Source organism: Sus scrofa, chromosome 17 (genome assembly GCF_000003025.6).
Source record: "Sus scrofa isolate TJ Tabasco breed Duroc chromosome 17, Sscrofa11.1, whole genome shotgun sequence".
NCBI classification, from domain to species: domain Eukaryota; kingdom Metazoa; phylum Chordata; class Mammalia; order Artiodactyla; family Suidae; genus Sus; species Sus scrofa.
In genome coordinates, this window is record NC_010459.5 from 33,818,214 (window position 1) to 33,943,084 (window position 124,871).

General features: G+C 46.1%; 4 protein-coding genes and 1 long non-coding RNA gene across 12 annotated transcripts; 4 read left to right on the top strand and 1 right to left on the bottom strand.

Moving 5' to 3' along the window:
• LOC100739707 (signal-regulatory protein beta-1-like) lies at positions 538–15,912 on the top strand. 3 transcript variants are annotated; one of them, XM_013985186.2, is made up of 6 exons: positions 538–701; positions 2,571–2,936; positions 10,985–11,299; positions 14,118–14,429; positions 14,984–15,095; positions 15,464–15,912. In XM_013985186.2, exons 1-6 carry the CDS (start codon positions 629–631, stop codon positions 15,492–15,494), a joined length of 1,209 nt encoding a protein of 402 aa, XP_013840640.1. In that variant the 5' UTR covers positions 538–628; the 3' UTR covers positions 15,495–15,912. The 3 variants fall into 3 exon arrangements, with proteins under 3 accessions (XP_013840640.1, XP_003483969.1, XP_013840641.1); XM_003483921.4 differs by having other exon boundaries at positions 15,528–15,912; XM_013985187.2 differs by lacking the exon at positions 14,118–14,429 and having other exon boundaries at positions 543–701; positions 15,528–15,912.
• Positions 32,448–44,812, top strand: SIRPB2 (signal regulatory protein beta 2). Of its 2 annotated transcripts, XM_021077412.1 has the most exons (6): positions 32,486–32,682; positions 40,003–40,096; positions 40,181–40,546; positions 41,639–41,980; positions 42,521–42,586; positions 43,643–44,812. In XM_021077412.1, exons 3-6 carry the CDS (start codon positions 40,237–40,239, stop codon positions 43,738–43,740), a joined length of 816 nt encoding a protein of 271 aa, XP_020933071.1. In that variant the 5' UTR covers positions 32,486–32,682; positions 40,003–40,096; positions 40,181–40,236; the 3' UTR covers positions 43,741–44,812. The 2 variants fall into 2 exon arrangements, with proteins under 2 accessions (XP_020933070.1, XP_020933071.1); XM_021077411.1 differs by lacking the exon at positions 40,003–40,096 and having other exon boundaries at positions 32,448–32,682.
• Positions 51,274–72,660, top strand: NSFL1C (NSFL1 cofactor). 3 transcript variants are annotated; one of them, XM_005672807.3, is made up of 10 exons: positions 51,274–51,490; positions 54,095–54,192; positions 60,764–60,838; positions 62,729–62,734; positions 63,308–63,473; positions 64,087–64,179; positions 65,852–65,961; positions 66,336–66,473; positions 70,922–71,086; positions 72,251–72,660. In XM_005672807.3, the coding sequence occupies exons 1-10, from the start codon at positions 51,386–51,388 to the stop codon at positions 72,411–72,413; spliced, it is 1,119 nt and encodes a 372-aa protein (XP_005672864.1). In that variant the 5' UTR covers positions 51,274–51,385; the 3' UTR covers positions 72,414–72,660. The 3 variants fall into 3 exon arrangements, with proteins under 3 accessions (XP_005672864.1, NP_001231372.1, XP_005672865.1); NM_001244443.1 differs by lacking the exon at positions 62,729–62,734 and having other exon boundaries at positions 51,342–51,490; positions 72,251–72,646; XM_005672808.3 differs by lacking the exons at positions 60,764–60,838; positions 62,729–62,734 and having other exon boundaries at positions 51,342–51,490.
• On the bottom strand, positions 79,047–89,112 carry LOC102164024. Its single transcript, XR_001302075.2, has 3 exons — positions 88,819–89,112; positions 84,731–85,052; positions 79,047–80,140 (listed from the first exon to the last, which is right to left on the bottom strand). It is a non-coding gene; the product is annotated as an uncharacterized LOC102164024 (long non-coding RNA).
• FKBP1A (FK506 binding protein 1A) lies at positions 91,834–116,999 on the top strand. Of its 3 annotated transcripts, NM_001038000.2 has the most exon segments (5): positions 91,834–92,023; positions 92,107–92,154; positions 110,304–110,416; positions 114,588–114,752; positions 115,913–116,999. In NM_001038000.2, coding segments are annotated over 4 exon segments (327 nt in total). In that variant the 5' UTR covers positions 91,834–91,986; the 3' UTR covers positions 114,717–114,752; positions 115,913–116,999.

Genomic DNA, 124,871 nt, shown 5'->3' on the forward strand with positions numbered 1-124,871 from the left:
GATGTAAGAATTTTCCTTGATCAACCCCTCCTTCTGACCAGAGCTGGCCCCAGACCAAGACAAACAAAAGAGGTTCCCCTTCCCCTCCGGCCGTGATCTGGTTGTAATGTTTTCCCTGCAGATGAACCTGCTGAGGCCTCTCCCCATCCCTCACAGCCCTCCTCCATCCTCTAAAACAACAACAGCCGCGCTTCCTCTCCAGAGATCTAAAGCCACAACCTCACCCAAAGCCGCAGCCCCTGCAGTGCACTCTCAAAGCCAAGGGTTCCCATTAGATGTGGCTCAATTTTATCAGTGACATCTCTGAAGTGGGAAGAATAGGGCCCCCCTCCCTTGAGGCCTCATTTCCAGGGGCTCTCCTTCTGAGCAGCTGTGCAGTTCACCGAGCACAGCTGTTGAACTCTCCCACAAGACTGTGAAACCCTTAGAGCCGTAATCTCTTACTTTGTGTCTGATTCCTCTTTCATGATCTAGAAGCAGGAACTGCCAAAATCCCACAGCCCTTGCCACCCATCATAGTCACTTCCTCTTATATTAGGGAGACGGAAGCTTCACTTCTCACCGCGGAGCACAGAGTTTCCAGGCTCTCTAGGACAACATTCAGAAAGAGCAGGTTCCAGGAGCCAAGATGCCTGTCCCTGCCTCCCCGTCCAACCTGCCTCTGCCGTCCGTGATGCTGCCTCTGCTGCTGGGACTCACAGGTGAGCACCATGCCTTGAATACCACCCTCAGATACCCCTGTGCAAGGATGCTTACCTGAGTTTGGCAATGGTACCATCCCCCCACCTGCAGCGAGGCCAATGGATCTCTGTTCCAAGGCCTCTTTCTTTTCTGTCTCTTTCTCTTCAAAATATTTTTCTAAATGTTCTCCTTTACAACAAGGATATCCTAAACAATTTCCCCCAGAATTCTTTTTTTTTTTTTTAAGGGCCTCACCTGTCACCTATGGAGGTACACCACAGCCACAGCAACACCAGATCCAAGCCATGTCTGCGACTTATACCACAGCTCATGGCAAAGCCAGATCCTTAACCCAATGAGCGAGGCCAGGGATTGAACCTCCACCCTCATGGATGCCAGTCAGATCCATTTCCACTGAGCCACGACAGGAACTCCCTCCCCCAGCATTCTTATTATTTACAGAGATCTACTTCTCTCCAGTGCAGGTCCAGACAGGATTTAGTCCACCCAGGCATTTCTCAGTGACAGGGGTTCCTAGTCACTCCTCAGCTCCCATATCCCTGACACCCTGTGAAAGATCCATGATCCTCAATGGCTTTACCTGAAGGAATGGGTACCATCCTAGGGAGGAGGTGGAGATGTGACAAGTGAGCCTTCTGTCCTGCTAACGACCATAGAACCTGGGAATCAGGGCTGCTTAAACTGAGATGAAGATAAATGGATGGATAGATAGATAGACCACAACTACAAATGCAACGTAGAACTATTAGAAAAAACTGGCACGTGGTACTTTTTAGACTGTTAAGTCTCCGAGAATCTCAGATTCTTAGGATTATATTCTTAATATGGGGATTATACCTGCCTGTTCACTTTCATTTCCCTAGATATGACCCCAGACCCAGGTAGGCTGGTGAGACACCCCTCCCTTCCCAGCAGTGTTATCATCTTAGTTGAGAGGTCAACCTACAAGTGGTTAAAAGCATAGATATATTTTGAAACCAATACGCCAGTGTTTGAATTCAAGTTCCATCACTTATAACATGTTTGACATTGTGCAGAAACACAGAGAAGCTTAGTAAGAAGTTTAGGAGTTCCCGTCATGGCACAGTGGTAACAAATCTGACTAGGAACCATGAGGTTGCAGGTTTGATCCCTGGTCTTTCTCAGTGGGTTAGGGATCTGGTGTTGCCGTGAGCTGTGGTGTAGTTTGCAGAAGCGGCTCGGATATGGCATTGCTGTGGCTCTGGAGTAGGCCGGCAGCTATAGCTCTGATTTGACCCCTAGCCTGGGAACCTCCCTATGCCATGGTGCAGCCCTAAAAAGCAAAAAAAAAAAAAGGAAGAAGAAGAAGTTTAGTAACTTCTCTTTGCCCCTGTTGTCTTGTTGAAAAATTCTTTACTAACAGGATTATGGTGAAAATTAAGGAAACTAATTATATTAAATTAGTTAATATATTCAAGTGTTTCAAGTGATGCGTGGCACACACCAGCTTCTATAGAAGCTCTGACTCATTCCCTCCGGGATTTAGTTAATGCAAATATGAACGCATAAAAATGATCTCACTGTTTCTGGCATTACAACATTCACTCTGGGTCCTTGACAAGCCAGTGTCTTCATTTAAAACTCACAGCAGACATGAAAAACGGGAATGATCCATCATGCTTCATAGAAAAGGAAACCAAATAAAAGGGAAGGGGCTTCTCAGAATCTTCAGGCTTGTTAGTGCTGGAGTCAGGCTATGTGCCCACATCGGCCTGCTTCCCCAGGCCAGAGGCGTCCCCTTGGCTCCAGTTCTGGGTGTCTTTTTAAAGTTCTCAGTTTCAACAAAGCTCAAGAGAAGTCCCCTGGGCCAGGCAGGAGACTTGGAACTGCTGTGTGTTTCCCTCCAGGAGCAGCAGGTGAGGAGGGGCTGCAGGTGCTTCAGCCTGAGAGGTCCGTGTCTGTCGCAGCTGGAGAGACGGCCACTCTGCCCTGCACTGCGACCTCCCTGATCCCCATTGGGCCCTTCAAGTGGTTCAAGGGGACAGGACCAGCCCGGGAGCTAATCTACGATTTCAAAGGAGATCCTCGGGGCCACTCCCCCCGAGTAACAAATGCTTCAGATGCCACAAGGAGAGACAACAAGGACTTTTCCATCCGCATCCGGAACATCACCCCAGCAGACGCCGGGACCCACTACTGTGTGAAGTTCCGGAGAGAGAGCCCTGCGGACGTGGAGTTTAGGTCTGGGCCAGGCACCCGGCTGTTTGTGCGTAGTAAGTCCAGATCTCTGAAATCGCAGACCTCTGTTTTAAAACAATCACAACCTCCAGTCTTTTAGCCCAAGGTTCCTGCATTGTTAGCCCTTGGGTCAAGTTTGAGGATAAAAGATGGGGACAGTGAGAAGTCACAGGAAAAAGAAGAGTAAACATAATCTCAGGGACACATCAGTACAATCCTAACCCTTTATAATGTTGCAGGTTTTGAAGGCCACGAAAAAGACTTATAAACAAAGCAGATAAAAGTATAGACTCTAGGTCCAAATAGCCTGGGTTCAACTTCTAGTTCTGCCATTAACAAGCTGTGTGACTTCATTAACTTGCTAAAATACTCTGTCCCTCAATATCCTCTTCTAAAAGATAGGGAAAGGAGTTTGGTCATGGCTCAGTGGGTTAAGAACCCAGTGTAGTTCCGTGAGGATGTGGGTTCAATCCCTGGCCTTACTCAGTGGATTAACGATCTCACATTGCCACAAGCTGTGGCTGTGACATAGGCCTCACCGGCACCTCTGATTCAACCCCTAGCCCAGGCACTTCCATATGCCACAGGTGCGGCTGTAAAAAATTTTTTAATAAAAAAAATAAATAAATAAATAAATGAAAGAGAGGGGAAAAAAACTGTACTTACTTTGTGGATTTGTTGTGAGGACTATAAATTTAAATGTGTTTATAAATGTTAGGTACTTAGAAGAGTACCTGTAACATAAGAAATGTTATATTACTGTATATTGTCAGTTTTCAGGATTTTAAAACTAATCAGACTTAAAAATATATTCTTAACAGCACGGAATCATATATTACACAGAAACAAAGACTAATAGAATTATTGAGGCAGAAAATTATAATCACTTTTTTTGGCCACGCCCATGGCACAATGGAAGTTCCTAGGCCAGGGGTTGAACTCAAGCTACAGCAGTGCTAACTCCAGATCTTTAACTGCTGGGCCACCAGGGAAATCCTAAATATCATGTTTTTATGTAGAATATGTAATTTTTATATTTCTTAAGTTTTGTTCTGGATTTCTATAAGTCCTGCATATTCTTGGATTTGGTCCTGACTAATAGAATCATGGCTGAAGACCAACCCTGCAAAACTCTGAATATTATCCATCCATTAAAGGAAACCCTGGGAAGCAGAGCGATTGGTTCAAGCCTGTTGGTTGACAAAGAAATGAGTATAATGTTTTTGATATTGAAAAATTAGTTTGAAAATTTACTCTAATAGGAACATAGCAACATACATCAATAGACTTTTTGACTCTTTAAAAGTTTAGCATCTTAGGATCATGGAGAAACAAAGATAACGGCAGGTAGTATTTGGGGACAAGGAGAGGATCACACGGTTTTCAAGAAAGCAAATTATATGTGAGCAATTTGAATGAGATCAGCAAGAAATTTCCAAGGACAAAATTGAACACTAGAATGTAAGGAGCACTGCCTTCAAAATTCTTAGGGAATCTGATTTCCAACCTAAAATTCTACATGCAGCCAATTTGTCAAGTTTGTAAGTTCCTAGAACTACATTTCATTCACCTTTTTTGTTTTACCAGGAGGAGTTAAACAATGACAAGGTAAGGAGTTCCTGTTGTGGCTCAGCAGGTTAAGAACCCCATGTGGTCTCCATGAGAATGTGGGTTCAACCTGTGACCTTGTTCAGTAGGTTAAAGATACAGCATTGCTGCAAGCTGCAGCACAGGTCACAGACGAGGCTCGGATCCACTGTTGCTGCGGCTATTGCATAGGCTGCAGCTACAGCTCCAATTCGGCCCCTAGCCGGGGAAATTCCATATGCCATATGTGTGGCTGTAAAAAGAAAAAAAAAAAAGGCAAGAATGGGAAGCAGGAACAGGAGATTGGAGATCCCAAGATAGGAGCTGTGCAGGAGGCATAGGAATGGCCATAGGGTCATTCCAGACCAAGAGGACTGGGGGCTTTAAGAAGGACATCTCAAAAAGATAAAATTGCTAGAATAGTAAATCATTTACAAACTCTTACTCACCATTTCCAATATTATTTAACATTGCATTAAAGCATAAGCCAATGCTTTTAAAAAGAAGAAAGCAATAAAAAGCAAATGAATTATAAAGAAAATGGAAAAACTCTATGGCACCTGGAAAACTTAAAGAGATCAACATTAAATTTTACAATCTATAAGATAATTTAGTAATTTAGCAAGTTATAAAATCAACAAACAAAAATCAAAAACTTTCATATATACAAACAAAGATAGTAAGAAGATATAGGAGAAAGGACAAGCACATATACGGTAGCAAATTTTAATTAAATTAAATTATTAGGTCAACTTCCACCAAAACTGTAATAGGGACTGGATTTACTTACCCACTAAAAATCTAGGCAAACTATATGAAATAATGGTTGACAAGATGTTGGTTACCAGGTAACAAACAAGGGTGATCTCTGGGAAATAAGGAACAAATGAAGTGAGACCCAAAACTGCCTCCAGCTTACACGCTGAGAAAGCTTGCAGACCACCGTGCAGGAAGAGAGAACTCAGATGGAGCCTGGAGAGCTCCCGAGTTGATAAGAAGGAGCTAGAAATCCAAGGAGGGAAAGGTGGTGGAATTTTCAGTGGAGCTCCAAAGGGGAGAGAGATACACAAAGAGCAAAATCCAAAGTACTTGAGCATGACCTTGAGGGAAAGAACTCTGGAGCCCACCTAAGACCAAGAACAGTGCTGTTCTCATCAACCTGAGGGGAAAATCTCATAATTTGGGTGTATCTGGGAGAATACAAAGGGTTCTGCTGCAGTAGAGGTAAAAGAATAAACTCTAGGAGTTTCGTTGTGGCTTAGTGGGTTAAGATCCCAACACAGTGTCCGTGAGGATGCAGATTCAATGGGTTAAGGATTCGGCATTGTCGCAAGCTGTGGCATAATCTCAGATGTGGCTCAGATCTGGCATTGTTGTGACTGTGGCATAAGCTGGCAGACACAGCTCTGGTTCGACCCCCTAGCCTGGGGACTTCCATATGCTGCAGGTGCAGCCTTAAAATAAATAAATAAATATAAAAGGAAAAAAAGAATTAACTGTACGCTAAAAAATGCTGTGATTCAGCACCACAAACCATAAATACAACGTATGAAAATGTCAAACTGTTTCCAGGTAATTTAACCATTCCCAAAACAATTTTGAGCACGTTTAATACAATACAAAATATCCAATATCCAACAAAGTGGAACTCACAACATCTGGTATGCAATAAAACATGACCAGGCAAGAAAAAGGCAGGAAAATATGAGAGAAAAATTTATGATGAGAAAAATGAATCATTTGAAAACCAACCAGAAAAGACAGATGATTAGGATAGAAAATAGATGAGTTGGGATTAATTGGAGGTAAGACATTGAGAAAAAAATTAATGAACTAAAAGACACAGCAATTGAAACTATCAGGAGTTCCTGTTGTGGCGCAATGGTTAACGAATCCGAATAGGAACCATGAAGTTGCAGGTTCGATCCCTGGCCTCGCTCAGTGGGTTAAGGATCCGGCGTTGCCGTGAACTGTGATGTAAGTTGCAGATGGGGCTCAGATCCCGCGTTGCTGTGGCCCTGGTGTAGGCTGGCAGCTACAGCTCCGATTAGACCCCTAGCCTGGGAACCTCCATATGCCATAGGAGTGGCCCTAGGGGAAAAAAAAAGAAAGAAAGAGGGAGTTCCCGTCGTGGCGCAGTGGTTAACGAATCCGACTAGGAACCACGAGGTTGCGGGTTCGGTCCCTGCCCTTGCTCAGTGGGTTAACGATCCGGTGTTGCCGTGAGCTGTGGTGTAGGTTGCAGACGCGGCTCCGGCTCGGATCCCGAGTTGCTGTGGCTCTGGCGTAGGCCGGTGGCTACAGCTCCAATTAGACCTCTAGCCTGGGAACCTCCATATGCCGCAGGAGAGGCCCAAGAAATAGCAGAAAAAGACAAAAAAAAAAAAAGAAAGAAAGAAAGAAACAATCAGTAGGCCAGACCACACACTGACTGCACTGAGGAATCCTACTAAACATTTAAGGAAGAAATACTAACAATTCTATATATATTATTCCAGACAATTCAAGAGGAAGTAATGCTTCCCAATAAATTTTTAGGGCCAACATTATTCTGGTACTAAAACTAGATAATATCCCTCATGAACATAGAATTATTATGAAGCTACCATAATCATACAGTAAACTACTGGCATCAAGATAGACTAGAAGATCAATGGAACAGCACAAAGATTCCAGAAATAAACCCATACATATTTTCAATCAATTTCTTTAGAACAAAAAGTAGGGATCACTCCTGGGCATATATTCAGAGAAAACTATTATTAGAAAAGATGCATGTATCCCAATGTTCATTGCAGCACTATTTATAATAGCCAAGATTTGGGAGCAACTTAAATATCCATTGACAGATGAATGGATAAAGAAGATGTGGCATGTATATAATATATACAACATATCTACAATGGAATATTACTTAGCCATAAAAAAGAATGAAATATTGCCATTTGCAGTAACATGAATGGACCTAGAGATTATCATACTAAGTGAAGTAAACCAGACAAAGACATATACCATGATATCATTTACATGTGGAATCTTAAAAAGATGCAAATGTACTTATTTACAAAACAAAAATGGACCACAGACATAGAAAACAAATTTACGGTTACCACGAGGGAAAGAGAGAAAGGCTGAGATAAATTAGGAGTTTGAGATTAACATATACATACAAAATAGATAACCAAAAAGGACCTACTCTATAGCACAAGGAACTATACTCAATATTTTGTAATAACCTCTAAGGGAAAAAATTTAAAAAAGAAATTGTGTGTGTGTGTGTACATATATATAATATATACTTCAACTTTTAATCTATAAATACTTTTTTTTTTGTCTTTTCTAGGGCCACACCCGCAGCATATGGAGATTCCCAGGCTAGGGGTCTAATCGGAGCTGTAGCTGCCAGCCTACACCAGAGCCACAGCAACTTGGGATCTGAGCCGCATCTGCGACCTACACCACAGCTCATGGCAACGCCAGACCTTTAAGCCACTGAGCGAGACCAGGGATTGAACCCGCAACCTCATGGTTCCTAGTCGGATTCATTAACCACTGGGCCACAACGGGAACTCCAAATAATTACATTTTAAAAGGTTAGGGGAGTAAATAAGTAATAACTGTGTTGATGTCCTTAGAAACTGGGATTTTCAGTATGAGAACCAGATACAGAGTTTAAAAACTGCATTATTAAAATTTAATTAGAACTATGAGCATTAATCCATTCAATTGTCTTTCTCAAAAACAAACAAACAAACAAACTTAACCCCCCTGCCCATCAAATGACCCAGTAGCAACCCAGTTAATGAACACCACTGGTACATAGATTAGAATCTCTAAATAGCAATAACACTAAAAAGAACCAAGGCTCCATAGGGAAATGACTGATTCCAGATCTTGAACAGGAAATGTCCAAGCAAAATGAGCTTGGAGTATTTTTTTATACAGAAGCAAGGAAGCAATGTCAATTGAAGTTATGTAAAATGAATCAGGAATTTTTTTTTTTTTTGTCTTTTTAGGGCTGCACCTTCAGCATATGGAAGTTCCCAGGCTAGGGGTCAAAACAGAGCTACAGCTGCTGGCTGACGCCTCAGCCACAGCAACACGGGATCTGAGCTGCATCTACAACCTACACCACAGCTCACAGCAATGCCAAATCCTTCACCTACTGAGCAAGGCCAGGGATCAAACCCACGTCGACATGGATACTAGTTGGGTTTGTTAACCCCTGAGCCATTACTGGGAACTCCACAGGAACTAATTTAAAGGAGGCTTCCAAAGATGGGACAATGTGAGTATGAAAAAAAAAGAAAAAATTGGGCTAGTGGAGAACTCTATATAGATGGATTGAGTTGGTGGCACCCAAAGCCACTAGTCAATCTGAACACCATGAAAAGAGAGACAGCCTTATATCACATGCCTCTTAACATAATGCAGACAGAAGTTGTTAGAACCACATATGAAGGATTCTTGACAAAATTATGAACCTGCTTCTAATCAACTAGATCCTCTAGCTCCATCTACTGGCAATACAGGGAGAAAGGATCTTGTTAAATGACACCACAGGAACATAAGCCAGAATGTGGGAAATTCTGCAGGTTTTGTCCTGCAGATTGGGTGTTTTCAGCAAATAATTCTTAAAAATAAGAGGGTGGGGGAACTCCTTTAGCTCAAAAAAATATTAAAAGACATAATAACAAAATGTAACATATGGATCTTATTTGCATCCTGATTCAAAGAAGCTGTTTGTAAAATGGTATTTGGGAGACAAACAGGAAAGTTTAAATGCTGACAAATATTAGATGACATTAGGGAATTACTGTGAAGTTTTAAGTTTGATAATGGCATTTTATTACCTTCTTTAAAAGAATTCTGGAGTTCCCATCGTGGCGCAGTGGTTAACGTATCCGACTAGGAACCATGAGGTTGTGGGTTCGGTCCCTGCCCTTGCTCAGTGGGTTAACGATCCGGCGTTGCCGTGAGCTGTGGTGTAGGTTGCAGACGCGGCTCGGATCCCGCGTTGCTGTGGCTCTGGCGTAGGCCGGTGGCTATAGCTCCGATTCGACCCCTAGCCTGGGAACCTCCATATGCCGCGGGAGCGGCCCAAGAAATAGCAAAAAGACCAAAAAAAAAAAGAATTCTTAACTCTTAGATATACATGTTGAGGTAATTGTGAGTGAAATGATTAGCAGTGTCTTTAAGATAATCCAACAGACGGTAGGGCAGTAAAGATGAAACAAGATTGGCTAACTGTTAAAGTCTCAATGATGAGTACTTCCTATTTTTATGTTTTTACAAATTATGGTGATAAACAACGAGTTTTTTTAATACAAGCCTATACAGCCCCTGCAAAGTTTTTTATGCATTTCCAGGTATACATGTACCCCAAACTGAAGTCCACTGTAATAGTGTTTTCAAAAATACTGGGAAGAATTATACCCATCTGGCAGGATTTGAGGAATGAAGTTTTCGTAGGTTTCTAGAAAATTAAACCAATGAAAAGAATGAGAAACTTAATTTCCAGGAAAACGAAAAGCTGTAAAAGAAAGGAAATATAATCATGACTTCTTATATGACCCAGTTGTGAACAATGCTTCTTTGGCCATAATGATATAAGTGCTGAGTCCTAATAAAATCAGAGTTGGATGCATCCATGCTAGAAGGATGTGAATGGAAGAGTGAATGGCAGATGGAGGCAGATGTAAGAGAGCTAACTCACTATCTCCCATAGTAGGTCTATTCATGATACATAACACTGAGAGATAAATAATAATATAAGCAGGTTACCTAGCAACACAGAGAGAAATGTCCAAATAATCAACTAAAGTAGTTTAAAAGTAGTTGACCTCTAATTTTTGCAAGAAAAGCAAGTTACGACTCTGGTACTTTCCACTACACACCTTAGATGACTTTTTACACAATGTACTTTGGGGAAGAAAAGAAAGGGGAGGGAAAAGGAATGACATGGTTGAATCTTCATGCTCGCATGATCACCACAGCCTGGTACTTCACTGTAGATGCAAAGGTTGAGAAGCAAGTTAGTGAGACCAGCAGACAAACTGTTATGATAAGAAGAGTCATAATAGGAGTTCCCGTCGTGACTCAGTGGTTAAGGAATCCGACTGGGAACCACGAGGTTGTGGGTTGGATTGCTGGCCTCGCTCAGTAGGTTAAGGATCCGGTGTTGCCATGAGCTGTGGTGTAGGTTGCAGATGCGGCTCGGATCCCGTGTTGCTGTGGCTCTGGCATAGGCCAGCAGCTACAGCTCCGATTCGACCCCTAGCCTGGGAACCTCCATGTGCCGCGGGAGCGGCCCTAGAAAAGGCGAAAAGACACACACAAAAAAAAGAGTCATAATAAAAAATGAATATGAGAACTGAACCTGAGATGCAGTGGGGAGAGTTCTTGTTGGATGAACCATAAGGGCTGGTTTTGCCGTAGAAAATAACTTGTCATCTTCCATTCTCTCCCTTCTCTCTCCATCTTGCCTTGATCAAAGCTAAGCCATCTCTTCCAAAGATTTCTGCCTCCTCCAACCCAGCCCGCCCTGGCCAGACAGTGAATCTCACCTGTGTAGCAGCTGGCTTCTTTCCCCAAAATATATCTCTCAAATGGTTTGAAAATGGCATGGAGCTTCCAGCCCATCAGAGCCGCATCCTCCCACCTGGAGAAGCTTTCTCCTACACCATCATCAGCAACATCCTGGTGACCCTTGCCTTGACCTCACTCTACTCCCGGGTCACCTGCCAAGTGGTTCACAGTGAATTGCAGCACCCCCTCAGTGGCCATCTGAATATCTCCACATTCCTTCAAGGTAAGGACCCCACCTACACACCCACATGGCCAAACCTAAGTGACCTCTACCTATTCCCCGTTTGGAACACCTCACCTGAATCTTCCTATTCATTCTTCGCCAAAACCCACATGAGGTGGGTACAAGTTCACCCATCTTATGTGACCATCCTATTTCCTTTAATGCCATGATCAAGACCTTTTCTTTCGGAGCTTTCTTCCCTCCATTGTATTTGGGAGGTAGGAGTTCATTCATTCATTCATTAACAAGTATTAATTGATTATGTGCTGTGTGGTGGCGTTATTCTAGGAACTGGGGCTTCCATGATAAACAGAACAGACCTGATTTTTCCTCACTGAGTTCACAGTCCTGTGAGTCCCATCAAACAAGAAGTAATGACTTGTGACATTTTCTAGGATAGAAAAGAACAGGGTACTGAAATAGATGAAAACAGCAGACATCTAGTTGACAAGAAAATGCCTTTTTGAAGAAGTGATGATGAAGCCAAGTCATGAAAGATGAAAAAGAGTCAGCCAAGCAGAGCAGAGCCTTCCAGGTAGAGGAAACGGAATGTGCAAGACACTGTGGTGCAGTGGGGTGAAGCATAAGACACACTTGAGGAGCAGAGGGGATCCCACAAGTGGTGGATCTTAGTGAGAAAAGAAGTGCATGATAAAGGACATGACCGGGAAGGCAGGACGGGGACCAGACCACACAGGGCTCCTAGGCCACAGCAAGGAAGTTTCTCCCACTTGGACCCTCCGCATGGACTCCTAAACCCTTGTCCAGACCGCCATGTCTCCACTGCTTTGCTGCCAGTACACCACCTTTGAAACCCACCCTGGCTCCAAGGGAGAGAACAGTGCAGGAAATGCTATGCCCCCACCTTTCTTGCTGTGACCTCATAAAGACAAACCTATTACTGTAACGTCAGACTTTGCATCTCAACTTGCTCTACATGTGCTTAAATAGTCACTTGGGACATAACTCCTGGGGTATCACAAATGTTACATCACTCTGGAAATATTCCATGGAAAAATAACATCATAGTGATTTGATTTCCACCATCACCCACTTCGACAAACAAGACAAAGTCATCCTTCATAACCAGAATTTTTATCAATCCTTTTTCTTCCTAAATTCGCATTTCCATTCTAATTCCTATGGAGAACTTTATCTTAGGATAGCATATTTTATATGTGAAATTCTTTTATGGACCAGAACATTAACATATCATAGAGAACTATGTGAACACAGAGAACCACCCAAAAAAGTCTATAAATTAAATTTATTTGATTTTTCCTTAGGAACTAAGGGTCTAACTGTTTAAAAAATATTTTGGATTAAAGTGCATAATTGATCAAAACAATCTAGATATATGGTAAATTATTGTAACATAATTATTAGAATAACAAAGTTATATCAGAAAGGCGGTTCAGTGGGAGATGGAAGAGCTTGTGATGCTTTGAGTACAGCAGGCTTTCTGGACAGAGAATTTTGAACTGTCCTTTTATTTTTGTGTCCCAACGTCTTTATATCACGTGCAATGCACCGTAGGTAGTTTCAGGATACATGGGAGAAAAGCTTTTTTTTTTTTTTTTTTTTTTTTGGTAAAGATGGAAAGGGAGAATTGAGAAACAGGAGGCAGGAGAGGGGTCTGGCTTTACTGTGCAATTTTAGGAAAGAGTCATATGAGGGTTCAGGATATGGCAGTTGATTGTATGAAACAATCTCTGTATTTACTCTTTAGGGTGTCATTATGGGCCCCCAGGGTACCTGCAGCAGCAGTAAGTATAGACAGTCTTCAAAGTGGCTATGAATTAGGCTTCATTTCATCTACATTGCCCCTACTCACCAGGGTCACCTTTCTGTCCTTGGAATGTGCTAGGCTTCACCTCAAGGCCACTGCCGATGCCCTTCCCTTTGCTTGAGATGCACTTTCCCACACACAGCCAACCTCAGTGCCCGCCCACCTTCCTCTTGCCCTCCTCCAGCCTCTTTGCCTAATGGTCCAGTTACCAGGGCTGCATACTTTATCCCAAAGTTATTCCTATATTCTAAACTTATTCCAAATCTTCAAAATTGCTGACATATGCTGTGGTTTAGGAAATTCAGACAGGGCCTGTAGTGATGGCTTTCTGCTCCATTACATCTAAGACTTCAGCTGGATGATTCAGAGGCTGGGATCACATGAAGGCTCCATCACTCCTCACACATCTGACCACTTGTGCTGCTGTGAGCTTGGGGCTTTGGTTTTTGACATGAACCTCTCCTTATCGTCTTTCCACATGGGCTGGCTCGGGCTTCTTGTACCTTGCTGGCTGTGTTCCAAAGGTGAATGTCTCAGGATTCCCAGGTAGAAGCCACATCAACTTTTATAACCCATCCTGAGATATCATACAATGTCACCTCCACTGAACTCTGTTCCTTGTCACAAAATTCTGCCCAGGTTCCAGGGGAGCAGAAGTATTCCCCTGCCAATCAGGAGTGGTGAGGTTCTGGATGACCTGGTGGGCTGTTGTAGTCATTTGTGGAAAATGCAATCAGCCATACAGAGTTCATGCATATTCATCGTTCATATATCTGCACTTTTCCAAAAATCCTTCCCTACCCGCCCACCTCCACACCAGGTCAGGTGTCCCTACAGGATTTCATAACCCATATGGGGGTCAGGTAACTGCTCTTCCCTTCCTGCCCCCCACCAAGAGAGGGAGCTCCTAACTGTCTTTGTTCACTGCTGTATCCCAAGAACTGACAGCAATGCCTAGAAAGGTATGGGTGCTCCTTGAGCATCTTTTGCATGAAGGAATAAGTAATGGAGGAAAGGCTGTTGTTTCAGTTGTTCCCACAGTAAATATATCAGCACACCATGTCCCAAGCCTCCAGATGGCCATCCTCACCTGCCACGTGCAGAGGTTTTATCCCAAAAGCATGCAAATCACCTGGCAGGAAAGGAAAGGATGCTTCAGGACCTGTGAAGACTTGACCCCCACCAAGAACCCAGATGGCACATTCAGCCAAGACAGTCATAATCTGGTCAGCATCTCAGAGGACAAAAGTCTGTTCACCTGTCAAGTGTCGTACAAGGCCCAGACACTGGTCCAGACCAGCTTCCAGCTGAGCGAGTTTACAGAACAGCAAACAAGTTTGGGTGAGTAGGGGAATAACAAAGCAGCTAAAGATTTGAACCTGGAGACAGACAGGCCAGGTTCAAATGCTGGCTCTACCATGTTAGTCATGTGTGATCTTGGGAAGGTCACTTCACTTTCTGAAACTCAGTTTCTACATATTTAAAATGAAACAGTAAATATAGCCACCTTTACATGCTGTGGATTCCAAACAGCAGTAATCACTGCTGTACCCTGATGACACATCCCTTTTACCAGATATCCTTGTGAAACACCAACGTAACACATATCTTTCACCAAATCCCACCCAACCTCCCCAAATCCATTCAGATAATACAATTACTGAGCACATATTAGGTACTTTGCTGGGTGCTCTTATTTGATACAAAAATGATCTAAAGAGCACGCTATGATTCCCATTTTAAAGGTTATGAAACTGAGGCTCAGAGAGTGAGGTGAGTCCCTCCAAGACCAAGGTGTAATCTTGGTACCTGAGTCCAGAGTGGACTGAACCTGCCTGGTGGTTGAGTGATGGGAATAGGAAGAAGGGTTCATCCTGATATCTTCCCATCACCAGGTGCCATAGCATCCAGCTCTCTCTTTGGGACCGTCCTCCTGCTTGTCTGGAAGTTGCTTCCCTTGACTATATTTTCCATCATCTATGTCCTCGGGAGGAGCCTCCCTTCCAGGTAAATGGGGGACCCAAGATAAGGGTTGGGCTCCCTGGGTGGGACTCCAGGATGACAGGGGGTACTATAAGGAGAAGCCATAAGATGTTCCCTCCCAAAGTAGAGTCTCCTCTACTTCGAAGGTACATTGAATCCAGAGGGTCCTTGAGAGCTGCACCCCAATTCCTACAATCTTACCTTCCTCCTCTCCCAGCTTAGTCTAAGGATGCACAAAGATGCAGGCTGCTCTGACCTGGGCAGTGGCTAGAGGATATTTATGAGGGAGATAGAGTGGGAGGTGGTATGGAGAGAACACTGATGATGTGGTCTCTGGGGAGGGGTCTGAGAAGAACAAAGGCTTCAGCCCCAGATCCCTGCTTCCTCTACAGGTCTCGAGCACAGCAAGACCCTCTTCAGTGACATAGAACCCTTGTCCTTTCCTGTCTTATTCAGGAGGGCTGATCCAGGAGGACCACTTGCCGAAATGCCAGTAGCCACTACCCCAGCTTCTGCCTCATCCGCCTTCTGACATATGTCCAGCTCTGGCTGCCCCTCCTTGTCTCCTGTATCCCCAGAGGAAGTGAGAGTCTCGACTGGGAAATTCAGTAGTGAGAGGTAGGCTCTCATACCCTACCCAGGAATGAAGCTTCTGCAAACACCTGATCCTGAGCAAGAAACCCAGCAGAGGCAGAACGGGCTCCCAGGGAGAACCATACCTGCAACCCTGAAGGCACCTTCCAAGCTCCTCAAGGAAAACTCGCTATGGGCACCCAACTTCCATGAGACATTTACAGTCTCTTCATTAATGGAAATAAAGGAAACACTAATTGCCAATAAATATAAAGAGATATGCAATCTCATTAGTGATCAGAAAAAGCAAAAGCAAGACCACACTCAAATGACATTTTGTGCCTACTGAAACCACAAAAATATAGAAGCAACTGGGTCTTTATTACATTGATCATGTGCATTTAAATTGGCACAGCTACTTTGGAAAACAGTCTGGAAAGTTTAAGTTGAACATTTATATACCCTATAACCAGGTATTTCCTATTAGCCTAAACAAATTCTGGTACATGTACACCAAAAGATGTACACAAATATATACATGGTAGTATGGTTCAAGGTTAGCAAAACCTGAGAACAATCCTAATGCTCACCTACAGAATTATGGGCAAATAAGCCCAATCACAGGATGAAATGATTTGCCACAGTAAATAAATAAATAAATACCACTACACACATTAATATGGATAAATCATCACAAAAATATCAGATATGCATAAGCCCCCCAATATTTTATAAAGTATGATATATGATAAAATCATATTTTTTCAAAAAGGATGAATGAACCAAAGATATGAAATAGTAGTTGCTTTGAAGTGGGGAAAGGCCAAGGAATGAGGATGGTGGGCACGCACAGGTAGGTGTAGGTCATATCAGAATTCGAGATTCTGGTCTGAGTGGTGGCTTCATCAATGTTTACATCATTTTACACCAAAAAATAAATGGAGAGAATAATAAAAGATCGATGAATTTGTATCTAAATAGATATATATATTGCAGGCCGAAGATTGGAAAGAAGGAAGGGAGGATGGGAGCAATGGAAAAAGGAAGGATAGGTGGACGGATGGAGGGATGGATGGGTGGATGGATGGATAGGTAAATATATTAATAAAAGTGTACATGGATCAATGATAAGGATATCATGAAACAATAGTTGTGACTAAATACAATTTTATATATTTAAGATCCAAAGGAAAAAATAAACAAAGAGCATTATTTAGAGAGCCCCAAATTTCCTACTATGATAATTCTACATAAAGAGGAAAACATAATTTTGGTGCCACTATGGATGTGGCACTTCACATGCAGTATCTTATTTCATCTTCATACCAATCCCACAGGTGGGTGCCATTCCCCACTTTACAGATGAGGAATTTGAAGGAACTTAGTGTCACTAAGGTGTCAAACGGCAGAACCAAGAAACTCAGATTTAACCCAGCTATGAACTCACCTCTATCTTGATTTTCTGTAATCCTATCACCACCCAGGAAATATTACTGTTGCTATATTTAAAGAACCCTGTGTCACAGATATTTGCCTTCTGCAGAGTTCAGCAGTTCAGTGGTCTCCAGCAAACCTTGCCACAGCAGCGACCCAAGCCACTGCAGTGACCACACTGGATCCTTAACCCACTGCACCACAAGGGAACTCGCTCAGTGTTTCAAGGAGGCACACTGCGTACAGTTCTAGAGACAGACAGGGAGATATTGACCCCACCCTCATTCTACTTCTTCTTGGCCTCTCATACCTGCTGTTCACACTAAAGCCCACTCCATGCCTCTGAGTGGAACAGAAGGGAGGAACGCATGTGCTTTGCCAGGTTTGAAAGATGGTTCAGAAGCAGAACTAGGGTTAGACATGAGCCCCAAAATGACCCTGGTGAAGACATGGAGGAGGTAATACACTCCAAGTTCTGGAGAAAGGCCCCTGTAAGAGAATAAATATGTCCAAAGGAAATAGGCATCTGTGGTATTTGTTTCACTGTGGCCTTGAACCTTTGGAGTCACAGAGATGGAGGAGCTGAGCCCAGCCTCCAGTACCTCTCATATGTTGTTCTCCTCTTCTCTTCTACTCACAATAGCGCAGCTTCAGCTTCAACATCCTCATCCCAGTCTCCTTCTGCCTCACTTCTCTCCAGGACTAGCCGAAGAAGAGCAAAGCAAAGTGCCCACAGAGCAACATTTAAAGATATGCTTCTTCTCAGGGCTGTAGAAAGACAGTGTTTGCACATGTCCAACTTGGCCAACTCACATTTTGGGTCCTACCCACCCTAGGCCTCCAAGTCCTATAGGATTCTCTTCCCTCCTTTTCATCTTCACATTTGCTCAGACCCCTCATCAGCACTCACCTAGATCACTCCAATAACCTCCTCATGTGTCTCACTGTGAAATCTCCATCCATACACCACAGACATCAGAATGGTCATTCCAGAACATTTGCTCAAAAATTTCAGACAGTCCTCAATCCCTAAATCATACTTCAGGAAATTGATGGTGAATGTCGCAGGTGTCCCAGACCTTAAAATCAGAGATAAAATGAAGCAGCCAGAGGAGCTTCCCAGCTTGGGCATGAAGATCCCTTCTCCCTTTACGGAAATAGATCATGTCCCAAGCAAGCCCAGGCCAGAGCTGCCACACAAACAATTCCTCTTCTTGAAGGAGGTTATGCCTCCATTTATTCTGCAAACATTACTGAGCTCACGCTATGTAACAGGCACTGTGTTCAACACAGAGAAAACATTGGTACAGACGGCCCCCACATTTGAGGAGTTTATTGTATTAGGAGAACGGACAGAAAACAAATGAGGGAGGGAAGAAGAGAGGGAAAAGGTAGAAAAAAATAAAGGAAGAAAGATGGAAAGACAGAGAAATAAAGAATGAATGGAAGGAAGGAAGAATGAAGGAAGGACAGAAGGGAGGGAGGGAGGAGGGAGAGCAGGAAGGGAAGAAGGGGAATGTGATGACTGATCTGAAGAAAATAAAAGGGTGCACAGAATGATGGGGATTGCAATGCTGGAGATCTCCATAGGAATTGGAAATTAAGAGGCTGCTACCTAGAGCCACTATGGAGAACAGTTTGGAGATACCTTAGAAATCTATACATAGAACTTCCATATGACCCTGCAATCCCACTCTTGGCATCTATCCGACAAGCTCTACTTAAAGAGACACATGCACCCGCATGTTCATTGCAGCACTATTCACAATAGCCAGGACATGGAAACAATCCAAATGTCCATCGACAGAGGATTGGATTCGGAAGATGTGGTATATATACACGATGGAATACTACTCAGCCATAAAAAAGGATGACATCATGCCATTTGCAGCAACATGGATGGAACTAGAGAATCTCATACTGAGTGAAATGAGCCAGAAAGACAAAGACAAATACCATATGACATCACTTATAACTGGAATCTAATATCCAGCACAAATGAACATCTCCTCAGAAAAGAAAATCAATCATGGACTTGGAGAAGAGACTTGTGGTTGCCTGATGGGAGGGGAGGGAGTGGGAGGGATCGGGAGCTTGGGCTTATCAGTCACAACGTAGAATAGATTTACAAGGAGATCCCGCTGAATAGCATTGAGAACTATGTCTAGATACTCATGTTGCAACAGAAGAAATGGTGGGGGAAAAACTGTAATTGTAATGTATACATGTAAGGATAACCTGACCCCCTTGCTGTACAGTGGGAAAATAAAATTTAAAAAAGAGGCTCTAGAAATGGAGAAGCCCTTCTGAGAAGGAATTATTTCCCAGAAAGGCATATCTGAAATTTGCAATAGCCTAGAGAAAATACTCTCTTGTTACAGATAGCCCACTGTACCAAGCCCTAAGGTCTGAAGGAAATTAGAATGTTCAAGGAAGAGGAAGAGGGTGGAGGAACATGAATTTGAGGGTAACAGGACATGGAAAAATGATGAAAAAATGGGTAGGAGCCAAATCACACAGGACTATCTGCCATGGTAGGGATTATGGATCTTATTCAAAGAATGGAAAGATATCAGAGAGTTCTAATTTATACGGTATTACATCTAATTTACAATTTTGGAAATCACCATGACACCTGTGCCGTAAGTAGATTGGCAGGCAACAAGTAGTTAGAAAGTTCAGATATGAGGTTACTGCAACAAAGCAGGAGGCAGTGAGGGTGGCTTGAGCTATGGCGGTGCCAGCAGAGATGGAGAGAAATTGATGATGTGAGGTGTGTTTAAGAGAGAAATGATGAGACATGTTTGAGGACTGAATGTGAACGTTCATGGAGAGGGAGGAATTGGAATGGCTTCCAGGCTAGGTTGAGCAGAGGAATGAGATGGGGAAGTCAGGTGGAAAAATAAGCTGGTGATGGAAACTATGGTTTCAGCGTTGAACACATTAAACATAATGTTTGTTCATCATCCTAGAGCAGATGTTGAGTAGGCAGACAGACATATATGTCTCCAGCGCAGGAGAGGGATTGGAGCTGGAGAGATATTTTTAGAGTCATTAGGTCTTGAAAGTTGGTTGCCAGGGCAGCCAAGCAGCAGAGCTGAAATATCCATTTACCTTTTCTTTCTTCTTGCTTCTCCAAAGCCCTAGGATACAATGTAATCTCCAGACTGTGGTTCAAAAGGAGTACTTACTTATGTATACATAGATTGGAAGGGGAATCAGAAAGACAAAAATGTTTCCATTTATCAGGATGACAGGATGGTACCTATGTTTTTCTTTTGCATTTTTATATAATCTCTGCAGGAATTGGGAGGTCCCCCTTTCCCCTGTCACATGGGGCTATCCTGGTTATGCTCCCTGGACACTGTGGGAAGGACTGCAAAGAGAGTAACATATAAGGAAGACATTCACAAGTGGGTAGTGAAAGGAGTTCCCGTTGTGGTTCAGTGGTTAATGAACCAAATTAGCAACCATGAGGATACAGGTTCGATTCCTGGCCTTGCTCAGTGGGCTAAGGATCCAGCGTTACCATGAGCTTTGGTGTAGGTTACAGATGTGGCTCAGATCCCATGTTGCTTCGGCTATGGCTAAGGCCAGCGGCTACAGCTCTGATTCAACACCTAGCCCGGGAAACTCCATATACCATGTGTGTGGCCCTAAAAGACAAAAAAAAAAAGTGGGTGGTAAATAGTTGAGAAAATCAGAGACATCAGCTGGAAGATCTCTTGATACCATTTAATTCAACTTCTCTCCAAACCAAATTGGGGAGTTGGTGTCTTGGAGATATTAAGTGACATGATCAAGTTCAAACAATGCAATTCTTAATACCAAACAATACCACTACAATGTGTGCAAAATTGCTACATTTTAAATTTTTTCCATGATTTAACATGATTTCTATTCTAAGATCCCTTTCCACGGATTTAATCTTAGTTGGATCATAACCTCTTCCATCAAGTCAGGATCCCCCTCATCCTCTCCATCCTCTGTGGTGTTAAGGTGCCTTTGTGATATTAGCCCATGCAGGCATTTGTTCAGATCCACCTCGTGCTGCCCTTGACTACAGATCCACAAGGTGCCTCTAACACTAGTGTCTTCCTGGTCTCACAGCTTCCCAATAACCACTCGATTTCAGCTCTGCTCACACTCCTTTAAAGCACCACCCACAATCCTCTTAAGCACACTGGAAAATTTGGCTACTCTGGGATCCCGGAATCTCTGCGAAATGCTCTCTGGTCCATTCGCCTGGGAAGAGCACACACTCAGTTCCACATTTCTGTTGCCAAGCCAAGCTGGAAACAGGAATTCTGAAAACCATGTTATCAGGAAGGAAGGCGTATGTTCTCCTGACTCTACCACCCTTCTCTAAGCCAAACTGGACCTGGGGTTTGAAAAGCAGGTCTCGGTTCTCCGCCAGTATTGGTTCTCTCCAGCTCCCCTCATCCTTCCCACAAGTTGGGCAATGTCATCTAGTTTGAGAAGGTAACTGGAATGTGGGGGGAGATGAGCTGCCTCTACTAGAGCCTGAGTTTTTCCAAACTTTTGCATCTTTCATCTAGATATCAGCTTTTGAAACTCAGAGGTGAATGTATCCTCTATTTCTGCAATGATAATATCCTTTGCATTACTCTGATCTACCATCTAATTTTGTCAAAATAAAACAATCCACATTAAGGTGAAGGCATCAGTCAAAATTTTGCATCAGTAAGATCTCAGCAGTGACACCAACAGGCACATTTTATAACTACAGCTGCAAGTCTATGGCGTAAAATTCAATGCATCCCAACTCTATGAATACACTCAAAACCATTGAATTGTACACTTTATAAGGTATGAGGATTTTATGTTAGGTTAATTATATCCAGTAAATTTATAAGAGAAAAAATGACAAAGTTACAACCAGCCTTATTACAAATTTCCAACATTCTTTCATTATTAAAATGGTGGAAGAGGGAAAATAATGAATTTCAAAAAACCTTTTGGAGCCTTCATTATTTTCCACTTCCCAGATAGAACTAATGTTGACATTTGTGGGAAGAGGCAAACAAGTCATGTAGAGGGCTATTTCATATCATGTGATATTGTATCCAGTTCTCAGAACTTAAAGCTCTGAAACTTCTGACAATAGTTCCTATGATGCTTTAACGATGGAAAGTATTAGACTCACATTTATAGGAAGTTTCTTACCAAATCCACTGTCTGTACACAGATGTAATCAGCTAGTGGAAATTTTTTCCTAGAAGCCTCCATCCAACTTCTTTTTACATCTGATTGGCCGGAATCTCAACACATAACCCGACTTAACCATTATACAACCAATCACTGAGGAGAGATCTGGGGCTGCAATAACTGGCATGGTCTAGCAAAGATCCATCTCCTGAGGCTGGGAAAGGGCTTATACCACTGAAATTCATTACTGCACATGAGTGGGAGAGAAGGGGATCTGCTACCCAGGTGAGAGGGGGTGTGGCAGGGCAGGGGCCCAAAAGCATCATCCATGTGGGTGGGTGGTGAATCCAGTGATTTGTAGAAAATTGCACCCTGCTAGGTTGCAATATCACTCTGGTGTCAGGACATAGAGACAGGGTGCAGAGGTGCATGCCAAAGATTTGGCACCAAGAACCACGATCCTTATATATCCCAAGGTTGGGGAGGGGGTTACTTGGGGATCCATGAAAAATTGCTAGTGTTCACCCTGCCCAGACTTAGTGGGGGCAAGTGCTCATATTAGATTTAATCAAAGTAAGAAAAAAAATGTTTCAAGTGACATGATTATTAATTGCAAAGAGAAAAATAATTTTATAATGGAATCTCTTGACAGATATCATCTCAACCAAGCAATCAAAATGAATCACCTGTAATGAGATGAATTTAAATCTGTGCTTCCTGATTGGTCACAATGAGAAAAACACAGCATCGCTTCTGGATATATCTGCTAAAGATGCAAAACCTGACTCTACTCAAAAGGAAGTGTCAAAAATCAAAAGGAGAGATATTCTACCGAAAAAAAAAAAAACTGGCTGGTGCATTTCAAAAATGTCAGGATCATAAAGGAAAGAGAAATTGTTCTATATTAAAGAAAACTAAAGTGATGTGACAATGAAATGAAACTGGATCATTTTCTACAAAAGACATTTGGGGACAATTGGCAAACTGGTAGGAGATCTGAAGATAATATGATAGTAACATTTCAATGTTCCTGATTTGGAAAGTATTGTGACAAAGTAAGAGAAAGTCCTTATTTTTAGGAAATACACACAAATATTTGGGGATGATAAGGCAACGTCAGCAATTTATTCACAGATGTTTCTGAAAAAATTAGTTCATCGTACCATACTTAGAGATTATCTTTAAAACTGAAACTATTAGCGTTCCCGTTGTTAAGAATCCAACTAGTAACCATGAGGATGCAGTTCAATCCCTGGCCTTGCTCAGTGGTTAAGGATCTGGCTTTGCCATGAGCTGTGGTATAGGTCACAGACGTAGCTCAGATCTGGCATTGCTGTGGCTGTGGTGTAGGCCACCAGCTTCAGCTCCAATTCTACCCTAGCCTGGGACCTTCCATATGCTGCATGTGCAGCCATAAAAAGAAAAAAAAAGTAAAAAAGAAAATCAACTTAGACAGTCTAGTTCAAGCTTCCTTGCTCTTAACAACCACATACTCTCCTTTGATGCTCTCGTCTAGGCCAGTGACCTTAAAGACCATTGATAACCCAAGAACTCCTAAATTAATTTACACCTATCTCTTAAACATTATAACTAACTACCTACTCACTTGGAGAGCAAAGTTAACATTTCAAAAACTGACCTTCTTCTCAGCCCCCTAAAACCTCCTGCACCTGTACACTTCCCCGTTCCAGTTAACGGGAACTCCATTTGTCCAGGAGTTTGACAAAAAAGTCGAGGAGGCATCCTTGTCTCTTCTCCTCTCCCATCCTACATCCTTCCTACCAGGAAATTTTGTTGATTATACCTTAACACATACCCAGAATCCAGCCATGTCTCTCCATCTCCACTGCCTAGATTCACCCACAATCCTCTTTCCTGGATTCCTGCGATTAGCGCCTCGGCAATGTCCCTGCTTCTGCTCTCACCTCATCCACTCTCAGTAGAGCCAGCAAAGGATATGTTTAAACCGAAGCCAGACCCTGCCCCACCTCTGCTTAAAACCTACTAATAGCTGCTTGCATTACTGGGAGGAAAAGCCCCCATGGGCTCACCTCATCTCCCTTTCCTTGCTCACGGCTTTTTTTCATAGGATTGAAGACTTTCTAACATACTCCAATCTTTACTTATCTGCTTCATTATTTATTCTGTGTGGCTTTTCTTTCTTCTACTCCCTAGAATGTAACTCCAAGAAGGCAACAAGTGTTGTTTGTTTTGTTCACTGATGTTTCCTAAGCACCAAGAACTGGGCATACGGTGGGTGCTGAATACTCGTTGAGTAAACGAATGAGTGAATGACTACACTATACAGTCTCTCATGTTGAATAGGTGAGAGAAGAAATGCAGAGACAGATAATTAGAAGGCAAGAAGCAGAAGGGGAGAAAAAGAAGAGAGGATTCTAGATCTGGGGCTGCAGAGAAAATCCCCTGGTCCAGCGAGCTGCTCTAGCTAGAAGTTTCTAGAAGACCACAATATTTAGGGAAATCATTCTTTTGGGAAGGTAGCAGTGAGTACTGCACAATATGAGGGTTTGTGAGACTGTTGCAAGCTCACACACGGGGCTCACCAATGTCTGTCACTTCTCTTGCCACGGAAAGGCAGCTTCTCTGATGTGGGATATTGTCATGTGCCTTTGTTAGGTTCCAGGGAGGGAAGATTGGGAAGAAGCAGCCCTTTACTTCACCTCCTGTGAAGCCATAGGAAAGAATGAAACCTTGCCCTATGTGACAGTCTGGGTGGACCTTGAAGGCATTATGCTGAGTGAGATAAGTTGGACAGAGAAGGACAAATGCTGTATAATCTCACTTACAATGTGTAGTCTAAAAAAACAAACAAACATTTGTGATGGAACATGATGGATGATAATGCGAGAAAAAGAATGTATATGTATACAGATGTATATAGATGTATAACTGGGTCACTTTGCTGTACAGCAGAAATTGACAGAACATTGTAACTCAACTATAATTTTTTTTTTGTCTGTTTGTATTTTCTAGGGCCTCACCTGCCGCATATGGAGGTTCGCAGGCTAGGGGTCTAATCGGAGCTGTACCTGCTGGCCTACACCACAGCCACAGCAATGCCAGATCTGAGCCACATCTGTGACCTACCCCACAGCTCACGACAACTCCGGATCCTTAACCCACTGAGTGAGGCCAGGGATCGAACCCACAACCTCATGGTTCCTGGTCTGATTTGTTAACCACTGAGCCACGACGGAAACTCCTCAACTATAATTTTAAAATTGAAAAAAAAAAACTCATAGAGAACAAATTGATAGCTGCCAGAAGCTGGGAAGCAGGGGATAAAATGGCTGTAGGAGATCAAACTGCCCAAATTTCTAGTTATCAAATAAATGTCATGGTGACTATAGTTAATAATACTGTACTGCATATTTGAAAGTTGCTAAGAGAGTACATTTTAAAAGTTCTCCTCACAAGAAAATTATGTTTATAACTAAATATGGTGATGGACGTTAACTAGATTTACCATGGATTTTGCAATATATACAAATATCAAATCATTATGTTGTGTACTTGCAACTAAAATAATGTTAGATGTCAACTATATTTCAATTAAAAATGTAATTAAATTTTAAAACTGAAATGAGATATCATCTTACATCCATTAGGAGGGCCACTATTAAAAGAACAAAAAATAACAAGTGCTAACAAGGATGTAGAGAAATGGAAACCCCTGTGCCGTGGAGGTGAAAATGGAAAATAGTATAGAGGTTTCTCAAAAAATTAAAATGAGAACAATTATATGATCCAGCAATCTCCGATATACATCCAAAAGCATTCAAATCAAGATTTTTTTTTTTTTTGGTCTTTTTGCCTTTCCAGGGCTACTCCCTTGGCATATGGAGGTTCCCAGGCTAGGAGTCTAATCGGTGCTGTAGCCACCAGCCTACACCAGAGCCACAGCAACTCGGGATCCAAGCTGCATCTGTGACCTACACCACAGCTCACAGTAACACCGGATCCTTAACCCACTGAGCAAGGCCAGGGATCGAACGCAAAACCTCATGGTTCCTAGTTGGATTTGTTAACCACTGAGCCACAATGGGAACTCCCTCAAATCAAGATTTAGAGGAGATAGTTACACATTCATGTTCATCACAGCAAGAGATAGAAGCAACCACATGTCCATCAACAGATAAATAGATAAAGAAAATGTGGTATGTCTATACAATGGAATTTTTCAGCCATAAAAAAGAAGGAAATTCTGGGAGTTCCTGTAGCGGCTCAGTGGGTTAAGGAACCAGTGCTCTCTCCAAGAGGATGCAAGTTCCTCCCATCCCTGGCCTCGCTCAGTGGATGAATGATCTGGCAGAGCCACAAGCTGTGGCATAGTTTGCAGATGCGTCTCAGATCTGGTGTTGCTGTGGCTGTGATGTAATCCTCAGCTGCAGCTCCAATTCAACCACTAGCCAGGGAACATCCATATCCCCAGGCTCCTCCCTAAAAAGAAAAGTTGGATAAACCTAGAGGACATTGGCTAAGCAAAATAAGCCAGCCACAAAAGGACAAATACTGCATGATTCCACTGATATTACATATCCAACGCAGTCAAAATCATAGAAATAATAAGTAGAAAGGCAGTTGCCAATGACAAAGAGGGATAGTTAAAGGCGAATTAGTGTTTAGCCAGCATAGTTTCTGTTTTTTGCAAGATGAAAAGGTTCTGTTAGTTATTGCACAATAATGCAAATATACTTAGCACTACCAAATTGTAAACATTTTGAAAGGGTCAAGATGGTAAATATAATGTCAGGAGTTTGTTTAACCACACACACACAAAAAAAAGAGCCCCCACACACTAAAAAAAAAAAAAAAAAAAAACTTAAGATGAGTGAAAAAAGCCAGACACCAGTCACTATATGACTCTATTTATATGAAATTCAAGAACAAGCAAGATGAGTCTATGGTGACAGACAGCAGATTGGAGGTTGCCCAAATGGCCAGAGATTGAATAGAAAGGAGCGAAACAACAACAACAACAAAAAAAAACAACTTCACTGTCTTGGGGTGGTGATTATATGGGTGTATATAGACATAACAAGTCTAACAATTCGGTGAGCTATGAGTTTGTGCACTTACATACATTACTCTGTAAGTCATACCTCAATAGAAATTAAAACAACACTGTACTACTATACACAAAATGGATAAGTAACGAAGACCTACGTGTAGCACAGGAAAATCTGTTCAGTGCTCTGTGATATCCTGTATGGGGAAAGAATCTGAAAAAGAAGGATATATATATTCCAAAGTAAATCAGCTAGACAAGGAGAAAGATCTGTATAACTGATTCACTTTGCTGTATCCTGGAAACCAACAGAACATCGTTAAGTCAACCATACTTCAATAAAATGTATTCTAAAAAAAAAAACCCACCAACAAACATGTCATGGGATTTGAGATAAAATAGGATATATAAACAAGAAAGGGGGATGGACTGGGAGTCTGGGGTTAATAGATGCAAACTATTGCACTTGGAGTAGATAAGCAATGAGATCCTGCTGTATAGCACAGGGAACTCTATCTAGTCACTTATGATGGAACATGATGGGCGATAATGTGAGAAAAAGAATGTATTTATACGTGTGTGTGAGAAAGAGAGAGAGACTGGGTCACTTTGCTGTACAGTAGAAATTGACCAAACACTGTAAACCAACTATAAGGAGAAAAATAAAAATCAATAAAAAACAAAAAAGAGGGAGTTCCCATCTTGGCACAGTGGTTAACAAATCCGACTAGGAACCATGAGGTTGTGGGTTCGATCCCTGGCCTTGCTCAGTGGGTTAAGGATCCCATGTTGCCGTGAGCTGCGGTGTGGGTTGCAGATGAGGCTTGGATCCCTCTTTGCTGTGGCTCTGTCGTAGGCCAGTGGCTATAGCTCGGATTAGACCCCTAGCCTGGGAACCTCCACATGCCAAGGGAAGCAGCCCTAGAAAAGGCACAAAGACCAAAAAAAAAAAAAAGGCACCAACCGAGGACAGGACAAATTCCAAACAGCAAATAGTCAGGCTCAAGGATCTAGTTGCTTCAGAATTAATTAGACACGAAGTGCTTCTTCTAAATAAAAAGAATGTCTGACATGACACTAGATGAATTCAAGGTCAGATTTTTTTTAAACTATGTAATTCTGTTTGATTCTCATGGAAACTGGGGGATCCGTTGCATACAAACCACTGGGCAGCCTCACTGTTATAGCTCCCTCATCCACCCCTAGATTTTGGAGAATCAAGAGTCTATGAGAGTAGCAGGAATTCCCCACTAGCGGTCACAGCTGCCTGGAATTTACAAGTGACTTATGGAAGATTTATGGTGGAGGCCACTGCAAAACCTCATATTTGCAGCATTCCCCATCGTGGCCCAGTGGTTAACGAATCCGACTAGTATTCATGAGGATGTGGGTTGGATCCCTGGCCTTGCTCAGTGGGTTAAGGATCAGGCATTGCCGTGAGCTGTGGTGTAGGTTGAAGACACAGCTCGGATCCTGTGTTGCTGTGGCTGTGATGTAGGCCGGCAGCTAGAGCTCCGATCAGACCCCTAGTCTGAGAACCTCCACGTGCTGTGGGTGTAGCTCTAAAAAGACAAAAAACAAAAAATAAAAAAACCAAAAAGAACCCTCACATTTGCCATCTTCTGATGCCCACACATCGTCCCTTTCCATTTCTAGAAGGACATTCCATGCCTCTCCTTCTCTTTCACCTTCCAAATCTTCTCCCAGCACCTCTTAGTAGAAACTAATCCAGAGCAAGCCTTGCAAGAAGTTCTGGAATATGTAGTCCCCAGGGTTCATCCTCTCTGATAAAAAAGAGAAAAAAAGGAACAGTGGTCAATGCAGTTGCAAAAACACCAGGGTCGGTGTTTTTCAGTTGTTTTTTTGCTGATGAACTTGAGTGTCTTCCTTAGACTCTTTTACCCAGTTTTCCATTTTGTGGTAAACAATGCAGAAGCTGTTGTTTTACAAAGTTCCATTTCTGCAGGGGGGAAAAAAGCCGAGGTAAGTGTAGACTAGTGTTGTTTTTATACCTCAAGTGCTCCTGTTGAAAACAATTTAGACTAACGCCTCAAGCTAGTCTAACGCCATTCCCGTAACAACCAAGTGCCAAGTCCACTAACCAGGGGAAAGTCACTGCTCCTGGTTCTGAGCGATTACTGGGAGCCAGTGCCCCGCACGCTAAGCACATGGCATCCATTTTGCAGTGAAGGGTCAGGTTTACCATTTTTTATGTACTTCTTTATGCATTTTTCATCCTCATAGTAGCGCCTTCCTGTGCGGATTTGTCCCTGTCAAAGCTGGAGCCTCAGACTCATTGCCTTAAGGAAGAGACTGGCGCGATTCCTGCTAGAACCAAGAAGACCATCTGCCTGGAAAAGAGCTGAGGTTAGGAAATTCCCTGCAGAAAGAAAGGGACGCCTTCCCTATAATTTGATGAGGGTGGCCAGTCAGGGGGAGGAAGGGCAAGAGCTGAGATGCTGAGGTCCTGGCACCCCACAGCTGGAGTCAAAACTTTGGGGTGGGGTGGGAACGGTGCATATAAATCCCAAGTATGTTTAGAGAGCCTAGAGCAGAAGAGATTTGGCCTGGCTTCTTAGGGAGGTCAGGAACCTTCCTTGGGTGCCACAGGCCACACGGGGCCATGTTCAACCTGACATCCGAGCAATAGGTCAGAAATAGCAGAGGAACTGAATAGCTCCAGAAACTGGTGACTGTGGTCAACCTTAGGGAAGGTAATATTGAGAAGAAGCCCTATGAAGGGAGACTATGAACCCTGTGAATTTTTAACCCTGTGGATGCTTTTGGTAAATTAAAACATCCACAATTGGAGTTCTCATCATGGCTCAGTGGTTAACGACCCAACTAGCATCCGTGAGAACACAGGTTCGATCCCTGGCCTCGCTCAGTGGGTTAAGGACCTGGGCATTGTCATGAGCTATAGTGTAGGTTGCAGACTTGGCTCAGATTCTGCGTTGCTGTGGCTGTGGCGTAGGCCAGCAGCTACACCTCAGATTCGACCTCTGGCCTGGGAACCTCCGGGTACAGCCCTAAAAGACAAAACATATATATATATTCATAATTCTTTACCCCCTCCCTATATCCATGCCCTTTGTAATCAGATTTTGAAGCTCCTCCTCTCGAGAGGTGAGGTCTATTTTCCACTCCTCGAATCTGATCTGGTCTTGTGACTTGGTTTGGCCAAAAGAATGTAGCAGAAATGACATAGTGCCTTACAATTTCTGCTTTCTCTCAAAACTGCCTCTCTCAGCTGAACAAGCCTAGACTAGCCTCCCGGAAAATGAGAACTGAGGTAGCCTAGGCAATAGTCAACCAACCACAGTAGCAAAGCAATCTAGCCAATCTGCCACTGATCTCAAGTACATGGCAATTCCAGTCAAAAAACAGCTGACATGTGAAGAACCATGGAGTTGACCCCAGACAAAATTTTCAACCCCACAGATTCACAAATTAAGTCATGGTTATGGTTAAGTCAAGGTTACAATGTCTTGCCTATTAAAATAAATAAAAGCAATTTTTTATTTTTCATTTTTTTATTTTTATTTTTAATTACTCTGAATTTTATCACATTTATAGTTGTACAATGATCATCACAACCAAATTTTATAGCATTTAACAAAATTAATTTTAAATAAAACTTGAGAATAGAAATAGAAATAGAATTCACATAGATGAACGGCTGATTCAAAATTTCCCCTGAGGGAGTTCCTATTGTGACTCAGCAGGTTATGAACCCAGCATAGTCTCTGTGAGGATGCTGGTTCTATCCTTGACCTCACTCAGTGGGTTAAGGATCCAGCATAGTTGCAAGCTGCAGGTCTGATGTTGTACTGGCTGTGATATAGGCCTGCAGCTACAGCTCCAATTTGACCCCTAGCCTGGGGAACTTCCATATGCTGCAGATGTGGCTATAAAAAGAAGAAGAATTTCCCCTATAAGGATGACTTGGAGGTCCTGATGTTCTGGTAGAAATTTTTAGGCCTGTGGTCTGTACAAAGAGGCTCCAATGTGGGTCTCCTCAATAAGAGAACAAGCAGAAGAAGCATTGGGATTTGCAGTGGTGCCAATGCAAGGTCCCAAAGGCCACACAGGACCAGCCACACCTTGACAGACCCAGTGCAAAGTACTCAGGGACAAGGCCAGACCAATCTCTGAGACAAGACCCAGACCCAGGGCCCACCATCCTGCCCCAGAAAGAAACTTCAGCTTCCTCTGCATCCAAGACCGTCTGGAGTGGGTAAGAAGAAGGAAAACACTGAAATCTTGAGCTTCTGGTTTTTGTTGGGTTTTTGGGGGGTTTTCTGTTTTGTTTTGTTTAAAGATTGAGTTAACCTAAAGATGATGATGTGATGGTGGCATATACGGGGCTTACTCCATCTCACACATCCAGCCACATTTTTATTTGTATTTTGCAGATTAAAGGTGCTCAATGGTTGTCTGAGTCACTCAGCCAGATCCGGACAAAGCCAAGATTTGAATCCAGACAATGCAGATAAAGAGGCTGTCAGAAATGGGGAGAGCCTGGGATTGCTTTAATTAGCAAACTTAAGCTTTTCCTTCCTGATAACCAGCATGATGGGAGGTCCCAAGGAAGTTTAGATCTGTTACAGAAAATCAAGATGCCATAAACACGAAGTTTTGCATAATCTGAGTGTATCATGTTTGGAGCCCAGGAAATGGAGGTTTAGAGAGTTGCATGATTATACACTTAGGAAGAGGGGTCTGTGCCCCCTCTGCACTGCCAAAGGGGGCCTCCACAGGACAGGCTTTATAATAAACCCTTCTTCTTAAGCAAATGTCACCTCTTCTGGTTCCTACATATTATGAGCAATGATGGCTGATATGTGTGGCCTTTACATTGCACTAAGCCCTACAACATCTTTCTTAGAAAGAGATTGCTACTATCCGAATTTTGCAGATGAGGCAACAACAAAGGCTCAAAGATAACAAATGACTGAAAGGCCACACAACCAAGAAGAGGCAGACTCAGTTCTTGATCCAAAGTCAGGCTAACTTGGAGGCACACTGTGACAGCCATGCTCATCTCCCTCCCAGGGGTCCAGGACAGGGCCTTGGAGAGGTCATCAATGTTTTGACAGAGTGATTATAGGAACTACTGCCTAGACACAAAAGCGGAAACCCCTTCACCCAGCTGCTTCCTCTTGCACCAGCAGCCTTGTCTTGCTATAGTGAAAACACTTCTCCAAGTAGCCTTGGCCAGAAGAAGCAGAAAACAACTTTCCCATGTATCCCATGTCAGACTCGAATACCCACTGGAGAGAAGAATGGTGGCCAGTCTAGGGGACCACAGAAGACTCCCCATACAGCTTGTGATGCTCACCCCTACCTGCCTGGCTCACTCACCTCCCTGCTGCTGGCTGCTGGCACTGCTCCTTGTCCTATCAGGTGAGTAGGATCTGAGACAGAACAGGTCCCAGAGAGGGATGCCAGGAAGGGCTTGACCCCACCAAGATAGAGTAGGAGGGGGGAGCCGAGAACTTTCCTGATCCTAGCAGAGCACAAAGATCAAGTGTCTGGAAGAGCAGAACTTCTTGGGCAGCACAGGGACAATGAGCTCCTAGTCTCCGGGCTCACACCACTGTGTTCTGGACACTTGTATGCCCATGTCAGAAGCTCTTCTACAAGGAGCCTCTCACGGGACCTTTCTCTAGGGAAGCTGTAAATATTAAATATTTAAACAGTGAGGCTCAGCCCAGGATCAGCTACATAATTTGCCCAGCCCAGTGCAAAATGAAAACACTTTGAACCTTTGTTCAAAAAATACTAAGAATTTTAAGACAGCAACAGTAGAACATTAAGACAAACAAGAGGCCCCTCTAAGCATGGAACCCTGTGCAGCCATACAAAGCAAACATCTATGAGCCAGTCGGGCTCCGTAAAATGGGGCTAATCCAAGAGCTACCTCATGACTTTGTTGGGAGGATTCCACAAGATAATACCTGTAAATATCTGGCACAATGTAAATAATAACTGTTTGCTATTATTATCATACTCATGCCTCTTCTAAATCAGAATCAGTCTGATTTAGCTCCTGAGCTTTGAGGCTTCTGCATACAGCTCCTCCTCTGAGCCTAGAGTTCTCTGATCTGCTAGGCAAGATACATGGCTCACAGTGGGTTCATCCATTCCCTGCCATCTGGGTCTCTGCCCCAGGCCCTACTGAGATGCAGATTCTTCATCACATCTTGGGTCTTCCAGGATGGTCCCCTCCAAGAGAGGTCCCAGTGGGACCCAGGTGTGGAGACAGACCTGGATGTTCCCTCACTCACTGGCTGTGACTTAGGGTACTTCTCTCCTTCAGGCTAATTTCCTTATTGCAAAATGTGAGCTGTAATTCCTAGTCACAATAATTTTAAGTGTCCACTGCTTGTTAAGCACTAGGCTAGGAAATCATACACCTAATCTAATTAGGACCAAAAAGATTCAAAAAAAGTTTTTTTAGACAGCCACTCCCACGGCGTATGGAAATGCCCAGGCTGGGGCTCAAATCAGAGCTGAAGCTGGGGCCTACCCGACAGCCACGGCAACACGAGGTCTGAGCCACATCTGTCACCTATGCCACAGCTTGCAGCAACCCTGGATCCCTAACCCACTGAGCAAGGCCAGGGATCAAACCTGCATCCTCACAGAGTCTATGTCAGGTTCTTAACCCAGTGAGTCACAGTGGGAACTCCAAAATGTTTTTGAAAAATAATGATTTCTACCAAGCTTCCCAAAGGGAACCCCTTGACCGTGATCGTGAACGCCAAGGCATGCAGATGGGAAGTGGGTGGGAAGGAATCCTAGAGCTGTGGCCCATCCAGCTTCAGAGACAAGGTAGGGGCAAAGCTTTAGGACATTCCCCAAAGTCCATGTGGCCACATGAAGGAGAATCAAGAAGAGGAAAGTGAGAAAGGGTGTGGGGCCCAGGGCAAGATCTCAGGTTCCTGTTTCTTCACTGTAGTTTCACTTACCCTGACGGACTCAACTGGGATAAGAATCATGAGGTTTTCTGAGCCCTCACCGCCTCCCATTGCCTCTCCTCCCATTCGTGCTCCCTTTCTCATCTCACACAGAAGCTTCTTCTTCGTGACGTTTTTAACAGCTTTACTGAGGTACAACTGACATACAATAAACTGTACACGTTCAAGGTGTTCAAGTTGATACGTTGTGTGAGCCTTGATCGTGTTTCACACTTGTGAACTTATCACCAAGATAATCAAGATGATGAATAGATCTGACACCCACAAAATCTCCTTGTGATTCATCCTTTCCACTCCTTCTCCCCCGCCCCCCACCCACAATTGCTTATCTGCTCCCCACCACTGTAGAATAATTTACATTTTCTAGAACTATTTTTTTTGTCTTTTTTTTTTGTTTGTTTGTTTTTTTAGGGCCATACCTGTGGCACATGGAGGTTCCCAAGCTAGGGCTTGAATCAGAGCTATAGACACCAACCTACACCACAGCCACAGCAAGGCCAGATCCAAGCCGCGTCTGTGATCTAAACCACAGCTCATGGCAACACCGGATCCTTAACCCACTGAGCAAGGCCAGGGATCAGACCTGCGTCCTCATGGATACTAGTCAGACTTGTTGCCACTGAGCCATGATGGGAATTCCAAACATCATAAGGTATATACCGCTTTTTGCCTGGCTTCTATTTTTTTAGGGCCGCACCTGTGGCATATGGAAGTTTCCAGGCTAGGGGTTGAATCAGAGCTGCAGCTGCCAGCCTATGCCACAGCCACAGCAAAGGGCAGGATCCAAGCCCCATCCTGGGTAGATGCCACAGCTTGCAGCAAAACCGGATTCTTAACCCACTGAGAATTTGTGGGAGAATTTTGATCCCTGGCATCAAACATGCATCCTCATGGATGCTAGTTAGGTTCGTAAACCACTAAGCCACAAGGGGAACTTCTTGTGTTCAAACATGCATCCTCATGGATGCTAGTTAGGTTCGTAAACCACTAAGCCACAAGGGGAACTTCTTGTGTGGCTTCTTTTACTCACCATAATTATTCTGAGATCCATTCATGTTGTTGTACATATCACTAGTCATTTCTTTTCATTACTGTCTACTGTATGGATAAGCCAGTTTGTTTTTCCCATTCACCTATTGAAAGGTGTTTGGGTTTTTTGCAGTTTGGGGCTATTACAAATAAAACATCCATGAACATTCATGTAAGGTTCTTTGCACAGACATATGCTTGCATTTCTCTTGGGAAAATACCTAAGAATAAAATGATTGGATCATGTGGTAGGTGAATGTTTAATCTTTGTGACACTGCCAAAATGTTTTCCAAAACGGTTGTGCCATTAGACATTTTCATCATCAATATATAAGGATAGTTCCCCCACACCCTTGCCGACACTTAGTATGGTCAATCTGTTCGATTTGAGTCATTCTAAAATGTGTGTAATAATATCTCATTGTGGTTTTAATTTGCATTTCCCTAATGTGTAATGATGGTTCACTTGCATTCTTTTTTGATAAGATTCTGTTCAACTCCTTTTTTTAAATTGTGGTTTTTTTATTGAGTTTGGAGAATTTTTGGTATATTCTGGTTACAAAACTATTATCAGATGTATGCTTTGCGAAGATTTGCTCCTACTCTGTGGTTTGTCTCTTCTTCCTTCACAAGTGTCCTTTCAACTCCTTTATCAATTTGTTTTTTTGTTTTTTTGTCTTTTTGCTATTTCTTTGGGCTGCTCCCGCGGCATATGGCGGTTCCCAGGCTAGGGGTCGAATCGGAGCTGTAGCCTCTGGCCTACACCAGAGCCACAGCAACGCGGGATCCGAGCCGCATCTACAACCTACACCACAGCTCACGGCAATGCTGGATCCTGAACCCACTGAGCAAGGGCAGGGACCGAACCCGCAACCTCATGGTCCCTAGTCAGATTCGTTAACCACTGCGCCATGACGGGAACTCCTCAATTTGTTTTTTATGGATCATCATTTTGGCGTTGTATCTAAATACATGGTAGAATTCCCTAGTGAAGCTATCAAGGTTTGGACTCTTCTTTGCAGGAAGGTGTTTTTGGTTGGGGGGGGGCGTTGTTTGTTTAGTCTTTTTAGGGCCATACCTGTGGCATATGGAAGTTCCCAGACTAGGGGTCAAACTGGAGCTGTAGTTGCCAGTCTACACCACAGCCACAGCAATGCAGGATCTGAAATGCATCTGAGACCTATAGCACAGCTCACGGCAATGCCATATCCTCAACCCACTGAGCAAGGCCAGGGACTGAACTGGAGTCTTCATGGATATTAGTTGGGTTCGTTACCACTGAGCCACCATGGGAACTCCAAAATGGGAGACTTTTTAATACAAATTAAATGTTGTCAATAATATAATAGAACTGTCCCCTTATCTCTTCTTGAAGTAGCTTTGGTTGTGATTTTCAAGAAATTTGTTTGCATTGTCAAATATATATATTCACAAAACATGTTCACAATAATGCCTTATTATCCCTTTAATATCTGTAAAATCTGTACTGATGTCACCTCTCTCATTCTTGACATCTATGGCTCTCTCTCTCTCTCTCTCTCTCTCTCTCTCTCTCTCTCTCCTCTCCCTTTTCAGTATGGCTAAAGGTGTATCAGTTTTAATACCCATTGATTTTCTCTATTGCTTTTGGTTTTCTACTTTTTTGATTTTCACTCAGATCTTTGTGGTTTCCTTTCTTTCATTTACTTTTAAGTTGCTTTTTTTTCCAGTTTCTTAGGGTGAAACTATGATCATTCATTTAAATCCTTTCTTCTTTCCTAATATAAGCATTTAATGCTATAAATAGCCACCTGCTTAAGCAGCATGCCACAAATTTTAATGTTGTGTTTTCATTTCCATTTATATTACCTTCTAATTTCCCCTTTAGTTTGTCTTGGCTTGTGTGTTATTTAGAAATATGTTATTTTGTTTTCAAATATCTGGAGTTTTCCAGGCACCTGTTTTTGATTCTACTAATTTAATTCTATTGTGGTTGAAGTTTATGCTTTTGGTGACTTGAATCCTTTTAAACTTATTGAGGCTTTTATGACTCAGCATATGCTCTATCCTGCTAAATGTTCCTTGTGCACTTGAAAATAACTGTATATCCTGCAATTTTGGGATATAATTTTCTATAAATGTCAATTAGGCTAAGTTGTTAATAGTGGGGTTTGTGTTTGTTTTCATTTTGTTTTTGTTTTTAAGTGGCCACACCTGCGGCACATGGAATTTCCCTGAGCCAGGGATCAAGCCACCGCCACTTGTAGAAGCAACAACGTGTAGTTAATGTTGTGAGCCACAAGGGAAATCCAATAGTGTTTTTTAATTTTCTGTATTCCTTCTGATTTTCTGTCTACTTGTTTTATCAACTATTGAAGTAAGGATATTAAAATTACAGACTCTGACTGTAGACTTGTTTTTTCTCTCTGAAGTTCTGTTGGTTTTTGCTTAATATACTTTGAAATTCTGTTATTAGACACATAAATGTTTGAGTTTTTTATGTCTTCTTATTTTCTGCCTTTATCATCATCAAATGACATTCTTTATTCCTGGAGATAGTCTTTGCTCCAAAATCTACTTTATCTGATTTTAATAGCTATTCCAGCTTTCTTTTGATTAGTATTAGCGTGACATATCTTTTTCCATAATTCTCCTTTTAACATATTTGTTCCTTTAGATTAAAAGTGTATTTATTGTAAGCAGCATATAGTTATATTTTACTTTTTTATCCAGTTGGACAATCTCTAACTTTTGCTGAAAAATTTTAGACCACTTACATTTAAAGTGTTTTTGATTTAATTAGGTTTAAATTTATTAATTTCCTATTTTGTCCTACTTGTTCTTTGTTCCCTTTTTCCTCTTTTTCTGTCTTCTGTTGGTAATTTAATATTTTCATAATGCTATTTTATCTCCTTTATTGGCTTATTAGCTACAACTCTTTATTTTGTAATTTAGTGGTTGCTTTAGGGTTTATAATATACCTCTTAATTTATCTACCTTAAGTGATATCATATCATTCATATATAATATAACAACTTCATTATGGTGCAATATTCCCAACCCCCATCCCTTATTCTATTGTTGCCATAACTTTACTATACATGTGTTTTAAGCCTCACAATAGAATATTATTATATTTTATTATTTGGGGGCCTTGCTTTTCAGATTTGCTAAGTGGGACCAGAGCACTTCTCTCCAGGTAGAGTACTTTCTTCTGTGTAGTCTACCCATTGCCCTGTTGATCATGAGATTTTTCCAGTGACAGGTGGGAATAGGCACTATTCTTAGCCCTATGCCGAGTGCTGGGCACAGTTCAGTGCATATATATGAGGCCAGGGAAAGAACCGTGAGAAATAATTAGAGAGAACAAGGTTTGATTGATTCCAATAATGCTGCTTGGGGGTGGGTGTTGCTGAATTTCTTGGAACTAAGGACACCAAGGGCAAATGGAATGCCTGGAATTGAACATGAGTTGTCACATGGTCACAACCGTGAGGCAGTTCCTAGTGGCTAATGGCACATGTCCAGCTGAAGATGGGCAGGGAAAGAACTTAGAATGCCACAACTTTCCCCAGGTCCTCTTAGAAGGGAATGTTTTGCTTCACATTTCTACTCCACCACCTCACTTGCAATGGAGAAATATCATGATATACTGCAGACTTAAGTCTTGGAAAGAGATCAGGTTATTCTCAAGCCCTGAAGGAAACACAGATGAAGGGAAACTCAGGGCGCAAAGATATTGACCTTGTGGTAAGCAGAACCTCGAATCAATGAATCCAAATCCTGGCCATGACACCTCCTGAATGCATAGTTCCCCTCAGGTGTCTGCACTTCCCTAAGCATTAGTTTTTCTCTCAAAAATAGAGAACCTCACAGAGTTCTTGGGGGGAGTATCTGTGACGATGTTGATAACCCAGATATAGAAGAACTTCCATGGGATGCCTGGGCCCTCGTTCTCTGTGCCCACTTTGAAGGTAAACTCAACAGTTTAACCTCTCCCCCAAATAGATCCACTTCATAATGCATTAGCAAGTGTGCAGTTTGTTGAAGGAGTCACAGGAGGTGGAAAGGGCACTGAACATAAACTTTATGTGATGCATTTGGGGGTAAGATCAGGGACTCCAAAAACAGGCTGCAAGTGTTTAAATTCTGGCTCTGCCATGTTTTTTGGCGGGTGATGTATTTGTTTGCTAGGACTGCCATAACAAAGTACCACAAGTTGCTTGTTTAAACAACAGAAATTTATTTTTCACAATTCTGGAGTCTAGAAGTCCAAGATGAAGATGTTGGCAAGGTTGATTTCTTCTGAGGCTCTGTCCTCAGCTCACAAATAGCTCTCTTCTCCTCATGTCTTCACAGTTTCCCTCTGTGGATGTCTGTGTCCTAATCTCCTCTCCTTATAAAGACATCCATTATAGTGTGTTAGGAACCAAATATTTTAATTTAATTATTAGATAGAAGACCCTGTCTCCAAATAGAGTCTCATTCTGAGATACTGAGGGTTAGGATTTCAATATATGAACTTGGGGCAAAGGCACAATTCAGCCCAATAAACACCAATCCTGAGAAATCCACCTAAGCTTCCTGGGCTCTGGGTATCTTCTGTTGTGACAAGAAGATGATGTTCCCCACCTCGAAGGAACATCAGAGGAGTAAATGAGATAATATGTGCAGTACCAGGCCTATGGCGATCTCTCAAGTGCCATCTGTTACTCATAAGTTCTCTATCCAACAGCCTTGTTCTCTCTCTCCAACTGGCTGCCCCTCCTGTTTTACGTCCTTCTCCAACAGCACCCTGTCCAGTGTTCTGAGCAATTGTTCCTGACCAGGTAATGCTTGGTTTGTGTTACACTTGCCTCTCAGGGCTGCAAGTGCCTCCTACCCAGCATGAGGCCTTTCTTCCTGTATTATAGGAGCTTCTGAGCAGAGCAACAGGTGTGAGGGGCAGGTTCTACAGCCTGAGGGTCCCATGTTGGTGGCAGAAGGTGGGACACTCCTGCTGAGGTGTACAGTCACCGGCTCTTGCACTGATAACATGATAAAATGGGTCAAGGTGAGCAACAAGGACCAGAAGGAAATTTACAACTTCAGACATGGCTTCTTCCCCGGGGTGATGCCCATGATCCTGAAGACAATGGAGCCACTTAACTGTGACTATTCCATCTATATCCACAACGTCACCAGGGAGCATGCTGGAACCTACCACTGTGTGAAGTTTGATGGCTTGAGTGGGCACGCAGAAAAGAAGCTGGACGAGGGCACCTCTGTGCTTGTGAAGAGTGAGTATCATGTCCTGCAGGTCAAGCACTCTGCTCTGCTCTATCTCCCTGCATCAGTTACCCTTATCCATACTCATGCTACACACCCAAAAATCTCAGTGGCATACAACAATTAGTATGTCTCACTCACATATATATAGGCAGCTGGAGTGGTGCTATTCTATGTCTCATTCCCAGGCCCAGACTGGCCAGAGTGTATATTTCTCATGGAGATGGCAGAAGCATGAGAAGGCAAGTCCCAATGCCCTTAGCACAGTCTCAAGGTTCTATTCATATACTGTCTGCTAACAGCCCATGGGCTACAGTGGCTAAGGTCAAAGTTAAGAGACAAGAAAGTACACCCTGCCACCATGGGGCCATGGCAAGAGTTTGGAGGTACCACACCATCAGAAGGGATCAAGAACAGGGGCTGATCATTAATCTACCAAGCTCCCCAAGTAACCAGTCATGCCATCTGTAAGGGCACCAGTGGTGACCTGGACACCCAAGTCCTGGCTCTGCTATTCAAAAGAAGTATGTTCTTAAATCGGGCACTACAGCACTATATCCTTCAAGTACTTAACTCGTAACACAGGCAATATAATTCCTACTACAAGGATCCTCCAAGTGATGAAACAGAAGAATGGATGTTTGTGAAACCACCCTGTACATGGTTGAGATGGAGGGTAACTGTATGCATGTATTGGGATAAGTGTGAAGGGGGGGGGCTCATTGTAACTTCAGGTAAGCATTTCAGGAAGTCTTCTCTGACTCCTTCCAAGCTGTGACAGATGCCTTCTCTTGGTCCTGCAGTCCTCTGGGTTTCCAGCCTCAGAGGGGTTTCTGGACTGTCTCCATCACCAGACTGAGAACTTATCCAGGGCAGGACATTTGTGTGTCTTGCTGAGCTTCCCTTTCCCTAGTCCTAGTAGCAGCACATAGTAGGTACTAGCCACTTCTTTACTGAGTGAATCAGCCGATGAATAATGATGGAATGTGGGAGGGAGTGTCTGAGTGAAAAAAATCAGGGAAGGGAAAGGGGGAAGATGCGAAGGAGGAAATGAGCAGACTGTGGAGGATAAGAAGGAACAACAGTCCTCTCTTTGCCTTTAGGACCTACGGACACAGAGCCAGACCTCTGGATCATCCAACCCCAGGAGCTGGTATTGGCAACCACAGGAGACACTGTCTTCCTGAACTGCACGGTGCTTGGAAATGGTCCCTCAGGACCCATCAGGTGGTTTCGGGGGACTGGTCTGAGCCGAGAGGCCATTTACAACTTTAGAGGCATCTCCCACCCCAATGTGACAGCAGTCCAGGCCTCCAACAGCGATTTCAGCATTCTTTTTCATGGCATCTCCACTGAGGATTCAGGCACTTACTACTGTGTAAAGTTTCAGAGGAAACACAACAGGCAGTACCTATCTGGACAGGGCACCAGGCTGAGAGTGAAAGGTGAGACAGGTGTTAGGGCACAGGGGGAGGTGGTCCGCAATGAACTCTTTACCGTGTCCCAAATAAGCCTGGTCCTCTTTGCCTCAATGCCTTTACATAAGCTGTTTTCTCTGCCTAGAATGCTTTCGCATTCTCTATGGAGAACTACTACTTATCCTTCAAGACCCAACACAAATAGCCGCTCCTCTGTGAAACTTTCTCCTTCTCCCAAGCTGAGTTAATCTCTTCCCATTCTTGGCTCCAGGGAATTTTGTATAGACTGTTAATGACTCAAAAAATATCTATTATTGCATGCTTCTTGACTGTTCTATGCTGTACTAAGTGCTGCAGATACTGCAATGAAGCTGACATGGTCCCCACACCAGAGACACTCAAGCAGCTCTAACTATTCATTTATAGTTACAAAGTTTGACTTCTGGCCCCCACCCCAGGTAGATACCTGCAGATTCATCTCAGTGACTCCAGTTCCTAAGGCAGGGGCTCAGGAAGTGGAGGGATAGAAAGAAAGGGGAAATGTGAGACCGCCTCTCTCTCTTGCAGCAAAGCCCACTCCTCCCCAAGAGCCAGAATTCACCAATGAACATGCAGCCAAGTTATTTCCATCAGGTAAGTGTGCCTACCTCCAGGGGCATTAACCAGGTCCCCACAAGTAAATGGGGCCAGAAGTGGGAAGGGAGCAGTTCCAGATTTTTAGGGCCCTTCTGTCACTAAGGAAGGGCCCAGGATTCCATCTCAGCTGCAGAAGCAGACCCCAAAGAACCATGTGAAAGCTCAGTCAAAAAAAGGACTTTCTAACAGTCTGTGCTAACTCTTCAGTGGGCAGTCTTGCTTGCAAGGTAGTGAGCTCCCTGTGAGTTAGAGCAAGGATACACTGTGAAGTTGTGCGTTACAGTGCTGAAGACCTTGGCTTTGTAGCCAGGCTCCCTGGATTGAGCCTCTTTCTGGCTGTCAGACTGGGGACAGGCTGCCTCACTCCTTGAATCTCTGGTGCCCTGCTCTGTAAACTAGCGGGGGAAGGGAGATAAGAATCAGAGAGCCTACATCATGGGTTTTATACCGAGCCAATGGGATCACAGGTAACAAGTACCCAGAACTGTGCCTGTCACATCACCTGAAGGTGCATTCAAGGGCATCCTATAACTCAGGGGAGTTTGGACTAGAGCTTAGCCTCCCTGATATTCAGTCCCATTCTTAACCATTCTTGGGAGACAGACCATCTGGTCCCATCACTAACTTGACCCAAATGGTGGCCCTGAGCAAACCACTTCTCCACTCTGGATCTGTCTTCTCATTTGTACAAGTGGGATTGCTATCCTACTTTGTAAGATTAGTTTGAGGATGATATAAAACAATTAGAAAGTGCTTAGTTCAGGACCTGGGACAGAGGAACTTGAGTAGCCAATACAAAAAGCAGTTTTCCGTTGTTATCAGAGGTTGTCATTATGATGCCAAAATGATTAAAGGTATGGGTGGGATTTGGGACAAAGGCACTTCCTGCCTGAGACAGGGGTCAGAGAGGTCTTTGATCTCTGCCAGTGTAGCAAGGATGTGATCCCAGAGGTTATACAGAAGCTGGCCCCAACTTCGCCATGGGGGCACTGAGGCGTGGGCGGTGGGGGCGCTCACCTGGGGCCTTACCTGAGATTCCTCTGTGTCCTCCAGGCCTCCTGTCTGTGTTCATACCTGCAGTCCTGGGCCTGAAAGCAGTGACCTTGGCCGCACTTCTGCTGGCCCTGATTGCCCGCTGGAAGAGCCTTTAACAAGGAGACGTCAAAACTGCAGGCCCAGCAGAGCTGTGCTCTCCTTAGCATGGGGCACAGGGTAGGGATGAACGAGGAGTCAGCCCTGGAGTGGGTCCTCTGAGTCAAAGAGGGCCTGGGACTCCCCAGCCGTTGCTCTGCTTCCAGTTCCAGCCTCCAGATGCCCTCAGGCCTCATGGTGAACTCTGGGATCCCTACATCTGGTTTCAGTAGATAACCAGTGATCTCCACTTCCATGGCATAGAGGCAGCTTCTTACTTGCTCTGTGGGCTCGCTGAGCTCAATTCTGAGCTGAAATGACACGTCTTTGTACCACCACCTCCCCTAGGGCAGCATAATGGTGGGCAGTAACTCTCAAGAAGAGGATACGTTGCCCCCCAGGGGATAGGTGGCAATGTGTAGAGATGTTTTTAACTGTCGCAAATGAAGGTCCTATTGCCACCTAGCAGGTAGAGGTGAGGGATGCTGCTAAATATCCTATAATGCACATAGCAGACCCCACAAAGCAGAGTTATCTGGCCCAAAGTGTCAGTAGTACTGAGGTTAAGAAGCCCTGGTATAGAGGAAAGCATGAATTCACCTGATTTCTAACCCTGAAGCTCCCATCCCCTCCCTGTGTGCCATTAGTAACTAATGAGTCACTGCACCTCTTGGAACATCGAAGAAAACAATGTGGATTCTGCAGTGTACAAGAAACAATTCGAGGAGTTCCCATCGTGGCTCAGTGGTTAACGAATCTGACTCGGAACCATGAGGTTGCAGGTTCGGTCCCTGCCCTTGCTCAGTGGGTTCAGGATCCAGCATTGCCGTGAGCTGTGGTGCAGGTTGCAGATGCAGCTCGGATCCCACGTTGCTGTGGCTCTGGCGTAGGCTGGGAAGAAACAACTCGATTCAACACAGCCTCAGGGCTTACTATGTGCTCTGTGTACACTCAGTACACACGAACTCTCTTCTCTTTCCATGAGAACATTTACTAGTACCTATTACGTGGGGGAGTGGATTAGCCTGGATGTTTTTCATTACAACAAACAGAAAAACAGCTCGAACTAAACTAAGCCTAAGGGGCCATTAATCTATTCTGAGTGTTTTGTGCCAGTTTCAGTGAACTGATAACCAGTGTTGTGGTCGGAACCACCCCTTTCGTTCTTACTATAATTGCAAGACGCCCTTCAGTGATAATCATCAGGGAAATTGGAAGAAATAGAAGTTACAAAACCTGGGAGTTACACAGCACTCCTGGGGCCACACAATGAGGTCACAGGTAGATTAGGGGAGAGAGAGAGAGAGAGAGAGAGAGAGAGTGTGTGTGTGTGTGTGTGTGTGTGTATCTGAGGTTCTGTTTTGGGGGGATCAATAGTTTCATGGGCTCACTCTTTATTGATGATTTTAAAACTTAAGCGTGGGAATGTAAAGCACAGGCAGAGAAAAAAACCAAAAACTATACCCAACGACATTCTCTCTGCATAGTAACCAACACCAATGCGTGCAACTTGAATTTTTAGATGGATTATTTTTAATCCTTTAAAGTGAAGTTTATTTAAGGGTTCAAGAAAATAAGATGAAGGATCTTTCTCATAAATGAGTCACATTAAAAAGATGATATATGATCAGTTATTGAAATCAACCAAGGAGTTTCCATTGTGGTTCAGCAGGTTAAGGACCTGACGTTGGTCTCTGTGAGAATGCAGGTCCAATCCCTGGCCTCACTCACTCAGTGGGTTAAGGATCCATTGTTGCTGCCAGTTGTGATGCACGTCACAGATGCAGCTCAGATCCAGCATTGCTGTGGCTGCAGGCCTGCAGCTGCAGCTGATTAGACCCTTAGCCCATGAACTTCCATATGCTGCAGGAAAAAAAGAAAGAATGAAATAAAGGAAGGGTAGGGAGGGGGAGGGGAGGGGAGGAGAGGGGGAGGGGAGGAGAAGGGAGGGAAAGAAAGGAATCCACCGAGATCTCTAAACAAAAAAGCCTCACTGCAGGCTTGGCTCTTTTCTAGCCAAGGGGCTGGATTCGTTTTTATTCGAGATGGACACGTTGAAGCAGATGCCTCTTTGAAATGGATTCCTCAGCAATCAAAGCTTAAATCAGACAATCGCATTACAAAAAAAGGGAAAAAAACAATTGTCAGGGTTTCCAAGGCACTGAGAATTGAATAAATCAATGAATTACCAGACATCTGAAGAAAGGGTAGGTACAATAAATCGAGTAAGGTCTTTCCACAAAAGACCTCCAAGCCCTAATCCCTGGAACCTGTGACTGCTACCTTATCGGCCAAAAGGACTCCGCGGACATGCTTAAAGATCTTTAAATGGGGAGGAGGTCTGGAATTATCCAGGTGGGCCCTACCTAAATCACAATCCCAAGTGTCCTGATGAGGGAGAGACAGAAAGAGAAGGAGAAAGCAATGTGACCCCAAAGGCAGAGCTGGGAGTCATCTGTCCACAAGCCGAAGCACGCCTGCGGCTGTGAGAAACTCAAAGAAGCAAGGAACAGATTCTCCCCAGAGCCTCTGGAGGGAGCTCGGCCCCCTGACACCTTGATTTCAGCCCAGGGATACTGAAGTCAGACTTCTGGCATCCAGACTATGCGAGAATAAATTTCCGTTGTTTGATCCACCAGATTTGCAGTGATGTGTTACAGCAGCCACTGTGACATTAACAGAATGGAATGGGGCCTCTGCGCTAACTGGAGATAGTTCCCTGACCTGCCCCTGGAAACCTCCTCACCTGTCAGGGTCCTGCAGGATTTAGTCCCCGCCATGCACCCCTCCCTCTTCTCATGCCCCACCCCTTAAAGTGACCCTGCTCTGTACACACCTGGGCCACACACATCCAGCCAAGCCTACTTAACCATTTCCTTCAAGATGCCTCCCCAGACCACCCCGTCCAGCATGACATCTTCCTCCTTCTTATTTCCCGTTTGCAGCTCATTTCCCTCACAGCACTTACTGCTACAAGCAAATGTGAGTGTGTGTGTGTTTCCTTGATGTTGATTCCTTGTCCCCACAAGACCTTGAGCTCATCAAGGGCAGGAACCTAACTTGTCACTATTGCAGCCTCTTTCATTTGGCCCTAAAGAGCAGCTGGAGGCTGATGATGTGCCAGGCAGGTGGTGGGAGGTGGTACTAGAGAGTGGGACTGGGGTGAGCCTAGGATGGGAACTGGGGTGAGGATGAAACTGAGCAGGGGGTGGCGGGGGCGGGGGGAGTTCCTGCTGTGGCTCAGTGGGTTAAGGAACAACATAGTGCCCATTAGGGTGCAGGTTAGATCCCTGGCCTCACTCTGTGGGTTAAGGATCTGATGTTGCTGCAAGCCGCAGCATAGGTCGCAGATGCAACGCAGATCGGGCGTTGCTGTGGCTGTTCATAGGTCGGCAGCTGCAGCTCTGATTCCACCCCTCGCCTGGGAACTTCCATATGCTCCAGGTGCAGCCCTGAAAAGAAAAAGAAAGAAACTGGAGCAGGGCTGGGGATGAAACTTGGGGAGGGAGTGGGCTTTGGAGGATAGGGGGTGCATGGGGTGCTGGCAGCAGGGTTGGGGTGAAAGGGGTGGGGCTGGGTAGGTCAGGAGCTGGTGGTGGTGGATCTTCAAGGCATAGGTGAGCCTGGCAGTGGCAGCGGTGGTGGGTCTTGGGGGTGGGGCAGGGCTGGAGGTAGAAAGGAAAGCGAGGCCTTCAGCACCACCCCCACCCACTTTTGTGAAGGACATTTAAATAGGTGTTATGAAGATATAGTTTCAACTTCATACCCTCAAGTCCCCTTCCAATCAAATTGTGGCTGTAAATACCTGCAGTCAGATCACCAGAAGTGGAAGCACACGGCCCTGTGGGCCAAAACGGGCCAGGATGGGAGTTCCGGTTGAATCCGGCTAGGAACCATGAGGTTGTGGGTTCAATCCCTGGCCCTGCTCAGTGGGTTAAGGATCCGGTGTTGCCGTGAGCTGTGGTGTAGGTTGCAGACGCGGCTCGGATCCCGCGTTGCTGTGGCTCTGGCGTAGGCCAGTGGCTACAGCTCTGATTCGCTCCCTAGCCTGGGAACCTCCATATGCTGCAGGTGTGGCCCAAAGAAATAGCAAAAAGACAAAAAAAAAAAAAAAAAAAAAAAAAAGAGTGTCTGGGGGGTGTAGTAAGTGTTCAATAAACACCAGCTGTCAGGTAGTTATAGGGGGAGGATGCCTGGGGTGTGGAGGGGTGCGGGGGGGATATGGAGGAAGGGCCAGGGATGCTCTGGCATTAAAAAAGGCTTCTCCAGTGGCAAAGAAGTGAAGAGGGGTGACATCTAGGTTCAGGGATTCAAACACCAGCCAGATCATGGGGAGCTGATCCCCTACAAACCTTTAAGCTGGAGCAAGTCATCAATCAGTTTCCAGGGTGGACAGACCTGGCTTGGCGGCAGAGCAGAGCATGAGTGTGGTCGGAGTAAGTCTCCAAGATCCTGGACTTTCTAGGAAGTCGGGGGGCATTTGGGGTTGACACAGCGATGAAGAGAGCAGGAACTGGGAATCAGGGCTGGTGCTGGATGCTGTGGCAGCAGGAAAGGGGATTCTTGCACCACAAAAAATGTTCCCTCCTCCCACATGTCCTGTCAGGACCTGGTATAGCTGAAAAGTTGATTTTAATAACGTGAACCTAGATCCTCATTCATTTAACATATAAACTTGAGGTATTTTTGGCACGGTTTTGATATACACCATGTTTTCCAAAAAGCAACTACGTGCCAATAGAAGGCAGGTGGAACTTTGTGTTGTTTATAATCTTAAAGAGGCTTTTTTTAAAACCACTTTGAAAAATTACATCAGCCAATAGCAACACACTTACAATATTTTTTGTCTTTTTAGGGCCGTACCCATGGCATAAGGAAGTTTCCAGGCTAGGGGTCAAATCGGAGCTGCAGCTGCCAGCCTACACCACAGCCAAAGCAACACAGGATCTGAGCCGTGTCTGCAACCTACACCACAGCTCATGGCAATGGCTGGATCCTTAACCCACTGAGTGAGGCCAGGGATCAAACCTGTGTCCTCGCGGATACTAGTCGGGTTTGTTACCGCCAAGCCTGAATGGGAACTCCCATGGACAATATTTTAATCACCCATCATACAGCCCTGTAGGTAAAGATAAGCATCTAATGGCTTCATTTTGCTTTTTCCTGTTCTTATACTTGATAATTTTATCCCAATTATCATCCTTTTTTTCCCCTCCAGTTAGGGCATGATATTGGTTTTCCACATGCACGGAGGTCAGTTTTGCTATCTCTGAATTCCATTTACGGCAGTAAAGGGATGTGAGGAAAATGGGTCTGAGAAAGCTGTGAACACTGGGCTGGCCCACCCCACCTCCTACCATCTTCAAATAGAAGCCCAGAGTGGGCAAGAGGCCCGTTCTTCTCACCCAGCTTGTCCAGGGTCACCATTTCTCCTAGCCACAAAGGCATCCATTCTATGGAAAAGGAACATTTTATTTATTGCAATTAGCCCACAGTCAGCTCAACACTCTTCAGGGGTCCAGGTACCGGCCCTGCATCCTTGTCCTCCAATGTCAACCCCTGCATTTCTCACCTGGTTTCATTTATCCACTCCTTCTTTAATTCAGCAGAGTCATTAAGTGACGATAAGTGACAAGTTTAATGCCAGTGGCTGCAGGTCATGGGAGAGAAAATGACAGCTAACATCTCCTGGGGCCTTACCAAGCATCGAACCTTGCTCTCAGCAGTTCACACTGAATCCTCACACATCCCTCAGGGGTAGGAACTGGGAGGAGCTCCACTTTACCCATCAGGACACGGAAGCTTAGAGACATCATCTGCCCAGTCACACAGGCAGTAATAGCTGGGCTTCAACTCCAGGCTATCCAAGTCCAGAGCTTGTGTTTTTTGTTTGTTTGTTTTTGTCTTTTTAGGTCCGCGCCTGCAGCATATGTAGGTTCCCAAGCTAGGGGTCTGATCGGAGCTGTAGCTGCCGGCCTACAGCACAGCCACAGCTATGTGGGATCAGAGCCTCATCTGCGACCTACACCACAGCTCGAGGCAATGCCAGATCCTTTGCCCACTGAGCAAGGCCAGGGATCGAACATGCATCCTCATGGATACTGGTCGGGTTTGTTAACCTCTGAGCCACGATGGTAACTCCTAGAGCTTGTGCTCTCAAGCCACGTTGCACTGGACACAGCCTCAGCCATACTGCCACCGGGATCATGGCCCTTGGGGAAGGCTTGACATGGTGTCAGAGGGCATGCAAGGGGGACTGTCTGATGGAGCCTGGGGATGAGAAAGGCCATGGGAGGAGGGAACACCTAAACTGAGACGGGAAGGATGAGCAGGAGCTGATGGGGGAAGAGGGAGAAAAGAGCACCCCGGGAGGGGGTAAAAGGCAACAGGGCAAAGAAGCTGAGGACTCTAAGGCAAGATTGTGTCTGAGGATGTGCCCTTGGAGCAGAGACTCAGGAAAGTGAGCACCTTGCCCACCCATGAGGGAAGGGTGTTCCAGGCAAAAAGCAACAAGGCTCCGAGGCCAATATGTGTCTGGTGCACCAGAGGAACAGCAACAAGGACCACGTACCTGGAGCCAAGGAAGCTGTTGAGACGTGTGAACTGGAGTTTGACACTTGCCATCTGCCTCTACGTGGACTGAATCAACACCCCCCGAAAGGAGCTCAGGGTAGAGATCAGGAGTGAGGCACTCTGTGCTCTGGGGAAACCGGCAGGACAGGTCTTCGGATACGTAGACATTTTCAGGAGATTTTATGAGCTCAATTCTTGCATCTCCTCATGCCTAGAAAAGCACTAAAATCCTCCGTGGTGATGTCTGCACCTCGTGACTAACAGTCATCTTCATGAGACTAGCAGCAAACATTTGTAAAATATGGCTTGCTTCCATGTACCTTCCCCTTCACCAAAATCACATGTATGCTGACATTTCTCACTGCCCCTTTGGAGCGGTATTTCGGAGCTATCTGAAATGGTGCCTCCCAGTCTGTATCTTCATTTTGCCACACATAAAACTCAACTCTCAACTTTTAGGTTCGCATTTAAAAAAAAAAAAAAAGCTTAGGAGAAGATAAGAGGGAGGGCTGGCACATCTCCCTGGGGTCTTGAAGGCCGTGAGACTTTGTCTTTTATGCACATTTAGATGGGGAGCCAAAGAAGGGTCAGGAGACAAGAGTGACTCCTTCAAGGCTGTCAAACATGGGCAACAAGAAGGGCAGGTATTTTATTTTGCAAGCCATTGATCCTCAGCCCTGGAAGAGCAGGAGCCCCTTGACAACACTCAGTAAATATTTGAACAAGTAAATGAATGAACGAATGAGTAAATTAATGACATGATAAACCAACTCAGTGTGTAATTGTGAAACCGACTCCTTCCGGGAGCCTTCATGCCACAGGCACTGGTGGAAGACTCGCCCTGCTTCTCATACTCCCCTCATCTCCCACCACCCCACGCCATTAGACTTCGGGTTAGCGCTGTGGCCGCCAGAGGGCGCGGAGCGTTGACGGTTCCCGGACGGAAGACTTTGCGTGAGGCACCGCGTGGGGCGGGGCCTGTGGGCGGGGTGCTGTTCGGCTGGGCTGGGTCTGCTGGCGGGCGGAACGCGGTGGCGGGGCTGAGGCTGTGCGGCGCCGCCCGGAGCGCTTTGGGCGGCGCACGGGGCGAAGATGGCGGCGGAGCGACAGGACGCGCTGAGGGAGTTCGTGGCGGTGACGGGCGCGGAGGAGGACCGAGCCCGCTTCTTCCTCGAGTCGGCCGGCTGGGACCTGCAGGTAGAGCCGCGAGGCGGGCCGTGTCCGGCAGGCTAGGGGCTATGGGGCGTGGGCGCTTGGAGCCTCAAGCCCGAGGTGGCCGAAGCGCACAGTCATCCCGCCGGGCCCAGGCCTCAGGGTCCTGGGGCCGCTGCCACGCGTCGCAAGCTCCGCCTGGGTGTGGTAAAATGCGGGCCAGCCCCGGGCCCGACCTTCTCTGTTGGGCCTCAGTTTCCCCTTCTTCCTGGCTGTCGGGTTAGCGAGAGTTGGGGCACTGCCGCATCCCGCGTGGAGAGGGGAGCCTGGGGGCGTGGCTGCCGCGCCGTGTGTCGGCTGCAGGCCGGGCGGCCTGGACCGACCAGCTCCCGGGTGGCGCTGGGGACGAGGTGCTCCTTCGTTTCCATCTCTGCGGCCCCAGCCGCAGGAGGAGGGAGAAGCTGTGCCTGGGACTTGACCCACCCCTCCTCCTACCTAAATGCTGGGAGAAACTGGGTGGTGGCGCAAGATTGGAGCCTATTCTAAGTTACTCATCTGTAAAGTGGGAGTCTCAGTGGAGCTTATCGTCTAATTCATTGGCACGTATCAAGTGTCCATTAAATGTTTGGTAATTAGTTAAGAAGACAGGAAGATGAGCCAAGCGAGGCAGGGAATTTTGTAAACTGTTGAATCCCTTGTGCCTAGAACAACATCTGACTCAGTAATTAATGGTAGAAGAAATTGCATACATATCCTTGGCCAGTGTACATCTTAGGTAGATGATGATGATTAATGTTTATTGACTGCTCACCAGAAGCCAAGTGCTGTTCTAACTGCTTTTTGTGTCTTAAGTCGTTTAACCTTTGCATTTTGAAGCTGAGGTTTAGGGAGGTCAAGTAACTTGCTCAATGCCTCACTAGCTCCTAAGTGGAAAAGATGGCATTAGAACTCAGTTTTGTCTAATAACAGAGCCCAAGCTGTCAATCACCATGTGTCAGACACTTTATGTATGATTCATTTAATCCTAGCAACACTGTGTGAATTAAAGAAGTCTACCTCAGTTGTACAGATGAGGAATCGGAAGCTCAGAGGGCAGGTGATCAGCCCAAGGTCACACAGCCAGGAGTTAGGATTTGATCTGGGTCTGCTGACCTCACCATTTATATGCTTCCCCACAGTGAGAGTCAGGTAAAGCATTACGCTTCACACATGTGAAACCCCTGCGCTGGGCAGAAATACAAAACCTAGCTTTTGCCTGAAAGACCTAAAAGCTCACAGGGTTACAGTTGGCAACTCGTCAGCCCCATCTCCTGATGCTATAGGTGGTGAAGCCGGCTCATGCATGTGGCATGACTGTCCTGGCCCTGCCCTCAATGCCGAGTCAGTGGGCGTTCCACCACAGCTCACTGCCTCCTCACAGGCCTGCTGTGTCCTGCCAAGGCATACTGCTTCCAGCAGGCTGGTTGTGTCCCATGAAGGAACGCTGCTCCTGGCAAGCTGGTTATGTCCCACAGCAGCTCACTGGCTTCTATGAGTTGGTGACCTCAAGTACTGGAGCCATTTCTTTTTCATTCTTGTAAACCTCATTGCTGTCTTTTTTTTTTTTTTTTTTTTTTTTTTTTTGGTGTGCCAAGTAAGTGATTAGTAAATATCTATGCGTTGAGTCCGTGAGAGAAACATCCAATCACAAATGGCCAAAAGAAACCCATATTCCTTCTGTATGTATAGAGCTGAGACATGAGTGTGAATAAATGTTTTGCAGGGTTGGTGGAACGAGTGTCCGCATTGCACAGATTACGAACAGCTTCAGAGAGAAAGTAAAAGTAGCAGTCTGGACTGACCTCACAGTTCCCAACTCCTGGCTGTCACCTAAGAGCTGAGAGTAAGAGCCTGAGCAGACTGCCTGAGATCAAGCCTGGCTCTACTCCTTACTAGCTGTGTAGGCTTGCGCAATTTTCTTAACTTTGCAGGGCTTCTCTATCAGCTATAAAATGAGACAATAGCACTAACTACATAGCGTTCTTTCGGAAATGAGTTAACACAGGTACAGTTGTACTCAGAACAGCATGGCATGTAAGTAAGTGCTCAGTAAATATACACTGCTTTTCCAAGATCACATTTCCTAATAAAATGAGAATGAGGAGTGTCTCCATCCCAACTTTCCTTCTTGTCTTTTTTTCCTCTTGGTAGGTGGTATTTGTTTTATGTGATATGAAAATTAGCAATTGGGCCTTTGGAGTTCCCATCGTGGCTCAGCGGTTAACGAACCCCTCTAGCATCCATGAGGACGCGGGTTTGATCCCTGGCCTCACTCAGTAGGTTAAAATCTGGCTTTGCCATCAGCTGTGGTGTAGGTTGAAAACACAGCTTGGATCCTGCGTTGCTGTGGCTCTGGTGTAGGCTGGCAGCTACAACTCCGATTGGTAGCTTGGGAACCTCCATATGCTGTGGGTGCAGCCCTGAAAAGACAAAAAAAGACAAAAAAACAATTTGGCCTTTACTTTTTGGTCTGATTTTCTGTGGCCCCCAGATACACACTGCCTTGTAAACATAGGCCGCATTTTTGCATCTTTGCTTCTTTGTGATCAGAGAAGATGTGTTAGGTGAAGGTTTATTTAAGGATCCCAAGTTATCACCTCTCTGTTTCAGATCGCCCTAGCGAGCTTTTATGAGGATGGAGGGGATGAAGACATTGTGACCATTTCTCAGGCAACTCCCAGTTCAGTGTCCAGAGGCACAGCCCCCAGGTAAGGGCCAATTTCAGTTATTGCTACATTGGTGTGTTTCCAGCAGTGATGATCTGTCTCCTGCCTTCACCTAGGGGCCAGGCCCAGGGATGTGGACCAGTGGGTTTGAGTGAGAAAGACTGGCTGGTGAGTAGTAGTTCCTTGCAACGCTCGTTGCTTTGCTGAAGAGATAAGAGATTCTTAACTGAGTGTGGTTTATGATCCAATCCTAGAGGAAACCACAGAACCTACTTTTAAGATATTTGGGGCTCTCTTATGTATGAAGTGTGAGGACTGGCCTCTCCATCTCTAGAAGTTTTTAAGGAGAAACCAAAGTATTTCCTTTCTAGGCTGCTGCAGATGTAAAAGGTTAGACCAGATGACTTTAGAAAGGCTCTTTGAATATTTTATGATGCCATTACCCTAGTAAGAAGGCTTAGAGGAAATAAACCTGTTTAACCCACCTTTTCCAAATTGATTAGGGAGACCTTTCTTATCTTGTGCAACGATGTTAACCTTTGTGATCCCATTTGCGCCCCCTGTCCTGGCCATCCCGGCTCCCAGGTTCCCACATTACCATGATCTGCAGAATAGGACAATGCAGGTCTTCCAGGAGACAGGCAGGGCCTCTTCCTATAAAGGTGTCTGAACTACAGCTCTCCTCTCTGCTGTAGCCTGATTTGTTTCTACTCTCTGGTGTATGTTTTCACCAGAACAGTTTGTCTGGGTTTGAATTCAACCTTGGAATCCAGTTATAGTGTTTCTTTGATGAAGAAATGGTAAATGGCATTCCTCTCTAAAGGCATCTGAGCTTGAAATTACATTTCCTCCCTTTCAAGAAGGAACACTGACCTCAGCTCTCATTGCTTTCTTAACTTCTTCCCCACCCCTGTTTCCAGAGGAAGGAGGTAATAGGACATCTTCTAGTTATTCATAGATGCTAATGTGTGAGGTGTCAGTGTTGGCACATCAGGATGTGACTGCCTGGACCTGGTTGACAGGGTAAGCGCTCTTCTTGCAGCTGCTGATAGACTGCTGGTTTCGTAGAGTGTGTCTTTCGCAGACATCCAGATTACTGTTGGGTGTTGGCACAGAAATACAGAGGGGGGAGTTGAAACAGCCAGTGATGACAGTCTACCTGTCTTGTCTGGTAGACTTTAAGGCCTATTAAGACAGTGACTTATTAGAGCATGGCCTAGGAGCCTAACTGCCTACGTTCAAATCCCAGCTCAGCCACTTTAGAGCTTCGTTACCTTGGGCAGGTTACTGAACATCACCGTCCCTCAGTTTTCATCACCTGTCAAATGGGAATGATAGTGCCTACCACATGAGAGATTAAATGAGTTAATACTTACATAGCCCTTAGAATACAGAACATGTTAGCTGCTGTTATTGTCATTTTATTATTAGCATCCATTCTCATCTTCCCCATTCTCCTCTTATTTCTACCCCTTCTCATTCCACAATAAGTTCATATGTAAAAAAGTAGATTTAAGGGAGTTCCCGTCATGGCTCAGAAGAAATAAATCTGACTGGTATCCATGAGGACGCAAGTTCGATCCCTGGCCTCACTCAGTGGGTTAGGGATCCGTCATTGCCATGAGCTGTGATGTAGGTCGCAGATGAGGCTCTGATCCCACATTGCTGTGGCTGTGGCATAGGCCAGCAGCTGAGCTCCTATTCGACCCCTAGCCTGGGAACCTCCATATGCTGTGGGTGCGGCCCTAAAAAGACCAAAAAAAAAAAAAAAAAAGTAGACTTAAAAGTAAAATAATGAAGGAAATAGAGTTTAACATTAAGACTGAAGGGAATAAAAGAGTGAGCACACATGCAGGCCTAAGTGTCTTGCTTTTTCACTTTGGTTAAGCCTCAGACTTGGTGTAGCCAAGGGAAAGGGAGAGGGAGGCATAGTCTATTACATCACTGTCCTGGTCCAGAAGGACAATGCTGGCTGCATCCTCAGGAGAAGGCAGGCTTGTGCTCGCACCTCAGAGGAATTCTGTGTGGGGGCTGCCTTTCCCCTGAGTGACCTGACTGTTGCAGGATTTAACCTGCTGCTGAGCTTTCCCTGACCCCACTGTCATCCTCTCACATACCCTCCACATCTTCACTGCCTCTGTGACACAACACTCAATTCCTGAGTTCCTCCTCTGAAGAACAGGGGTTCTTCATGTGGAGGCCCTGAACCCCAAAAAAAGGAATCTGTGGAATAGATGTCAGAAGGTCCATAAATTACCTGAAATCATAGGTAAAAACTACATGTGTTACCTTTTCTGAAGAGAACATCCATTATTTTTATCAGATTTTCGAAAGGCTGTGGTTAACCATCACTACGAGAGAAAGTCATAACTCCTCCATGATAAAAGCTGTCATTTATCAGGGCACATACCAGCTGCCAGGCACCAGGAGGCTTTTATATGTACATCTCTTTAATCCTCACCACTACCCTGTGAGGGTGGGTACTGTTATTCTTCTCATTGTACAGATGAAGACACTGAAACTGGGCATCTTCTCAAGATCATACACTTAGTCAAACAGGGGTTTAAGTGCAGATCTCTTTCTGCTTCCAGCATTTAGCTCTCAGCCAGAATGATGCATTGCCTCTCCCTGTGGACAGTCAGCATCCTTCAGAGTTTGCCATGAACCTGCCATCCTCATTTTACCCCCTTTTCCTCCTTTCTTAAATCTTCATTCCAACCAAACGGATTTCTTTGGTGTCTCAATTCTGCCTTATTTTTGGTTCTTCTCCTTTTGTTTGGGCCTCTCACCCAATGACTGGACATTTCGCAGTCTCTTGCTTCCTTTCCACCTGTGCAAATCCTTTGTCTTCCTCCAGGTTTAGTTCCCTCCCCACCTTTTTCTTTTTCTCTTGAGCATGTTATCCCCCAACCTGTAGGCAGCATGCCCAGTCCTATGCCTCAGAGCTCCAGGTCATGACCAGTATCCCCATACTGCTCTGTGACATCTCTCCCACGTTGTCTTCAACCCTTCTGCTGATAGTTGCCGTAATATTTTTCTCCCTGAGTAAACTCTTAAGTTCCTAGAGGTGGGAGGACTAGTATTCAGGGGCATCCACTATTTAGCTCTGCCCCCCCCCTTTTTTTTTTTTTTTTTTTTTGGTCTTTTTTAGAGCTATACCCATGGTACATGGAGGTTCCAAGGCTAGGGGTCAAATCAGAGCCACAGCCACTGGCCTGCGCCATAACCACAGCTATGCCAGAACCCAGCTGCATCTTCGACCTGTGCCACAGCTTGCAGCACGCCACATCCTTAACCCACTGAGTGAGGACAGGGATCAAATTCAAATCCTCATGGATACTAGCCGGGTTCTTAACCTGCTAAGCCACAACAGGAACCCCTCTGCCAGATATTCTTTTTTTTTTTTTTTTTTTTTTTGGCTTTTTGCCTTTTCTTGGGCAGTTCTTGCAGCATATGGAGGCTCCCAGGCTAGGGGTCTAATCAGAGCTGTAACCGCAGGCCTACGCCAGGGCCACAGCAACTTGAGATCTGAGCTGCATCTGCAACCTACACCACAGCTCAGGGCAACACCAGATCCCTAACCCACTGAGCAAGGCCAAGGTTCGAACCCAAAACTTCATGGTTCCTAGTCAGATTCGATAACCACTGCGCCACGACGAGAACTCCCAGATATTCTAACATATATTCTCCTCTTGTATCTCGATAACTGTGAAAGTAGGTAGGATGCTCACCATTTCACAGATCAGGATGCTGAGTCTTAGAAAGGCTAACACATTTGCTGTTATTGCAGATTCAAATCAAAATCTGTCTAAATCCAAAGCTTTTTCTACCGCCGCATGCTAGCTGCCTCCTCATCCAGTACTTCCCTGCCCCCCCCCCCGCCCCCATACCTAGCAAGAGGTAGGCTTTTAGTTTCTTCCTTTTTTTCTTCTTTCATCCAACAAAACTACTTTCTTAGAATTCTAGGGATCACCATTGTATGAGTCTCTAAAACTATACTATCCAGGATAGTAGCCACTAGCTTTGAATGGCAGTTTAATTAAATAAAATAAACATTCGGTTATTCTTTCACATTTACCAAATTTTACATGCTCAATAACCACGTGACTAGTGGCTTCCATATTGCCTGGTACAGACACAGCATTTCTGTCACTGCATAAAACAAGATCTGACAAAGCAATTTTGTGCCACTTCAGGGTGCCTAGGAGATAGACTTTTGATGCCAAAAAAAATTGAAATTTCTGAATCATTTTGCCAATTTGTAGAGGATATAAGACAGTATTCTGAAATTAGTAATGACCCCAGGACATCTGTACCATTGAGTAACTGCCAGAGCATTGCAGTACTTCTCAGACTTGAGCATGCATCAAAATTACTTGGAGAGCTCCTTGAAACAGGATTGCTAGACACTCCTCTAAGAGTTTCTGATTGAGGAAGTCTAAGGTGTGGCCTGAGGGTTTTCATTTCTCACAGGTTATGCTGATGCTTCTGGTCTAAGGACCAACACTTAGAGAACTGCTGCTCAAGAATAGTGCTTGAGATGTGCTACTCCGTGCACCAGCACCCCCAGTGTCCACAGCAGGCCCAGGAGGTTGGTGCTGCTTGTCTCCATTTTCACGTGAGAAGACAGAGGCTTAGAGAACCTCATTAGCAGGCTCAGGATCCCAGGGTGGAAGGCTAAATTGGAATTGGAACCACATATATGGACACCAGAGTCTGTGTTAGAAACTCTCAAAGTCTAGGTGTGAGAACATTTAGGGAAAAGAGACCCATAGCCTGAGCAAGTGGTTTCCTCAAGCAGTGGTTAGTACATGTATTTGAAGGTGTTTAACAACAAGGAGATAGAGGACTTTTTTTTTGTCCCATAGATGCTAAGCTGAGCATCTGTGGAAGACCCTACCACCCCACCCCCCAGGAAAATTAATGAGCGGATTAGCCTTTCTGGGCAGTAGTACGTATCTTATGGCTTGCATCCTTTTTAACCATGTTGTGTAGAGCATGAGGGGATGCCTGGGAGGTTGCTCTCAGCTAACTCAAGCAGGAATGTACTTGCTACGTCAGTTGCTCTTTGTCCTCTCATTTCTAGTTGGTGGAGCCTTAAGGCCTATTCTGTCCTTTGTCTCCCTGAAATTAATCTTTCCTCAAGACTGAACTGGAGAAAGAGTTCACGTTGTGGCTGAGCTGGTTAAGGACCTGACATTGTCTCTGTGAGGATGTAGGTTCAATCCCTGGCCTCATTCAGTGGGTTAAGCTGCAGCATAGACTGCAGGTGCAGCTCAGATCCGGTGTTGCTGTGGCTATGGCCTAGGCCTGCAACTGCAGCTCCATTTCGACCCTCAGCCCAGGAACTTCCATGTGCTGCAGGTGCAACTGTAAAAAGGAAGAAGGAAAAAAAAAGGACTGAACTGGAGTAAACAAATTCTCCTTCACTGGCGTCAGTAAATCTCTGTTACCCTCTTCCCCCCATATTAAAGAGAAATGACTTTTTCCCCCTAAGAGATACCAAACATGTTTTATAAATTGTGTGTCTCATGATCCTTCAAAGACTAGGATTGTTCCTTGAGGACAAGACTAAACTAGAAAAAAGTGACCATGTCAGAGGAGGGAGTTAACCCTTCTCATACCATGTTTAGTGTGCTCTCTCCACTGCACCCCACACAACTCTGCTCTTTCTCCTAAACACTAATAAATCTTTCTTTCTGTCTCTTTTTGGCTGTGCCCACAGCATACAAAAATTCCCAGGCCAGGGGTCAGACCTGCACCACATCAGTGACAAACACCAGATCCTTAACCAGTAGGCTACCAGGGAGCTCCAATAAATAGTTCTTCTTGACCTACCCACAGCAGAAGCAGACAGAGGCCTCTTCACCCACATGCTCATTTCATCTCTAACATGTTACCCTCTGTATATGTGCATACGTGGCTTTCCTGCAATGCCCTGCTGGTCCCCTTTCCCCACCAGGCATACCGTCCTTTATTCGACTGGCTGATGGTCCACTAGTTCTTCAGCACTTGGTCCAAATGCTACGTTTTTCTGAAAAGTCTTTCTTGATATTCCCCCACCCCTACCTAGAGCAAGAGACTCTGCTGTCACATCCCAGTGTTTCCCTGTGTCACAGCCACTATGGCACAGTATTTAATGGATGTTTCCTGGCCAGAGTGCCCCTAGCCTATAAGCAACACAAGGGTAAGAACTGCACGTGATCTTTTATAGACCTAGCATCCGGTTCAGTTCCTGGCAGGCAGGCATTCCCTCAGTATTTAAAAACTAATGATGAAAACCGCTATCCAGGAGTAAGTTTAAAGTAGTACAAACCCTATCCCATGCCCTCCTCCACCCCAGGAGAGCTTAAATTGGATTCCATTTTAGTTCATGGTACACTATCTAATTTTTCTCTTAGCACCATGTGACCTTTGAATAAATAAATGTCACATTATTTTGCATATAAACTCAAGAGAGGTTAATCCTCTTCCACATAGATCCTCTTCCTGCCCCACAAAAAAAAAAAAAAAAAATCTAACCTCAGTATCTTCAACTCTTAGCAGCTGATGATGGGGAGTCACCTTTCCGTAACTCCCCTTGAGATCATTTTGCTCCTTTCTGTGTCTCCAGTGATAATAGGGTGACATCCTTCAGAGACCTCATTCATGACCAAGACGAGGACGAGGAGGAAGAGGAGGGTCAGAGGTGAGTTTATTGGGGGCACAGTCCGTAGGAAGGTCCGTGTTAATGTATAAATTACCCAGAAGGACCTAGAAGGATAAATGTGCTTGGTTATCATTGGCCATTACTGCTGTGGGCTAGTCACACACATACTAGAAACAGTTCCCCACTCCTATTGCTTAGAAGTGACCCCTGTCATCTTAACTGTTTTTTTTTTTTTTCTTATGGAGTGTTGTGGATTTTGTTTTGTTTTTAGTTATTAAAATAATATGTATTAAAGAATATTGGGGGAAGGGAAATAAATTAAGAAGGAAAAAAGCCATTCATAATACTACAACTCAGAAGTAGCTAGATAACAGTATTTTTGGTGTATTTCCTTCCAGCATTTTCTTAACTGAAAAAGCAATGTATCACATAATAAACAGACTAAAGAGCTTACAAGTGTATATTCCCCCAAAATACAGACACGATACTGTTATTTCGTTTAACTTTTAGGAATGTTATTATAAAAATCATTGTCCATTGTGGAAGATACAGAGTAGTATGTTGAAAAAAATAATATAGCACTTGTCTACCCTTCAGTAACTATGGTTAATATTTTGGCACATTTCCACTCAGTCTTGGTTCTGTGTATAAATGTTTATATTGTATTTTACATGGTGAAGTTCAGATAATTTTTTGTTTCTTGCTTTTTTAGGATTAATGCTACATCTTAAATAATTCTCCATGTTATTGAGATTCTTCATAAATGTTTTCAGTAACTGTAATAATAATCCATCATATGCAATGTCCAACATGTAGATCATTTTGAAATTTTTACCACTGTAAATATCAGTGCTGTAAATATCTCTGTGTATTAATCTTTGACTTCATTTCAAATTATTTTCTTAGAATAGTTTCTAGAAATGAAAATAACTAGTCAAGAGAATGCATATTTTTAAAGCATTCAATCACAGATTCCTTGTTCATAAACCAGGGCTTTGAGATCCCTTAATAAAGACCTTCACTCCATTGAACAAAATATCTACCTGGAATGAACAAGGATGAACTGACTACAACCTCATTTTACAGGTTTTGGTTTTCCACGGACTCTGCCTCGGTCTGTCCAGCATTCCTAAGAACATTGTATAATAACCATATGGAAATGCAGTTACCTCAGCATGGTCACTCTTTCGGAAGTGGGCCAAAAATTACATGTGTTCTGTTTTTCATTCTCACTTACGTAGTGACCTTTACACTGTCTCAGAGCCTTCAATTCAGTTACATTCAAAGTTCAGAAATAAATGTGATGTTCAGTGTTTTAACACCCATGAGTGAAAGGTAGTGTCAGCAATTGAGTGAATGTCCAACTCCTAAATGACCTCTTCCTACTTCTCCTGTTCTGTGACATCGTCCAGGCAGTGGCCTTCTTTTACTTCACATCCTGGTTACCTCCTTGGTCCCTCAGCATTTCTGATCTGATGACACTGCTGCTGTTGTCCATGCCAAGACCTAGGGCTTTTTCCCTTGCATTTCCTGGGGAATGTCAGGTATAGAAGGCTGAGGCTCAGTCTTCTAGGTTCTCAGTTCTCCCCACTTGGAAATGTGCTGCTGACTTAGCTGTGAATAAGAGTGATAGCTATGGGATTACAGTTTTCAGATTCAGGTGAAAAAGCACTGACCTAATCTCAGGCCATGCTTGGCCCATTGTAAAGCCTGGTGTGGATATCTCGGGGCTTGTGTATGAGCTTCCCTGACCCTCTCCAGTACCCTCTTTCGTTCCCTTGGTGTACGTACGTCACAAGACTTGCAAGGTGCGGTGAGGCTTGGGTGAGCTCTCAGTGCTGTATCACACCACCTTACATGTGTGCATTACTCTGTGCTTATTCTTTTGCATACGCGCGCTGCTTTGAACCTCACGGCCCTGACTTAAAGGAGCAGGTAGGTAGGGCATGTGGTCCTTCCCTCCCATTTCAAAGAAGGAAAGTGATGTATACTCAAAGCACCGGCCCACCCAGGTCACTCAGTGGCAGAGCCAACACTGGAGCCTAGCTGCTTGCACTAACCACGCCGCTGCCGCCATTAATCTAGGGCTGCTAGCAGTAGCTGCTTCTGACTGTGGCCAGAGTTATCATCTCCTGGAAAGGTGCTGGCCACCTGATGGATAATTCCCAGACCTGATACACTGTCATGCATGCCTGGAATGCTTTTCCCTGGTTTCTTTACGTGATAAACTCATCCTCAAGGTTTAGCCTAGAAGGCACCCTTCGTGGAACCCCTGACTGTCCTTCCTAGCTCTGTGTTCCCAGAGCACCCCTTACTGACCTCTGGTGGCTTACACTGCAGTATGCCTGCCTGCCTCTTTACATCTGTCCCCAACTAGACAGTAAGTTCCTTAAAGATAGGCATTTGTAGCCTTCGCCTCAGTGTGCCCAACTCCTGGCCCGGAGCCTGGCACATGCTCTATTCCTGTTTTCTAAGTGTATTTGGTGTTAAGTGTGTGTTTTCTCACAGGTTTTATGCTGGGGGCTCAGAGAGAAGTGGACAGCAGATTGTTGGCCCTCCCAGGAAGAAAAGTCCCAACGAGCTGGTGGACGATCTTTTTAAAGGTGCCAAGGAGCATGGAGCTGTAGCTGTGGAGCGAGTGACCAAGAGCCCTGGAGAGACCAGTAAACCAAGAGTGAGCACAGGGGATCATCGTCTGTGTCTGAGGTTCCAGAGCCAGGGAAGGAGGCCTTCCCCACCCCAGTAGTGACTGTAGTGAATTGGTTTTTGTTTTGTTTTTCATTTGCTCACTTCCTCTCTTACGCAGAAAAGCAGCACAGTTGCTCTTATCCTTTAACATGAAATCAAGATTTGGGGCATAGTTTTCAAATCTGTGGCCTGTGGTCTGGATCAGGTCCTGCAAACATGTTTTGTTTGGCCTAACCAACTTGACTTACTTGGTGTCTTGCTTTATTTTTATTTTAATTGAATCATTGGCCACCTGTTTTACATAAAAATCTGAATTTCTGTTTTCTTTGTGAAAAATCACAGTCTTTGGTATTATCCCACACGTAGATTCCGAGCCAGTCACAGCTAACAAGAGCTTAGTAGCAACCATTCCCTTTTTGCAGCAACCCCCCCAGCCCCCGCTTTCCAGTTTTCACCCCAGTCCTGGTCCTGTAGATCTGAGTTTGCTCCCAGAGAAAGTACACCTAATAGTTAACACGCTTGAGAAAACATCATTGTATCTGAGTAAACTGATCACCATGGACCCACTCCTTGGGTGTTTATGAACCTGTCTTTTATAGCCATTCGCAGGGGGTGGCTACCGCCTTGGAGCTGCACCAGAGGAAGAGTCTGCTTATGTGGCAGGCGAACGGAGACGGCATTCTGGCCAAGATGTGAGTGTGCATCCACCTTCTTTAAGGAAGCTTGTGAACTGTTTTATCATTTTTCAGGAGAAATCGATCCCTTGTTACTTGTGAATCAGTAGCCTCTGAAAGGAAAGAGGCAGCACCTTTGTTGTCATCTATGAATGGAAAGGCTTACCTGAGACTCAAAGACAGCTCTCATCTGGCTGGAGGGGGCACAGGGGGCTTCATCTGTCCATGGGCAAAGCAGATGGACAGATGAAGGTTTCTGAGCATTCCATGGACGTCAGGCAGAGGAAAAGTGATTCCAGGGTTTTCTGCTCCTGTGGACATGGCTAAGGAACTTGGTCTCCAGACCACCCAAGGAGGCCTGAAACACAACTTTTTAATTTTTTTTTCCTTATTGCCATCCAGTCCTTTTTTCCCCATGCATAGGGATCTTCCCCCCCCCCCACCGCCACAACCAATAAGTGTAACCATACTGTAGAGACACTTTGGAGTTTTTAATATGCCTTAAGCATTTTCATATGACCTTGTGACCATTAGTTTCCATAATGTATTTGTTTTTAGTCGTTTGGGGTTTTATTCCAAAATAAAGTCAAGGAGTTCCCGTCGTGGCGCGGTGGTTAACAAATCCGACTAGGAACCATGAGGTTGCGGGTTCAGTCCCTGCCCTTGCTCAGTGGGTTAAGGATCCGGCGTTGTCGTGAGCTGTGGTGTGGGTCGCAGATGTGGCTCGGATCCTGCGTTGCTGTGGCTCTGGTGTAGGCCAGTGGCTACAACTCCGATTGGACCACTAGCCTGGGAACCTCCATATGCCGCAGGAGCGGCCCAAGAAATAGCAAAAAGACAAAAAAAAAAAAAAGAAAAAAAAAAAAAAAGAAAAGCCAAAATAAAGTCAGTCAAGAAGGAAATAAACTGAGGCATGTGCTACCTGAGGCAGCCACTGCTAATATGTTGGTCTTTAGCCCTAGAGGCTCCTTTTTAGAGGCATAGAGGGAGTTATTAACAGAAACTGAAGGTGTCATTGTTAATGTTGCAAAAATAGTCCATGTAAGATTTCCATGCTGGAGTTCCCATTGTGGCTCAGCAGGTTAAGAACCCAACATAGTGTTCTGAGGATGCGAGTTCAATCCCTGGCCTTGCTCAGTAGGTTAAGGATCCAGCATTGCCGCAAGCTGTGGTGTGGTCACAGATGTAGCTCAGATCCAGTGTTGCCGTGGCTGTGGTGTAGGCTCCAGCTGCAGCTCCAGTTTGACCTCTAGCGTGGAAACTTCTGTAGGCCACAGGTGCAACCATAAAAAGAAAAAAATTTAAACTAAAAGAATAGCCATGCTAGTTTAGTTGAGCATGAGCCTTGTGCCAAACACACTGACAGCCCAACCACTAAGGAAGCCGTGGGTTCATTTGAATCGCCTGCTCTGCCGCTTTGCTGGTGAGTGGCAAAATCACGACACAGACACAGGTCTGCTTAAATCAAAGCCCATGCTTTTAACCTGTGCCACATGACCTTCCTATTTTAGGTTAATACTTATTTCATCAGTTGTTGATGGAGCTCCTTGTGCATGCATACACGTTTGTCTGTCTGTGTGTTTTAATAATGACACGGTCAAATAGTAAAATTCACTAATTTGCAGGTTCACACTGGTGTGCTTGCCAGGTTCCTGACAATGTATGGACTGCTTACCTCCTGTTGTCACAGGTTCATGTAGTGTTGAAGCTCTGGAAAAGTGGATTCAGCCTGGACAATGGTGAACTCAGAAGCTACCAAGACCCATCCAATGCCCAGTTTCTGGAGTCTATCCGCAGAGGGTGAGCAGAAAAGCCCTCCTTCAGGTTCCATTCTGTGAGATGGCAGATTGGAAAGAAGCAGCTGATTCAAATGTTTGTTATTTAAGAATTTTAAAATTTTAAGCAGATTTAGCACAGTTGAGATACAGATTCACAGATGTGCTCCAAGAGCCTTTCCCCTCTGGAATTAGGATAGAGCCAAGTCACCAAGTAAGATACAAGCACAAGAGAAGGGACAGCAGACAGGTAGACAGGCTGACAGGTAGTCACAAAAGCAGCACGGAGACCCTGTGCTTTTTGCAGTTGGGACTGAGAAGTTTCTTCTCCCTTTGCATCCATCACTGTTATTCCCTTCCTGCTCTGTGTGGGCCCCAGCATTGGTTTTTCTCCCACAGAGAGGTGCCAGCAGAGCTACGAAGGTTAGCTCATGGTGGGCAGGTGAACTTGGACATGGAGGATCATCGGGACGAGGACTTCGTGAAGCCCAAGGGAGCCTTCAAAGCCTTCACTGGCGAGGGTCAGAAACTGGGCAGGTAAGAGCAGTACAAGTGGGAGTGGGACTGTGTGGGTCACTCCTGCCAAGCCCAGCAGACCCTGTATAGCTCTTTACTGTTCGTCATAAAGTACTCCACATGTTATTGTTATGGGAGAAAGAGTATGGGCAATGTGGGCTCTGGCATTAACAGGCCTGAATTTAAATGTCTTCTTCTAGCCCTATGACCTTGGGCTTGGCTCATTTATAAAGTGGAACTAGAGTCCTTACCTCCTCGATTACGGTTGGGGGAGCACATAGAGCACTGCCTCATGGTGAGCATCAGTGTAAGCAGCAAGGGTGACACATTGCTGCTCTGACCCTAGGGTTATCTAGAGTGTTGTGGGCAGGGATGACCTCCTTGATGGCTTTAAGGCTGAAACAGACACATGTACTCGGGTCACATGAAGTGGGGATTCAGAGAGTGTGGAATCCTGGACTCCTCCTCCCAGCCAGCCTTGCAGCAGCATTGTCCAGGATCCAGGGGAGCTTAAGGACGTCATTGCCCCTGTGCAGGCTGCTGCTCCACCATTATGGCAGCTCTTATCTCTACTTCTTTGGTCCTGCCTGAACTCACTGTCGCTTCCTGTTGCCACTATCTCCATCTTTCATTCCAACTCCTGATAGGTCCTGAGGGGCTGAGAGCCCCTGTGGCAGACGGGGTTCCCCCACCAGAACCTTGACCAGCCCCATAGGCAGGCAGCCTTTCCTCAGGGGCCCCCTTGGCTTTGGCTGTGTGTGGAGTCCCTTGGTCAGTATTCTTCCGAGGGATCTGTGTACAACGAGGGGCCCTCAGAACATAGTGACCCTCCCCACCAGGACGATCCTTATTTTACAGAGGGAAAGCTGAGGCTTTTGGACTTGAAGGGTTAGCCGTGGGTACATGATTTGTATGTGATGGAGCCAGGACTGGAACCAGGCCTTTTGATTGGCATTCATTCCTTCCCACACTCCTGCACAGCATGACACCCTCTCCAACGCAGCTCTGGCAGCTCTTGAGCTAGGCATTGCCCTTATTCACCCCACCATCATCTGAGTGTGGTCTACCAGCAGCTTCGCTCTTTGAGCTTCTGACTGGCTCCTAGAATCCCCTACCTCCCTGCTGGCCATTTTTGCCTCATCTGGAGCAAGGGTGATAGCTCAGGACATCGGAGACCAATGGATTGTGATTTACCAGGACCACAGTAGTTAAGTCCACCCTGATCTCATCATTTCATCAGCTACATTGGGGCCTGTGAGTTAGTCTGGAACAGTTGTTCTCAGAGTGTTCCATCTGTGGCTTCCCTGAGCTTTTTAGAGCACCAGATAATTTTTTTCCTTATATTATTAAAATAAAATGTGTTTATCTTACCAAAAAAAAAAGGAGTTCCCATCGTGGCTCAGCAGTTAACGAATCCAACTAGTATCCATGAGGACGAGGGTTTAATCCCTGGCCTCGCTCAGTGGGTTAAGGATCCAGCATTGCCATGAGCTGTGGTATAGATCGCAGACACGGCTTGGATCCTGTGTTGCTGTGGCTGTGGTGTAGGCCAGCAGCTAAAGCTCTAATGGGACCCCTAGGCTGGGACTTTCCATGTGCCAAGGGTGAGACCCTAAAAAGACAGAAAGAAAGAAAGAAAATAGTCTTACATATATGCATATGGGAGTGTATATGTGTGTGTGTGTTATGAACAACATTATTCATCTCTAATTAAATCTTTATATACCCCTTGATGTTGGACTAGATGTAAATAAAATTGCTAACTCAAAAGATCTTTGTATTTTTAAGATGTTGTGAAATTGCCTTCCAAAAAGGTTGTATCCATTTTTCACCCACCAGCATAAGGAAAGGCTCAGAACTCAGAACACCATGCAGTCTGGGTTTGTCAGATTTCATGATACTAACAGAAGATGCTTCTACTATTGGAAAGTCTAACTATTATGTGGGCAAGACTCCACATCTCAAAAAAATACCTTTTAGGAGTTTGTTTTAGCAGGATGGGAATAGATACTTTATTAGTGTGGTTGATGAATCAACAAGTCAAGACAGAGCTCGGTAATCAGATAGAATGTTTGTCAGCTAAATAAATATTCATTGCCAGTTCCACTTTGATTTTATTTCAGTTTTTGTGAAAAATGAGCTAAAAAAAAAAAGTTTTATACAGCTAGGAGAGATGGGACTTTAGCTTTTCAGTCTAAACCATATGGACATCTTTTTTAGTTTTTCCAATAAATTTTACAGTGTCATCTTGTTAACTAAAATGATCACAAGCCCAAAAGTTTAAAAAATTCTTCTCAGGTTTGCCTCAAAACATCAGTCAATCCTTGTTTTTTCTTCCAATTATCTAGAAAAATAAAGTGAATGGATAGATTTTTCTCAGTTCAAAAATTTGAAAAATTTCTTTCAGTTGCATGAAACTTTGTTTTAGGTCTTGCATCTGTTTGGATGGGAACTAATCTGAAGATTTGGAAGGACTTTGTTTATTTGATTTTGCGTAAAAGCACCAGGAGTCCACTTGGGCTTGGGGGGTGGTCACTGCTGCCAGGGATGAGCCTCGGCCGCTTACCATGCTTTCTGTAGTGGTCATGTGTGTAAAGGAGGTGGCAGGGCCTCAGGACTTAACCTCTGTGGCAGCAAAGCACCTCGGTGCCCAGTTTATTCCCACTACAAAGGAAATGAACAGTGAGGGGATTCAGCTTCTTCCTTGTTCAGGCCTTTGTGGCAGGCAATAGCTTCGGTGAGTACCTATCACGTACTTGGAATTGTTGGAAATAGTTGAGGGACAGGCTGCCTAGAGTCTAATTAGAGAGTTGACCTAATGCCCTTAAATCGATAACCAGAACAGAATAGATCTTAGGCATTTTACAGGCATGACGTTTAACTTCCCACTTTTCCAAGCACCTCCTCAGGCCTGCGGTGATGTAATTTATCTTTGTGTCTCAGCCCACTTTTGAGTCCCACACCCCGTGAGGCTGATGCATAGAGCAGCTCCTCGCACAGCCAATAAGTATTGCTAGGGTTCTCTTCTGAGCTCCACTTGAAATTCTCTAAGCCCATATTTTTCTCTTTCACAGAAAAGAGTAAGTTCACTTTTCAGTTCTTTGTTGCTAATAATACGCTCTGGGGCAGCATTTCACAAACTGTGTTCCGTGAAACGATCTGCAGGAGGTTAACAAGTATGACATGAAAAAAGGATGTGGCAGTCAAAAAAGTTTGGCTTAACTGCCCAATCCCTCAAGACCTTTAATGTGTTAGTGGCCTGTGACACTGTTGGTATGCTATGTGGCATCACTAAAACCTTCCTGGAGATAATTCAAGGGCCTGGAGTCCCAGGGAACACACCTAGGAAAGCACTTTGGTTGGATTTGCTAAGAACACCCTCTTTAGGTTGTAAAGATGAACGGGAAGGGTGAGGTGCAGGAACTGACCTAAGTAGAGGCTTTGGGAGGAAGCAGGGGAGCTCTCATCTAGTGGCCTCTATTCTTTGCTTTAGGTTTAGGCCAGGGCATCTGCTAAGAGAAAGGCTGACAGCGAGATGCATACCTGGTTTCAGGAGAGAGATGAAGTCTCCAAATGATTGCAGAGAATTGGGAGCTCATGTACACTTTATGTTTGTCAGCCACCCTAAGTGCTTTATGTTGCACCCCTTTAAGCCTTACAAAAGCCGAATAAGGCAGGTAGCCTTTACCTTTGTTAAAAAATTGTCCTTAGTCCCCTCATTGAAACTCAGGGAGCTTAAATAATAGTCCAACACCACCAGAGCTAGTGGGTGAATTCAAACCCTGGTCCATCCCACTCCTAGATAGGAGCTCTCAACACTGCAGCAGGCACCATGTCCTGTTGTATTGTGCGATTAATCCCTGTGGTGCCAGGCATTTATTTGGCCTTCTGGAAATCTCAGCCACCTCCTGATAGCTGACACATGAGTATGAGATACTCGCATGAGTGAGGTTTCACTAGGACAGGCAGGCCTGAAAATTCCAGCAGAGGAAGAGTCTGGACTTGTCCCCTGTATCCCAACAGTCAGCTGCCAGGCTGTGTCAAGCCTGCCTCAGCTGCAGACTTGGAGTGCCCCCTCCCCGTTTGGCCCTCAGCCTTTGTCATTGAGACTAAAACCCACCCTGGTCTGTTGGGTCCTCCAGCCTCAGGTCCCGTCTCCCAGCCCAGGCGGTCCCCCATACTGCTTCCCTCCTTTCAAGCCCTTGTTCCATTGCGGACATCAAGGAAGAACGGAGCTGGTAACTTACCCAGCCCCAGGAGTGAGGAGCTAGCAATAACTCGGGTTTGAGGGGAATTCCACTGGACCCGTAAGTTCTGCCAGAGCAGGGATTCTGTCTTGGTCACTCCTTGTATCAGTAGCAACAAACAGCACCAGATGTCGCACATGCTCAGTAAAAATCCAAGACAGCCTTCGCCTCCTGCTTGGGGCCTTATTTCTCTTTGTATCCTAATGCTACTCTTTCTCCTAGCACTGCCCCCCAGGTGTTGAATACCAGCTCTCCAGCCCAACAAGCAGAAAACGAAGCCAAAGCCAGCTCTTCCATCTCAATCGACGAGTCACAGCCTACCACGAACATCCAAATACGGCTTGCCGACGGCGGGAGGCTGGTGCAGAAATTTAACCACAGCCACAGGTACCTTGCATTTTGTGGCCCAGCTTATTCTAAACAGGTCCCAGAAATTCCTACACATAGATGAGAAGCAGGGAGCAGTTCTTCCTAAAACCAGCAGGCACTCCCTGGCTTCCCCAAAGGAGGCAGTAGGGTAGGAAGGTATGGAAATCTGAAGTCTTTGGTTCAGTCCCCACGCTTCATAAAGTGTGGCCAGTGACTGCACACTCCCCTCCTTGGGTCTCATTCCTCATCTCTAAAATTAGAGGATCAGGATCAGATTCAGGGGTGCAGAGGGGAGGCATTTAGCCACCAAACTATTTGTTCATAGGAAGTTTCATGCTAAAGCCCAGGCATAGAACAGAGAAAATTTAAACTGCAGTGGTTGATGGAGAAGAGATGAGACACAGTGCCAGCATCCCACCACCGGGCCTCCTCTGCCTCCCTCCCCCATGTGGCCTCTGAAAACCACTAGGCTATTTAGGGCTCTTCTAGATGGGGACTTTGAGAATTCTGGAATACCTGTTCTACTATCTCAGATCATCTAGGCTGGATCGAAGCTCACTGTGCCTCCCCGTTTAAAGATAGAGAAACTGAGGGATTGGCCCAGGGCGCGGGGAGGACTGTTGTCAATTAAGGTATTTGGCAGCTCCTTTTTCTAGAACAGCAGTATCTACATTTCATCACCCATAGGCCATATAAACCGGAACCCACATGTGAGGCCCAGGGAATGGCTTGCCAATCCTTGTGTGTTTACAGGCTTCACATGAGGTTAGTTATGCAAATAACTAGTTGTGATTAGCATTATAGAAAAGGGATCAGGCAGAGGAGGCTCTCAGAAGTGGGACCCAAATGTGAGCAGGGAGCACGGCCTGGTGAGGAACTGAAGTTGGGCAGCGGGAGAACAAGGGGGAGGAGGGAGGTGTAAAATTAGACCTCAGGACCACAGTCTGGAGATTGGTGTTGAAACCAAGGAAAACGGGAGCAACTGTGAAGGGTTTTAGGCAAAAGAGTGACAGGAGACCATGTGCTTCCAAATGAGAGCTTCAAGAACTTTGGCCACCCTGTGGAGAAGGATGGGGCGAGGAAGGACACTCAGGGTGTGATGCAGCCTCCCACGGGGCGGGGGTGGTGTGGGCAGCAGCGGACACTGCTCACCCACCTCCCCACTCACCTCCACTCCACCAGGATCAGCGACATCCGACTCTTCATCGTGGACGCCCGGCCAGCCATGGCTGCCACCAGCTTTGTCCTCATGACTACCTTCCCGAACAAAGAGCTGGCCGATGAGAGCCAGACCCTGAAGGAAGCCAACCTGCTCAACGCCGTCATCGTGCAGCGGTTAACATAACCGCCCGGCCCGGCCAGCGGCCTCATCTCCCTCCTGTGTCTCCCACGGCCAGCTCCCCGTGGAGGCCGCCCCTCCACCCCTTCCCAGGCACCCAGCAGTCCAGTGCCACGTCTCCTCCGTAGCTCTGGGTTCTTAGTTCTCAGTTGGACATTTGTTTTCTCCTTAGTTGCATTTCCTGGGTTTTTGTGACGATCAATGGACTTTAAAGAAAAAAATAAAAACAACCAAAAAAACTGAAGGAATATCACCAGCATGTTGTACGGAACCTCTCCCCTCAAGGCAGGCTTTGATTGCCGTCCATCATGCTTACGTCTAGGGTCTTTCCATCCTGTCCGCGTAAAAATTGCATGTGGCACACAACACCCGCCACCCCCAGGGTGACTAGTGGAGGTTTCCCCTTTGTAGGGACAGGAGTGGGAGGACCTAGGGAAAGGCTTGACATTCCCTTGCTTCCACAAGAACAAAGCTCTTGCCCGATTAAAACTGGGCAGCAGCAAGAGGCCCCAGAAGCGTGAGGTCAGATCCAGAGGTCAAAGTGAATCACTTCCCTGTGCTCCTTTCCCACAAACCCTGGGAGGTTTACACCCCCCAGGCCTTGGCCAGTTGAGCTTCTAACTACATCTGCCCTCCCCAGCCCTTTCCTCCCTCGTCATCCGGGCTGTCCTGTCATTGCTTTATCTCCTCCACGTGCAGAAATCTGTACCTGGGAGGAAGGAGAGCCTCACCGTGCCAACCCAGATGAATTCAGAGTCAGGTGTCGTGGCCTGACAGGGAAACACAGTCGAAATGTCACTGAGCAGATGATGTGTGGCAGGTCACACGTTGAAGAAGGAGTGGGTTCCCTGTGCTGCAGGCTCCTTGCACTATGTTAGCATTTGAAGGCAGCTTCTGCTGACGAGGTGGGGTGAGTAACGGCGATGGCTTTGGTGTGCGGGCTTCCCTCCGCTGTTCTCTGCCCGCTGAGTTCTGACTTGCACCAGCTTAGGGAGTGGGCCCAACCTGGCAAGGACCAATCCCTCCTAAGTGTGCAGGTTTGGGAGAGGAGAGTCGCTGGGGTCTAGTAGCCTTTCCAGCCCCTACGAAATGAACTGCAGACTTGAAATCAATGCTGACTCAGAACCTCCTGGTCTTGAATCCTAATGTGCCTCTGTCCCCTTTCCAAGCAGTGGATCACTCTCTCTCCTGCTTCACCCCTCCTTGATGGGCCGAGAGCCCACACTATGACTACCCAGAGTGGGGAAGGGCTTTGGCTTGCAGCCCAGACCTATCCTGAGAAAGGGACTTGGGGATCCCACCCCCAAAGAGGTGGGGGTTGCAAGGGCTGCAGCATCCAGACACAGCATGTCCTCCTGCAGGTGGAGGTAAATATGAAACTAAATGAGGGTCTGGAGAAACTGTAAATTACTGTCACCTTGACCATTAAAAACGAGAATGAGGGCAATGGAGTTTTGTACTTTGTCATGAGCTGCTTTGAAGAAGTTGTATAATGACGGCAACCATCATGAGTACTTGAGTGCCTCAGCAGTCCCCAAAGCCCAGGTCACACAGCTGCTAAGCTCGTAACCACCATGCCCCACCTACATTCTCGCCCCAACCCCAACCCTGTGTACATACGCTCACCCCTCCGCCACGTCCTCCTCTTCAGAGTTTCTCCTCGTGCTAATTAGTACACACCAGAGAGATCATAAAAACACACAGTCTGCCTCATCTAGGAGTTTCCGAAGGCTCTGAATTCCCACCCAGCCCTGAGAAGTGAATGAGGCAGCTGATCTAACTGTCACAGCCAGCAGCGTGCAGACCAGCCAGGTGTCTGGCCCTAGGTCAGAGGGACTGCCAGCCCCAGAGCCAGGGATCACACTAGTCCGGTTCAAAGCTGGGTAGGGGGGTTTTCAGGCCTACTCTTTTGTTCTGGGTGGCCCAATTGGGAAGGATCTTCCCCCCAGATAGGCTTTCATTGGTTTTAAAAAAAAAAAAAAAAATGGAGATACTCAACAGCCACTGTTTCTGGGGCTTCCGAATTCGGGGCATTTGTTCTCAATTGCATTTTGGATCATCCCCAAAATCAGTTGACATGTGAGGGATTCTCCAGACACTGAATAGGAAAGGCTGAGGGTATGCTGCAACACAGGGGACATGTCCTAATGAAAAGATATCTAAGATCCGTCTTTGAGTGAAAAATCCAGGTTAGCTGTCGTGATGATGCCCTAACAAGCACGTTTTAAACTAGTCTCCACTGCGTTGCTGTGGCTCTGGTGTAGGCTGGTGGCTACAGCTCTGGACCCCTAGCCTGGGAACCTCCATATGCTGCGGGTGCGGCCCTAGAAAAGACAAAAAAAAATTTTTTTCAATTAAAAATAAACTAGCCTCCACTGGGGAATACGTGCATTATTCCTGTTTGGTCTTGTAAACCACACCAGGCTAAACAACTGCAAGTTTGGGGCCTGTGTGGTTGCTACCTCAGGAGATGGCTTTGGGAGGCACTGCAAAACTGCAGTACAGAACGTTCCCGGCCCCGCCAATAACCCCTCTCATCTGACTTTGGTGCAGAAATGTGGGTTCCCTGCTGCTCCCTCTATTCTGACTCCATTTTAGGAGGGACTGCTGTCAGGACTTCTCCCTCCCGGGGCCAGGTGAAAGGAGGTCTTCCTTCTTTAATGTGGGCTGTGCTCCCTTGTCTTGGGCTGGGACTGGCCTCCCACCCCCCACTCCCTTCTATGTCCACTCTCTTCTCTGGCCAGGCCAGGAAAGCAGAGCAGTAAACATTGTTGCCTTCTAGTGTCAGGGCTGGATCTGGTCTGAGCATCTCTCTCCCTCTCCCTCTCTTTCCTCTCAGCAGCCTCACCCCACATTCAGTCCCTCAGCCAGTCCTCCAGGTTCTACTGCAAATGCATCCCAAATCCAGCCACTTGTCATCCCTCCCCTGCGATCTCAGGTCCGTCCTCTGTTTCTCACACCGACAACTGCAGCTTCTTCCTTGTTGGTGCCCCTGCTCTTGCCCTGGCCCCTGCCCCTGACAGTTGGTTTATGCACAGTCACCACATTCATTACTCTCTTCCTTTTGAGCCCTCAGGAGCTCCCAATTATCCCTAGAAACTTCTTACTGAAGCCTGAAGAGCCCCACAGGACTGGCCCCTGCCAATCACTTTATCCTTCTGTCCTGGCTTATTTATTCTCCATCTTATCCTATCCTGTCTCCACCTGATATATTATATACTCTGTTTCCTTTGTCCCTTCACTAGGTTATAAGCTCCATGAAGCAGCGGGTTTGTGTTCTTCACTCTTGTACCCTGAGCACCTGGTACAGTGCCTGAAGCATAACTTGTTAGATGAACCTGTGACCCAGAGATAAGACCTCCCCATCTCCCTTCCTCCCAAAGCAGTTTCCCGTGCAGCCACAAGGGGGCATCATTCTAAAGGGCACTGTAGCTTCAGGGCCTTCCAGCAAAGGCACTAAGAAGGCAGAACAAAAAATGTGTATGTGGGGAGGAAGAGCAGGCTGTAAAGGGAATGCTTCCACACTTTCCCCACCCTACCTGGGCTGACCTAGGAGGTTTATTAAGGGCCAGTTACCTCCACAGTGAGCATCCTTAGTGCCAAGACCAGTTCTTCAGCTTCTACTAAGATAATAGCAGCTGCCATGAGCTGAGCACCCATGGTTAGCCCATTTTTTTGAGGCCCAGCTGGGTGAAGGGATTTGCACGAAGTCGCACACCAAGTAAAAGGTAGAACCAAGATTTGACTCTCCAGTTACCTGACCCCAAAGCCATGGCCTTTGACCACCAGGCTCTACTGCAGTGAAAAAGGTAGGCTCAAGAACAGAGGTGGGAGGGGTGACTGGGACAGGTGGGGAGAGGAAGGGGAACATCAGGGAGGGCTTCTCAGAGGAGGGCACCCTTGAGCTGGGCTGTGAAGGATAACCAGGAGTTGGCTCATTAACAAGAAGGTAAAGGATTTTCCTTCATCCTTTTCCAAAGGATGTGTGAAGGCATGGGGCAAGCAGACCCGGCCCTGAACTTAGGTTCCATCTTTTACCAGGTATGATATTGGAAAAGTCACTTAACCTCTGGGCTCCGAGAGGAAGCCAGTGCCAGGGACAGCATCTTGTCTCCTACTGAGGGACAACACTAAGTTACCCCTCGGACTTGGGGGATGAAACAAGACTGAGGAAACCAAAAATGGATTCCAGAGGCCTGTGGTATATGTTGCAGACACGGCTCAGATCCCATGTGGCTGTGGCGTAGGCTGGCAGCTGCAGCTCCAATTCAAACCCTAGCCTGGGAACTTCCTTATGCCGCAAGTGCAGCCCTAAAAAATATAAATGATGTTGGGGGTTAGGGGGAAGTTGGGGGGGGAAGTTGGCACAAAGGCCAGACAATGTTCTAACCAAGTGTCTCAAGCCCCAAGGACACAGGTAGAAATGACCAAGAGACAACGTGCCAGCGCCCTGAGCTGGACCTGGATTTGAGTCTTGCCACACCCCTTACTGGCTATGTCCTCTCTCTGAGCCTGCATGTCCTCATTTTTTTTCCCCCTAGGGCAGCACCCACAATATATGGAAGTTCTCAAGCTAGGGATCAAAACAGAGCTGTAGCTGCCAGTCTATACCACAGCCATAGCAACGCCAGATCCTTAACCCATTGAGTGAGGCCAGGGTTCGAACTTTCATCCTCATGGATACTAATTGAGTATGTTACCACTGAGCCACACAGGAGCTCCTTGATGTCCTCATATTTAAAAGAAGATAATAATTATATATGCCTCAGATGGTTACTGTGAGAATTAAATAACATAATTAGGCACACACTCAGTGTTAGTTGTTACGTGGATCAGGGCAGAAAGCAGATAAGTCATGACCTCAGACCTCCACTTGCTAATAGCCCTCAGGTTCACCAGGATAGCTGAAATCTTGAGCACAATGAAATACATTTTCTAAAAGCCAGGTCTCTTACAAATTTAAGAAATTAAAACAATTGAGAGAAATAGAGCCCATGGTATCCATCAGTCAACAAGGGTTGGTAAGCACCTGCTTAGTGCCAGGTCCAAGGGTCTGAGGTGAGCCACCAGCTCCTTGAGAGTCACACCCCATGTACAGTCTACAGGGGAGAGGGGCAGTAGCTAAAGAACACCAAGGAAGGTCCGGGGCAAGACGGGCCCCAGGAGCTTGTCACAGGCAGACATGGCCTGTCAGGGAGCCAGAGAGCTTTTCCTGAGGACTTTGGAACTGAGAGCTGGACATTGTGCAATATCAGCCACGTGGTCAGAGAGCGGGTGAAGAATGTTCCAGGAGGAAGGAGCAGAAAATGCAAAGGCCGGGAAGATCCAGAGAGTGTGGTGCATTCTGGCTGCTGAATGAGGCATGCACCCATGAATGAATGAACAGTTTTGAATCAGTCTTTGTAACGTAAGATTCTAAATGAATTTAACCAGATGGTGAAGTAAATCATGGCATGTTCACGCAGTGAATACAATGCAGCCATTTATAACAAATTAGTGCTTATGCATGAAAATGGATGTTCTCCGAGATACCGATAAAGTCATTTCCAAGAATAGGGCTTACCATGTGCCAGGCACTCTTCTAAGCACTTCACAAGTTTTAACCCATGATCCTCATACCAACCCCATCAGGGAGAGAAGAGAAACATAGAGTGTAGGTTACTTTCCAAGATCACGTAGCCAGTAGGTGGAGGAGGCAAGATTTGAATGTGAGGACCTGGTCTGAGAATCTGTGCTGGACCATTTTCTCCTCCTTCCCTGGAAACATTTAGTTTGCTTCTATAGAAAAAGCACAACTTTACCTCTACCCATCTTAGGTTTTCAACTGGGACTCTAGCAAAAATATAGATTAACAAGAGAAAAACAGTTTATCAATGTGTCCAATGCATATCACACAGGAGAAACTGAACAAAAAGTAGTTCGAAACAGCAGCTTAACATTTCAGCTTATGTAGATAGAACCTTCCCCAAATATCAATAAATTTGCAGAGAAATGACAGTACAGAGGAAAGCAGTTTTCACCTTCCAAAGATGGCAGATTGTGGGAAGGTAAGTATATGAGAGGGAACAAGTGGAATAAGGTTTGTTTGCAGATTCCTCTGTTGTTATCTCTAGGCTGAAAAGTCCATCTCCAGTAAAAGGAGAATTTGTATCTGCAAAAATTTTCTGGGTTTGCTGCTTCTTAATCATCCTCGGTTTTAAATAATTTTTATGTCAAAGAGGCATAATTTTAGGATGACATATTCTGGTTTCCTTCGCATCCATACATATTAAAATCAATATATGTGTTTGCTTGTATCTATATAGACCCCACACACACTCTGGACAGACAAACCAAATGATAATTGTGGCTTTGGCAAGAGGAGGCAACTGGGTGACTGAGGAACAGAGTGAGAGGACTTATGCTACATTTTTTTTTTAACTTTAGAATTTTGAACTATACACTTTTAATGCCTATTAAAGATCATGCTGGCTGGGGGAAGGAAATAGATTGGTAACATATACACTGTGGGTGGGAGTGTAAATTGTTAGAATCACCTTGGGAAAAAATTCTCCTGGGTGTAAGAGAAGTGAGCACCTATACCTACAAAAAGCATTTCAACAGCTCCAAAATGGAAATGATGACAAATAGAAAGCCAGATTCTTCTCCAGCAAAGAAAGGTTTATTCAGGATCAGCAGAGAATTGCAATTCAGGGTCTGTAACCATGGTGAGCCATGTACAAGTCCACCTACAGGAAGGAAATAAGAATGCTTTTATAGAGGAGAAAAGGAAGTGAGGAGGGCTATAGTAAACAAAGGATCCGTGGTTTTCATTGGCTGAGTCCTTGCCGGGAGAGAAGAGATGTCTCTCTTCCTGTTGTGCTCTATCATCACTGGTGTGAGAGCTCCCCCTACTGGTACCCATCTCTATTTAATTGAGGTTTCTGTACATTATTTTTTTTTTACAGAAAGAGACTAAGCTCCCATTAGTAAATAAATGTGGTATGTTTGTACAGTGGAATACTCTGAGCATTGTAAATAAACCAGTGACCACTACACACAAACATACTGCTGAATTTCACAAACATAAAGTTAACAAAATAATCCAGACACAAAAGAGCAAATACCACGTTTCCATTTATATAAAATTAATTGGTTGTGTCGGAAATCGGCACAGAGAGTACCCTTGGGAAAAAGAAAAGGAGCCACTGGAGGGGCCCAAGAGAACTTCTTAGGGGCCAATCATATGCTCTTTCTTGACTGGGTGATGATTTCTCAAGTGTGTTTGTAAAAATTCATCAAGATGCACACTTTGATTTTGCCATTATCTACATATACGTTATACATGAATAAGAGGCTTAAGAATGAAAGAGAAGCCTGGAGGCATTTGCAGTTGTCAGGGTAGAAGATGAAGAGCGATGCCTGGGATGCTGGTGGTGGGGTGGAAATGGGTGATTTGGGGGGTGAGGAGGAGGGGCAGGATTTTCTCGATTGGTGAGGCAGGGGCATGAGAAGCCAGAAGGGTGCCCAGCTTCTGTCCTGCCACATGCGGTGGTGCCATCCAGAGAGATGCAGAGGAAGGTGGGAGACACAGGCCTGTGGGAGTAGGAGGGGCTCAGCTTTCGCTGTGTCTGTGGGACTTGCAGGAGGACACCATTCAGAGAAGTGGTGGCTTCAGAGGAAAGACCAGGATCTTTCATTTCTCAAAGTCCAGTCTGGTGCTCCATCCAGGAGGAATCCTACTCCCTGGGAACCTGTGAAGTCAAGAAAAACACAGCCTTGTCCCTCTGAGCACTGTCCTGGAGCCCTGATGGCTTTATGGAACCTGGCTGGTCTAGCCGGTTGGGGGTAGAATGGGGGAGAGCCTGCCTTTCTCAGTGGTCCTAGAGCTGGGCGCCCGGAAGAACAATGAATGAGAGAAGGGGGAGTAGATGTCAGGGCCAGAGCCCTTGACTTGAGGAGAAGTTAGGTCAAGGGCTGAGTTATAGTAACCCAGCTGGCCAATGCCAGGTGGGCAGTGTGGGCCACTGGGACCCATTGGTATCACTGTCAAAGGGGTGGACACAGGAAACTGATGTTTCACAAAGAAGCTCATATAGTCTCACTACAGAAATTCAAATGTGCCCCCTCCCTAAAGAAGTCAGAGGATCCCACCACGACCTATCTATTTCCCCATGGTCACAAAATGAAAGGCTCTGAACCACATGCACAGGTGCCTGCACTGCGTCCTCCTCTGGCAGCCCACGTCCACCATCGCCTTTACCGCCATGCCCACGATTACCTGTGCCTCTCCCTCTTCCACCTCCACCACCTCCACCATCATCTTTAACTGTCACCGCCCCCACCATCATCCCTCCACCATCACCAGCACCGGCTCCAGCCCCACGGCCTCCTCCTCCCCTCCTTCCTCCACCTCCCCCTCCTCCCCCTCCACCTCCACGACCGTCACCTCTATTTCGTCCAAACTCAAGATAGTTGATAATGCCCACAGTTCACAGGGATTTTTTTTTTTTTTTTTACAGCCACACCTGCAACATATGGAAGTTCCCAGGCCAGGGTCAAATCAGAGCTGCAGCTGCCAGCCTGCACCACAGCCACAGCCACAGCCACAGCAACACCAGATCTGAGACGTGTCTGCCACCTACACCACAGCTCACAGCAACACTGGATCCTTAACCCAAGGAGCGAGGCCAGGGATTGAACCTGCGTCCTCACAGAGACCACGTCTGATCCTTTGCCCACTGAGCCACAGCAGGAACTTGCACAAGGAAATTTTTTAAAGGAAATGCATTAATAGCTATTTTTCTTATTACACCTAATCATTTGAAACATAAAACAACACAAATTTACTGTCCTCCATAACCCACCATCACCAGATAATTCATCGTTTAAGGTAGATCCTCCCTGACTTTTTTCTATGATGTTAGCTAGTATTCCCTGAGGGCTTGCTTCCTGCCAAAAGCTCTTCTGCGTGCTGAAGTGGAAATTATAAGTTTAATTTTCACGACACCCTTATGAAGGACATGCCATTGTTTCCTGTTTTACACGTGAAAAAATTGGGGCACGAGGTGTGGACTGAGTGTCGTGCCCCCCGCCCCAGCCAGCCGCTCCCCATACTGGGCCTCCCTGCTGTTTCTCAGTGGAACCCAACACGCTTCCCCCCCCCGCCACTTGTGCCCTTGCACAGGTTTTTCTCTTTGCCTGGAACACAATCCTCCCAGATCTTTACTTGACCTGTTTACACACATGTGCACACACACACAGACATTCTGTATTCGGGTCTCTGACCAAACGCCACCTCCTGGAAGAGGCCTCCTCTGACCCCCACCCCCTTGGACCAGTTTTGTTTTGCTTCATAACAATTCTCCCAGGAGTTCCCTTTGTGACGCGGCGGAAACAAATCCGCCTAGGAACCATGAGGTTTCGGGTTCAATCCCTGGCCTCACTCAGTGGGTTAAGGATCCAGCATTGCTGTGAGCTGTGGTGTACGTCACAGACTGAGGCTCAGATCTAACATTGCTGTGGCTGTGGCGTAGGTGGGCGGCAGCAGCTACAGCTTGGATTCAACCCCTAGCCTGGGAACATCCATATGCAGTAGGTGCAGCCCCAAAAAGCAAAAAAACAAACAAACAAAAAAACAACAAAACAAAAAACCAGTTTTCCCCAGCTGCCATTTTCAATCACCCATTCAGCACAAGTTTACTGAGGCCCTGCTATGTGCCAGGCACTGTTCTGAGCCCTGGGGCTGCAGCAGGGCAGAGACAGACACAGGCTCCTCCCACACAGAGTGCCTGCAGACTTTACATCAGGTGAGTAGTATGCAGAGCACGAAGGAGCCTTGCAGCGCTGCTGTGGGGAAGTGGGGAGAGAGGGGGAGAGCTGCAATTTTAAATGGTGAGTTCAAGGGGAAGCCTCACTGATAAGGTGCCATTTGAGCAAAGGTCTGAAAGAGGCAAGGCAGTGAGTCACAGAGGTACCTGGGGGAAGAATGTTCCAGGTCTGGGGAACAGCAGTGGGAAGGCTGAGGCAGGGACACCTTCTGAGCACTAGGAGAGCAGGGACTCTGCTTTGCTCACCACCAAATCCGCAGCACCCAGCACGGAGCCCAGCACATGGTAGGTGCTCAATAGATGCTTTCTGAATGGCTAAGCACTTTCTACACCCCAGACACGATTCTAAGTGCATCGTACACATTTTTTTCATTGACTCTTAACAGCTGGCCTATTTCTTGGCTCCATGTATGAGCTCTACGGCTTGGGCAGCTGCTTAATTTTTCTGCATCTCAGTCGTCTCATCTGTAAAAGGGGGCTAATCATAGTGCCCACCTTTGAGGGCTGTTACAGGGACGACATGAGTTAATGTAATAGCAACTGTTCAAGAATTATTAGCAAGTATTGGAGTTCCCATTGTGACTCAGCGGGCTGAGAACCTGACATAGTGTCCATGAAGATGTGGGTTTGATCCACAGCGTCACTCAGTGGGTTCAGGATCTGATATCGTCACGAGTTGCCGAGTAGGTCATAGATGCGGCTCTGATTCGACCCCTAGCCCAAGAACTTCCATATACCACAAGCGTGGTCTTAAAAAGGAAAAATAAAATAATTTTTAAAATTGTTATCAAGTATTATTGTAGTTGCTGTTACTGTTATTAGGCTCTGTAGGGAGCCGGAAGCAGTAGTCACTGTTTTCTTCCTCCAGGAGGTGGTAGATGAGTTAGGAAGTCAGGAAGGTGACCCTGTGGCACAGATGTTTCCAGAGCAGACAGAGAGATCAACGGGGCAGAGAAGGCATTAGAAGGAAAGCAGGCCCGGAGCCAGGGCTCAGAGAGACGGTGGGATTTAAAGAGGGGGGAGATGGGGAGAGAAGCCCCTCCGGGCGAGAGTCATGTCCAACAGAGGTGCTGAGGTGGGGCTGAGAACCTGGGCTCAAGCGTGCTTCTGTTCTTGTTGCCCAGAGGAGGGTGTGTGTACGCGATGGCTGGGTGCCCCCAATTCCCTCTCGGCCAGCTGGTGAGTCTGCCCTGGGGACAAGGAGCATGAGGTGACATCCAGACAGAGATGAAGTGTCACCAGAGTATTAAGTGAGGCTTAATCCACCCTTGAACTTGGTTGGGCCCCCAGCAGGGTGGCAGAGCGGAGCCAGCTTGGCTAGAGCCGCTTTGCCCTGGAACAGATGGAGCAGCAGCTCAGGTGTGATAAGAGCTTTCTCCCACCTCTCTGCTCTGGCAAATTCATTGACACCTCGACTGCCAAGTCCAGTGGCTGTCACACTGGGCCTTGCCCTCCCGGGAGCCTCCACATAAGGGCCCACTGGCCCCTTGGGGCTTCACACACCTGCTCTTTCCCAGCCTCCTTTGTTCAGATACTCGGAGGTGGTATCTTTCTAGCACTACAAGATGTTCCGGGCATTTCCTACCCTTGTTTGAGAATCGGTTATTTATCCAAAGAGCCCTGATTTCTTCCATTGGAGAATGGTGTTAGCCACCAAGATCCAGGTACCAGGTGTGCTCTTTGCTCTTTGGGTACTTTTCTTTCAGGCCATCTCAGCTAACAGAGCAAAGAAATACATGCATGCCTACTAACCAGTAATATACATAACACCTATATATATATACTTTTTTTTTTTTTTTAGGGCCGCACCCATGACTTATGGACGTTCCCAGGCTAGGGGTCTGATCAGAACTGTAGCTGCCTGCCTATGCCACAGCCACAGCAACACGGGATCTGAGCTGCTTCTGCGACCTACATCACAGCTCATGGCAACGCCAGATCCTTAACCCACTGAGTGAGGCCAGGGATCAAACCCACAACCTCATGGTTCCTAGTCAGATTCTTTAACCACTGAGTCACGACAGGAACTCCCTGGAGTCAGTTCTTATGTTCAGTTCAGAAACTCTGGGTCCTAGCTAAAGCCTTTATTTTAGCAGGCACTCACCCTCTTTAGGCTTAACAGAGAGGTGCTGGACTACTTTTGTGAGCCGGGGTTCCACTGGCAGTTTCATTTTCAGAGTCTTTGGTGGTATTCTTTTATTCTGCTTGGTTTTTCTGGGGTTCCTGGGTCTCCCACTGGCCTCTGCTCAGGTGGCCAAGAGGGTGCAAGGAGTCTCCCTGGGCCTGGATGCCATGAGTCTCTGGATGGGGAGGGAAGTGTCAGACCTGCTGTGGTTGCGTGTTGTGGCAGGATCCCTCTGGCATATTCCACCTGCTCACCCTGTGTGCCCCTTGTGGGGAAAGAGGGTGCTTCCCCTGTGTGTTTATTGTCAGTGGGGCTCCCCATCAATCCCCCTGGCCAGCGGTGTTGGGCTCACCTGATGTTGGCAGAGGGGCTCCCGTACCCTTGCTTACCTGGGCTGCCTTCTGTTGTCAGGTTGCGGGGCAGGAAACAGTAGGTCCAGGTTGTCTCCTTTGGTTGGGTGGGGGGATCATGAGATGCCTTGCCGCTGGGTTGTTCTCCAGTCTTGGGCTTCCAAACCAGTTGATCTTTGTCTTATCTGTCAGAGCACCCCTTCGGTTGCCCCTTACTTTATAGTCATGCTCTCCAGGGAGAAGCGGGGGGAAGTGGATCTATGTCAACTTGGCTGACCGGAAGTCTGGGAAGCACATTTTTAGGGCTACTGACTTGCATTGTCAAACTGTTTTCTTGCAAGGCTAGCTAGCTGTTGCTTTGCTAGAGGAGAAAAAAAAATTCCGTTATGGGAGAAGGGTGGGGGTCACTAAGAGGAGGAGGCAGGTGGGTAGAAATCTGTGTCCTGGTGTCACCACAAATCTTGAGGAAGGTGGGGTTAGTTAGGATAAAGGGGAAATCAGCAGCACTGGAGAAGAATCACACCAGGAAGTAAAACCCCACAGCTTAAGTGAGGCGTATAGTGTTTCCTGACGTTCCCCACACACCGGTCAGGTTGGAGACCTGCTGCTGTGTAGTAACTGTCTTGTATGTATTTCAGTATTTTAATAATCATCGAGATTTATATAGCAGATTGTACATCCAAAATGGCCATAACGAGATCACCATCCAACATGTTCTTCTTAATGAGGTGACTTTGACACTCCTCCCATTGAGAAGTGGGGTCTGAGTTCCCTTTCCTTTAATCTGGGGAAGGGGGTTAACTCTGGAGTAAGTCAGGGGATGTGACTTCCAAGATTAGGTCATAAAATGTGACAGAGCTTCTACCCAGTTCTCTTGGGACATTCCCTTTAGGAACCCAGCCACCATCCTGTCAGGAAGCCAAGGAGCCATAGAGAAAGTCTACACATAGCTATTCTGGCTGTTATGGATTGAATATTTGTGACCTCATAAGTTGAAGCCCTAACCCCTGAGCTGATGGTATCTGGAGGCGGGGTGTGGGGGTGGGGTGGGGGGGTGGGGGGAGTCCTTGGGGAGGTAATTAGATTTAGATGAAGTCATGAGAGTGGAGTCCCCATGAAAGGATTAATGCCCTGATTAAAAAAGGAAGAGATGCCAGAGCTTCCTCTCTCCACCACATGACAATACAGCGGGAAGGCCGCTGTCTGCAAGTCAGAAAGAGGGCCCTTACCAAGGACAGAATCTGCTGGCACCTTGGTTATAGACTTCCCAGCCTTCAGAACTACAAGAAACAAGTGTCTGCCTCTAAAGCCACCCAGTCTGTGGCATTTTGCTCTTGAAGCTCAAGCTAAGACACTGACCAATAGATCCAGCTGAGATCCCAACCAAGAGTTCACATCGACTACCAGACGTGAGGGAGTGCCCTTCAGATGAGTTCAGCCCCCAGCCTTCAAGCTACCCTGGATGACACAGACTAGCTTTCCCCATCAAGCCCTGCCCAGATTGAAAATTTAAGAGCAAAAGAATCATTGGGGAGTTCCCGTCGTGGCGCAGTGGTTAACGAATCCGACTAGGAACCATGAGGTTGCGGGTTCGGTCCCTGCCCTTGCTCAGTGGGTTAACAATCCGGCATTGCCGTGAGCTGTGGTGTAGGTTGCAGACGTGGCTCGGATCCCGCGTTGCTGTGGCTCTAGCGTAGGCCGGTGGCTACAGCTCCGATTCAACCCCTAGCCTGGGAACCTCCATATGCCGAGGGAGCGGCCCAAGAAATAGCAACAATAATAACAACAACAACAACAAAAAGACAAAAGACAAAAAAAAAAAAATAATAATCATTGGGTTTTTTTTTTTTTTTAAGGTGCTACATTTGGGGCAATAGACAACCAGAAACATCTTTAGTCAAAGATGCCCAGAGGAATATCACACTGGCCACCTCTTCATGGATCCTACATGTGAACACCCATAGCAGCATCTCCTGCCCTAATTCCAAGGGGATCTTAAGCCTTTATCTTGCCAGTCATCATCTTGGGAAGCTGGATAGGGAGGCAGAAATAAATAGCTTTGAGAAGGTGTCGATAGATAGCTAGATAGATAGATGTAGATATCGATTTATGGCCACACTCACAATATATGGAAGTTCCAAGGCCAGGGACTGAATCCGAGACACAGCTGCAACCTACACCAGAACTGCAGCAATGCTGGATCCTTTAACCCACTGTGCCGGGCCAAGGATCAAACCTGCACCTCCACGGCAACCTGAGCTGCTGCAGCCAGATTCTTAAACCACAGTGCCACAGCAGGAAGTCCTGAGTTGTCTCAATATTTACCCCCACAGAGAAACTGTTTTACATAAAACAGTTTTGTTGCCGTTTTTAATTGTCTTTTTTATGAAGACTTTCCATACCAGCCACATTTGTTCAGAGTTGAACGACTGCTTTGAGAAGAATTTCAAACTTGGTGAAGGCTTCCCCTTTATAGCCCTTGTTCAAATTCCCCAATTGTTAACCCTCTACACTTGCTTTATCATTCCCCCCCTCCGTCTCTGGAAAGAGATCTTTTAAAAATCAAATGGGATTGATTGATCCCATGAAACCTGGCTCAGGTAAGATGGAGTAAACACACGGCACTTTGTTTCTCCCACTGAATGCAACTATAAAACCTAAACAAAACACAGCAAATAGCTATTGAAGAACTGTGAAAAATAAGTAATAGCAGATAGACTGAGAAGCAGGACCAGAATTTGGAGTACTGCCAAGCCAGCCGTGAACAAATTTTTTTTCGTCTTTTTAGGGCTGTACCCATGTATATGGAAGTTCCCAGGCTAGGGGACAAACTGGAGCTGCAGCTGCCTGTCTACACCACAGCCACAGCAACACAGGATCCAAGCCACATCTGTGACCTACACCACAGCTCATGGCAACACTGGATCCTTAATCCACTGAGTGAGGCCAGGGATCAAACCTGCGTCCTCATGGATACTAGTCCAGTTTGTTACTGCTGAGCCACAAGACAGGAACTCTGAAAATCATTTTTTTCCTCCAGTACTTCCCAGCCTGGACTCAGTGCAGCTTAAAGACTGGAAGTATATATCAGGGCAGACAGAGAAAGGTCTAGAAGAAGCCCTCTAGTTCTGTTTGAGGAGCAGGAAAAGGTCTCCTAATGCTCCTAATTAGGGGCAATCTCCCAGCTTTTCCTTTCTTTTTTTCTGTTCATTTGCACCTCCAAGAAATGCTAGGATTTCTTGGTAGCAAAAGCCTGTACCTGCAGGAGCCCCAAACTCTGAAAGATGGGCACCTTCTCCAGTCAGAGGAGCGATGAGGGTAGGGCAAACTCCCATTGCCTTTTCTTTCTCTCTGTTTATTCACTGCTTGGTCCAGAATACAGGTGCTGTCATGGGAAATGATTGCCAGAACAGGGTAAGCAAGGTCCCAGATTTCTGGTTAGAGGACCAAAAAGGGAAGCCCCAGTGAACCAAACATTTATTGAGGCAATTACCGAGAGGGAAGAGCTCAGGAAGCAACCTAATAGAGTTGTTACGAACTTCTGGGCTCCTCCCGCTGGATGCATGAGTGAGTTAAGCACTAAACAGTTCACACAGACTTCGAGAATTTATTACAGGATAGACCACTGCCCAGGTTCCAGACAGACCACTGACTGGTGCACCACCCAGGACAGATCCAAAGGACATGGGAAAGTCTTTGAAAATAGACATAACATTAAAGCCACAGAAGGTTCATTGAAACTCACAGCCTAAGCCCAATCTGGTCAGCTGTCTGCTAAAACAAAAGTGTCAACATTCTTCGTAGGATCTTAAAAAGACTCTTCAGTATTATAACATGGTATTCAAAATGTCCAGGATCTATTCCAAATTACTTGACATATGAAGAAACATGGAATTCTCAGCTCATATGGAAAAAGACAATCAACAGATGCCAATGCTGAGACAACACAGCTGTTGGAATTATCTGACAAATCTTTAAAGCGGCTACTCTAAAAATGCTCCAGCAAGTACAGGCAAACAATCTAGAAACAAGTGGAAAGATAGAAAGTTTAAACAAATAAATAGAACCTACAAAGAACACAGTGGAAATCTTAGAACCGACGAGTAAAAATAACTGAAGATTATTACCATTCAGGGTGGTATGGCCGTAGACAAAATAACCAAAGATTTTAAAACTCCTTGCATGGACACGTAGCAGAATGGAGATGGCAGATAAACAAGTCAGTGATCTTGAAGATAGAAAAATAAAAATTATCCAAGCTGTACATCAGAGAGAAAAAAGACTGGTAACGGGAACAGAGTTTTAGGGCCCTGAGGGGACAAGTCCAAAAGAGCTAATGATTGTGTCATTAGAATCTGAGAGGAAGGAGTTCCTGAAGTGGCGCAATGAGATTCGTGGTGTCTCTGCAGTGCCAAGTCACAGGTTCGATCTCTGGCCCAGCACAGTGAGTTAAAGGATCCAGCGTTGTTCCAGCTGTGGTGTACGTGGCCAGGGATCTGATCCCTGGCTGGGGAACTCCATATGCCATGCGGTGGCCAAAAAAAAGAAAAAAAAAATCTGAGAAGAACAGAAGAAATAGAGTGATACAGAAAAAAATATTTAAAGAAATAAAACACAAACAGGATAAACCCAAAGAAATCTAAGCCCTATTTTTTCAGAGTTTGGAGCTACAAGGAAGGAATCACTTCCCCTGCCATCAGGGATGCTTACACCCTGAGACTCAAATTACTCCCTGTCTCCTTTATAAACTGTAAAAAATAATAAACACACAGAGTAGAAACAAAGTCAATCTGTTCAGAATGATATTAAATGAAAAGCGACATTTGGAGTGGATAAGCAATGAGATGCTGCCATATAGCACAGGGAACTATATCTAGTCACTTGTGATGGAACATGATGGAAGATAATGGGAGAAAAAGAATGCATATGGGTGTGTGTGTGTGTATGACTGGGTCACTTTGCTGTACAGCAGAAATTGACAGAACATTGTAAATCAACTATAATAGAAAAAATAAATCTTTTTAAAAGTCCTGTGAAAATTCATAATGGAAAAAGTATGAAAAAGAATAAATATATATGTATAACTACATCACTTTGCTGTACAGCAGAAATTAACACAACATTGTAAATCAGCTACACTTCAATAAAATAAATTTTTAAAAAAGTGAAATCTCCTGCCCTTTCTCCCAGTCCCACGTCTTAGGATCACTCACTATTTCTCTTTTGAGTTCTTCTGGTTGCTAAAGGGTGATTTTAAAAGATTTGAACACTGAGCATTTTTATTAATTAATAACTAGGCTTAAAAGGAGTTAATTCTCATGAGAAAATAAATCATATTTTGTGGAAAAATTAATAACTATGCTATATATGAACATAGAATCAAAATCAACTTGGAAAGGAACTCTCCCAGCTGTTTAAAAAAATCTTAGAAATGTTTAGAGTTCTCTTGTGGCGCAGTGGGTTAAAAATTTGGCGTTGTTGGAATTCCCGTCCTGGCTCAGTGGTAAAGAACCCAACTAGCATCCATGAAGACTCGGGTTCGATCCTTGGTCTTGCTCAGTGGGTTAAGGATCCGGTGTTGCCGTGAGCTGTGGTGTAGGTCACAGATGTGGCTTGGATCTGGCATTGCTGTGGCTCTGGAGTAGGCCGGCAGCTGTAGCTCCAATTAGACCCCTAGCCTGGGAACCTCCATATGCTGAAGGTCAGCCCTAAAAAAGACAAAAGACAAAAAAAAAAAAAATTCTTCTCTTCTTCTATGGGCACAGAATGCCTGATTTTCAGTTGGGCACATGGCCACCCAGAATTAAGACTGTATTCCCAGCTTGCCATGCAGCTAAATATCGCCATGCAATAGGTTGCAGCCAATGCAGTGTAAGGGGAAGATATACATGCAACTTCTAGGTCATTCATTTAAAGAGAGGGGGATGTGCCTTCACGGTCCACCTTCCTCCCTTTCCCCTGGTTGGAATGCAAATATGTTGGACAACAGTCTTGGACCATGCATAGGAGAGGAGGATCCTAAAGATGGAGCACAAGTAGCAAGAGCTTGGGTCTCTGGACCAGACAGCCTGTGAAACTAAGCTGTCCTACCTGCCTCGAGACTGTTACAAGAGAGAGACACACCAACTTCTGTCTCAATTCAGCCACGGTTAATTTGGTTTCTGTTACAGCCCCTATCCTGAATAACATGAAAAATGCCAAATCAGTCACAAGCTCCCTGAGATTCTAGGGAAAAGGGACTAGATGATGGGCAGAGTGTTGAAGAATGTTGGGGTCATAGCAACACCTCAGGAGCACACGAAAGGAGATCCAGAGGATGAGTCCATATCTGCCTCCCTCAGGTCCTGGACTGTAGCACAATGCTCCCTCTGGCCGAAATGCCTCTGCATGTTCCTTCTGCTTCACCTACCCCAACACACATATAGCTGGCTAAACCTGGCTACTTCAAGGAAGCACGTCACCACAGTCCAGGTTCAGTTCGGCATCTCTATTGTATGCCCCACACAGCATAATGCCACGTACTGCTCTCACAGTACCTACAGCTTTGAAAATTTACATTTATCTGTGTGGCTATGATTGTCTCTCCCTCATAAGAGTGTAAGTTCTGCGAGATCAGGAACAGAGGCTATCTCCTTTACTATGTTTCCCCAGCACCCAACACAACGCACAGCACAGAGTAGGTGCTCAATAAGAATATATGTGTGAAAGCGATGAATGAATGAATGAATGAATCCGGACAAGAGAGAACAGGCTTCCCGAGGGGCAGTATAAATGCTGATGTTTCCTCCAAAGCAGAAAACCCACTGATCTGGACCCCACTGATCGAATGCTAACATGAACGAACATCTCGCTGACCTCTCACAACCATCCTTTTCACAAATGAGTAAGTGTGGACTTAGAAGTGTGAACTTGCGCAGTTCCCGGTCAGTAACTGGAGGATCCTCAATTCTTACTCCCATTTCTCAGATGCGGAAACTGGGTTAGAGACGCCGGCCCAGCTCGGGGCACAGAGAAAGGAAGGGTGGGGAAAGTCGCCGGGCCCCTCCACCCGGCCGCATCCGGAGGCCTCGGGGCTTCCGGGCTTCCGGTCCCCTTGCCCGGCGGCCTGGGCTCCGGGGACGTGCGCGCCGTGTGGGGCGCGCACGCAGGGCGGGGCGTGCGGGGGCGCGCGCGTGCGCAGGCGTCGCGCGGAGGGACTAGGCAGAGCCGCGGAATCGCCGCCAGGTCGGTTTTCTCTCCACGCTGCCCGTCGCGCCGCCAGCCCGCCCGCCGCCGCCGCCGCCGCCGCAGCAGCCATGGGAGTGCAGGTGGAGACCATCTCCCCCGGAGACGGTGAGTAGGCACGCCCAGCGGCCCTGGGGTGCCCTCGCCGCCGCGCGCATCCGCTCACCGCGCCCGTCTGTCTGTCTCCTTAGGGCGCACCTTCCCGAAGCGCGGCCAGACCTGCGTGGTGCACTACACGGGTGAGTCCACGGGCCCGCGGGGCGGGATGGGGGGCGGCCCGTGGGCGGCCGGCGCGGCCTTGGGGCAAAGGCCCGGGGCGTGGCGGCGGCGGGCCCGCGTGGCCAGAGGCTGAGGCCTGGGCGGCGGCATCGCCCCCGAGGGGGCAGCCTTGGGCCTGCGGAACCCTGGACGGTCTCAGCCGGCGCGTGCGAACGCTGACCGCGAGCCGGACGTGATCCTGCCTTTGGAAAGCAGTTCTGTGCCTCAGGTGCTGCGGTTCTGCCCACAGTACAGATGGGGAAATTGAGGTTTGGGGAGTCGAAGTCGCCTGTCCAAGGTCACACGCTTGGGACTGGACAGAGCTCTGGCCAAGGACCATCAGAGAGGATTTATATCATTTCTGTGTCCCAGTTGACACCCTATTCCCGCTTCCGCCCCACCCTTCGCTGGAGATAAGAAGGGCGAGGTAATTCCCGGTCCGTGGGAATTCAGCCTCTTAGCCGGGGAACTCGCGCTGCGCTGCGGGTAGGGAAACGTCCACTTTCTAAGTCTTTGCTCTGGCGCATCCTGGCCTTGGGGTATCTGGATCTGCCCGGTCTTTTTCCTCCTCTTACTTTTGAGTCACTTAACAAATCCAAGCCTCAGTGGCAGTGATGGCCTAGGCTGACAGAACATGTAATTTAGCCCCCGCAGCCCTTCCAAGAGTAGGGGCTTATCCCTACACTAAAGATAAGGCAACCGGGGCCCAGTTAGGGTAACTAACAGTACTGTAAGCCAAAAGAAATATTAGACCCTCAGCCAGAATTCTAACATGATGGTCATATGCCTTGAGACCGTCTTTTACTCCATGCCCTTACAAGGTCCTCCCTGCGTTGTGTTGGTGGGGGCGGGGGTGGGGGGAGGCTGAGCAGGCGCAGACTTCTCGGCTAAGGGGGGGTGGTGCTGGTGATTGGTGTAGCCATAGTGTTAATATGAACAACTTTCCCTCCCCTTCCTCTCCCTTCCCACCCTTTCCTCTCTTCCTCCTCCTCCTTCCTCCGTTTCTTCTTCTTCCCTCCCTTTTCCTCCTCCTCCTGGGTAGTAGGCAGTTCTGATCCTGCTGCTTAGGGATAAGCTGTGCCCTTCTCTCCCAGATCAGGAGGGGAGCCCCCTGCCGACTTTCTTTTGGAAGGAGAAAAAAAAAAAAAAGGCAGCTAACCTTCCCCCCTCTGATACCCTTTAGTCTCTGGCTTTTTATTCCACTGGCCCTTCTCCCTAGGTAGAAAAAGGGGCAGGGGGTGGAGGGAGTTAGGGACTGGAACTTTTCAAAAGGGTACCAAAGGGGGACGTATTGAAACCTGTCTTTGTAGGGAAGTGTCTCATGCCTGCAAAGGAAACTGGGAAAAGTGGGTTTGATGTTTTAAACAGCTGTCTTTGTAGACCACGGTCAGCACCTGAGCCTAGGAGGGCTCGTGGAGGAAAACTTGTCAGTGTGGTTGTTTTTGATCTGTGAGATGAGAAGAGTAACCATGGCCTTTTACAGTGCTGGGTGAGTGGGCAGTTCTTTCAGCTCCCACGGCCAACTGGGGCAGAGACTGGGACTCGGAGAGGTGGCTTCTGTCCCTTTCTCTCCTCAGTGGGTGAGTCGCCGCATCAGGATAAGTGGCTACACCTGTCCCACTCCCAAGCCCATGCCCCTTGTCCGTGGCTCACTCATCTTTGGTGCTGATGGCAGGACTGGGCACCAGCATGTAGGTAGCACCACATTTCACCGTGCCTCTTGGTGAGATGTCCCCACACAGCATGCCTGGAGCCTTTCCCTAAGAAAACAGATGGTCGTGGGACCCAGAACACCATCAGGGCTCCCAGTGCCTCTGCTCCAAGTCTGTGTTTTCCTCGAGGGTGGCACCCACCCACGCGTTCCCAGAACAGCAGCAGGACCCTGGCATGCATTAGGACAAAAGCGTTCTTTTTTATTTCATTTTCGATAAGCGCTACAAAGAGGCCCTGGTGAGAAGCCAGCTCTGCCTCATGCTCACAGAATAGGCTGTTCTGGGGCAGGCGGCTTTGTTTCTGCGGGTCTTTGCCACCATCCTCCCAGGAAGAACCTGTTTGAGACCTGTGGGGGCGTGAGAAGAATGGGAAGGCGCTTTGAGATTTCATCTGTAGCAGTAAAGGCTTTTAAGGCACTGGGAACAGAATCCATCTCGAGGGAGCATGGTGGGGAGTATCATAAAAATCTAAGGGTCCTCAAAGGTAGGGGACCCCCTGGACCTCGAGAAGGGAGAACAACTTCTCCTGGTGCCCCTAGTTTTCATCTCTGCTTTTCTGTACCTGGCTGCCTCAGTAGTCTCCTGTGACGGCCTTCGTTTTTCTTCTTCTCCCAAGTGGTGGGTGGCGGAAGTCCCTGCATGCCCACCCAGCCTCCTCCCTTGCCCCTGGCCAGTTTCTCTGTCACTTGTGTAGCTCCCTCAGAGTGCCTGGCTGTGTGGCTCCCGTGGTTACAGCTCCTAGGAGGGAGAATCTGATTGACCCAGGTTCGGGTTGGGTGAACAGTCTAGATCCAGTCGGCTCTGGCCAGGTGTCTGCTACTGCTGATTTGGGGCCAGATTGAGAGAAACAGCAGTGGAAGAAAGAAGGTAAAACCCCCTCTCAGCCAGCAGAGTTAGGCATGGCACAGACTCACTCCGACTACATGGATGTTTTAAATGCTGCTGGTGGCTGCCACTTGTAGCCTGGATGCTATTCTCCAGGCTCCTTCTGGTGCCTTCTGTGGCCTCTAGCAGAGCACAGTGTGAACACAGCCTCAAAAAAAGGCCTGTGCCATTGGCACAACATTGGAAGTCAACTATACTTTTAAAAAAGTTTTAAAAAAGAAAAAAAAGTCATGTGCCGCCCGTTTGTAGTGCCAGAAGGGAAAATGGAAACTTTGCTGTCACCAGCCAAGCACCTCCTAGTAGCATGACAGGCAGGCGTTGAGGTAGGAGGCGGAGGTGGAAAGGTAACCTGCCAAATCCGTGCCTTGAGGATCAGGTGGCTTCTCATGGCTCCCCCTGCCTCCAGGAGCTTCGTCATCTTTGCGGTTGAGCTTGTCTTGATACACAGCTAGGCTTACGTCCCTTTTACTCACATCAGCAGGCCACGTGCCTGCTATTGTCAAAGCAACCTCAAGTGGATTGAGGAATTCTTTTTTTATAGTTGACATCCTGTCCTTGGGACTGGGTTTAAGTTGTCTGCAGCCTGGCTTCTGACTGAGGAAGAAACTGAGGATCCCTCGGTGTATCTCCTCAGGAGGTCCACTTGGAGGGACACTGCAGCTCCCAGGGCGGGAGTGGTCACTTTTCTGCAGTTGTGGTGGTCCGTCTCATCCACCCCCCGCCCCACACACGCATGCCCTGCACACACACGCACACACACACACACAGCTTTCCTTTAGCTTCTGTCATCCCTCTCCTCTCTGCTTTATTCCACCCACTCCCTGCTGGCTGTTTCTTGGCTGATGATCTGGTGTCTGGAGGCTCACCCCCAGCAGAGACTGCTCAGATGGCTTCCCCCGATGTGCGCTGTCTTCAGGCAGACAGGCTGTGACTGTTTGGGCAGGGCCCTGCCAGGACCCTTGTCCCTCTTATAGCAGGTACTTATTGAGCAACAGCAACCAGCAGGCACTAGGGACGTGGCCCATGAATGAAACAAAGACCTGATCTAGTGGGGACAAGACTAACAGCTGCTCAGGTGGTGAGCAGCTCTGTGGAGAGAGATTAAAGCAGAGTGAGGTCCTGGGAAGGGGGCTTGATGTTTTTAGTGAGGGTGGTTGGAAAAGACCTTTGACAAAATGACGTTTTATTTGCCCAAAGGAAGATGGGGAGTGAACGGCGTGGCTGCCTAGGGGAAGGGTACTCCAGGCAGAGGGAGGAGCTGGCTCAGGGACCCTGAGCCTAGAGCCCGCTTGGTGTGTTAGAGGGACAGTGAGGAGACCAGAAGGCTGAAGAGGATTGCGTGAGGGAGAGGTTGGGAAGAGATGAGGTGATGGTGTGGCCTTTTAGGTTATGAAAACATCGGCTTTGTCTCTGAGTGAGATGGGAGCCCTTAGAGGGTCATGAGCCAACTTGGATGTTAACAGGACCCCTCCCTTCTGGCTCCTGTGAGGACATTGGACCGTTGGTGGCAAGTGCAGAAGCAGGGCCCTGCTTGTATCCCAGGCGTAGAGTATGCCAAGGGTAGGTAGGCGGAGGTGGTACCTGGTGGACAGTGATCCCCAAAGAGTATGTAGATCCTTTGCTGGGTTCAGATAATAGTCTGGGCAGACTGATCCACTTTTCTCAGCTTCCAGGTGCCATCTGTAAATGGGGGTGATAATGCCTGCTGTGAGGAGTTGCTGGCCATGAGCACCTTCTGGCGGGGGGTGGGGGGGGCAGCAGCAACGGAGATTGCGCATACTGTCATTAAAGGTCCCTGCGTCCTAGGCACTGCGAGATGTATTGTCCTTGGCCCAAACCTATAAGCACTGCCTACAGAATATATTGGCTAAGGAAGCTGCAGCTGTTCTTTTTCATTAGTGTTTGCCATTGTTTCTTGGTGGGTATGAGAGGAGCAGGGTTGGTTGGGCTCCACCGGCTCAGCTATGAGAGCAAGTTAAGGTGTCAGTCCTTTTTCCCCTCAAGTTTCCTTAACATAATTGGATTTTAACATTTTGAAAATAGACCTTGCCATGCAAACATTATTTTCTTTCCTCTGGGATTGTGATTACCAAAATACAGAATCACACGGATGCCACCATGAGAGCAGAAGAAGGCTCGTTTGTCTAAAATGAACCAAAGACCTCATAGCATTCTTGCGTCTATGTGCAACTCTTGTTCGTGAAGGTATCAGACATAGAGAAAAACAAAGTAGAATAATACATACCCATGCGTCCACTACCTAGATTCCGCAGTGGCTGATGTTTTGTCATATTTGCCATTCCTTTCTCCTTAAAGTTGTAAGTGTAGATGGGTGTCATCTATGTGGGGTCTTTTGCTGAGCCTCGTACATTGCAGACATGATGAAATTTCACCTCTGAGTACTCGCACAGATGCTGTAAGAGTGAGAATATTCTCCCTATCCTACTGCTGGTCACATCCGAGGACTTTTTTTTTTTTTTGGTCTTTTTGCCATTTTTTGGGCCGCTCTCGCGGCACATGGAGTTTCCCAGGCTAGGGGTCGAATCAGAGCTATAGCCACCGGACTACGCCAGAGCCACAGCAACGGGGGATCTGAGCCGTGTCTGCAACCTACACCACAGCTCACGGCAACACCGTATCCTTAACCCACTGAGCAAGGGCAGGGATCGAAGCCGTGACTTCATGGTTCCTAGTCGGATTTGTTAACCACTGCACCATGACAGGAACTCCACGAGGACATTTTACATGATTCAGTAGTATCTAAAGCCAGATTCATACTGAAACTACCCCAGTTGTCTTCAAAGTGTTTTTTTAAATAGCTTTAAAACAAAAAACCCAGAATTCAGTTGAGGTTTAGTGGGATATTACGTCTTCAGTATCGATGTAGAGGAATCTTCACAGCTCACTGCCTTCCTGGAGAGTAGCTCATTATCACACAGTACACCCCGCATCTGTCTCATTGTTTTCTTCTTCTGTTGTTGTCTGACCCCTTCCACCACCTTGATTTCCTGTAAAGCAGATGTTGAAATGTCTAAGTAGCTTGCGGTTAAAACATCTTAGTGTGACGATTTCTTCAGTGACGCCCAGTACTTCACATTGGGCGTGCCTTGGGGAACATCAGCATGGGTCCTGCTAAATTTGATCTTTTTGTAAAGGCGCATTTTACCCTTGGCAGTTAGTGGGCGATCTGTGAGGCGCTTGGACATCCTGCACGCCCTGCTCCTTGTCAGCCTTTCACCTCCTGGTTCTTACCCCAAGTGATGGTTCTTACCTGAAGAAACTATTTCATTGGCATTTACAAAGGGATCATTTAAACATTTTTTTCATATTTCTACAGTTACTAACCACTGTTCTATAGTTACCCAGGGTAAAGCTTAATTCTTTCGTTTTAATTACCAATTCTGCTTTTCTTTTAGAGCTGTACCCGAAGCATACGGAGATTCCCAGGCTAGGGGTCGAATCGGAGCTACAGCTACCAGCCTACACCACAGCCACAGCAATGCCAGATCCAAACCACGTCTGCGACCTACACTGCAGCGCACAGCAACGCCGCATCCTTAACCCACTAAGCAAGCCAGGGATCAAACCCGCAACCTCATGGTTCCTAGTCGGATCGGTTGCTGCTGCACCATGAAGGGAACTCCTTAATTACCAATTTTTTTAAATCAGTAATTGGTTCTGTTGTCAGCCCCAGTGGTGACAAGTGACTTTTTCCTCCTCTATTAATTTGGTTTTTTTTGTGTACTAGGAACTAATACATCTTACTTGGAGCCTTAAGATATTGATATTCATTATTCCTTTTGATACTCATTTTGTCCCAAATTTGGGCAGTAGGAGCCCCTTCAGGCTGGCTCAGTACCTTTTTGACATGCTCCCACTATGTTTAATCATTTCCTTGGTTTCACTGCTCTGATTCTGGCATCAGTCATCTCTCCAAAGAGTTCTGGTTCCTTACAGTGGGGTCTCATAGACTTTTTTCCATTAACAGCTTTGTTGGATGTAGTTTATACCATAAAAGTTTTAACTTGAACATTTTTGGTGGTTAAAAACCAATTTTTGTGAAGGAAGTACTGATTGAGTTCATTGTATACGTAAACTGAAGGTCATTTGTCTGCCTTGGAATCTCCTCTGAAAATAGTGTTGTCACCTGCTATCTCCATGGAAAAGGCCAGGGGCGTCTTGGGTAACTTAGGCATGCATCGTCCAGTTCTCTCTGTGGTGCTTATGGCAGGATTGTGTTTATTCTTTTCTTTTTCTTTTTTTTTTTTTTTTTTTTTTTTTTTTTGTCTTTTTGCCATTTCTTGGGCCGCTCCTGTGGCATATGGAGGTTCCCAGGCTAGGCGTCGAATCGGAGCTGTAGCCACCAGCCTACGCCAGAGCCACAGCAATGCAGGATCCGAGCTGTGTCTGCAACCTACACCACAGCTCACAGCAACGCTGGATCCTTAACCCACTGAGCAAGGCCAGGGATCGAACCTCATGGTTCGTAGTCGGATTAGTTAACCACTGAGCCATGACGGGAACTCCCTGTGTTTATTCTTATATCTGTTTTTCCTCTCCTGTTTTTTTTTTTTTTAACCTAATGAGGAACTCAATTTAGTCCTTAACATTTGTTCCCTCAGACCCCTTTAACTTTGGCCAGATAAATTGTAGCCACACAAAAAGGAGGAGGAAGGGGAGCGAAAAGGGGAAATAATCAGCTTCTGGACGCTGCTGTCTCTGCTCTCGTTGCCTTTACTTTTCCCCTCCCAGGAGCTCAAGCCACCCTGGGCTGTATTCAGTTCCTCAGACACACCAGGCTTCCCCCCAGGAAGGTCTCTGCCCCAGTGCTCAGCTGCCCGCTCCCCACCACACGGCAGGCACCCCGTCAGTGGGTCTCCCCTGACCCTTGGCTAACATGCTGTGTCACACACGCACACCTCTGTCTCCAGCAAGGTGCCTGTCCTCTTCCTTCGTCACCTTCCTCGCCGTCAGGCTGTGCGCACTTACATCTGCTCTTTCCCCAGGAGACTGCAGGCGGCCAGGCCATGCAGGCGGTCTTCCCCTGGGTCTCCACGTCAGTGCCTGGCTTCAAGTAGGTACTCATTGACTCTTTCACATCATCAGTTAGGACGTGGCATTAGCCTCTGGCTGGAGTGTGGAAAGCCCACACTCCTATTTGCATTGGTGGTATACTTCCATTGCCCTTAGGGTAGAATGAGAAAGAGAACCCTTGCAGTGTTTTGGACTCAGCCCAATCCCTGTGGATTAATAAAACTGTGGGGAGTTCCCGTCGGGGCGCAGTGGTTAACGAATCCGACTAGGAACCATGAGGTTGTGGGTTTGGTCCGGGCCCTTGCTTAGTGGGTTAACGATCCGGCGTTGCCGTGAGCTGTGGTGTAGGTTGCAGACGCGGCTCGGATCCCGCGTTGCTGTGGCTCTGGCGTAGTCTGGTGGCTACAGCTCCGATTCAACCCCTAGCCTGGGAACCTCCATATGCCGCGGGAGCGGCCCAAGAAATAGCAACAACAACAACAACAACAAAAGACAAAAAAAAAAAAAAACTGTGACCACTCCTTCCTCTCTCACCTACACACACAGGTCAGCGCCCCACAGCTTTCCCTGTCATTCAACAAGTGTGTTGGGAGCCAGGGCGGGGGAGCCTGGCCTTGCCCTGGCGTTGCCTACCTTGTGGGGAGCGCCTTCCATTACCAGGGAAGTGCCTTGAGCAGCCCACACCTGGGACCAGGCATGCCACACAGTCTTGGACGTGTATGGCTCAGTCAAGGACTTGCCAGTGTGTGCAGTGGCCTGGAGCGTGGGAATGGTGCCTTTGATTTTTCTACAAGTACTTTATTTTCTGCAAGTACCATTTATTACGTGCAAGGCATTGTCCTGGGTACCGAGAATATAGGAGCAAAGAGTCCCTGCCCTTGTAGGTCTTGTAGCGGGAATGACAGATGACAAGTAGGATTAATAAGCAAACGCATTAGATACTAGCCAGTAAGTGCTAAGGAGGGAACAGGAGAAGGTTGAAATTTTCGATGGAACCGTGAAGGCCTCAAGTGAAAGAGAGCTGAAAGGGGTGAGGGAATAATCTGAGGGAACAATCCATGTGACTGGGTGAGAGCATTTTAGGCAGGGAACAGCAAGGACAAAGACCCTGGGGCTGGAGTATCCTGAGTGTGTGTGTACAGAACATAAAACTGTGTTCTCTGCGTGGAAACATTTGAGAGGAGGCAGAGATAAGCCAGGTGGTGCAGTGCGGTGGCGGCTCTGACAGCCTTGTAGGCCATTTTAAGGACCTCGGCTTCTACTCTGAAATGAGGAACTATGGGAGAGTTTTGAACAGAAGAGTAATTTTACAAGAAGATCCCTCTGGGTGCCATGTCAAGTTTAACTGTAGCAGGGCAGAAACAGGGAGACGAGGAGGGGTTCCTATCATAAGCTGGAGCCAACCTCCAGAATTCACGCCTTTAACCATTCTCCCCTGCAGCTTTCTGCTTCTGTGTTTTCTGGAAAACAGAAAAAAGAAAAGAAAGCTAAAGATCATGCATGTTTCTATCATTTCCAGGTCGCCTCTGTTGAGTAGTGTGTTTCCTTCCGTGCGTCTCCTCCCCAGCCCCACGAGACGTAGCGTGGCAGTCCTCTTATACTGCAGTGAAGTAGGGAGTGGCAGGCCGTGTGTTCTGGTTTGCATCCTGCAAGCCTGCTTGTTCTTCCCATCGTGGTGAGCCTGCCTGAAAATAGACTTTTGATCATAGAATCTAAAGGAATTTAACCAAAGGTCAGAAGCGTTTTCAGGTAACAGACGGAAAATATTCCTGCACTTTGTGTGTTGGGGAGGCAGAAGCTGGTTCTCTCTTTGGGTCAGCACTTGACTCTTATCATAGCATGTGCACGGGACTCTCAGAACTGCAGTTCAGGAAGGTTGTCCTGAGTTCAACCACAGAGCCCGAGAAATGGAACAAAGACATAAGCTTTGAATTAATGCCTCAGTATGTAGAATTTCTTTCACCCATCGTGATTGGGACAAGTAGATAGTTGATATGTTAATCATACAAGTGGCATGGTTTCTCTAAACACTTTGTTTAAATCCAAACAAATCATTTAGTAAAGGTCTTTCTTTTAGGATGGTTCTTCTAGCGGAGTTTTGCAAGGTTCTTGCAAAAACTAAAGTTGGCTTCTTTTATTTATTTTTTGGTTTTTTTAAGGCCGCACCCACGGCATATGGAGGTTCCCAGGCTAGGGTCTAATCAGAGCTATGGCTGCTGATCTCCACCACAGCCACAGGAACGTGGGATCCAAGCCATGTCTGCAACCTTCACCACAGCTCACAGCGATGCCAGATCCTTAGTCCACTGATCAAGGCCAGGGATTGAACCCGCATCCTCATGGATACTAGTCGGGTTTGTTAACCGCTGGGCAACAACGGGAACTCCCAAAGTTGGCTTCTTTTAAAGTAGAGCAGAGACTGTTGTGAGGTCACCTAAGTGCCACACCTTTCTACGTTTTTAAGGCTGCTTTTTCCAAACAAACCTTAGTCTCATCCCCACACAGTTATTCACTAGCAATATTTTTTAGTGAGTCAAAAAGTCAGCTAGGACCACTCTTTTTCTATTCATTTATTTACATTACCATTTCATTGTATTTTCTATATTCAGTAAATATAATTCACAGAAAAGGATTTGGGAATAAACATAGCTCACTGACCCCTAGAAAGCATAAAACTCACATGGGCAAGGAGGAGTGAGGATGAGCTAGAGACAGGACATGAAGGCGCTTCCACAGCCTGGGGCTGTGCAGGCTGTGGTTTCAGTGAGTTTCTGGCATGGCAGTGAGGCATTAAGTAAAAGCTAGTTGACAGAGCTTCTGTATATAGTAAGGAGGCAGGACAGCTTAGCCTAGGTCAGTATGCCCATTTGTACCCAGGTCAGTACAAGATTCATCGGCTACTGAAAACCACATTGTGAGCCATGAGGCTTAACCACAAGTGGTGAAGCTCTAGCCCTCCAGGTGCTTTCTTGAGTCATCATCCCTTACCTAGTTGATGGTATTTGGGGCAAGGGGCTCCATGTCTGTTGGATTATAAGTGAACTAGTAACCCAGGGGTGCTCCTGAATCTCCACATGCTGGCCCTGGGTCTTAACCACTGCTTCTGTGACAGGGACGCAGTCCAAGGGTCCTTTGCACAGCAGCTGCTGGCCAAGTCTGCCTCTGCCGGTTCCTTTGGAGTGGGAGAGCCTTCCGTAAAGGCAGCAACAGCTTTCTGAGCAGGAGAGAGAGGCCGTCGGGGAGATGAGATGGAGACTTTTCTCCATGCTCGTGCTCTCTCTTTAAGCCCTTCTGCTCCCTCTCCAGGGATTTGAGTCCGGTTCTTCCCAGCAGTTGCTCCCATTTTAACTCTGTGAACAGCTCTGTGCCAAGTTTGGGAGGAGACCCAGGCAAAGGTAACACCGATGGCATTGGAACCTGAGGCTGCTTTAACAGTCCCTCAGGCTGCCATAGCTTTCACTCCTTTTGTGGTTTGTGCTTTTCACTGGGGTCCCCCACATTTTCACATGTTCCCACTGATTAGTAATTTAAAAGTGCCAAAGTGAAAACTGCCATTCTGGGATTACCCCTCAGGTCCTTCCATATAGGGGAGGGGTCCAGATACGGAAGCCTGGAGTTTGTCCTACTAGTCTTCAAACGTCGTGCAAGTGGAGGAAATCCAGAAGTGCTCGTGAGGCCCCTGTTGAGAGGGCCCAGGGTTTGAGCTGAGTGCCACAGGGACATAATCTGAGTCCGGTCTGTGACCTCAAGCTGTCTAGTTCAGAGACAAGAACTAATTCTTGAAATCAAAAAATACATAGCTATCCTAGGCAATTTCTGGGTCATGAGGTATAGTTTTGTGTGTAATCAGAAATGAAATCGGTTAGATCTGCAAATAGAAGGTCATGCTGGTGATCCAGGTTTTTGCTAAGAGTGGCCTTTGGAGCTCAGAGAATGCCAGCTGTTCTGTCTGAACTGTAACCTCAGTTGCCTTCTCTCGGCAGAGTGTACTTTCTCTAGGAAATTACGCTGCTAACTTGGCAGGTAGTTTCACTGTTCAAGGGCTCCAGGTCTTGGCACAGAGCTGTTCACAGAGTTAAAATGGGAGCAACTGCTGAGACTTGACTTGCTGCCTGCTTTACCTGCTCCTTCGCAGAGGAAGCACCTGCCACATGCTGCCAGGTTGGGTGTAGGAGGTGGACATACGTAGGATTTTAGTAAATCTCACTATTCCCCTTCTCCCCATTTTTTTTTTTTAAATAACAGTTTTATAAAGGCATAATTGACATCCAGTAAACTGCTTTTTTGGTGCGGGGGAGCTGCAACCACAGCATGTAGAGATTCCTGGGCCAGGGATTGAACCCGAGCCACAGCACTGACAACGCCAAATTCCTAACTGCTAGGCTGCCAGGGAACTCCCATATACTGTTCATATTTAATGTGTACAATCTCATAAGTTTTAAAATGTTTCTTTGTTATTCTTTGAAACCTCCCCCTTCCCATCCCAAACAACTACTGATATGCTTTTTCTGTCTGCATAGGTTAGTTTGTATTTTCTAAGGTTTTATATAAATGGAATCATATAGCATGTACTGTTTTGTCTGGTTTCTTTGACTCAGTATAATTATTTTGAGATTATGTTGTTCCTTATATCAGTGGTTGATACTTTTGTGTGTGTGTGTGTGTGTGTGTGTCTTTTTTTTTTGTAGGGCCGCACCCGTGGCATATGAAGGTTCCCAGCCTAGGGGTGGAATTGGAGCTGTAGCTGCCCATCTGCGCCACAGCCACAACCACAGCAACACGGGATCCAAGCCACATCTGCAACCTACACCACAGCTCACTGCAACCCACTGAGCTAGACCAGGGATCGAACCTGCGTCCTCATGGATGCTAGTCAGATTCATTTCCGCTGAGCCACAGCAGGAACTCCAGTACGTTTTTCTTGCTGAATAATTGTATGGATATATTCGTTTTTCACCAATTGGCAGATGTTTGAGTTGTTCCAGTTATTGGCTATTACAAGTCTGCTCCGAACATTTGTGTGTGTAAGTTTTTTGGTATAGCCATAAGCTTCATTTCTCTTGGATAAATATCCAGGAGTAGAGTGGCTGGGTCAAATGGGAGGTGTATGCTTAACTTAAACTGCCAAGCTATTTTCCAGTGTGGTTTTTCTGTTATATATTCCTACCAGCAATATGTGCAAATTCCAGTTCCTCCACATCCTCGCCAGAATGTGATATGAGCAATCTTCTCATTTGTACTTATTCTGATCAGTGATAATAATCCTGGTGGTTTTAATGTGCACTTTTGTACTGATGATAATATTGAACATCTTTTCATGTGCTCACTTGCCATCTTTTATCTTTTTCAATGGAGTATCTGTTCACATCTCCTGCCTCCCCCCCCCCCCCCCCCGCACCTTTTTTCATGGCCACACCTACAGCATGTGGAAGTTCCCAGGCCAGGGATTGATCCCAAGCCACAGCAGCAACCTGGGCAATGACAACAGTGGATCCTTAGCCCACTCTTCCAAGAGGGAACTCCTCTTCTGCTCTTTTTTAATTGAGTTGTTTGTTTTCTTTTTGAGTTTTGAGAGCTCTTTATATATTCTGGACCTAAGTCCTTTATGAGATGCATGCTTTATAGAGATTTTCTTCCAGTCTGTGGCTTGACTTTTCATTCTCTTAAAAGTATCTTCTAGGAAGTTCCCATCATGGCTCAGCTGTTAACGAATCCGACTAGGAACCATGAGGTTGCAGGTTCGATCCCTGGCCTCACGCAGTAGGTCAAGGATATGGCGTTGCCATGAGCTGTGGTGTAGGTCGCAGATGTGGTTCAGATCCTGCGTTGCTGTGGCTGTGGTGTAGGCTGGCAGCTATAGGTCCATTAGACCCCTAGCCTGGGAACCTCCATATGCTGCAGGAGCGGCCCAAGAAATGGCAAAAAGACAAAAAATAAATAAATAAATAAATAAATCTTTGCCTAACCCACAGTCACAAAGATTATTTCCTTATATTTTCATCCAGAAGTTTTATAGGTTTAGTGCTCATTTAGAGTTGATTTTTTAGTTGATTTTGATTGTGGTATGGAGTATAGATCCAAGTTTTTACTTTTTTGCCTGTGGATATACAGTTATTCCAGCCCAGTGTATGTTTTATCTCAGGCATCGGAGTTTTGGTCTCTGACAGTTTGGCATGAATCTTACTGTCCTCTGCTAATTCTGACATCGCTGATAGGTCTGGGTTGGTTTCAGTTAACTGACTGGTCACATTGTGGGTTACTTGGAAACAGTTTGATCCTTTTGGGTCTTTTATGATTTGTTACCTGGCTTTGGGGCTAATTATTCCTCACTGCTGAGGTGAGGTCTTCCTGGGTGTCCTACCCACTACCTCACGAACCGTGACTTTCTCCAGTCTGGCTGGTGGGGGACAGACACTGATCCTAGCCCTGGGTAAGCTGTGAGCACTGCTGGGTCTAAACCTTTTGGATGATTCTTTTCCGGGCGGTGAGTGGTTTTCTCAGAGACATGCATTGACTGGTACTGTGCTGAATACTCAAGGGGAACCCTCTGTAAATCTCTAGGGATCTCCCTCTAGAGCTCTCTCCTCCCTGGTACATGTCCTGTGGATTTGGGCTCCATCCCACTTTCCTTTTCCTGTGAGCTCTTAAGGGTGTAAGCCGGGGCTGTCATAGAGCTTGCCTTGTTTAGGTTCCCATCTTTCAGGGATCACTGTTGTGCATTGTAAGGTCCAGAGTCCTAATTGTTTTAACTCTTGTCTGGGTATTTCCTTCCCTTCCCCTTCCCTTTCCTTCCCTCTTCTCTCTCTTTCTCTTTTGGGTTGTTTGGGGTCTTTTTGTTTTTATTTTTGGTTGTTTCGATAGACGAGTAAACCTGATCCCTTTTCTTCCCGCTTGGCCAAAACTACATGTGTTGCTGTCACAGCTTCTCTTGTATTCTACATTCAACACTGACAGTCCTAATTCCCTCTCCAGAAAACATCGTATGCACATCCATTCCTGCTTCTTAACGGACATGGCTTCCTCTCTTGCATCACTGCAAATTATAGCCAGATATATAGTGGCCTCTTGGGGAAGCCCTTTTTCTAGCACCTCCTAGCTTCTTTAGCCTGTGCCAGTTGGGTGACATCCTGCTCCGATCTTAGGATATCATTTACCCTTTGGACTCAGATTATGGGACATCCCCTCCTCACATGTAAGGAAGCCGACCGTTACCAGCACCAGCGCCTCATCCCTCCCTGGGAAGATTTCTCCTCCAAGGAAGTAGGTGAGATTGGCAGATGGCGACTGGGCTCTGAAGTTCTGGAGTGAGGCTCGTGTCCTCTTCCCAGGGACAGGGGCTCATCTGAAATAGGGTAGGAGAATAAAGATCCTTGGCCGAGCTCCTGCTTAAAGCCCTTTTACTTAGCCCTTCTTTTTTTCAGCTTTTACGGTTTCTTTTTGCTCCTCGGTGACCCAGAAAAGCTTAAAGGGGACATCCTCCCAGACCCACAGTTTCTGTGCTTAAGAGCGTCCACTTCTCCTGACTGGCTTGCAGCAGGGAGAGGCTGAGTCTCAGCTTGTGCTCCCAGCCCAGTGCCAGTCAGACAGTCGAAACATCTCCCCTTCAGGCAAAGCAGGATGGATGCACGTAACATCTAGAAGTTGCTTGGCAGTGATTTGATCAGGAATAAAAGGAAAGTGTAGGGAGTCTGTCTCTGTACTCAGTGATTTTTACTGCAGTCCAAATACCATTTTGCTCTGGTTGGGAGCATGTTCAAATTTGGTAGGAAATAGTGTAATTCCTTTGGAGGTATACTGTGTTTTTTAAACCGAGTTGCAGCTCATTAGTGTGTCATAAAATAAATCTAGGGGATCACAATCAACAATCTTTTAAGAAATGGGAAGTGCATCCCACATATTAACTGTTATATGTAAATTTTGTTTGATTTATAGACATTTATGTGGGTACTGGGTCCTGACACTGGTCTGTCATCATAGTCAGTGATAGCTCTTACTGATGTGAGTTGTTGAGTTCCATTTCTTTGTTACTTCTCTCTTGGCAGCACTACAGTGTTTTACTAAGTGAATGTCAAGAGATTTACCTCATTCCAGTTAGATTACTTTCAGCTGCAGGTAACCAAAAACATGACTTAAGGCAAAGCAGACTTTTAATCACCTCAGAATGCAAGTCTTAAAGGAGGTGGTTTGGAACTGGTTCAGAGCAATGGGGTTCTTGGCTGACATCATGGTTACAAGATGGCTGCCATGGCTCCAGACATCACATCCCCACATGACAGCATTCAACAGGAAGGGAGGGCAGAAGCTTTTTCTGGGCGTGCTTCTTTTTTACCAGTGAGGCAGGTCTTTTCTGCAAGTCTCAAGTAGACTTCATGGTTGATCCAGGTGCGTAGACGAGCCTGTCCGTCTACCCCCCACCATCTCCGGCATAGGAGAAGGTCTTGGATGGATGCCACGTCATCGTCTGGGCTAGGCTGTTCCTGCTCCCGGAAAGTCGATGTTCAGTTAGAGCGGAGGATAGGGGTGCTGGGTCTGAACTTTCCAAGGGTCTGGAATGTGCCATAGCCGGGGTTTCAGGTGCTCCCCTGGGCATGTTTTCTCTGTGGGTTTTGTCCAGCAGCCTTTGCAGAGAGGACTCAGAGGACAGGGACCACCCTTCCATCCTTGGCTCTTTCCCATGGGCCTTCCTCACCTAGTAACTTGTCCATTGTGGCTTCTCAGGATGCCCCGAGGTTCTATCGGGGTCTCCTCTAAAGAGCGCAGACCAGGAAGAGGCCACTTCTGGTCTTTAGTCTCTATTTTAGCTCGTGGTCCCCAATGCGCTAAATCAAGCCTTTTGCTAGAGCCAGACCCCACTACCCACTGGCTCTGAGCCTTAGCGTCGATTTCCTTATTTCTATGACAGGCACTCTGGTGGATGGATGGAAAGGCTCCTGCCCAACCAGGGAAAGGATTCTGAGATTCCTGGCTGTTCAGTGCCTGCGCTCACCCTTAGTGCCGAGTTCACCTGGGGTGGGGTCAGTGTATGGCTTAAAGGAACGTCTATGGGGAGTATTGTGGAAAATGGAGACTTTGTCTTCACCCAGTTTCTCATTTACAGGAAACTGTACAAGTCCTGCCATTTGTCATTTCTTTGATCAGATAATGATTGTGTTCTGGTAAAGAAAGGAGCTACATGTACAGCCCAGCGTGTTAGTACTGGGGCGCTAGTTCCTGACACTCCGTCCTGTCTCCCTCTCAGTCCTCAGCTCCAGGCTTCAGGCAGTGTCAGCGCCCACTCTGTCCCAGGATCCCAGGACATCTGTCTCCCCTCCCACTCTGTTGGGACAACAGTTCCTGTCCCCCTCCCTGCTCCCTGTTTCCTATTTTGTTTAAATAAAGTCTGGTGGCTGTGGTACAGCTCTCAGTTGATCTCTGCTTCCCCATCCCATCTCCCAGTGTCAACCATTGTTTTTAGGTTGGGATTTCCCTCCACCTCTAGAAACATACAAACACAAGATAATTCCGTGTTTTGCTGAGTCTTATGAGTGATACTTAGAACCATGGTGTGGGCCTACCCTCACCTCCAGTGGAATCAGCTTTGTGTTCGTTATTTGTTGACTACCAGCTGGCCCCTTCCAGTCCGGGGTCCCAGTATGAGAGTTTTCAGGACCTTGGTGACAGCTGTCACAATTGGCTGGCGGTGGCTTCCAGAGAAACAACGTGCTGCTCTTTTTTGAGCAAGGAGTTGCAGTGTCTGTCTTTTATCATGACACTCACCCTCTGGCAGCTCCGTCTCTAGAATTCCCCCTCTTGGTGGCAGGCGCCGTTTGGGGTTATCTGGCTTCTGGGAACCACATAGAATGAACATGGTTTTTGGATTTATAGCCTAGCTTTACTGCTTCAGCAAGTTACTTCACTTCTCTCTGCCTCAGTTACTCCTGTGGGACGGAGGCAGTGCTGTGGGGAGGATTGAAGATGGCTGTGTGGGAAGTGCGCACAGTTCTGCCAAAGTGGTTAGCAGTTCACTGGTGCGAGGTTTTCAGTGTCTTGTCCAGTGCTGCTTCTCCAGTTTGCCAACACCAGTTAAGTTCTGACACTGCCCCCTTTTCTGTACATGATGACGGGTGAATTGAGAGAGGCGTGTGGCTTCTTGGACATGCAGTGGCTTTGAGCTGCTGTGTGTGCCCGAAGGGCCACGGTTACTCTGAGTCTGGGAGGAAAGCCCCAGGGAGCCGGAGGTCATGCCGGGAGCGCGCGCCCTCGCACCCTCTCCACACCAGGGTGGCTCTCCTGCCTCTGCTGTCAGCCGACTGCGTGGAGTCGGAGCAGAGCGTTCACAGGCCTGGCATAGAGGGGCTGTCCCAGCTCCTCTGAGGCCTGCCGAGGACACGGGAAGTCTCCTAGGACACCCTGCCAGGCCCTCCGGTGCTTGCCTCTGGGATGGGCACTCTGCTGCTGGCTCGGACTGGCCTCGTGTCATTCCTCCTCATTGCTCATGTTACACCTGCCCTTTTCCGCAGGGATGCTTGAAGATGGAAAGAAATTCGACTCCTCCCGGGACAGAAACAAGCCCTTTAAGTTTGTGCTAGGCAAGCAGGAGGTGATCCGAGGCTGGGAAGAAGGGGTCGCCCAGGTATGCTCTCCTCGCCTTTGTTTTGTTTCCTAGTGTCTACTTGAAATTTTTAAAAATTATGGTTCTGGGTAGAACATTCATAGGGTACAAAAGATGGACAAGTAAAAATTTCACTCCCAGCCCCCTCACCCAAATAACTCCTTTTATTCATGTTTCTTGTAGAACTTCTTTCTCCTTTTTTTCTCCTAGACAGACAGAACACACACATTGTTCTGTCCTTGGCTCTTTCACTTGATCCATCTCTAATACTTTATATATCAGGACATGAAGGAGGCGGAATCTGTCCTCCTCATAGTGCTTCATAGTGTAGGTGGATCTCACAGTATTGCAGGTTCAGTTCCAGACCATCATAATAAAGTGAATCTTGTGGCGAAACAAGTCACAAGAATTTCTTGGTTTGCCAGTATATATCAAAGTTATGTTTACACTGTACTGTAGTCTAAGTGCATAATAGCACTGCGTCTAAAAAAACAGGGCCAGTTTATTCTTGAATAATAAGGGGGTAGAGGCACCATCCTCTCCCCATCTCACCCCCACACCCCCAAACAGTTGGAAATCCATGAATAACTTTATAGTTGGCCCTCATCCAAGGATTCTCCTGGAACCGCTGATCAGGTAGCACTTTAGTACTGAAAAAAATTCGTAAGTGTACCCATGCAGTTGAAACCCATATTGTTCAAGGGCCAACTATACATACCTTAATTAAAAAATACTTTATTAGGAGTTCCCATTGTGGCCCAGTGGGTTAAGAACCTGACTAGTATCCATGAGAATGCAGGTTCTATCCCTGGCCTTGCTTAGTGGGTTAAGGATCCTTCCTACGTTGCCACAGGCTGCAGCGTATGTTGCAGGTGCAGCTCGGATCTGGCATGGCTGTGGTGTAGGCCGGCAGCTGCAGCTTCAGTTTGACTCCTAGCCTGGGAACTTCCATATGCTGCAGGTACAGCCCTCAAAAGGAAGAAAAAAAAAAAGAAACTTAATGACAAAAAATTCTAGCCATCATCTGAGCCTTCAAGGGGTTGTAATCTTTTTGTAGTAGTAAAATCTATGATCACATATCACTATTCAAATGTAGTAATGAAAAGTTTGAAATATTGCAATAATTAACCAAAATATGACACAGAGACATGAAATGAGCAAATGCTTTGGAAAAATGGAACCAGTAGACTTGACTTGACACAAAGTTACTTTGTTTGAAAAAAAAAAAAAATGTCTGTGAGGCACAGTAAAATGAGGTATGCCCGTATTTCCTTAGGTGGGTGTACTGTGATTTTTTTGACCAGTACTCTGTGGATGGCCATTTGGGTCATTTCCAGTACTTCAGTATTGTAAACAGTGCTGCAGTGAGGGCTCTTGAATGGACTTTATTTTATTTTTACATTGTTGCAAGTGTTCCAACTGTTGCCATAGGCAAATCCTCAGAGATGGAGTGGGTGGTTTTCATTGGCTGTGTCCACTGAATTTGGACAGGTGGTCAGGTTGCCATCCATAGGGGTTACACACTGTGACTTGCCACCAGAGGGCTGTTCCTCACAGCTCTTCCAGCAGGGTATGTTAGTAAACTTTTGGCTTCGGGACAGTCATAGTGAGTCAAAATGTCATCTCGGTGTGGTTTTGTTTATTCATTCTTTTTCAGTGCCCTCGCAGCATATGGAAGTTCCCAAGTTCCCAGGCCAGGGAGTACATCTGAGCTGGAGCTGCGACCTCTGCCGCAGCCGCACTGGGTCAGGGCTGGGGATTGAAATGGTGCCTCACAGAGACGAGCTGGATCGTCTCCACAGAGACTGCGCCACAGCGGGAACTCCCTTGGTGTGGTTTTAATTGGCGTTTGTCTTATTATTGACTGTAATGATAAGTCAGACCACTTCTGAGAGGTCATGCTCACGGAGAAAGTCATTTTGTTTGCTTTGAGTCTTTCTTCACCTCTCCCCTCCCCGTTTGTGTAAACAGCTTTTGTTCTGCCAACTCTGCAGATTCCCAGTAGACAGTAGGGGACCCGGGGTTGCCAAATTTCAGTTGGATTTTATCCTTCCACCAAGCCCAGGAATTTTTTTCTTGGCACTCACCAGGTAGAGGGGTGTTTATGGCGGCCTGAGCCCCCGGGGGCCTTCATAATTGAGTGCTGCTGCCATGATGGGTAATTAGTCTGTTTCCTCTCACCAGAGAGAATTGGAGACTTAACCAATGTGGAGAGAAAGATTTCTGTCTTCCTTTCTCTTTTCCAGAGTACACGTTGCTTTACTTCCTCTATAAAAGAGCAGTGATTTATCTCCACATAAACTGCTTGCAGAAACTAAGCCATCCCACCCCTGAGTGTCTAGGTGTCTGTTCCTACACAGCTGAGGATTGGCTGTACAAAAAGGAGAGGCTCTCTGGGGCTTACTCCCTTTGGAAACCCCTCCACCTCTACCTTTCTGTCCCATCCTGTCCCCCCCACCCCACGTCTGGCAGGCTCTTGGGTCTGTAGCCCATCCCCCATATCCCCTGCCAGCCATTGTCCACGCCACAACTCATCTTCCGTGGCTCTTCCAGCAGTGGAACAGTAATTATGTTATGTGTCCAAGAACCAGAGCTGCCACCGAGATAGTGTTAGCCTGTTTCACACCCAGGCTTGGTGACGCATGATGGGTGTTGGGGAGATGCCCAGTCACCCCTACGCCCAGTGTCCTTTGGGTCCGTCAGAGCACTGTCACTTGTGAGAAGTCTGGGTGGTCTGAGAGCTACAGGGAGCATCTTTTAAATCCTTCACAGAGGAGTTCCCATTGTGGCTTATTGGTAACGAACCCGACCAGTGTCCATGAGGGTGGCGGTTCTATCCCTGGCCTCACTCAGTGGGTTAAGGATCCAGCATTGCCGTGAGCTGTGATGTAGGAACAGACACGGCTCAGATCTGGTGTGGCTGTGGTGTAGGCCAGCAGCTGCAGCCACGGCTGTAGCCCTAAAAGACATCTTTTAAAAATCTTTCATAGACTATTTCTGTAACAAATGAGTTGATGGCGGGGTGGGGAGAAGGGTTGTCTTGTATCCCATTTCCCGTTATTGTTGTTCTGGTTTTCTGTCTTTACAAGTCTGCGGTCCTGCCGCATGCACTCTTTCGGCAGCTAGTTTTTTTCATCTAACGATGTATCTTGGACATCTTTCTGTGTTGGTATAGTTAAGACCACTCTGTTCTTTCCGAATATTCCCTGCATTCTCTCTGGTGGCTTAACCCATGGGGCCTATGTACCTATGAAACCACACCCCTTGCAGTGAGCATTTGGGTTGCTAGGAGATTCTGGAAGTGGAATTGCTGGGTAAAAGTATATGATTATTTTGAAGTATATTAAGCCAGTATCCTTATAACTGTCCTTACTAGCTTGGTCCAGTGTGTCCCAGTTTCTGCAGGGAGCTGTAGGAGGTAAGCCAGCAGCTTTCTCTTCAGTCACCATCTCTTGGGCTGGGTCAGAGCCAGGAAGGCAACATGGAGACTTAAAAGCCATAGGTAGAGGGTGGACATAGAGCAGAGAACCTGCTCACTGTTCTGTTCTCCCCATAGAAAAATACTTGTGTTACTTGTGTCCTTCCAAAGGTGTTTTCTGTTTAGGCAGGTAGGTACAAATATATAAATACGTCCCTCTTGTTCACACAAATGGTAGCATACTGTACATGCTACTTTGTACACCAGAAAATAATACTTCTCTTTTAGTTTTTCTGTATTTCTGAGTATGAGTATAAATATAGAAAGAACAGAAAAGTAGACTAGACTTCCCCCAAATATTACTTTCTTTGGTGTTTTCTTTTAAAGCAAAGTTTTGATCAAAATACTCCTTTTTCAAGAGTGTGCATGCCTCAAGTGACAGGCCACTGAAGGACTAGGTGGTGACACTTGTAGAGTGTTGGCTGCTCAGTCAGGTCAGGGAGACCTGGGCAGAGAAATTGAGGGCCTGACCGTTCTGTTCTGGGAGTTGAGAGGGATTTTATTTTAATCTGCTGTTGGGCCTTTGGAGCAGATGCAGGGCTCGTCCAGGCTGACTGCCTGCTTCCACGTCCTGCACTGTGGGTGCTCGGTGCCCAGGCAGCCACGCAATCACTGGAATGTCCCAGTCACACCAGCCTAGGCAGGGGACACCTTCTGAAGGAGACAGTTGAGGAGTGCCTCCAGCTCATTCATCCTTCCTTGCTCTTTTCACAGATGAGTGTGGGTCAGAGAGCCAAGCTGACTATCTCCCCAGACTATGCCTACGGTGCCACTGGGCACCCAGGCATCATCCCACCGAATGCCACTCTCGTCTTTGACGTGGAGCTTCTAAAACTGGAATGACAGGAATGGCCTCCTCCCTGCGCTCCCCATTCTTGGGTAAGGAACTTAATGCCAAGGGACCTTCCTTTACCTGTCTTTGCTCCTGCTCAGTCAGGCCCAGCATGTGATGGGCGTCAGAGAGAACCGAGAATGCCCTGTCATTCCACCTCCGCCAGCTGGCCTCAGAGTTTTGTTTTCAGTGTATACCTTGGAAAGGGATGGCCTGTGCTCTCGAAAGAGTATGTGTACCGGAGGGAGCTGGCTTTCTGGAAATATGGAAGGACAGGGGGAAGAGGGCTGAAGGGCTGTGAGTCACCCTGGCCTAGGCCTCCCCCACATGCTGCCAGAGAACTGCTGAGAGCTGCTTGCAGGGATCTTAAAGGAAAGCCCAGGGACGGAGCCAGCAAGTTACAGGTTCAGTGAGTGACCGGAGACTGCAGCCTCAGTCTGCTGGACGTGGGGGAACCAGCTGAGGGCTGTGCACGTTGGAGTCCCTGGGGAGCGTTTAAGGTTCTCTTCCTGCCCAGACCAGTTAACAGGAATCACTGGGAGTGAGGTCCAAGCCTTCAGATTCTTTAAAGCCCCCCAGTGATTTCTGTATGCAGCCGGCTTGGAGCCCCATTGATAACAGGACACTGTACTGTTAGCTGCCCTGGTGGGCTGTGCCCATCCCGCTGTCCTCAGCAACAGAAATGTAACCTTAGGTTTCAAAAAACACAATGGGAGTTCCCGTTGTGGCTCAGTGGGTTAAGAGTCTGACTAGTATCCATGAGGTGTCAGGTTCGATCCCTGGCCTTGCTCAGTGAATTAAGGATCCAGTGTTGCCGGGAGCTGTGGTGTAGGTCGCAGATATGGCTCAGATCCAGCGTTGCTGTGGCTGTGCCTATGATGTAGGCTGGCAGCTGCAGTTCTGATTGAATCTCTAGCCTGGAAACTTCCATATGGCACAGGTGCGGCCATAAAAAAGCAAAAAAGTAAATAAATAAATGAAAATTTAAAAAAAGCAACGAAGGTAAGCGGGAAAGAGGTTGCTCACCTGGGGATCCAGCCTGAGTCCAGCTGGCCCTCCTCAGCTGGAGCAGAGGGGGCGACGTCCAAGGTGAACCTTCACGGCTATTGGGGAAGGGACTTGGTGTGGCAGCAGCCTTGTGGCTGTCCCCACTGCACACAAAAAGCCCTGAGTTGCTGGAACTCACCCATTTTTTTTCCCCCAACAGATGTGCCATGGAGGGATCTGGTGCCTCCAGACGCGCACGAGTGCGCACCGGGCTTTTGCTGGCGTCGTACTCGGCTCTGTGTAAACATCTTCCCTGACCGAGTGTGTTCTGTCACTGGCTTTGCTCTTCCCCTTTCTCCTCGTATGTGTGTCGACCTGAACTATATGCCGTAAACCTCAAGTTACTCATTTTAGTTTGTTTTGTTTTGGGGTGAAGATTGAGTTTCCGTCTTTTGAATCTAGAGTTCCAGTTAAGTATTAGTCAAGTATTAACAGCACAAGCAATGGGTTAACTTTAGACTAGGAATTGGGGGTGGGGGGGCAAGAAGTTTTATTTTATTTTATTTTTTTTGGATGAAATTTTTATCTATTATATATTAAACATTCTTGCTGCTGCGCTGCAAAGCCATAGCAGATTTGAGGCGCTTTCGAGGGCCGAATTATTCTCCAAGTTGAGAGATGTCCTCGGGTTGAATTAAAAGCCCTCCCCAAAACGAAAGTGGGAAGAGGGAGAGCCTTTGCCTCCACTGCCCCACCCCCACCCTCCCCGCACACCCGCTGCCTTTTGAAAGCAGATCGTTTTCACTGAGCTGTTGGACACTACAGGTGTCTGTCCTGGGGCCAGCAGGGACCTCTGAAGCCTTCCTCGCGGCCTGGCCTTTTTTTCTTTTTCCTTTTTTTTTTTAATCCTGTGGTTTTTCTAATGGATATTCAGGACTTTTATAATCTCATAGCTATCCAAGCTCCACTTCCTAAATTTTAAGAACTTTAATCGAACGTTTAAATTGAAGGTGCTGTTTGTAGACACTTAACACCCATGAAAGCCCAGCCATCATGACAAATCCTTGAGTGTTGTCTTAAGAAAATGATGCTGGTCATCACAGCTTCAGCATCTCCTGTTTTTTGATGCTCAGCTCCCCCTGCTGACCTCAGAGTTTTCCTGGCTTCTCCTTCCCCCTCTCACCCCTTTGCTGTCCCGTGTAGTGACTTGGTGAGAGAAATTGCTGCCTACTCCCCCACCCCCTGCACTACATATGAGTTTCAAGTTTTATTATTGCAATAAAAGTGCTTTATGCTGGCTTTTCTCAGCTCATTGTGATGGTGGTTACTTTCAGGTGCCTCACCTTGACCTTTGGTGCAAGGGGGTGGGGTTGGGGTGTGATCATGGGGGTGTCATTTTGGAGGTTGTGTCTTGGCAAAAGAACTTGGAGTTCCCGTCGTGGCGCAGTGGTTAATGAATCTGACTAAGAACCATGAGGTTGCGGGTTTGATCCCTGGCCTTGCTCAGTGGGTTAACGATCCAGCGTGGCCACGTGGCCGTGAGCTGTGGTGTAGGTTGCAGACGCGGCTCGGATCCCGCGTTGCTGTGGCTCTGGTGTAGGCCGGTGGCTACAGCTCTGATTCGACCCCTAGCCTGGGAACCTCCATATGCTGCGGGAGCGGCCCAAGAAATGGCAAAAAGATGAAAAAAAAAAAAGAACTGCAGCAGGAACCTCCTTCCCCCACTGGCCTCTTGGGAGATGGAGTTGCGGGGCAGTAGATTTGCATCTTGGCCATGGAGGGAACCAGTGGGAGGTCGGGCTGGGGTCATCAGGAGCCACCCTTTGCCTGTATCAGATGTGTGTTAAATGTGTGTTCTGGGTAGAGCTCTATGCTGGGTTCTCTGCGCTTGCCAAGAAGTGAGATGCGAACAACCCAAGAAAGGAGCCACAATCCAGTTAGAGATGTGCTAACTGATCAAATGTTACAAAGGGAAGATTTGGTTTTTTGTTTTGTTTTGTTTTTTGCTTTTTAGGGCTGCACCTGTGGCATATGGAGGTTCCCAGGCTAGGGGTCGAATTGGAACCGCAGCTGCTGGCCTGCTCCACAGCCACAGCAACACCAGATCTGAGCCACGTTCTGCAACCTACACCACAGCTCATGGCAACGGCAGATCTTTAACCCACTGAGTGAGGCCAGTGGGTTAAAACCTGCTTCTTCGTGGATACTAGTTGAGTTCATTGCCGCTGAGCCATGACGGGAATTTCAAAGATATGGGTTTTAAACTGGTGTTCCTTGGTGACACTTGGTGTGGAGGTTTTTAGCTGTGTGGACGGTCTGGATGGTTGCAGCAGCTTCCCTGGCCCTACCTTGTATGTGCTAGTAATATTCACCCTTCAAAAAGAGTGGTGTCCCACAACCTTCTAGATGGCCTCTGAAATTTCCCTGGTGCAGAGACTTTGACTTTTTTTGGCCACGCCTGCAGCATTTGGAAGTTCCTGGGCCAGGAATCAAACCTTCGCCACAGCTATAACCAGAGCCACAGTGGTGACAATGCCAGATCCTCAGCCTCCTGAGCCACCAGGGAACTCCAAGAACCTTTTAAACAGAGAAGTGGTTCAAGAAGTTGCTTAATGATTTTCTTAATCTGTCCCTTTATTAATTTAAGTCACCAGAGTATTTTTTCAGGGTTATGTCTTATTTTTCCCAAAATGATTTTACAAAAATTGCCAAACAACAAAAAATTTTTCCAGTGAACACCCATATACACTCCACCTAGATTCTGTAAGCATGTCGCCACACACCTATTTATCACATATTTATTCGTCCCTCTATCAGTCTGTCCCCTTATATCACATTTCAGAATAAATGGCAGGCATCACTGCACCTTCCCCTGAATAGATATCATTAGAATTTAGTGTGTGTTTATGCTTTTGTGTCCTGAAACCCTGTCAAAACACAGAACGTCACTATCATCTCAGGGAGTTTCCTTACGCCCTTTCTCAGTCCGTCCCCACCACCCCCCCAGAGCTAACAGTTGTTTTAATTTTTTCTACCACCATGTTGCCTGGTAGAGAACTTAATTTCAGCATCAACTCATGTTGTGTCTTCTCACAATCAGACACATAGGGAAGCTGTTCGTTCTCATGGAACTTAAAGTTCAAAGAAATCTGGATCAGGGTCAGGCCTGCACCCAGCGATGCCCACATCCTGATTCCCAGAGGCTGTGAGTGCTTTTCATGGCAAAAGGAATTTTGTAGATGGGATGACGTTAAGGGCCTTGATATGGGGAGATTGTCACGGATTACGCAGGTGGGTCCAGTGTAATCACAAGGATCCTTAAATGAGTCAGACATGTGAGAATGGAAAGACATCTGAAGATGCCATGCTGCAGGCTTCAAAGGTGGCAGAAGGGACCACAAGCAAGGAATGCCCGCAGTCTCTAGGAACTGGAAAAGGAGAGGAAAGGAATCCCCCCCGCCCGGGGCCAGAAGGGGTCAGCCCTGCGAACACTTTGGTTTTATCCCGTGAGACCCATTTTGGACTTCCGTTATCGCAAGCCACCAAGTTTGTGGCAGTTTGTTTTACAGTGGCAATTTGAGCACGAGGAAACCCATTCAGGTCTTTGTTTCTTTTAGTTTTAATATATAACAGAAAACAGAATAATAGTAAATAGGGGTTGTTGGGTTTTTTTAAACCTCCAGGATTCTACCGCTGTAACAAATCAGGCTTCAGTTTTCTCCCCTTCCCCTCCAGTTCTTGCCCTAGGCATTTCTAGTTGTAATCACAGCCTCGTACAGATACTGCATTCTATTTTTTTCCCCACTGAATGTTTTTGATCCAGAATATTTGTCTATATTGCTATATGGTCTTTATAACTGTTTTAATAGGGCTATAAATAAAATCAAATGAACAGTCTAAATTTATTCAACCACCTTGTAAAGGATAAATTTTTTAAGAAAGTAAAATCGCATGTGGAAACACAGAAGACCCCAAATAGCCAAAGCAATCCTGAGAAAGAAAAATGGAGCTGGAGGAATCAGCTTTCCTGACTTTACAAAGCTCGAGTAATAGAAACATTATGGGACTTCCTGTTGGGACTCAGTGGGCTGAACCCGACTAGTATCCATGAGGATGCAGATTCTATCCCTGCCCTCACTCAGTGAGTTAAGAATCCGGTGTTGCAACAAGCTGCAATATAGGTTGCAGATGCGGCTTGGATCTGGAGTTGCTGTGGCTGTGCTGGCAGCTGCAGCTCTGAGCTTGGGACCTTCCATATACCACAGGTGTGGCCCTAAAAAAGAAAAGGGAAAAAAAATTGTGGTACTGGCATTAAAACAGATATATAGATCAACTGAATAGGATAGAAAGCCCAGAAGTAAACTCATGCTCTTATGGTCATTTAATCTCCAACAAAAGAGACAAGAATATACAACGGAGAAAAGACAGTCTCTTCAATAAGTGGTGCTGGAAAAGCAGTACAGCTACATGTAAAAGAAGGAAATCAGAACATTCTCTAACCCCATATACAAAATAAATTCAAAATGAATTAAAGACCTAAATAAAAGACCAGATAATAAAACTTTTAGGGAACACTCTTTGACATAAATCACAGCAATATCTTTTTGGATCTGTCTCCTAGAGTAATGGAAATAAAAATAAACAAACGAGTTCTCTTGTGGCACAGTGCGTTGAGGATCTGGTGTTGTCACTGCAACAGCTTGGGTCACTGCTGTGGTATGGGTTCAAACCCTGTCCTGGGAATTTCCACATGCTGAGGGTATGGCCAAAATAAATAATAAATAAACAGATGGGACCCAATTAAACTTAAAAGCCTGCACTGCAAAAGAAACTAAATAAAACGAAAAGACAACTGTTGAATGGAAGAAAATATCTGCAAACTATATGACCAACAAAGAATTTCCAAAATATATATACAGCTCAATTTAAAAAAACCAATAAAAAAATGGGCAGAAGATCTAAATAGATCTTTCTCCAAAGAAGACATACAGACATACAGATGACCAGCAGGCATATGAAAATATGCTCAGCATCAGTAATTATTAGAGAAATGCAAATCAAAACTACAATGAGGTTTCACTTCACAGCGGTTAGAATGACCATCATCAAAAGGTCTACAAATGATAAATACTGGAGAAGGTGTGGAGAAAAAGGATCCTTCCTACACTGTTGGTGGAAATGCAAATTGGTGCAGCCACTGTGGAAAACAGTATGAAGTTTTCTTTAAAAATTAAAAGTATAACTTCATATAATCCTACAATCCTACTCCTGGCCTTATATCCAGAGAAAGCTGCAACTCGGAAATATACACGTACCCCTGTTCATTGCTGCACTGTTTACAACAGCCAAGACATGGAAGTAACCTAAATATCCACTTAAGAGATGAATGAATAAAGATGTCTTTGTGTACAATGGAATGTTACTCAGCCATGAAAAAGAATGAATGCCATTTGCAGCAACATAGATGGACCTAGAGGTTATCATACTAAGTGAAGGAAGTTGGAAAGATCATATTATATTGCTTATATGTGAAATCTAAAAAGTATGATACACAGTTGACAACACTATAAACCAGCTGTAATGAAAAGATAAATTTTAAAAATACATGATGCAAATGAACTTACTTTCAAAATAGAAATAGGCGCACATAGAAAGCAAACATGGTTACCAAAGGGGGGGATAAATTAGGAGTTTGGAATTAACATTTATACACTACTAAATATAAAATAGATAACCACCAAGAACTCACTATAGCACAAGGACCTATACTCAGTATCTTGTGATAACCTTATAAGGGAAAAGAATCTGAAGATATATAGATATATGCATGTATGAAGAAGTTATATGTATGTATCTGTATACGTGATATGTGTATGTTTGTTGTATATGTGAAACTAATACAACACTGTAAACTAACTATATTTCAATTAAAAAAAAGTAAAATGACTCAAATACAGAATGAACGTGTTAAAGATTTTACTTGTTAATTAATGAGAAAACCAGTAAGATGTTTTAATAATAAGCCCAGTAAGAATGCTGAAGTGAAGTTGCTTAATAGATAAAAAACTGGCCAGTATCCACAGAGCAACCTTCAGTTAATCCTGCTGAATGAAATTTGCATTTCTCTGCTTAAGAATCATCTGCATTATCAGGAGTTCCCGTCGAGGCTCAGTGGCAATGAATCCAACTAGGAACCATGAGGTTGCAGGTTCGATCCCTGGCCTTGCTCAGTGGGTTAAGGAACCGGCGTTGCCGTGAGCTGTGGCGTGGGTCACAGATGCGGCTCAGATCTGATGTTGCTGTGGCTCTGGCATAGGCTGGTGGCTACTGCTCCAGTTAGACCCCTAGCCTGGGAACCTCCATATGATACGGGTGCGGCCCTAAAAAAAAAAAAAAAAATCATCTACATGATCAGTTCCCCTCCATGTTCGTCATTGTAAAGCTTAGAGTCAGGTGGAGACAACCCAGAAGGGCGGGTGGGGTGGTAAATGGAACCAGCCGGGAACTGGAGGGGGAGGTAAGCTGTTTCCAAGCCTTTCACAGGTTTCCTGGCACCTTATTGGTGGGTATTTGGGTTATTTCCATTTTTTTTGCTTTTATTAAAACAAGAAGTACAGCTTTAAACATGTTATGATTTTCTTTCCTAAGAAATACCTTGATTCTATAGGATAAAATACCAGAAGGCAGACTCTATGGTCAAAAGAGATTTTTATGACTTGCAGTTGTCCAACTGTATAAGCCTTTTCCCACACTCCTAAACTCCACCCATGCCCATGGCAGAACAGACCTTGGGCTGTCACTTCCAGAGATCTCCTTAAAAAACATGAGCACTTCCTGGGAGTTCCCACTGTGGCTCAGTGGAAACAAACCCGACTCGTATGCATGAGGATGTAGGCTTGATCCCTGGCCTTGCTCAGTGGGTTAAGGATCTGGCGTTGCCGTGAGCTGTGGTGTAGGCCATCAGCTACAGCTCTGATTCGACCCCTAGCCTGGGAACCCCCATGTGACTCAGGTGCAGCCCTAAAAAGAAAAAAAAAAAAAAGCGAGCACTTCCTTTTTCCAGACACCCTCCCACCCATCCACTGTTCCTTCATGTTCATTGGACCAGTTGAAATACATCACCCCTCCCTCAGTGCTGGCTTCCCTGAAGCCCAGAGCCCCTGAACCCAAGAACAGTATCCAGGAAAAGAAAGAAAAAAAGAAGCAGTGGCACCACGCGAGTGGGCCCAGCTGGAACTGATTCATGTTGCTACTGACTTTATTTTCCTTTTTATATTTGAAAAGCATGATGGTTACAGTCAGAGCCCTAAGATTCAGGAGAGCTAATTCTGCTTCTGACCTTTGCTGTGGTTTAGACACTGAATCCCCCTGTTTCTGAGTTTTTTCATTTGCTCAGTGGGTTGGGATGGGAGACTGGGACGCGCATGGCAGGTCAAAGTGACCAGGTGAACTTTAAAATAATCTCCAACTCTCAAACTGTAGTTATTCTAAGTTCGATGATCATGTGAGAATTTTCAGTTTGTGTGGCCGTGGCAGCTGCACACTCCCCTGCCTGGCAGTAACCAGGAGGACTCACCCCATGACTCCAAAAAAGGCATTCCTTTGGAGTTCCCGTTGTGGCTCAGCATAAACGACTTTGACCAGCATCCTTGAGGATGTGGGTTCAATCCCTGGACTCACTCAGTGGGTTAAAGATCCGGCCTTGTTGTGAGCTGTGGTGTAGGTCCCAGACGGGGCTCAGATCTGGCATGGCTGTGGCTATGGTGTAGGCCGGCAGCTGTAGCTCCGATTCAACCCTGAACCTGGGAACCTTCATATGCCATGAGTGTGGCCCTAAAAAGAAAAAAAAAAAAAAGGCATTCCATTGACCCCCGCTCGTTCTAGAAAGTAACTTGGGCCACAGACACTCCCCCTCTTCCTCTTTTAAATGTCCCCAAATTGCCTGGCCCCTTTCAGCTAACTGAGGATGGCCAGATGTACTTGAAGACCAGTTAGTGCCTCCCTCACTCCACAAATCCTGCCCCTCTGGGATGTTTTCCACTGAGACACTGTGTCAGTATTTCCTTCTTCCTCAATAAAACATTCTTCCTGACACGTTTGAACCCCTGCTGAAGCAAAGATGGCCCCAGAAGGGTTCCTTTGCGGCAAGTTTCAGAATAAACAGGCTTTAATAAATTTTGCCTTGGACTTAGATTTATCTTTGGCACACGTGGGATGCACGTCTGTAAGAATTCTGCCCTCAGCATGCACCTGCTTCCTGGATAAAAGTCAGTTCACTTTGGTTGACAGCCTTGGACTGAACTGCATTCTTAGGAACCACCAAGAAGCCAGAATTTAGAGATTCTGGAGTTTCCATCATTGTTCAGTGGAAACAAACCTGACTAGTATCCACGAGGACACAGGTTCAATCCCTGGCCTTGCTCAGTGGGTTAAGGGTCCAGTGTTGCCATGGGCTGTAGTGTAGTTCAAAGATGCGGCTCGGATCCAGGGTTGCTATGAGCTATGGTGTAGGCTGGCAGCTGTAGCTGATTTGACCCCCTAGCCTGGGAAGCTCCATGTGCCACAGGTACAACCCTAAAAAGACAAAGAAAAAAAATTTAGGGATTCTTGTTCAGCCCCCTAATTGAATTAATGAGGGACAACTGACACCAAAAATGAATTAAAATTAAAGTGCCAAAGGCATGGGGGTTCCCGTTGTGGCACAGCAGAAACGAATCTGACCAGTATCCATGAGGATGTGGGTTCTAACCCTGGCCTTGCTCAGTGGGTCAGGGATCTGGTGTGGCCATGAGCTGTGGTGTGGGTCACAGATATGGCTTGGATCTCACATTGCTGTGGCTGTGGTGTATGTAGGCCAGCAGCTATAGTTCCAATTTGACCCCTAGCCTGGGAACTTCTATGTGGCATGGGTGTGGCCTTAAAAAAAAAAAAAAAAGGCAAAATAAAATGCCAAGGGCAGCGCTCCCCTGGCTTCTGCCCAGAGTGGTGGGTCTTAGGAGTTCCCTGGGTTCCCTGCATGCATCAGGCAGATTGATTACAGACCATTAGAAGCTAGGCTTTGCAGCAGCTGCCCTGTAGGATACACAGGAAAACAGCTGTCATCTTTTATTAGGAAGGTGGAAATATTTGCCAGTGGGTATGCAGGACTGATATATTATTGAATCTGAAACTGACAGCAC

Excerpts from the sequence above, each read along its gene's own strand:
- FKBP1A (XM_021077329.1), top strand. The coding sequence starts at position 110,306 with ATGCTTGAAGATGGAAAGAAATTCGACTCCTCCCGGGACAGAAACAAG. Across the intron at positions 110,417-114,587 it reads GGGAAGAAGGGGTCGCCCAG|ATGAGTGTGGGTCAGAGAGC; the intron begins GTATGCTCTCCT and ends CTCTTTTCACAG.
- SIRPB2 (XM_021077411.1), top strand. The coding sequence starts at position 32,562 with ATGGTGGCCAGTCTAGGGGACCACAGAAGACTCCCCATACAGCTTGTG. Across the intron at positions 32,683-40,180 it reads ACTGCTCCTTGTCCTATCAG|GAGCTTCTGAGCAGAGCAAC; the intron begins GTGAGTAGGATC and ends CCTGTATTATAG. Across the intron at positions 42,587-43,642 it reads AGCCAAGTTATTTCCATCAG|GCCTCCTGTCTGTGTTCATA; the intron begins GTAAGTGTGCCT and ends TGTGTCCTCCAG.
- NSFL1C (XM_005672807.3), top strand. The coding sequence starts at position 51,386 with ATGGCGGCGGAGCGACAGGACGCGCTGAGGGAGTTCGTGGCGGTGACG. Across the intron at positions 51,491-54,094 it reads CGGCCGGCTGGGACCTGCAG|ATCGCCCTAGCGAGCTTTTA; the intron begins GTAGAGCCGCGA and ends TCTCTGTTTCAG. Across the intron at positions 64,180-65,851 it reads GACGGCATTCTGGCCAAGAT|GTTCATGTAGTGTTGAAGCT; the intron begins GTGAGTGTGCAT and ends CTGTTGTCACAG.
- LOC100739707 (XM_003483921.4), top strand. The coding sequence starts at position 629 with ATGCCTGTCCCTGCCTCCCCGTCCAACCTGCCTCTGCCGTCCGTGATG. Across the intron at positions 702-2,570 it reads TCTGCTGCTGGGACTCACAG|GAGCAGCAGGTGAGGAGGGG; the intron begins GTGAGCACCATG and ends GTTTCCCTCCAG. Across the intron at positions 11,300-14,117 it reads TATCTCCACATTCCTTCAAG|TTGTTCCCACAGTAAATATA; the intron begins GTAAGGACCCCA and ends CTGTTGTTTCAG.